Below are 144,179 nucleotides of genomic sequence, written 5' to 3' on the forward strand. Positions count from 1 at the left end.
TCTCTGTCTGTCTGTGTGTGTGTGTGTGTGTGTGTGTGTGTGTGTGTGTGTGTGTGTGTGTGTGTGTGTGTGTGTGTGTGTGTGTGTGTGTGTGTGTGTGTGTGTGTGTGATCCTCAAATATCTCTGCGGATCAGGATCAGACTGACCTGAGAGTTTCAACATGGCCGCAGCTTGGTTCAAGGGTGTGCGATGTTGGATTTGTTTGGACTGCAATAATAGTAAATTAATAAATGATTACACATAAATGCTTTACAAATTCCGTGTGCATCTGAACTGACTGTTGTGGATTAATGACACTGAACGAGTCCGAACCGAGTCTGTTTTCCCGATCTGAGGAGATCCGGATCCGCGAGGACAACAAACTGGAATCGGAATAGTTGGGGTTCAACTCCATCCATGAAAAAGATACTTAACCGTCCACATTTCCTCAGCAAATAAGCACTGAATGATATTTATAAAAATAAATAACTTCCTAAATAAAGATATGGGCCACCTAATTTTGTGCAGCTCCCAAAATAAATGCACAAAATAAATAACAAAAAATAATAATACACAAAACAGCAAAAATACACAAAATGACTAGTAAAACACAAAATAATTACTCATAAAACAGAATTACATGCATCCTTCCATCCATCTACACCCACTGATCCGTCGTCAGGTTGCACGGGGCAGCATTCTTATCAGGGAAGCCCAGACTTACACAGAATTACAGAAAATAAAAATAAAGACAACAAAAATATGGAAAAGATACAAAAAAGGACAACAAAGATACACACGATTATTCCCAAAACACACATCAACACAGAACAGACATAGCAACAATTCACAGATGTTCATTAAAATAACGGACTGCTGCCGGAATGAAAGATCTTCTTTCATATAAAGTAAATAAATAAACGTGCTAGCTGATGCTAAAAAGATAGCATTAATTAGCTCATCAAACGTTTGGGGGCCACAAGTGGGACTTGAACTTTTTATGCTAGACAGGGGAGTCTGGATTTCGCTGCTGAGGATGCTGCCCCAGTGACCTGACTATGGATAAGTGTCAGAATATGGATGAATGGATGGATGGATGGATGAATGAATGGATGGATGGATGGATGGATGGATGGATGGATGGATGGATGGATGGATGGATGGATGGATGGATGGATGGATGAATGGATGGATGGATGGATGGATGGATGGATGGATGGATGGATGGATGGATGGATGGATGGATGGATAGTTCTACAGTTAAATCCAAACTGCTATCTTAAAAAATGATGCCTGGTGAAGTTTTCTTTATTTTAAAGTTTGTTTGTTTTTTTCTTTCTTTTGGACATTGAAGCTGCCATTTTTTCAATATTTCTTAAGGCAAGAACAGATGGAGGTAATGCTAAATATTTATAAAAGTTTTGCACAATTCATTGCTTGTGAACTGACCTCTACATTTACTGCTATAAGAAATGGTTCCATGGGCGTGTCGGGCAGATGTGATAAATAGTTGAGGAATTCCATCTGCACAATAATCGTCTTATCTCTCCTCCACATGCTCTCGCTCTAGCTGCTGCTGCATTTATGTTAAGTATTTACAGATAAGGCACATTTTTAATCAGATCACTCTGCTTTACTGTAACACAGCATAGCTTGGCATTGGTGCGTTCCTATGAGACCTTCACCTCAGATCTAATCCCCTCCAGCTCTCTACGCTGGACTGGGATTGCGGCGGTTCTACCCGGGGATGAGTTGTGATACAAAGATTAGGATTGTATGAGCAGCAGTGCGAGGATCTGAAGTGATCGAAGAGCGCTTGTAGATAATCAAACAAGAAATCTTTCTGGCAGAAGCGTCTCACCCGTGGGGGGATGCGACACCTACACTTTTCCTAAGAAATCACCCCCCTCACTTTTTACAGAGGGATTCTTTGTTGAAAATGTATTGGTCCAGTTGTTGATTGAATGGTGTTCAAGCCAATCACAGCCAGCCATTTGACGAGGCCGAAGTACGGAGAAGGTAAACAGAGTTACCGGTGATGAGTAAAGTGAAAAAAAAATAACAAGTGGCAATAAATGGTCCAAAAGTGGCAAATACATGGCAAGAAAAGAGTGAAAAGTGACTGAAATGGGCCAAAAGCAGTCAAAAGTGGCAAAGAAATTGACAAAACAGGTGGTATGTTATGGCAAAAGGTAGCTTAAATGGGCAAAATGTGTCAAACAATAATGGAAAAAGAGCAAAAATGTGGAACAAAAGTGCAACAAAACAATTGTTATTTATTGGGCAAAATGTAGCTTATTTGAATGAAAAGTGGCCAAAAAATGGTTGAAGAATTGACAAAAATTGGATACAAGTGTCAAAAAGAACTTGCAAAAATGAACAAAAATGAGGAAAAAGGGATAATTATTGGCAAAAGGAAGCTAAAATACAAAAAAAGGGTCAATTCTTTTGGAAAAGGGGCAAAAATGGGACAAAGAAAGTTGCAAAATGGCCAAAGATGAAGGTTAATAGGGGTTAAAAACTAAAATGTTTCCCCTTTTTAAGGTTTTCTGAGGAAATAATAATTAAAATTAGGACATGAAGATCCACATATTGACTATCACTGACTTAATAACAGCTTCATCATAGTTTTTGTGAATTAATTTAGAACACCCTCACTTTTAAAATTGCTGCTCCATCCCTGCTTTCCGGTATTTTTTTTTTTTTGGGGGGGGGGGCGGAACTTGTCTCCTGGGCCTAGTTCCAACAGACCTCTGCTGACATTATGAACCGCTAAAAAATGATGATGACAAACTGAAACTATAATGATGAAAAATGAGTTTAATCCAAGTTATAAATATCCAAAACAAACAAAAAACACAAGAAAGTGGTTCGATTATTCACGGATGTATGAAAATGTTCCTCCGTCTCGCCTGCAGTCATTAATTAGATCTAATCAACACCGCAGGGAAAAAGTTACTGTCAAAACTAATTAGCCCGAAAGGAGTTTGTGTAATTTGAAACAAATGATCAACAATAGTTAACTGAGCAGAAAGACTCATGGAGTCTCAGCGGGAGAGATTTACAAGGCTTTAGGAATCACATGGAATAAATATCATTTATAAAGACGTCCACTGAGAATTAATCGTCTTTAAAAATGTGTTTCCTCCAGGGTTGGGCTCAATTACATTTTTCAATTATCCATGTTCAATTACAACTCATTTACGATTACAGTGACGTGCATTTTTTTCAAATTACAATTGAAATTACATATGTAAGTCAATTATAATGGCATTCTCAATTACTAAAGCACAATTAATAACAATGACTGAGCCTTTAATAAATATCAACATAAAATGTAACCTTCCTCTTGTGTTAGCTTGAATCAGCTGTAAAATACACTAAAAAAATATTATCTATCATCATGTTTTTCATCTCTTGGTTACCTTATTACGCTTCCGAATCAATGAAAAATATTGGTATTGATATTTTTGGTGTTGGCATATAGCTCTATATTTATTTATTTTATTTTTTTAAATGGTAAAATGAGCCTCAAGAAAAGTGACAAGTCATGGGAAAAGTTGATATTAAACAAATGTATTCATAATTGTTAACTACGTATGTGTAAGCCATAGAACTGTAACATGGTTACACAGTATTGCGTTTAACTGAATTGAAAGTCACTTACAATTACAAAGTCAACTATCTGAACTCAATTGCAATTGAATTACAGAATCAACAGATTTTTTCAATTACAATTACAATCATAAAAACTAACAAAATTCTTATTTTTAATATTTTTAATAATATTGTGCATTTACACACAATTATTCACCCTGAAACAAATGATCTAATGGGTAGCAACTAGGGACGTCCCGATACAACTTTTTCACTTCCGATACTGATATTGCAGCTGTGAGTATTGGCCAATACCAATAACATACAATATCAGCACGAATCATACATACTTTTATTACTTATTATTAAAAAAAAAAAAAAAAAAAAAACAGACCCATTTATTATGAACCAATGGATTACATATAATTAACCTTTTAGAATAAGAACATTCTATGACTGAATAAAATCAATTAAAAAAAAAAAAAATAGAAGATTTTGAAAAACTAAATTAAAAGAAACCAATATAAATTATATCAGAGCTTTTAGATGCAGGCTGATAAAATCCAATATTGGTTTTCTAGCCGATATCGGACCAATACCCAATATCAATATCGGATCGGGACACCCCGAGTAGCAACTTTAGCCAACTGACATGCTAGCTAAATCTTGCGCGTGCAGCCGGTGCAAAAACAGCAGAGGATTATAAAACAGTAAAGTAATAACAGTAAACTAAATTAATCATATTAGGCATGTTTGACATGATTTTGGGACATCTAAAAGTCAGTAATAACATCTGATTAGAAACGGAAAAGAGTAAACTAACATGGAAAAGGGTGGACTCAAATTACAGAAATGGAATTTACCAAAACCAATGAGAAATAAAGGGACATAAAATATCATCCATCTAACTATATCTCACTTTGGACAGACACATTCATGTCTCTGAAACTACATCAGTGATGCTCAGTGTAAAAATATACAAAACTCAATATTTATACAAAAAATACACAAAATGATTCCAGAATCACACTACAATGGCAACAAAAAACAATAATTATACAAAAAATGCACAAAATGATTCCAGAATCACACTACAATGGCAACAAAAAACAATAATTATATAAAAAATGCACAAAAAGACAACAGAAAGATACAAAAATACACATAATGACTCCAAAATACACCAAATGAAAAAATATAAAAATGAGTTAAAAAAAACAACCATGTCCCATAGAATGAAACCAGGGAAATTGCACACACTATTTTACTTTGCACCCACAAATAAACCTCTTTATTACAGTACAGAGTATGTACATCTCTTTGTACATCCAACCTTCAAACACATACTCATTTGGCCACAATTGACAACTCTACTTAAGCTCCTCCCACTATATGAATATATACTTCCGACGGGCACTTTACTAGTAGTATAAATTCACCAAATTTGGGAAGCCATGCTATCAATGCATATGAAACACCTGTATAGATGTTTTTTACCTCAATTAATTGACCGTCATTGATGATCATTTCAGAGTGTGGTCACACGGACAAATACTAGAAAGATTAAAAAAAACGCTCTACAATTTGTTCCCTCAGATAATCTGCTTCGTTTGATTGATGTGAACAAAAACAGGAAAAAAGTCTAGAACCCGACCCGAAACCAAACCACCAAAAGCACAGAAACCCGTACTTACAATTACGTCATAACTGTAATTAATTATCAATTACGCGATTGCAATTATAATTGACCCCAACAACCCTGGTTTTCTCCTGTTTGCGGATGATCAACTCATCGACCCGTTGTCATGCAAGACAAAGTGCAGGCTTTCACTTCAACCCTAGGCCCAAGAGGTCATGAGAAATGTTGACTTAATCCTCTCTAGAACCCCACGACACTTCTGAGAGTCAAGGCAGGGAGTAAAAAAAAGAAGAAAAACTTAAAAAAGGAACCTTTGTTTGTCCCACAGTGCCGCGAACAAAAGGCGTTGGGATTGAGGAAAGCGTACACACACACCACCTGCAATTAACAGCTTAGAGTTCGTCCTCTTGGCACAAAACACCCTCAGCGGCCGAACAGGGCAGAGGAAGTGTCAAGATTAGGTGGGAAGTGCTACGAGGGCATTATACAAAAACTATGTGAGAAAGAAAACGTTTGTCACAGAATATTAGTTACACAATGCGCGGGGGGGACAGTCACCTTATACCCTGAGGAAGAGTAATTGTGGAGGATTTGCTAACTAGTGGCTATTAATGACAACTGAGCACTTTAAACGACGTGGGTTGGAGGTTCGCGGCAAAGTCACACACACCGCAAAACAAGCCTCGGTTTGTATGGAAGCGGTAATCATCATGCGGGACATCTGCTGGGAGAGAGAGAGAGAGAAAAAAGAAAAACAGGACGTTTAGTTGTCATGAGAAGCACAAACAAGCGTTGACATTTAGGTCCTTCGAACAATGACGAATGATAGTGAACTCGCAAAAAAAAAAAAAAGAATGTTTTCCCCTTCGTAGAAGCGATTCAGGGGCGTCTGAACTTTTGCTGAAAATGCCAACATCATTAAAATGAAATTGGGTCAAACGCGGCGAGTGCAAATTAAAATCAACCAAAGGAGATACGATGATTGTAATTAACATCTCTTCAATCAAGCAGGAGCGCGTTTCACTTTCACGGCTGAACTCGAGGGACCTTCTGCTCGCGGAGCAACACAACGCTTAAAGCGCCACAAAAATGCACTTATTCAAATGTTCTGCAAAAGCTGAAAAACATCACTTTGGTTTCCAAACATAGACATCTACGGTAGAGGATTAGGGCCAATTTTGATGGAGAAAATGATTTTGGGCAAATCAAGAATGAAGTCGAAATGTCGAGAATTAAGTAGAAATGTCAAGATTAAAGTTGAAATTTCAAGAATAAAGTTTGAATAAAATACGAGAAAAAAGTTGAAAAGACGAGATTGAAGTCAAAGTTTTGAAAATATATTTAAAATACAAGATTGTGATAAAAGTCAAAGGTTTGCTATTAAAGTAAAATCTACGGAAGCGGATTAGGGCCAGTTTTGATAGAGAAAATAATCAAGAAAACAGTCGAAATGTCGAGAATAAAGTCAAATAGTTGAGATCAAAATACAACACTGTTATTAAAGTCCAAAGTTTGCTGATAAAGTCAAATCTACAGAAGCAAATTCACCACATACAACAACATTCAGCATCAAAACTGGTCCTAATCTGACAGACGGACTGAATGCTCCACCTCTTCCAAACTTGACTGATTTTTCCTTCAGAACTTATTAAGTTTTTGGCAAAATCTCTTCAAAGTCCTTAAAGAGATTACAACGCAATGTTTATGAGCTAAAAAAGAAATAATCTGTCATTAAACCCGACTTTGAAGTATAGTTTAACGCATTCATCGATACACGACATTTTGTAAACGGCCATGATCTGCTGTTTGTTGTCATATATGGTGAATTGGCCCTTGTCAGCTTCCGTAGATTTAACTTCATTAGCCAACCTTTGACTTTTATCACAACATCGTATTTTGAGTTCATTTTCGAAAATTTCGACTTTAATAAGAGCCTTAAAATACATGGATGTAATGAAAAGAGTGAATGGACGGAGGCATAAACATGCAGACTTTCACACGGACTCACATGGACTTATTAGACACACATGGACCTCGGTAAACGGAACAGGCTTCACCGAAAGACTGGCACTAGGACCCGGAGGCGGAGTAAATGCGTCCCCGTACTGCATGTACAGGCTGTAGTATCACCAAGTTTATAGTTTTACCTGCTGTTTGAGCTACTGTCTTTACCAGGGAGCAACTATTTAGTCCTGGTGATTGTTTTCCGGAGTTGAACTGAGCTGCTGCTTTAAAACTACAATCAAAATAAAGGTGAAAACAGTTCTCAAGTGGTCTTCTGTGTTATAGCCAACAATAAAAGGTTTGTTGCGTGTTTTTTTCCTGATAGACGTGATACGTTATGTCCAATCAGAGCCTTCCTAACCCCCAGATCTAAAGCAGAATTATCTAAAGCCAAATAAACCGGTTTTCTATGTAAACCTCAGTTTGAGAATTACTATTACCATGCAAACACGAAGCAGAACACTTTAATTCCGAATGATTTAATTCGGAATAACTAATTCTGAATTAAAAAACATCATGTAACCGTGGCCATTAAATAGTGTCGGCTCTAGTCTGGGCCGCCGCGATCTTGGATTATGTCGTCACCAGCGCATCATCGCAGCAAGTCGCGCAAGCACAAAACAACCCGAATGAACTTAAAGCAAAATTAACCAAGTTAGGTGTTTACAAGAAAGAGGAACTATCTAATTCGGAATAAAAATTGGACTAAACCAGCCACTTAATTTGGATTTAAGTTTAATTCGGAATTAAATTAGCATTAGGAAATAACTGTTTACAAGGTCAGGTTAAAGAATAATTAACTTTAATTCCGCTTTAAAGAGGAATTAAGGCTCCCATGTAAACGTGGCCAGTGTTGGTTTTACGACTTTAATCTCAACAATGCAACTTTTGACTTTATTCTTGGCATTTCGGCTTTTTTCTCGATTTGCCAAAAATGATTTTCTCCATCAAAGTCGGCCCTAATCTGCTTCCTTTCATCGACCACAGAAGTGGTAAATATTGGACTAGTTTCGAGTTCACATCGAAGCATGTTTTTGGGTTTTTGTGGCCAAACTTTTTGTCTGTTCACCATGATAGAAAAGCGTATCTACAAGCACAAATACACACCAGCAGATTTTACTTATTCATTAGTGGAGATAATTGCCCGATCCACCAGCAGATCTTATGAGAAAAGGTCACTGGTGTTTACTGTATTCATGTAGCGCCGTAAGAGAGTTGTTCTTTTACTTCTCGGCTTTGTAACCGCAGCCTGTGTTGGCCTCCGTCTAATAATTAGCGTAGTGTTTAGGAAAGACTGTGGTACAGCCACAGAACCTGAACAACTCCCACTAATGACCTCCTACTGGGATGGAGTTTGAAGTTATTTTGGCAGATTCCTGTTGTTGGTTTTTTTTTTTTGGTTCTTGGATGAATTCTGGCGCTACAACAGAAAAGAATGCAATTATCTTGTACTAGGAGAAGAAAGTAGAAGATTAAAGTTTCATATCAAAGCCTTTACATACAGTATTTGTGAAGGTTTTCTCCACATTTGGTTTTGTTTGGTAGGTCAAGTGGCGTCTGATGATGGCGTACGCTGCCTGTTAGAAGGTTTTTGTCCTCAAATAATGACTTAAGTGCGGCCATGGGCAACTGGTGGCCCGGGGGGGGGCGGTCATGTGACCCTTGCATTAATTTTGAGTAACCCCCTAAGTAAATGCAAAAGATGAGTTCAAAAAACGTACAAAATTACAGAAACACACACAAAACAACATTAATACACGAAATGACTCCAGAAACACACAAAACGGCAACAAAAACAAAAATTATAGAAATATTACAAAACGACAACAAACAATAGAAAACAAATTTACAAAAAAAAAAAAAATCAGAAAATGACAAAAAAAAATACACAAAATAACTTCAAAAACACACGAAGCACCAGTAAAAATACACAAGACAAAAACAAAAAGTGCAAAATGTGAGAAAAATACACAAAACGGCCACAAAAAACAAAACAATAAATGACCAGAAACGCATAAAATAACAACACAAACACACAGATTGGCCATTATCCTAAATGCTGACATGAATGTTGATCATGGGGCCCTCAGATTAGACAATCACATGTTAGTGGCCCCGCAGTGGTAAAGGTTGCTCAAAATGAGTTTCCTACTTTTGTCATTTGTATTCTTAATCTTTTATCACACAAACCTGTTCCATTACAATGCCTTGGATCCTCAAAAACACCATGAGCTGCAGCAGTAGAAGAATATAATGGTGCAAACAAATCAGATTATGTACAGCGTATATAGGCAAAAGTGAATAAAGTTAATGAGCCAAAATCTGGTTTGAGGTTAGTCGGTCCTTGCTTTTCTAGCGGATCTGTTTTCTGTGATTGTGGAAAACTGACAAGAAAATAATAATAATTCACTTCCTGAAACAGAAATGACAAAATTGTTAGTTATCTATCTATAAAGCAAGGAATTTCTGTCTGTCTGTGTGTCTGTCTGAGTTCCTCAAATAGATCTGCGGACCAGGCTCAGATCGACTGGAGACTTTCAACATGGCCGCTGCTTGGTTCAAAGGTGTGCAACTACGGATTTGTTTGGAATGCAATAATACCATGAATAATTAATTCTCTCATAAAATTGTCCACTGCCACCGGAGCGGAGCCAATCACCGGAGAGCCCACCCCCACCTCCTGGATTTGCATTTGGAATTAAGTGTTTACAAGGTCAGTTTAAAGAGGATTTAACTTTTAGTCTGAATTAAAGAGGAATTAAAGCTCCCATGTAAACGTGAGTGTCTCAAAGTGTTTCTCCCAGCATACATAACTTCATGCTGGTGTGTTGCTTTTTTCCCCCAATGTATTCATTAAAATATATGAAAACACAATAGTATCACTATCACTCTACACATTTCACAACAAACCTAAATGTCCCTGACGTCCCACCTTCAAACACAACCTCATTTGTCCGTCCATGAAAAAGCTACTGAACCTCCCACTTTTCTATAGCAGTATATACTTCCTACGGGACCTGCACGAGTTGTTTAAAAACGTAAATAAAAAAATCGATTTGGACAATTTTTTGGATCAATTCGACAATAGTGTGGTGAAATATTGTGATATATCGACAAGTAGGTTTTTTATTACACCCTTAGTATCCTTCCCAGTAGGGATGTAACGATTCGATACGATTCGATTCACGATACTGGGTTCACGATACGATTCTCTCACGATTTATTTTACAAAATGGGACTGTAGACAATTTTTTTTTTTTGGGAAAAAAAACTAGAAAATACGGTACTATTTTCCTTTTATTTTTCATTGTCAAAAGAATTCCTTGATAAACTGTTCAAAACAATGCAATTTAACTAAAAATAAATTTTAAATGAAATAAATAAAGGAATAATACAAAATGAAAATGAAGCCTATTAATTTAAATTCTGGTTCTATAATAAACAATGCAAAACTGCATAATAGTTATTTTTCTTTTTAAAAGTGCAACTGAAAATGTATTTTGTGCCTTAATAATTGGACTTTAAATAAAAAAAAAAAAAATCGTGATTGCAATGATTTACATCATATTTGTTTGGACCAGCAGAGGGCGCTGGTAATACAGTGGTCGGTTGGCATGCAGATATCTTTCAGTGAAGAAGAGAAGCTATGCTAGCAGACAGAGCTAATAGAAAAACGTGACTTTTACAGATATTCAAGTAATATTACAGATATTCTTTCAGTGCTAAAGGGGCAATGAATCATTTATTAACATATTTAAGAGTAGAAGGCGGCCAGAAAGAAACTATTAGCAGACTCCGCCTGCCACCTACACTTGTGGTTAAAAAAAGTACTGCGATTCAATTTTCAGAAAATCGATATCAACCGTGATACCTATGAATCGATTTTTAACTGCCTTACGATTAATCGTTACATCCCTACTTCCCAGTAGGCAGATGAGTGCAGGGATGTAGTCTTTTTTTAATGTTAATGTGTGGCCCCCACAGAGCTTTGTGTCTTTGATTCCTGTGACACCAATTCATCTTTGCTGATATAAAGTCTGCTAGCTTTAATTCAGAGTTCACATCCTCCAAACAATAAATTAAAAAAAAAAAAAAGAATAGCCCTAAATGTGACAGATAACTCTTTACTCACACCCAGCAGCGTCTCTAAGGGTTAGCTACAGGGCGGCTCAGCATGGCGCCCAGTGCTGGATCATTTACAAACCACAGCCCAGCCATGCTGGTAGCCCCCTGAGTAGTGGAGGTGCTGCGGTGGTCCCGACATAGGCGGTGTGGGATGTAGTCCAAGCCAGGCGTGTAATCCCCCACTCAGAGCTGGAATGCACCGTCAACACTGGAAAATAAATATGCAGGGTGAAGCACAGGGATAGGGGAGATAGGGGAGAAGCTGGAACCAAGAGTACACCCAATAATTAACAAGCCTTTTCTCAGGAAAATGTCTCAAATGTAGTCAATTGTAAAATTTTAAACAAAAATAGTAGCTTTCAGAGAATGTTTTTAGGTCTCAGTTAGGTTAATTAGTTTTATTCCATCAACTCAGACCATTTAACTCCCTTTTTTGCAGCTTATTTGGAAAAAAATTTGATTTTTTTTTTTTAATTTGTATTATTATTTTATTACTTTTTTTATTTATTTGCCGAAATGCAATCAATCCAATTAAAATTAATTTAAGAAGCAAATGAAAATGGGTGGAGTCTGGGATTAGTAGGAGATTTAACATTAAGTCCAACTGTTGTTGTTTCTTTTTTAACATGACACCAAAGGTTATATTATTTTAGTCTAAAGCAGGGGTTTCCGTTTTTATTTTTTTTATAAAACCAATTTGAAAATAATTTCCAGACCAGCTGCGTTTGAGAGCGTTTAGAGAAGCACCTTCGTACAAATTTAGGTTAATGAAAAATAAATCAACTCACCTGCTGACGCAGACTAAACCATCCCTGCTGAGTCATATGTCACATGACTAAAAGAGCGTAACTGATTGGCTGCTCGTGGTTAAATGACATTTTTTCTTGGTTGCCTGGATGTTAACCCTGGCTCTTTTGCCACCGTTGAATTTTTTTAGGTTGTTTTTTCTGAAACAAATATACCCTAGGTTCCCAAAGTGGGGTACGGGTACCCCCAGGGGTACGCAAATTGTCATGGGTATGTGAATGAAAATTAAAAATACTGTGACAACATTGGAAACTAGAATATAAATAATGCAGCTAATGCGAATGCTAGGTTAATGCTATTACAAAGCTAATGCTAGGTTAAAGCTACTGCTAAGGGAATGCTAATGTTAGGCGAATGCTATTGCACAGCTAATGCTAGGTTAAAGCTACTGCTAAGGGAATATTAATGCGAGGCTAATGCTATTGCAAAACTAATACTAGGTTAAAGCTAATGCTAAGGGAATGCTAATGTTAGGTTCATGTTAATGGTAGGCTAATGCTATTGCTAGACTAATGCTAGTTTAATGTTATTGCTAGGTTAAAGCTAGGTTAAAGATGATGCTAAGTCAACACTGATGCTAGGCTAATGCTAGGTCAATGCTATTACTAGGCTAATGGCAAAGCTAGGTTAAATCTTATGCTATGTCAATATTAATGCTAGGCCGATATTAATGCTAGGTTAATGCTATTGCTATTGCTAGGCTAATGTTAATGCTAGAATTAAGGATAGCTGATGCTAATGCTAATGCTAGGCTAATGCTAAGCTAAGGCAGGACGACGTGCATTTTCTTCAGGAAATGCAAATATTGTAGTTCATTTTGTTATTATCATTATTATTATGTATTATTCCTAAACAGGATAGCTAAAATTCAAGGACACATTTCACTGTAGTTCTACATTTGATATGACATTATGTTTATTAAGTGTGCAGAAGTAGGGGTACATGGCTTCAGGTTAAAGGTGTGAAGGGGTACGGGACTGTGAAAGGTTTGGGAACCACTGAACTATATTGTTTATAATAATCTGACAATCATTAGTAGTTTAACCTCTGGCTACTTTAGCATAAACAGCATTCTTAGGAAGGTAAAAGTCTTTCTCTGAGAGTTTGCATGTTCTCTCTTATTGTTTGTCCTGTTTTTAATCTGTTTCTTCCCACAGTCCAAAAACATGAATATCAGCTTAATTTAAGCCTGTAAAATTTTGAATTGTACTTCATTGTGTCTGTGATTGTCTGTTTGCTATTTCAACATATGACCCACATTTTTGGGTGTATCTCCCAGAAACGTCCACTAGATGACGCACTTTTTCACATTTACTAAAAGATTGAACCCATAATGGGATTTAAAGCTTTATTTAACTGCTTTTGAACAATAAAAACGAACAACTGTGACCTATGAACAGACAATAAATAAACATTTAGTATTGGGTAAACATGTAGATCATAATTAAGCTAAATGGATCCTTTAAATAATGTATTTATACTATATATTTAACCCTGTTTCTATGTATATATATATATACTTGCTATACATGTTTTAATTTTTAATTCTATGAAGTGTTACTATTATATATTCATCTGTTGCTGTACGGAATAACTTCCCCTTTGTCAGACAAATAAAGGCCTATCTTATTATCTTACTGTATATCAAAGTATTAAATAATTTATTATGATGTTGAAGGAAACTGGGAGGCCATACAGTATATAATGGGTGTGATTTTTCTTTGTTTTTAAATGTAAATGATTAATTCAAGATAAATGCTTGTTGTGTGAATACTGTATGAAATCTCACCAAAACAACCCTAATTATCTTTAATCGACATTTGTGTTCATCAAATAATATATTCAGTTTTACTCAGCTTGAAAATAACAGTCCAATCATAATTTAAACAGTAAATTGTTTTCATTATTGTGATTTTAAAAAATGAAGAAAAATGAATGAATCAGTATTGGGACCAAATTTACCAGTCCATCCCCAAAGGTGGCAGTTTGCACATATAATCAGTTAAATTGTACTTTGAGGTGTTTGTGTAAATTTAAATTGGAGCAATCAAGATTCCTCGTATGTTTTAATCATCGCAGCGCGGCTCATTTGTCTGAAAAGAGTCATAAGTGGAACTGAAAAGCAGGAAGTCCAATGAAATGTGGTTTTACTGAGAGGGAACACACATTAGATTCAGAAATAAAGGGCTTTATCGTTATACTTTAAATACACAAAAGATTACCTTTTTAAAAAAATATATTTATTATTGTTAAATATTAATCTCCAATCATTTGTCTTTTTCGTTGAAAAAATGTACATAAAATGTGTGTTAATCTGTCAATATTTGTCATCTCATACTCAAAGGTTCTTATTGTTCACCTTGTTAAAGGGATCCTCCACTGTTTTTACAGACGTGGTCTAAAACCTTTGAAATGTGGCGATTAGATTAGAAGATCTATGTCTAACAAAAGGCATTATTCTACACCATATTCCTTTTATTCATTTTTATTTTAAAAATAGGACTACTTTACGTTTTCGAGTCTGTGTTGAAATGACATCATTGATGACGCAAATCGCCCCTTCAGTCCATTGAGGTCTATAAAGGGGTTCGGACTTTCCTGCAATTAATCCCACAATGCATTTAGCGGCGGCCATCTTGGTCGAGTTGTTTACATTCTTCACGGTAGCGTTAGCATTGCACACGCAATTTTTTGGGAATTATTCAGTGGAAAATAACATTTCATGGGCTTTGGTACCATGGTAACTACTCTGAGACACTCGACAAGAAGGCCCTTACTCGTTACAAGGAGAAAACAGATGTGACGATCCTTACCAGATCGATTACAAGTCTGAGTGGAGTACAGACCACGACAGCTTCCCTGATGTTTCAACCCAGGGCATTTTATAATTTGAAGGAATTAACACCTCCTGCTTTAGGGATGCAATAAAAAGCGTGTTTTAGCGCTCCCATCTCGATTGTGGCAGTTGACAATGGTACAAATCATCGGCATTATCGCTGGATGAAGGAAGAACAGCAGTTCCCGTTCAAACGTTGCCTTCCAAGATGGCCGCCAAATGCATTGTGGGATTAATTGTAGGCCAGTCCGAACCCCTCTACTGGAGAGAAGGCATTCAGGATCATTTAGCAGCTTTTTCAGTCAAAATAACAATTTTGGGTTGCTCTAAAAATCAGTAAAAGTTAAAAACCTCTTTTGTTTACCGAAATGTGATACACAAAATCCGTGACCCAAAGAAATTTGTGACCGCAGGGGGCGACAATTACAACTCTGCTGTTTCGTAGACGGCATGAAGAAGAGAAGAAGAGCTTCGGTTGCATGTAAATACAGGCAACCAGGATGGGACTGCTGCTCAGAGCAGCAGTATAAGTGATGGTGTCACTAGCTAGCAAGACAGCTCTACCCCAAATCCAGAAACCAATGCCTTAACGTTATTGTTAGACTGATTTTAGAGCCCAACAATTTCACCGTTATTATGCCTCAAAAACTTATTTAATTCCTAAATCCTACATTTATTTTTAAGCTCATCAGGGATCAAGACACATACATTTCTTTCTCCTCAGATGACCTGGAGGGCTTAGCTTTGAGGCCCACTATTGGCTCATGTGGCCCTATGAAACTGTATAATCTGCCTATAGCCAGAAATGTATATATCTATATACAACATTTGACCAATGTGACACATGTTAAGTTGAGGTTTCGTATATTCAGACAAGGTTTTTCAGGATTTTTTTTCTCTTCCGACATGTTTCGACTGTCAACTGCCAGTCTTTGTCAGAGGAGTTCTGCTGATTGCCTTTGAAGTTTCTTGCTTGAATATAAGAAAACCTCAAACTTAACATACTATTCAAAAAGAAGACAAAATGAATCTCGCTGGAACTATTACATGGAAGTCAAGTGAATCTTCAAAGGAACCATCAAAGGCAATCAGCCAAACTCTTCCGACGAAGATTGGCAGTTGACAGTCGAAACATGTCGAGAGATAAAAAAAAAATTCTGAAAAACCTTGTCTGATTATACGAAACCTCAACTTAACATACTATTCAAAAAGAAGACAAAATTAATCTCGCTGGAACTATTGTCATGGAAGTCAAGTGAAACATCAAAGGCAATCAGCAGAACTCCTCTGACGAAGACTGCCAGTTGACAGTCGAAACATTTCAGGAGTTAAAAACATTCCTGAAAAACCTTGTCTGAATAGACAAAACCTCAACTTACTATTCAAAAAGAAGACAAAACTAATCTCGCTGGAACTAATGTGACGCAGTTGAAGAATTACCTTTTGAACATAGCGTGGCTAATTCGTAAACTTTTGTTATATGTGTACCATACAAATCTGCGGGCTGGGTTGTGTATAGAAACATGTTTGAAACATATATAAAATCTAAAGTAAATAAACAAGCGGAACCACTGGCCATATATTAGGCCATGGCTGAATTCTTGTGTTGAAAATGTGCAAACGGTGTAACCCAGGACTCACTGAAAGTTTCCACTGGTCCTTTTGTTGAAACTTTTTGGGTGCACGGCCTCCCACCCTGAAAAGCTCAGATTGAGACTGTCTCACACACACATTCCCATGCCAGGCACAACCCGGGGTGACAAAGAAAAGATTGAGCGGCATAGAGGGGGCTCGGTGGAGTGACTGCCATGGGCAACCATACAAACAGCCAAGCTATTGTGTTGTGTTCCCTTCCTCCCAGAGGACAGGGCCACAGTGTTCCACTGTGCCAGATTCACCCAGGGGTGTTGCCCCCGCAGTCATTTATCAGCGTATCCTCGAGGTCGCGCCACAATCGTCCTACATTTGACACAATCTTTAAATGACCACATCAGCAGAGAGATAATCACTGGGATAAAGAAAGGCATCTTCCATACCAGCTGGTTGGGGGGTCATGGGGTGCTGGTTGGACTGGGTTAGTGGGTTGATGGTGGGGATAGGGGAGAGGGGAGGAGAGGGGAGGAGAGGGGAGTATAAAAAGAGTCCAGAGGGGTATTTACAGTCCCACGGTCTTGTGATAGAGGTGCTTGATCGCAGACGAGCCTGCAGACATGGCTTTTAACGGAACCTGGAAGGTCGAGCACAGCGAGAACTATGACAAGTTCATGGAGCAAATGGGTGAGATTACACTGGGTGCAATAGGTTCAATGGTTATTATATGCACAAGTCGTCCGTTTCAATCAAGTTTTGACAGAACCTCAACTTGCAGCTTGAGATGGGCGATAGTATTTACCCAATGGTATTCATGGGGCACCGTTTGTAAAGTTTAACTTTTTGCAACGTTTAGCAACAAACCACATTCAAGAAATGTATGTGAAATCTTTTTATGTTACTTTTGACCAGATCTATAGCAATATTTGTGAAATTTGTGATTTTTTTGTCATTGTTAAATCTAAATGTAAATGTTAAATATTAAATCTAAATGTAAATGTTAAATATTAAATGCAAATGTAAATGTTAAATCTAAATGTGCATGTTCAATCTAAATGTTAAATATTAAATCTAAATGTAAATGTTAAATCTAAATCTAAATGTTAAATCTAAATGTAAATGTTAAATATTAAAACTAAATGTTAAATGTAAATGTTACATTTAAAAATAAATGTTTAATCTAAATGCTAAATGTTGAATTTGATTTTGTGTATTAGCTAAATATTTAGTTTCACTCGTGACATTTAAATTCAACATTTACATTTAACATTTAGATTAAACATTTACCATTTAGATTTAACATTTACCATTTAGATTTAACATTTAGATGTAACATTTAACATTTAGTTTTAACATTTAGATTTTGATTTAACATTAAATGTAACATTTAACATTACATTTAACATTTACATTTACTTCAACATTTAACATTTAGATTTAACATTTACATTCAACATTTAGCATTTACAATTAACATTTAACATTCAGCATTCAGCATTCAGCATTCAGCATTTAGCATTTAGCATTTAGATTTAGATTCAACATTTATATTTAAAAGTAATATTTAGATTTCAAATTGACGTTACATTTTTCAGAGGGAAAATAATCACAAATTTCACAAATATTGCTGTAAATCTGATCAAAAGTGACATAAGAAACTTCACATAAATGTTTTAAATGTGGTTTGCTGTTTATTCTAGCATGCACAACTTTACAATCGGCGTCCCATACAATAGTTGCCACGGTTCTGGTTTTTCCGCAGTTTTTTCTTCTTCCTTTAGATAATTTGTTTCCCTATGTCTGTAGGATGACACTACATGTAGTTCAATTATTTCTTGACAAACAGGGATGTTTTTTCTTGCAAACCAAACTAAACAACCTATAATGTGCTGCTGTTTTAAGACTTAATAAAAATTATAATTTGGCACTTTTTTCATAACTGAAGTTGAATTAGTTTTCGTATTGTGCACAGATGTACATATTGGACAATTCACCTCACTTTCTCCTATGTGCAATATGTACGTTCAACTCAGGTTGTATTTATTTATTTATCTTTTTGTTGAGTATACGTCTGTTTTTTCCTTGTTTTGTACCTTCTACTGTTGTACCGTTTTGGCTGACTCAGGAACATGCACGAGAATTCCATTGTACCTGTATTATTTTAATTTGTACATATGCGATAAACTCTAATCTATTCTAGATGATGTTGTAGATGTTATGTCCATGTAGATATATGTAGTGTAGAAGGGGGATCAGTATCGGTTTATATCGGAAATCAGAATATAACTGTCGGACTGTATTGCTGAAGCACCATGTTTTTGGACATTTTTCTACTGTTTTTCTAAGGCATCAATGTCATGAAACGCAAGTTGGCGGAACACGACAACCTAAAAATCACCATCGAGCAAACTGGTGACACGTTTCATATCAAGGAGTCCAGCACCTTTCGCACCAAAGACATCGACTTCACCCTTGGCGTGGTCTTCGACTACACCCTGGCCGATGGAACTGAAGTGTCAGTGAGTGAAGAAGAAAACACTCTCAGCTAGGGAGCAAGAAGTTGTTACATGACAGAAACGGAATAAGATTAAAGGGAAAACATCCATTCTGGACCTTTAGGCAAGGATTGATTGTAGATTAAAGGGAGACTTAGCTTGAAAAAAACAACCATTGTTCAACCTGAAACCAGGGGTGGACTGGCCATATGGCATCGTCTTGGTGGGTCGTTGACCCCAAGTGGGCCGTCATGGGCCAGACATGGTAACGGGTGGCCAAAAATGGTCTAAAAACGACAAAAACGTGGCAAGAAAGGAGTGTAAAGTAACTAAAATGGACCAAAAGCAGTCAAGAGTGGCCAAATGTTTGATTTGCCAAATACAGTTTTAAGACAGAATAAATAAGTATAAAGGATGAGGGATAAATAGAGGATAAATAGAGGATAAATATGATAAAATAGGCAAATAAAGAAGAACCAGGTGGTATGTAATGGTAAAAGAATAGCTTAAATGTGCAAAATGTAGCAAACAATAGTGAAAAAGGGCAAAATGTAGGGAAAAAAAGGAAACAAAAAAGGTTAGCTTATTTGGATGACAAGTGGCCAAAAAAAGAAAGAAATAAAGGAGGAAAAAATGGATAAAAGTGTCAAAAGAACCTTGCATAAATAAAAAAAAAAAATAGGAAAAATGATATTAATTGGGTAAAAGGTAGCTTAAGTCTGAAAAAGTGTCAGAATTTCTTGAAAAGGGGCAAAAATTGGACAAAAGGAAGTTGCAAAATGGCAAAAGAAAATAGGGGGTTAAAAAGTTTCCCCTTTTTAAGGTTTTTTTGGGGGAATAATAATTCAAATCAAGACATAAAGAGCCACATGTTGAGTATCACTGACTTAATAACGGCTTCTATGTGGTGCCGCTGAAAATGTAGTAGTGGACTGGTCTGGACTGAAAATGTCAGGGTTGATTTTTTATCCCAGTCGTCCCCTGGAGGAAACTGAAAGTCTTTCTTTTCCTGTAAATACACAACTAGCTCCTCCCACTGAGCAGTGTTTTGTATCCAGGGTACATGGGAGATGGATGGGGAAGTGCTGAGAGGAAAATTCACCAGGAAAGACAACAGTAAAGTCCTGACCACCACTCGGTCCTTGGTGGGTGGGGAGCTGGTGCAGGTCAGTGCGTTGACGTGCATCCAATTAATCTAAAGCTGGCATTTAGTATTTAGTCCAACATGCTAATCACAGCAGATTCATCTCAATAAACGTCACCTATTATTAACCATGTCTCTCTCTCTCTTTTTGCCCTGCAGACCTACAACTACGAAGGAGTGGATGCAAAGAGAGTTTTTAAGAAACAATAACAAGGAATCTCATCTTGAAATGTTGTTTTTTTTTTTATATACATAGAAAGATGCCTTAACTGTAGAAAAAAAAAAGGTTATTTGGAGAACTTTTCATAATTCTCACGTGATCGTCTGAGTGTGAACGTCTCTTTGAATGAAAACCTGTGACAGTATTAAAAGCTAGAAAAGTGTTTCCTCTTCATTACGACATACGCAAGATAACTGATGACTTCTATAATAAGTAGTGGTTTGAAGACATTGTAGAGAGTAAAGAGTCATTATACGATATTAGTCATTTTAAAGTAGCAGGAGGATCATTTAAAGATGGAATTCTCTCACATTCCAATAAACGCAAAACATAATGAAAAACCATTTATCCCATTCATGTTTATTATATGGTAAGATTGAACAAATTGATGAAAAAGTTGTCGTTCGACCCACATGAATAAAACAAAACGACAACTAGAGGTATGATGATCCACGCCTTATGAAAATAAAAACACTGATATTGTGTTTTATGTGACACTAAGTCCCAGAAAATGTAAAAAAATGAAATAAACTTGAATAGATAATACACAGACCACAATCCAAACCAGCACCAAAATCATTTTACAAAACACAACATATTCCATTCCAGTATGAATTCATGTTTGACCGCCATCTGTATCCCCCCAATGGAAGTGCCTGAACACAGCAGCAGCTCCTTTAATTCATTATCACAGTCAATGTTGTCAAGTATTTTACAATAAAACCTCATTGTGACACCCACAGTCTACTGTTGTTCACACTCACACAGAATGGAATGAAACCTATTCAAACTGGATGTGGTGAAGAACGAATAGAGCCTATTTTTTTGCTCCTTTTAATGCATTGTATTGCTACTATATATACTCCCATTTTCTGCACGTTTTCCACTTTGAAGACATCTTCAGAACGTTTAAACCCTTTCCACCACTTTTCCCACTTAATGTCACATATGTTGACCCATTATTTTCACTTTTAAACATATTTCATGCTTATTTTTTATTTTTTTTTGCCAGTGTAACCACATTCACGATTTGTCACACCCATTATTTGCCAGTTGAAACTAATTGTTCCCAACCCCCCACCTCCCCCAATTTCTGCCACTTTTAAGCCAATAATGACATTTTAAACCCCCCTTTTTTTAACCACTTTTCTGTCCATTTTTGGCCACTGTCATGCGCAAAATTTAGGAGCAATTTCTGCAGTTTTTGAAGTTCCATTTCACCACCTTTTCCACCATTTTCGGTCCCTTCAACTGTGTGTATCTGTGTGAGCTGAATGTGGGGATGTTTAAATGCTAGATCTCCCCTTTATTCCCCCTTTTGGATGACCCTGCTCTTCAATGTTCATGTTCAACCACCTTTAGGTAGAGTGGGGTTCTCTTGGAACTTTTATTTTGGGGGTCACGGGCTGAAAAGGTTGAGAACCACTGCCCTAAAGCAGGCCAGATACCATCAGACACTGATAGCGTTCACCAAGGTCTCTGCTATCTCATGACTACCGCTATCAGCAGCTATACTACAGTATATACTATACATAACCTGACCAAACACTAATGTTTCCATGTGCATCAACACTTTAGAAATATTGTTCACATATAAGGTTTTGTTGCAATGACCTGATCTTGTGCAGTGTGGTCACATGATGAGCTGCTGGTTTTCAGTCATGAGTTTTTTTATTCCTGTGGGTTGTGATTTTTCCAAGAAGAAGCAATAGAGGTTTAATCATGTGATGTTGATATTGAGCACAGACTGGATCCTCCTCGATGTAGTGAAGCTTCTGACCACAAGAGGGAGACATTTACCTATTCATAGGACTTTTTCTTTCCTCCACCCAGATATAACACAGACACGTGTGTGCTTATGTTTTAGCTTGGCACTTATCACTCAGAGGACCAATAGAGCATCACATTTTTGACTGAAACACACTAAAATAATTCAAAAATGCACATGCATGTCACAAAATTTGAATGATACATTTTTATCACAGCAAAAATGATCAATTTATTAAAATTAAAGTTTGTAGCTAGAATGAAAGTGTAATGTCCACAAATAGCCACAAGGTGGTAGTGTGCAACTCTTTAATTTAAGGAACTTTTATTTTTTTTATTTTTTGCATGATGTCATCTTAATTCAAGCTATAAGTTGTTACACTTCTACTTCACACATACACACACTATAGATTGTTTTTACATAATGACAATGATGAATAACATATATTACATCTTAATGTTTAATCCTACGGGGTGCTGAATGTAAAAACTCAATCACTGTTTCATAGCCAACATATTTTGAACATTTAGCTCATTTCGGACAAATTCATGTAAATCAGCATTTTTATATATTTATTGGTAAAAGTGTGTAAACATAAATAAATATAAATTTGAATGTTAAATATAAATGTTAAATCTAAATCTAAATGTTAAATTTAAATGTAAATGTTAAATTTAAATCTAAATGTTAAATCTAAATCTAAATGTTAAATGTAAATCTAAATGTTAAATTTAAATTTGAATGTTAAATGTAAATCTAAATGTTAAATGTAAATGTTAAATGCAAATGTAAATGTAAATGTTAAATTTAAATCTAAATGTTAAATCTAAATCTAAATGTTAAATGTAAATCTAAATGTTAAATTTAAATCTGAATATTAAATATAAATCTAAATGTTAATTGTAAATGTTAAATGTAAATGTAAATGTAAATGTTAAATGTAAATCTAAATGTTAAATTTAAATTAAATCTAAATGTTAAATGTTAAATCTAAATCTTAATGTTAAATTTAAATCTAAATCTAAATACAAAATTTAAATCTAACTGTTAATTATAAATCTAAATGTTAAATGTAAATCTAAATGTTAAATCGGTCGCCAGGTGTAAATGTTTAGAAAATTTACTAAGTGGGTCAGTCAGTGCCTGTCGATCACCTGGGTCCGCCCACACCGATTGCGGCTCAGTGAGTGGTGGGGTGTGTGGAGTCTATTTAGATTTTGATTTGTATTTAACATTTAGATTTAGATGTAACATTTACATTTAGATTTAATACATACATTTGTATTTATTTTTCATGTGTACACATTTTTCACAGTGATATAGAACATGCTGCTTTGCAAGAATTTCTCTCTACTTCTTCTACCTCTCGCTTTAACTCAGTGACTCAGTTTTTTGTGCTGATCTGATGTGATGTGAGTGGTGATAGAATCCAACCACAGCAGGATGAGCAGCATCAGGCCTTTTGCTCATAGGCAACGTTTACAGGAAACATTCAACCACAATCAAAGTCTATTTCTGTTTAAAACATGACTAAGCAGTAATCTTGCAGACACATGCTCAAACTGAAGAACGATGACTCAGATCAATCAGTCAATGATAAATACTGGATATAGGGCAGGATTTTGAACCCTAAGATTACACAAAATATCTCAACATTTGGGGGGTGAAATGAAATCTAATAGGTGAGATTTACCAGCTGAGGATAAATTGAGCAGAAAAACAAACAATAAATATTAAATAGAATACAAGGGTACCATATTGAACCTAAAACGTACTGTATGTGCAATTTGTGACACTGGATGTGCTGATGTTAAACAACACCAATACAGGTCACATGATATCAATTTTACTGTTTTTCAACCTTGGGGTCGTGACCCCATGTGGGGTAGCCTGAAATTAAAATGAAGTCACCTGAAATGTCTAGTAATTGATAAAAAGAAAAAAAAAATGACTGATTAAAATTATATTTTTTGAATTATTATTCAATTATTATTAATTAATTGTTATTCGTTTCCACACACACTATCAAACAAATGTATTCTATACTTTCACTTTCCCAAATATAACTCTAGTTGAAATAAAATACTCATTACGCCATTTGTAACACAATATAACAAACAAATGTCGCTGAGGTGGCCAGAAATTTGTGACGTAAAAATGGGGTCACGACCCATAAGAGGATGGGAAGCACTGGGTTAAGTGTAATTTCAATGTGAAGTGGGAGTTTTTCACAAATAAACGTCATCTGTGCAAAATAACTTTAGTAATAGAAAAAAAAAACATAAAAAATGCCAATGTTGACCAATATTAAATTTTACGCCTATATTTTCTACTGTTTATTATTAGTCATTACAATTGACCAATATATAAAGTCGTCTGAGACAGAATTGAATTATGTTCAGGTAAAATAATATTAATCTTAAATAACCTTTATCTGGGAGGGAAACACTTTTCTAATGGACTTGTCAAAGGAAGTGACGACGTGCTGTCACCACACACACTGGTTTTAACCCCACTCACTGTACTCCGCTTTGACACCCCACACGAGCACCCTGAGGCAGGGAGTGTGTGTGTGTGTGTGTGTGTGTGTGTGTGTGTGTGTGAGGAAGCACAGGAACTAAATTGAGTGTGTGTCCTCAGTGGCAGGGGAAGCCTATTCTTACCCAGGGCAATAATAGGTCTCCTGTTCTCCTGGCACTCAAACCACTTTATGGGATTCTCACACCATGTTTGTGATGGATTTCTGGGATTTTGTGGGGGAGGAGGTGTTATGGAATGAAAAGTGTGAGACAAGATAGAGCTGTGGCTTCACATGTGGAGGGGAAATGGCAACGAAAAATGACAAGATCTCACTTTTATTATCTTTAACACGAGCAGTCAAGAGAGCTCAAAACCTCCGTCAAGAGCCAAATATTCCCCTTTGACAGATATTGGCAGTTTTCTGGATCAGTGATTCTGACAATCGTTCCATCCATGAATTCACACTTTAAAGCAGGTGTTAACCTCAAGGCCCGCGAGGAGAGAGTAAAAAAGACAGCGAAACCATGAAAATTTGTGTAAATTACTAAATAATTCAGATATTTTTTTTAATTAACTGAAAAATTGGTTAAAACTCAGAGGACATTTAAGTATCTGCCACTTATTGCTCAGATATTGTTGATGCCTTCCATACTTGTTGTCTAATATAAAACTGCAAGTGCAAACTTGGGCACATTAATGTTGAAATAGTTTGTTAGCTGTGGCCCAAAACTGCTCCGTATTTGGCCCATGAACTAAAATGAGTTTGGAAGAAACAATACAATAGATCCAAATGGTCAAACCTAGGTTTTTTTTTAAAAAATTACAATGATATGCACAATCCAGATCTGATCTGGATGAAACTGGGTGTGGTAATTGAGGAACCAACCAGACATAACTGAGTCAAATGTCATAAAGATAGGTAAGTTACAAACCAAGATATATACTTGTTTTATTTTACCAATGATGAGAGCTATTTACTGTTACGCAACAAAAGGGGCGGAGCTGTTACGTAACAAAAAGGGCAGACCTATTAAGTGGAACGTAACAAAAAGGGCGGAGCTGTTACCGAACAAAAAGGGCAGACCTATTAAGTGGAACGTAACAAAAAGGGCGGAGCTGTTACCGAACAAAAAGGGCAGACCTATTAAGTGGAACGTAAAAAAATGGGTGGAGCTATTAACTGCAAGTAACAAAAAGGGCGGGGCTAATTGTGGTTACGTGGCAAAAGGGCGGAGCTAACCACTGTAACACTACAAAAGGGGTGGAGCTAACCGCTGTACGTAATGAAAGGGGCGGGGCTAACTGCTGTAACACAATGAAAGGGGCGGAGCTAACTGTTGTAACGTGACGAAAGGGGCAGTGCTAATTGCTGTAACGTGACAAATCTAACTTCGGCCTTTGTTCGGTGATACATGGGAGTTTTACCACCGTAATAAACATTTGTTGCTTCCTTTCTTTGTCCACCTGTTGCTTTCAGGCTTCCCGTCATATCATATACATTTGCTTGGCTGAATTTCTTTAGAGTACAATCTGACCAGCGTTGCTCTCACAGGCCTCTGTCCTGTTTTTTGAACCTGCTTTTTTTTTAATAAACTTTGTATTATTTTGCAAGTCAGTTTCAACAAAAACCTTTTTTCCACACACCTTTTTTTTTTTTAACCATCTACATCATCACCTGGGGGAGTCACGACAACTGTAACATGACAAAAGGGACAATAAAAGTTGTAACATAACAAAGGGGGCGGAGCTATTAGTTGTAACACAACAAAAGGGGCGGAGCTAATTACTGTAATGTGATAAAAGGGACAGAGCTATTAATTGTAATGTAGCAAAATGAGTGGAGCTATTGTAACAAGACAAAAGGAGCGGAGCTATAAATTGTAACATAACTAAAGGGGTTGGACTATTTATTGTACTGTAACACAAGGGGTGGAGCTAATTACTGTAACGTAACAAAACTTAAGTAGAATTTTTTTTTAAATGCAAGAAATAAAAGTCATCAATGACTGCAGGGTTTTTGTCAATCTTTAATGGCAGATGGCCTGAAATGTCTTCAATTAACATTTTCATAAAAACTTTTCATTTGATCTTTTTTTTTTCTTTCTTCAAAACAAACAAACACACCCCTGCAATTCACCGAAATACAGTTTCTCCTCACAGTGGTTTAAAGTACATAAATATCAACAGTACTTTATGCATTTAAAAACAAAAACAAAGAGCACACACACACACATGCTGTGAACATGCACATAACACACACAGCTACACAGTCTCTAAAAACAAGGAGGAATTTTTCATCTGATGGAGGGGAGGAGGGATGGTTGTTAGACTGACTTCCAGGACCTTCTGTACCAAACTTTGGGATCAATTCCAAGAGCTGTTTGAACTCCTCGGGGTTTTCACAGTGAATGATGAAGTCAACACACTATTCACATATCATATACAGCATGTTCTGATCAGACAAACAGGAAACATTAGCAAATAAACACACAGTAATACTTACACAGAATTATATGAAGGGCATCTTCTATGAATTAAAAAAAAAAAAAAAAAGAATACTCATAAAAACACACACGCACACACGTTTATAAATACTTCTAATAAATTTGGTGCCACACTCGGCGTTTAAAAATGACCATTTAAGCAAAAAAACTGCTTCTGAGAATCCTCTGATATGCTAATGTATGATGCATATTGTCGTTACTCATTATTACAAACACTGACTATTGTATATGATTCAACCAGTCCAATATGATTGTACATACAAAGGAGGGAACATAGTTTTCTACAGTGCTTCAGCATTTGATTGTCACATCACTCTTTAATGTGACTAAACAGAAAATATAAGTTCAAGGATGAACATTATGGCCCTCATTTATCAACCTCGCGTGAAAACGGGTGCAAATCTGAGTCGACATTTGGTCGTACGACAGGACCAACGTGTGATTTATGAAACATTCGTATCTGACCAATCCCAGCCTACAAATGATCGGGTGTTGAAAATTGCGGCGGCTGAATTCAATCGTCATTAACGTGTTACGCCCTCCTGTTTCGAAGGCTCCGCCCACTGACGTCAAAAACAAGAAAAGAAGCTTTTCCAAGATGAAGATCTGCATCTGAGGTTGAGCAAAACAAATGTGATTTCTGAACGTGTGAAAACTGGAATTTAAGAAGCGCATTTAAACGCTGTGGAAGAGAATCAGCTACTGAGCAGGTGAAGTCTGCCCCCCCGTGTGCACTGCAAACAGAAATCCTGGTGACACACGAATATGATGTTTATATCGACCTCAGTCAGCACACTTTAGGCAATAAATATCACATTGAAATAAATTCCTACATCCTCCGTACAGCCCTCAGTGATGTTTGTTTTGTTTTTTTAAATTCATTTTAGAGTTTAATTCATTTTAATAATCAGCTTAAATGATAGCTGAGGCTTTTCTAATGCTTTACTCAGATTTGCGTAAACAAGGTCAAACCAAAGCTTGTGTGAACGCGCACGTCGTACGCTCAGATCTGAATGTATGAACGGTTGATAAATGAAGGCCATTGCGGGTTTTTTTTCAGTCCAACTTGAAGTTAAAGTTTGGCGTTGAAATGTCACAAAAATACAATCACACTGCGTTACAAAAGATTTCTTCATTATCATTACTATGTAAATTCTAAAGTTTTACAAAAGCAGATTGGCTGCCTAAAAATAGACAAAAAAAAGGACACATTTGCTTAAAGTTAATATTCAGTGTTGCTTTGGAGTGACACTAAAAGGGACATGCAGTAAAAAAAAAAAAACAATAATGTCATACTTCACAGGAGACCAGATTGAGAACTACAAAGCAGTCAAAATGGAATAATTCCACTAGTCTAGTCGACGCTCTCCAGTGTAAAAAAAATGCCTTTGGTCTTTTTGTTTCTCTGTACTGTTGATGTCGATGCCCACCTCCTGCTACACAATAACGAAGCAGATTTCTAATTATAGCAGGGCTCAGTTTGCCATGTATTGCCAGCAATGGCTTATTCCTGTCAATGCCACTGGATTGATCTGATTAGAAGCTGGAAGTTGCTGCTTTATCACCTTGAAAGGTGCCACAAGTCCAAACGGTGTGTAGAAAAATCAAAGGACTGCTTTGGTATAGCACAGCAACGTAGCATGTTTGTAAAGGTGGCTAACATACATCAAAGGGGATTAAAAATACACAAAAAACTACTATAAATCAAAACAGAAAAAAACCCCCATTTCAAACATTGTCTTGATTACAAAAATACATTTTTGTATTTCTTTAAAATATCTAAAAATGTACAGCATTGTTTATTTTTTTTTTCTTCATTTTTTTCATGCTTTTACATGTATTTCATAATCGTAACGTTAAAATGAATGATATACAGAATAGTAATAATTATAAGCACAACAACAAGAGCGCTTTGGCTACAACCTCTGCACGTCTGCCGCCATGAAAATCAGCTGCATACGACTTTGCCTTTGATCCTCTGATCCTTTGATGATGCATATACAGAGAGGTCACACACCTTCGGACACCAGACGGACGGGTCAGCTTTGGTCGAGTGTGTCCAGTGACCTTACCAAAGTGCTGTAGCCCAGCGTTTCTCAAATGAGGGTACGTCTACGCGATGGCACTACGTTGGCTACTTGAGACGAAGAGAGTGGAAAATTAACAGATAAAATGTGAGTCTTGGTCCCACCCCAGGCGTGAAATGATAAAAACTATAGAAAGAAATCTATTTAGGAGCCACTAAATCAGTGTTTTTCAACTTTGGGTTCAGGACCCATTGTGGGGTCGCCTGGAGTTTAAAATGGGGTCGCCTGAAATTTTGTTACTTTCACTTAAATCTAGTTAAAATGGAGTAAAATGAAAAAAATCTGAGCTCAAACATGATGAAAAATAATTCTAGAACAAAAAAATATCTTTGGGGGTCGCCTGAAATTCTTGATATGAAAATGGGGTCACGATCCAAAAAAGGTTGGGAACCACTGCACTCAATACTGTTTCTTTCCACTTATTTACAAAATGAGATTCTTTAAAATGGGTGTTATCAATTGTTCATTCTTTATGCTCTATGGTTGTTTTTAAATAGATTTCTAACCAAAATGTTGTAGTCAGACAAAGGGGGGTACTTGGATTCAAAAATAAGAGAAAAGGGGTATTTGAGCCAAAAAAAAGTTTGAGAACCACTGCTGTAGCCAAAGCGCTGCATGTATATTCGTATTCGAGTATGTAACAGTAATTTTTTTTTGTTTAAAAAATAAAATAAAAAGGACGTAGGGAAGGGGAGGGGGAGTTAGGGGTGAGTTCTTGATGTGTGATGGTGGCTGAGATCTGGAATATCCCGAGGCCGACGAGGAGGAGGCAGCCTGTGAGAGACAGAAGGTAGAAGGGCATGGTTGCCATGGTCACCGCACATTAAACCTGGTACGCTGATGAAAACACAAGGAGGGTCACACAGAAGTGGTGGGCACGCCAACGTACTGGTTCTTATCTACTGGTCGCACTAGACCAGGGGTGTCAAACTCATTGTGGTTCAGGGGCCAAATATAGACCAGTTTTATCTCGAGGGCCACATAAAAGAGCAAATTTAACATCATTGTGCCCTAGTTTTCAATATCAGTCCCTGCTATTTAAAAATTCTAATGATATAAACATGGAAGAACTGCTGTGAAGTTTCACTAGAATTGTGGTTTTCTCATTTCTACTGTCAAACTAATGGCATGGGGGCCAAATCTAGTTCTTTGGAGGATCCAATTCAGTCTGCAGGATTTAATAAAAAAAAGACAGAAAAAATGAATAATTTTGTGAATAAAAAACATTATTTGCAGGGGCTCGCAGTTCTTCTGGTGCTTATATTGCCTGACTGCAGTCATTTTTAATGTTAAACTGTTGAAAAAAAACTAAAAGTTCTTACAAAATCCTTAAATTTTCCTCAACTTATTACATATTTGTGCAATTTAGAGGAACCTTTTGGAAACGCTTTTGAGAAATTGCAAGATTTATGGAGAGTTTGCAATTTAAAAATGACTGCATTCTAGTGATATAAGCATAAGCCGCCAAAAATATTGTCTTGTCGGGATATTGTACTGTTGTCTTTGTCTTCAGCATAGTCTTGTTCGTATGTTGCAAAGTAAAATAAAAAATAAAGGTATTTTGAATAATGACTAATCTGATTATTAATAAAGGGAAGAAAAAAGGGAAAAAAAATATTGTGGAGTTTCTCTAAAATTGTGAATTTGAGATATCTATTGTGTGAATTATTTGGTAATTCACACAATTAGTGTTTATGTGCTTATATTTTTAATGTTAAACTGTTGAAAATGACAACAAATTCTTACAAAATCCTTACATTTTCTTCAAATTATGACATAGCATTAACTTAAATGATCCTGTTGGGACTGAAATCTATCACTTATTGCTTGGATGTTGTCATTTTCTTACATATTTAATATTTTACGTATACGTAGAAGTGTAAACTAGGGCGAAATAATGTTGAAATTACTCGTTTGCCGCATGAAATCGAACAAACTGCTCCGAATTTGGCCCCTGAACTAAAATGAATTTGACGCCCCTGCACTAGAACAACTTTCATCTCAAAAATATCTCATTTTTAATTTTGCTTTCAAAACATTTTCGGTCGAGCCACAAAAGACCCAAAATCGCACGGATGAAAGCTGATGGGATGTCAGTATGGCTCGCGGCAGTGTTTTCTTCTCTCTGGCAGGGTGATACTGTCTCTTTGGGGGGGGGGGGGGGGATTTCACACCTTTCTACAGTCTGCGCTTTCACTTGAGATGGCGAGGTGAAGGTGTGATCTTCCACCTTGTGTTTTCGTCTGCCAGGGGTCAGAGGTCGTTGAAGTCCGAGCCGTGAACTCACCCACGGCCGTGGCTGTGCTACTGCTGCTGCTCCGGCTGGGAGTCAACTCAGTCCTCCTGGTTTTTTTTCTTTAACAGGACACGAGAGGCAGTCAGCCAACGCCCGTCACAGCTGGCCACGGACACCATCACACATCAGGAACCTGAGGGCACAGAGACGACAGCTTTAGTGGACAAAACTAATCCAGTGAGCCGACAGAGGGCGATTGTTGAGGCGGGGAGAGAGCAAGAGAGGCTCTAATTCAACTTTAAAGCCTTATAAATTGCCACTCTGTTTTAGATTTGTACAACATTTGTGCTGGTGAAGGTGAGCGAGGTTCACAAGATATTTTCCAGTCGTCTATGCCAGTGGTTCTCAACCTTTTCAGCCCGCAACCTCCAAAATAAAGGTGCCAGAGACCGGGGACCCCCATTGGTAAAAACCACAAAAATTGGTTTAAAGTTGCAAATTAGAGTGACCAAAAACAGACAAAAAAAGTGGTAAAAAGGGTTCAAAGTGGCAGAAAAAAGTAGGAACAATTAACACTGAAGAACAGTCATGTGGAGACAGGGCCATCTATAAGGGGGAATAAAAGGGATAGCTTTTTGGGGCCATCCATGAAGTCAGCAAAATGATGGTCCATGTGATAAACAGACGTTAGTTTATTTTTATTTGGGCCATAGTATATAGTCATCTTAAAGATGTAAATCCTTGTTTTAATCAGAAATAAAATGGGTTAAGTGGACAAAAATGGTGGAAAAGGTGGTAAAAGTAGATTTTCTTAAAGCACAGAAACTGGTTAAATGTTGCAAAATAGAGTGGCCAAAAACGGACAGAAAAAGTAATAAAAAGAGTTCAAAGTGTCCATATTGGCTTAAAAGTGGCAGATAAAAGTAGAAACAATTAGTTTAAACTGGCAAATAACGGGCATGACAAATCGTGAATAAGCATGAAATATGATGAAAATAAGTTAAAAGTGACAAAAATGAGACGACATTAGGGGGGAATTATGGTGGAAAGGTTTTATGAAAATATCTTTCATAAAAATGTGTAGAAAAGGCACTGAAATGTATTGGCAGAAATGGGAGTAATGTGGCAAAAATGCATTAAAATGAGCAAAAATATGGCAAGAAGAAGTGATGAAAATAGGTTAAAAAATGGCAAGTTTGGTGGAGTTGCAAAAAAAAAAAAGGGGTAAAAAAAATAAGAAAAAATGGACGCACGCACGCACGCACACACACACACAGCCCCTTTCACGAAAAATCAGGCTTTAAAACTCCTTTTGTCTTGTTTTTGACAACATTTCATCTGGGGATACTTTCTACTTTCCAAACACACAAATGACTTTAGAAAGCAGTACACGCAAAGGAAACTAACTTTAGATCAAACAGCTACATTTCACACTGCACATCTAACAGTGTTTGATGTTAGACGAGAATGTGTTACATTAATAGAAAAGATTAACGTGTCAGGATGTAATGTGGCAGCTGTAGGTCATGTCTAGCCATTCACGTTATTGATTACCTGCATTTGACAATTTCATTTAAAGAGTAACTAAACCCTGAGGTTTTGGCTGACGTACGTCTAGGCCTTTATTATGGGCGGGGCTCCTGGAGCAGTTAAAACATGCCCAGTCTATACTATGAAATCTCTAAAGAAGAATAAATGCCAGGGATGTCAAACTCATTTTAATTCAGGGGCCAAAATTCTGAGCAGTTTGATCTTAAGTGGGACACAGATTACAAGCGGGATATGTCAAATATGCAAAGCACCGACAATATCCTTAAAAACTTCAATTCTCTCTATATTTCCTACATTTTTTGACCATTTTTTTATCAAATTGGGGATATTTCGCATGATTTTGGAGAAAATGGGATTCTTTAAACATTTGAGATACTTAAGGTTCAGTGTCATGCCCATGGACACTTTGACGGGTATAGACAGGGATCAAACCCCCAACCTCTCGATCAGAAGACGACCCCTCTACCACCTGATGCTATGCTAACTAGCTACTCAATCCACATTATACGGGACCCCATGTTGGATCTCCTGGGATTTTAATGAGGTCGTCTGAAATGTCTAGTAATTGATAATAATAATAAATTATTTTTTGACTTTTTTTAATTATTATTCTTTTACAAATTAAAACACAATCTTATACGATTGTATTTCATATTTTCACTTTGTCAAATATAAATCTAGTTGTAAATAATAATACTAATAATAAAATGCAGTATACAAATATCTGAGCTGGCACAACTTGTTACCAATACTGGAAAATTGAACAAACTTGATCAAAAACTAATTCTAGCGAAAAAAAAAAGTCGCCAGAAATTCTTGAGATTGAAAAGGGGTCACGATCCAAAAAAGGTTAGGAACCATTATGAACGATAATGCTAACCCTAGCAACACCAGTCAGCCAACAAAGATGTCAACAACTGTGCCTCGTTCTTTAATGTTTATTTTGTCAACATACACAACAATTAATCAAAATAATCCATTAGAAAGTTAAAAAATGTGCTTATAAATAAGCATAAACAGAGCTAATGGCTAGAATTAATGAAATGGTGCTTCAAAGCACTATTTCTGACTATATCGCCCTCTTGCTTTTATGTATAAAAACCTTTTGTCTGTAAACCTCGTCTGCCGGGATCGCCCAAACCAAGAGAAAGGTCAAAACTTCGACCTCTTCCACCAGATGTGTGGCTGAAAATAGATATCACATGGAAACCATGGCGACAGGTTCAAAGGAGGAGGAAGGAGGGGAACTCACTGAAACAATAAACACTTTGTAAACCCAGCACAGCCTGAAAGACCAGAGAGACGACTACAGAAAGTTTGCAGACTAAGTCCAAAAGCTGGATGCAGATTGTTGCATGTTGAGAGAAACTGGTTTTTATTTTTTAAGCAGAGTTACGGATCACCTCACTAATGTCCCACTGCGTGTTCAACCAGGGATGTGGGAATCGATGCACTGTGAAACATGCTTGGCTACACCAATGCAACGCATACTTCCAGACCACCTGATTTGTTCTGGCTGAGACAGCAAGGTTAAAGATTGGGTTGATCATTGAACATGTCTGCACATATTAGGGAGAAGCTCTAGTGATCACTGAGTCCAACGCGTTACATCCAATAAATCAGCCCAGGCACCAAAACGTGAGATAGGTAAACAGAGCGACTGTTTCTCATGAGTAGTGTGTCGTTTTACTGATTTCTACCAACCAATCAGATAAGAGTGTCAGTTATCATCATTGATCTTGTGCTGCGAATGAACGCTTTTACCAAAAACCTTTATTTTTATTTTTATTTTGCTATGAAAGATGAACTTTCAGCGTTCAATGACAAACACAAAAATATGGATCTACTGTTTATTAGATTTGTTTTACACAAATCTGGCAAAATCTTTCATTGAACCACGACTATTCAAATGGACAATTGAGAAGGATAATAATAATTACAATTTTCTCAATTCTTTTTGTGTTTTCTTTGAAGCTCTTGAAAAAATAATGCCTTGTCAATGCAAGTATTTAGAGGAAATGTTAGCAACAAAGCTATATGCTCAGAAAGTTATGAAAGAGAGTGTATTTAAAGACGAATCATATCATTCGGAAAATCATCGATCGAAGGGGGAGTTCATCAAAATAGGATAACTTAAATTTTAATGTTGAGTTATTGAAAATTGAAACACTTAGAAAAAAATATTTGTCCATTGTGAGCCTCGTTAATGTGCGTTCATACCAAACGTGACTCTGGCAACAACATTACATCCAAAATCAATGTAAATGATGCAACACCAGGCGACCTCCCTTCAAGCGATGCGACTCGCGCAATTCCAGTGACTCAATCGCGCGCTCTGAGTCGCTGGAAGTCTCAAACTGAAAATGTTGAACTTTCTAGCGACTTCGAGTGACGCTGTGTCGTGACATCCAATCGGCAATGAATTTACCCTCCTACGCCACGTCACTGGTCGCTGATGAAGTGAGCAAAAAGAGCAGCTATGTTCAAGCGACTCATCACGGGCGATTTAAGCAACTATAGTAGCTGTAGTCGCGTGTGATGTGAATGCACCTTTACACTTTGTGCATTGGAGAAATCCCCACAACCCAATGCCCTAATGTGTTACTTATTGCCACCTATAGGCACGGACGACAATTTAATATATTCCCCACACATATTTTAGTGTAGTGTTGCAACAACTACTGACTAACTGTTGTATGTGGCAAATATAGCAAGATCTTTCAGGCTCTCTTTTTAAATCTAAGCTAATAGAAATCTAGTGCCTGTTTGCAGCTAGTATTACAAGAAAATGAGCTTCTGTGGTTCCTCCCGCTTTTTAAAGTAATGGCTTTCCTAATTTTGGGAAATAATTTCTGCAAACCCTGAGAAAAATCCTATACATGCTGTAGGTCAGAGGTGGGCAACTACTATCACAGCAGAGGCCACAAAAATGTGTTAGTCTGATCAAAGGACCACATGATCAATATTCATGTCAGCATTTAGAATAATGGAAATACAGGAAATAAGAGTTTTCATGGTAATTGTGTGTTTTTCTATCATTCTGTCATTCTTGATTGTTATGATTGCATTTTGTGCATTTCAGTAGTCCTTTTATGTATTCTTCCTGTAAAAAGGTAAGATTTTGGGAGTCACATTGTGTATTTTAGTCATTTTGCATTTTTTGAAGTAATTGTGTATTTCTGTTGCTGTTTTGCTTATTTGTAAGTACTGTTGGTTTGCAGACATTTTTTGTGTTTTTCTTGTCTTTTTGCACACTTTTGTTGTCATTATCTGTAATCTTGCATATTTTTTGAGTCATTTTCTGTATTAGTGTTGTCGTTTTGTGTTATTTGGAGTCACTTTGTGGATTACTGTTGTCAGTTTGTTCATTTTTGTAGTAGTTGTGTGTGTATTTGGAGAATTTAAGTTTTTTACTGTATTTTTCTGCAATGTTGTAATTCTTTGCATGTATTCTTGCTTTTGTTTTGTGTATTTTTCTGTCATTTTGTACATTTACTTTGGGGGCCGCATTAAAATTAGACAGGGGGCTGCCGGTTGCCCTTGTCTGCTGTAGGTTTTCTATGAGATACTGTACAGTAGCACCCAAAATCCCCTGGTCTTTTGTTTTCACTTGGAAATGTTGGTTATTAATACGATATGAAACTGTGTGGAAAAAGTCAATAAAAATAGCTCCAAAAACCTTGAAAAACCAATGGTTAATGGAGAACAATCTTGCCTCACACACCCATCTGGTTTGAGATCTCTACCTGTGCAGCAAAGCCATGAAAAAGATCCCCGTCTGAAGCCCCTTTAATCCAGGGAGAAGCCTTTAGGCTGTGTTTCTCACATACCAGCGATAGCTGCTGGAGCTGGGTGGTGGTGTTGAAGGCAGCTGCTGACATGCATGTCGCTCCTTAAAACCTTGTGTGTGCGTAGTGTGTGTTTGTGATAGTGTGTGTGTGTGTGTCAGCAGTGGGCGGAGAAATAAAGTCCTACTTCCTTATGAGAAAGGCCCCCAGCTGGCCCTCTGCTCTCATCCACTGGGATTTGGTCCAACGTTGCACGGGAACCATTGGTTCCGTCAAGACTATAGGCCAAAGATCTCCTTTGGGGGGAAGGCAGTCAGACTACACACACACATCCAATCTTTCACGGTCACACACAAGCATGCATGATAAGGGTTCACACCCCCACCAGGGCTTGTTAGATGGAAAATACGGATTACCTTTTGTCTTCACTTCAGTAGGCACTATTGTTGACTACTTGGCTGACAAATATTCTGCTTCTCACACACACACAGACACACACATACACACACACACACAGATGAATGACTCTTCTAAGCAGTCGACAGTATCAACAACACTAGCATTTAATTAATCCCCTCCTAAAAAGTGGGTGGATACCTGCATGAACTTGTACCAGTTACACAACAATAAATAACCCTCACAGAAAGGAAAAACACATTAGCTGTCCAGGCTAAAGCAGCTGAAAAACTACCTCATCATTATTGCATCATGGCACATCGTTAGTGCAACACAGACGTGTTTTCCACGCAAGCAAAGTTCAACATAAATCTACATGCAAAAAAGCAAAAAAAAAAAAAAAAAAAAGTGTTTCATCAGTCACGTTTTACTCATACTCCAAAGAGCTGAAGATACACACGGACTGGAACAGAAAAAGTCTTTGTTTCCAAAAGCTGCAAAATGTCACGGACAAAGCCAAGCATTAAGGTTGACTCAGCAATGCTTTTTAGGAAACATGAGTCACAGTTTTATTTTAATATCTACGTATGTCGCATCTAACTTATAAACATTCACTTTTTAAATGGTCAACAATGGTCTCAGGACGGTTTGGGGTTTTCTACACAGTAATGACACTAAAACACTTATTAACATGTTGGTATCTACAGTAGCAAATGTTCTGATATATTTACATCTACAAATGCACACATGGGAACCTCCACTGTCACTGATTCTGTTGTGTGACCTCCCAGTAGGAAAAAAATGAATCTGGTTTATCAGAATCAGAATCTGTTTTATTTTTTTTTTAGACAACACAAGGGATATGACTTGTTGGTTTATGGCTTTAAAATAGATATTTAAATGAAATAAAATATGTAGATGAAAGCATTATGAGTTCAAACTGGATTATCCTTAAAGAACAAATACAGCTACTATCCAACGGGAAGTTGATACTGTTGGTCACACTGGTTGCTTTTATTCAGTAACAGAATGAGGAAAAAGGTCAAATACCATGTTACAGATTCATTTATTCAGTTAACTGTTCCTCAGGAAATGCACTTTGATCTCCTGACATGTTTCGACTGACAACTGCCAGTCTTCGTCAGAGGTGTCTGCCGATCGCTTTGATGTTTCCTTTGAAGTTTTCTTGACTTCCACGTAATAATTTGCAATAAAACCTTATATTATTCAAAAAGACAAAAATAATATTGCTGGAATTAGGTCAAATACTGTACTAGCTTGGGAAACTCTTCTGTAACTTCTATACAGACTTATTTGTCTATCTGGTAATTTCTCTTGTGCCTGTGTTTAAAATGAACCAAACTGACAGAATACAAAAAGAAAAAATGAATTAAGTCGCTTCAATATGATCACATTCAATTAACTCAAAGTAAGAAATCTATTATCTGAGAGTAGAAAAACACTAAAATCTCTCGATTTGTTTGAGTGAATAAAAGAAATAAAAAAGGGAATTCAAGAGTTAATAATAGTGAGTTCAGATCATTACTTTTTCTTTACCGTCGTTGGTTGCATTAAAAGAAAACAAAAGAAAAGAGGAATTTCACATTGCATTCAGGCACAGAAACGCAAGATTTGCTTGCACCTGCGTTTTGGAGAGGAGGAAATTTGTACGCGTGAAAAGTGGACTAAAAGCGAAGATTTTTCAAAATAAAGTGCACCAAACACGAATGATGCAAGAAAATGTTTTTTTTTTCAGCCCTGTATCAAATGGTCTGTGGCCTGGAGGACTAACAGGGACTACAGATGTTCAGGCCTGTGCTGTTGCTGCCTGCTGCATATTTTCACTGTTGATTATGTGTGTGTTTGTGCTGCGATGGCCTGTAATTATCACAATATTCTGGCTTCACTCCATCTTGCGCTATATGAGCCGGATGTGGGGATTGTTATTCTTTCAGAGAGGGGCTAATATCCACTGGGGCGTCCTGACCGACCAAATGACTTCCTACTAGTTGGATAAAGAAGCTCTAATTTCCTTGATAAGCCACTCCCTTCTTTTGCTCTTTGCTCCCTTCCTCTTCCCCCTGCGACTTCGGTGAAATCTCCCAATTCTCACATCTGACAATTACCCCTTCGGCTTTTTATCTTCATGATAAATCTTTTGCCTGAAATCTGCGGAGCAGACATGGAGCATTAATGCAGGGTTAGAAATGGACCAACACCAATCAACAGCTTGGTAAGTGTTCACCCCCTCCCCAACCATCTCCACATGGACTCCCCAATGTGTTGGAGGAACATGTGGCTACCTGTCCCAAGACACCAGAGGGAAGGAAAAACGCACACACACACACACAGAGACAAAAGGACTGTATCAGCTGATTGTGTTGTGCTCTTTTTGTTTTGTTGTTTTTCCGCCGATTTATTCACTTGTGAAATTATTGAGAGGAAGCCGAGTGCTTTAAGTGCAGTCAGCAGGTTCACAGCAATTATTTCATCTGTCGTCTGTTTTAAATAAAGCTCCCTGTGCTCCTCGGTTTTTAATAAAGATCCATAAAAACAGGCCTTTAGGCACAGCCTGCGTCGGTATCTGTGCAGTTTACAGTGCATGCTCCATGTTTAACACCATCTATACGCTACTTCTCTTTCATTATTTCTTTCTTTTTTCTTTTACAATTCTCCACCGCCTACTTCTGTCACCTTGCCAGATAGAAGTTCTTAATTTAAAAAGATATTTCATCCTACCAGTCAGAGTACGACACCGGTCCTAATATCAGTGGCAAGGGAGCAACAAACTGTGGAACAATATTCTCTGCCTGCTACAGCCACGTGATCCACATTAACGATCCCATTAAAGAGGGAATGAATATCAGGCGCTAGATAAATGGATATTTACTCATATTAAAAGCACTGTGCATGGTTTAAAACAATATATAAACTACAGGGTTTAGATTAGTTTGCAGTATTATCATTTTTTTAGCTGATTTACATACAATCAGGTCCGACCATGATGCATTTTAATGGTTATTTTGGTAAACAAACAAAGAATTGACTGTTATATAGAAACAAATCCCCCCAAATTAAAAGCACAACTCACTTAAAAGGATCCATAACCCCCCCCAATTTTGGAACCCATATTTTAGTATTCAAGGGCTTAGATGATGGGGGTATATGCCCCAACCCCCTCCCCCTGTTTTTGGTAATAGGTGCAATGATCCCACCCATGATAAATATGGCGTTAGAGAAAAGAAGGAGTAATTCAAAAGAAATACTAAATCATATAGTTTTTAATATAGTTTTTATTGCTATTGGATGGGACAGTGCTTCCCAAACTGGCGGAAATGCCCCCATGACAGGGGCCTTGTGGAACCTTGAGCATGAAAAATCTAAAATATTTTTTTTCTTTGTTAATAAAGAGCTTTATTATTTTTCTAGAAATATGTGATTACAAATGTTATGCTATTTTTTTAAGAATTTTTAAGAATAATAGCCCAAATTTACTACTTATCTAGTTTACAGCTAATAAATTGCACGTAGCCATGTTGCACTTCTTTACCGATGCTTCCAGGATTGAACGTGGCCACGTTGTGTGTCGCCCAATGTTAGCCTGGTTCCTGCATCCGTGGTAGTATTTTAGTACATATACAGGTCTTTGTCCTTGGGCTGCAATAATGTTACCTTTCAAAGCAATCAGTGTTAGCATTCACGATTAGCATTTTAGTCATGTTTACTGAGCATTCATCGCCTATTCTGTTTGACTCCCTGCCTTTGATGCCTGAGATCAACCAGAACTTCAGTGGACCCTCTGCACCCTTTGACCCAAGCTGGGAGAAATAATGGAGTTCCCCCCTTTTCAGATCACACTTTTCATCTCTGCCGCTGATGTGTGAGGGAGAGGCTGTGCTTTTTATTGACTCACTTGGTTTCAAACTCCCACCTTTTTCCTCACTGGCTGATATTCCGTCTTCTATGTTTGAAGCCATGTAGCCGAGGGAGGGCAATTAGTTAGTTAGCTTGGCAGGTTTGAAGGTGAAAAGAGGCTGTTAAGATGATGCACATGTTAAGTGCGCGGTGGGAGTAACACAATGTAATATTTCCTGCACATGTTTGGGAATATCTCCGCCGCAGAGTTTACAGTACGTATCATAACATTTACAGTGTCACAACCCGTGTGCACTTTTTCAACAGAATCAGGCAGAGAATTGCGTGTGTGAGTGTAAAGTATGCGTTGGTACTTACACATACTTCAGCAGAACTGCCTGGACTTCCATCCCTGAGGAGTTCCATCTGCAGGTGGGAGCCAACGAATCTAAACACACAATGTCACGTGTTACTATGACATCATAGCTAATGTCAGACGATGCTTTTACCTTAAGTGGGGGTGAGAAAAACAACTCGACTGTATTTATTTGTCAAGTGAGGGACATCGGTCTTTTTTGGGGGAGTTAATTATTATGGAATAGATTAATAAAATAAAATTAGATTCAATCAACTACCCTCAACCCAGCACGGTTCTCTATAACACATGCGTCATCACGTTTCTACATGAAACACATGACACAATGTCATAGCTAAGGTGCGTTCACACCAAACGTTACCTCACTGACTATTGAACTTGAACATAGTCGCGCTTTTTGCTCGCTTATTCACTTCATCTACCCCAGTGACGTGACGACCGCGGAAATGATGTGGGGAGAAACTAATTGCTGATTGAATGTCGCGAAACAGCATCACCCAGCGAGTCAGATTGCAGGATTGAGTCGGTGGAACCTCGCGAGACGCGACGCTGCGTCATTTACATTGATTTTGATTGTTATTTGACTGTTGGTTTTTGGATCCTTTTTAAAAATATTCAGTACTTGCAAACGTTAAGAGCATTGCATTGTTACCGTGTGTGTGCGATACAAAGGCATAAGGATGAGATTTGAGAATAAGAAAGAAAAAAAAGGTTGATATTGAGATTTTTGGTTGAAATATTAAGAAATATATTTGTATGCATGTGATTGTACACATTATACATTTTTTTTTTTCTATTGTACCAAAACACCTTAATTTATATTTGTATAAAGCCATTGGGGATCACTGTTTTTGTGTTTATCTGGATGCCATAGCTCTATGAAATGTGTTATGTGCCCAATAAGATTTACTAGAAATCAAAAGAAGCTTTAACATCACTCAAAGAATCATTACTTGAAGAAAAAAAAAAGGCAAATCCTTTTTTTATGTCAATTCTTGTCCACAAGTGAGAAAATGCGTTAATGCCAGTTTTAACTGGTGCTCATTTTATATTCTGACGTCATCCAAGCTCCAGTCTTACCCCAGGGGATGCTATTCTAAGTGTATTACATATTCTCTAATGACTAGACCAAGAGCAGGAAATGGGTTATATATAGAACACTGAAGATCAACGCAAGACGGGAAATTAAATAAAAAATAATAAAAACATTCCTTAAAATTTAGAGATAGAAATCACTGTGAGGGCAGGAGGATCAGGTTGCACTGAAGAGGCTTTATGAGAGGGAATTTCAAGAAATCAATGATGAACTCTGGTGAACTCACAGTGAAGCTGTGCAGATCAGAAGACCTTGAAAAACTGGCTCAGTGTTGGGTTTAATTAATGTAACAAGCTTATACATCTATGAATGTTTAAAACCAAGCTGTGCTGTGCTCGAGTCTCGCAACCCTGAACAAAATTAGTTGCTTTCGTCTCTATTACCTGTTTTGTCATTTCAACAAAAAGGCCCACGCACGTTGTACCAATTGTTCCACGATTATTCAATAGGTACACTGTACATTTTTTGTTTGATCGTATGAATACTTTTTTTTTTTTTTTTTTTTTTTTAGATATGGCCAATTTAGTGGGGGGGGTATGTGGCAATTTTTGTACATCCTTATTTTTCTCCCATTATCTCAGGAAATACATCACATGGGGAACTGGAATTTGGTATAGTAACACAGCTGCACCTACATTTACTATACATCCTATCTGGTGGACATGTCAGTCCATTACAACTGGAAAAAAGTTTAGTTTCGAACATGTTTGGGCCTTCAGTAAACAACTTTGCCTCTGTCTCAGCTCCATGTAACATTATCAGCTTTGAGCTATGTACATAGACTGTTCACATCACTAACAATTAGTCACATATATGTACTGTATGTATTGGTTCTTGGGTGACAGTCTCTTTTCAGTGGTTCATAACTGGATGTGGGAATGTAAATGTATTTCAAGACTTTTTAAGACTTTTATTGCCATTTGAAATTAAATTTAAGACCAACTTCACAGTAAACACAGATTTTCTCCAGTACTGGCATCCCCCAAAGTAAAAATACACAAAATGACTAAGTCACAAATAAAACCAACTAAAATAATGAAAATCACTCTAAAAAACACACAAAACGACTACCAAAATAGCCAGAAATCTCTAAAACAACAACAAAAATACAAAAAAATAAAAACCATTCAGAAAAATCTTCATTGGACAGGCAATTTTTGTTAAATTTACATTTCCCCACATTGTTGAAAGTCCTGCTGCAACCAAGCACCTGTTTTGTAATTGGTTCCGCTGTTGTGATTGCGCAACGATACAGTAAATACATTTTTTAAAAGCGAATGATACCATTTATTTTAAAATGTGAGACTAATTACAATCACAAAATCATACTTGTGTTAAAATGTAAGACTTTTGAAACATTAATTAAAGACATTTTAATGACAATTCAGGCCTTATTTTAAGATTCATGAATTTAATGCCTTTTAAAACTGTAATTTTTATCTTTCAGAACGTTTTGAGGCTGAAGTGCTTCACATTTGTTGAAATGACATGAAATGGCCCAACTGTAGGGATGTAACGATTCACAACTCCCTTTACGATTCGATTCACGATACGATTTATTTTACAAAAAGAGACTGTAGACAAATGATGACTGAAAAATATTCATTTTTTATCTTCAAAAATAAAAATACTGTACTATTTTCTTTTATCTTTCATTGTCAAAAGAATCCCTTGATAAACTATGCAAAACAATGCAATTTAATTAAAAATAAATCCTGAAATAAATAATTAAATAAATAGTACAAATGACGCTTATTAATTTAAATTCCCCTACCCATCCCTACCCAACTGTAATTTTTTTAAAAAGAAGTTTTCAAATCCTCAATTTTTAATGCAATTTTTTTTACATCATAAGCACAAAACAGAACCAAATCATTTGCAAGACTCCAAAACGAGTCACAAGCGACGGTATGGTGCATCTGTGGAATGAAGCAGAAAGTGATCTCAGAGGTTTGTGCAATGGGTTGAGGAGTAGGTGAAGCAGAACTGGTGGTAGTGGAGGTGATGGTGGTGGTAAGGGGTGGGACAGCAGCTGCAGGTTACCTGAGCGTGGAGCGAGGAGGGGTAGGTGAAAGCGGGTGGAAGGGCCGGCGACAGCTCCGCCGGGTACAGTGGGTATGACGCCCACACGTCTGGGCTGCTGGGATATAGAGCAGGCACTGTGAGCTCGTCTGTGGAAAGAAGAAGAGGAGGAGTGGGGTGAGGAGGGTGCTGAGTGAATGGGTGGGGGGGTTGGGGGTGGAAGGGGGTACACAGAGACAGGGTGGAGGTGGAGATGATGGTGGAAGTGCAGTGTGCACAGTGATGATCCTAAATGGTCTCCTCTTGATTTGTTTCAACTAGGGCTGCACGATTATGGCCAAAATGAGAATCACGATTGTTTTTTTTTTACCAATATTGTAATCATGATTATAATTATTTATTATGTTAGGAAAAAAAAATTGTTTTTAAACAAACAATGTGTGTACAGTTTACAGTGCAAAATGAAGCTTTAAATAAAAATAAAAAAATACACTAAATAAAAAAATAAGAAATTAACCCAACCAGGGTAACCAGGGTTGGGGTCAACTACATTTTTCAGTTACAATAAAGTTTTCAATTACCGATGTTCAATTACAATCACAGTCACCAGCATTTTTTCCAATCACAATTAAATAATAATTACAGTTTTTTCCTCAGAAAGTAAATTACAATTACGTTCTCATTTACTAAAGCTCAATAACAATCACAAATACTGATTCTGAAATAAATAACCTAATAAAAGTGCACCTTCCTCTTGTGTTAGCTTTCTGTTAGCATCTCCTATGACAACAGCTCTTAAATCAGCTGTAAAATACACTAAAAACAAATATTTATCATGTAATTTCTTTCCTATCTATCGGTTACCTTGTTAGGCTTCCTGATCAATGAAAATATTGTTTTTTAATATTTATGGTGTGGATGTCTGAGCCTTTTTCATGTCATTATACCCCTTGATTTAATTTCTTTTTTTCTTTTTTTTTTTTTTTTTTTTAAATGGTAAAATGTGGGAAAGTTTGATATGAAACATATTTTAATAATTGTTAATTTACATTCTTTACAGAATTTTCATGGCAATTACATTTACAAAGTAAATTATCTAAACTCAATTACAATTTTATTGCGAATATGACAGTAACTGATTTTTTAAATTACAATTACACTTATAATTAGGGTATAATTATAATTATTTATCAATTACGCAATTAGAATAACAATCGACTCCAACCCTGGTAACCATACGTCTGTATTTACCCGAACTTGTCCTCTTTTCACACCTTGTCCGGACCATCCAAATGTCCAGGTTTCCTAGGGACCCTGAACACATCTCTGGAACACGCCAATTTAAACAACTGTAACTCTGCTAATATTTGCTCTATCAGAGAAATTCCACCAGTTTCTGACAGCTAATGAGCTGCTCTAATAATGTCATTGCGGTAATTTTACTCTTGCGTTGACAAAATCGTCACACACAAGGAAAAGAGAGAGAGAGACTAAAGTCCAAGATGGACAGAAAGAGACCAAATATCGGTAGATTTAATGAAAAATAAGTTTAGCAGGATGATAAAACCTCCATGGAGGTTCAGAGAGGGGTTTGAAAATGAAGAAGCCACTGGGAGAAACTTCCTCAGAGTCAGCATGGCACCATGGGATGTAAACTTTTACAGTTATTTTAAAATGTGACGATATGATATGAAAACAATAATTACATTTATAAACAAAAAAGCTGGGAATAAATTAGTTGTTATATGGGAGGGTGATCTCATTGGAATATCAATATTTAGGTCAGTTTCTTATGATCTTTGCAAGAAAAAAAAGAGGAAACCATTTCATATATGATGATTGAGATGTAAAGTGCAACGTGAGATGCGAGTTGTGTGAATTGGTAAAGAGAGAAAGTGCACATTTTAAACAGAAGAATCTGAGGAAAGTAAACAACAACAACTGCACAAGGCTCAATAAAATAAACCCTAAACCAGCAGCTGAACAGGTTTATATTTCACCTCTGTGTGTTTTCTGTGTCTCGCGGTAACGGCGTCTGATTTAAACACGTTTTCTCAGGAAATGACAGCAATTTCTCTAGTGGTGTGTGTACGTCACGACCTCAATCGTTTCCTTCCATTTTCCTGTGGTCCACGCCCTTCTTAGGGGAGGGGGGGGGGGGAAAGACCCGGATCTGAGATAAGAGCAATTTGATCATTCAGGAAAAATGTACAAGCACAGCTGCCCTATGTTTAACTATCAATGGGTGACTAATGCAGAACCCTTAACCCTTAGAAAAATATTTAACCAAATGGAGACAAGGCACAAAGCTGCAAAAGCAAATTCCTCAAACACACACACACACACACACACACCTGGTCCATGAAGGGGCCTTGAGTTAGGAGTTCTTTTAGCGACGTTTTGACAATGAGCATGCACAGGTGATGAATCATTAATCCGACAGGACAGGATGTGTGTGTTGTTGAAGCGAGTGGAGCAGTCTCTCTAGCTTCGTTTCTAGCGCTTCTCAATTGCCAAGGAATCTCAAAGCCACACAGTATCTCCACAGATCAGAAACCACAGATTCTCACTTTAACATGGAGCAACTTTTAACAACTAAAAAAAAAAGCATGTCATTATTTACCTTGACGACAAAAATGAAATCTCACAGGAGAAAAACCATTGAGGTTCGCATAGCCAAAAGAAGAAGAAGAAGCAGACTGACAAAACAAAAAGACGATGAGCTCAGAAACAATTACAGGAAAAAAATGTTTTACTCACATGGGTCTCTGCTGATAAACTGCGGCCCGGGGCTCTGCTGAGAAGGAGGCGGGTTGGGGGTGCCGACGAGCTTGTTTTTGGCCATCTTGGTGTTGGCCTTGGCAAACTCCAGCCGCAAAGTTTGGGGAATCTCTGGATCAAAACGAACACCCTGGGGACAACCGAAGGCCAGGATGTCACAAGCTTTGCAGCAAAAACAGATGTCACTATCACAGTTTCCCTCCTTTTAATGACAATATGCTTTTGTGTGATTTTCTACTTCTGTTTCCTTACTTTGTTGTGTTTTCTGTCAGAATGGCTCAATAAACAACTACTAAACCACTATAATATGAGATAAACCTCTGCTAAAGAAGCCATGAAGAAAAGACATTCACAGACATTAGCTGCATTTCTATTACCCTTAGAAATGCGCTAATACTAAAAAACGCAATAAAAACTGGTAATGGAAACACCTGAATTTCGGAAAGAAAAAAAACTCAAATATCGCTAAAAAGTTTTCAAGCTGTCATGAGGAGGTTTTTAAGATGTTTCGATATTGAAATGTATCAGCAAAGCGGAATGGAAACACTTTTTTCGCAAAAACGCGTCACAGAAAGTGACGTACCAGGTGATCACACGAGAAAACATGACACGGTACGTGTACACAGCAGGAGACCGAGACATTTCTTAGCTTTATACTTAAAACTTATTACTGCCACATTAGACGTGAAACAACAAAGGAATACAGAGTGTTATAAGGAGTGTTTGAGCGTCCATCTTCCTGCAAAGAAGTATTCACGGGATGAGTTTTCAAGGGAGTTACAAAGCTCCTGCCCAAAACAACCTTCAATGGAAACGCGATCTAAGCGAAAATATACTTTATCACTTTCTTTTTGCAAAAAACTGTAATGGAAACCCAGCTACTAATGAGAGTGTAGTCGGTACATCTTCTTCTTACACCTAGGCTCTTTTATGTTGCCTTCAAAGTAAAATAAGTGTTTCTCTAATCAAATTACTGATAGAACAGTGTTTAAATTGGTTTCAACAAGTGGCACAAAGATGCTGGTGAATCTCTGAAGTTGGTTTAGTGTCATGTTGAGTGTTTGAGGTCCTTGGTTCAAACCCTTTTTGGGATCCACTTTCAGTTATTACTGTATGACTCAGCCAGTCTTGTCTAGGTCTAGGTTTTCCTCCTCGCCTTCATCACACAGAGTGATTAGGCTCCATATTGTTTCTTACTCATTCCATGTGTGCTTCACTTCCTAATTGTTCTCCTTCACCTGTATAATATTCTCAGGACAAAACCTAAACATGGAGAAGCAGAGTTCAGTTTCTATGCCCCTCATCTGTGGAACAAACTATCTGCTCAAACTCGCATCTATTTCTAAAATTTCTATTCAACACTGATTTTTAATTAAACAGTCACACTATTTAATTCGATATTATCCTGTTTTGTTGGATGATTTTGTATTTTTTTTTCTTTTGATTATTCTTTATTTTTAAATGCAATTCTCATAGTGTGCTAACTCTTGTGTGATGCTTGTCCTTTGTTTTGTGTAAAACACTTTGAATTGTCTTGTATATACAATGTGCTTTATAAATAAACATGACTTGACTCACTATTCATAGGAATGTTTGGATAGTGGACATTGTGTGTGTTGGTACATTGTCTTCATGTATATCGACACACACACACACACACACACATTTACTTTTGATAAAAAATAAAAAGGGACATTCTTGCTACTCCTGTCTGACACGTCTCACCACATCCTAACAATAGTTCTAATATAAAAAAGGTAATTATTAAACAGATAATGATACTTTACTAATGAGATAAAACAACAACAATGCAAGTTATGATTAGTGAATGTTTAGGTCATTTCCAAAGCATTCTCACAAGCTCCTTTCAGAAAGGAATATGACAGAGGTCATTTTTCCTAAACTTCATTGTTGTTTCATGTGTGGGATTTTTAAAGTCAGCATCTTGGGAGGTGTCTTTATCAGCAAGATTATGGTTCACCACACGTTGACTCTTAACCTCTGTTAAAAAAAAAAAAATGAGTCTGCAATCACCGGCCTTGCGAGAGAAATCCTCTCACCGGAGCACAAGTGATTGTGTTATAAATAATAGACGTCCACTGACGAGACTTTTGTTGTGTGCCTTGAAGTATTGATGAAGGATACAAATTTAGATCTAGACGAAGTTGTGCTGCACACATCTCTGATGTTAAAGTTCTTCTGTTGAGTTGTCCGGAAAACGCAAAAAGTGTGAGTTTAGGGGATGTTTGTCAGATTCCAAAGTCTGGTGCGACCTGTGCCAAGTACATGATGTCATCTATACTTGCCACATTAACTTAGCTATGCTTTCTATCTCTGGTTGTACCTATATTCTAATACTGACACACAAATAGATGTTTATTACGACTAATTCTATTGTGACGCAAAAATCTTGTGAGGCTTTTTAATAGCTGAAAATGTATGTTTTATTTTGTAATATTGCTGTGAAGATGAAAATTTCTTGAAAATCTCATACTATGAACGTAATCACCTTTACGTTTACACTTTGTAAGATTATGAGCAGGTAACGGGCAGTACCTCCAGTAATCATGGGGGGAGTGTCAGTAGAAGTTATACTGAGATCCGTTATTGTTTAACGTTTTTGGTGAGGAACTTTACTCAACTAGGGCTGGGTTCGAAATGTCATACTAACGTAATACTCATACTAAGTCCGACGTCAAAATTACCATGAAGTGCATTCGCATTAGAAGGTATGAAAAGATTTAGTACGTGAGAAATACCGGATGTACAGTATACTATATCAGGAAATTTTTTAAGTACGCACGAAGGGCACACTAGTCATACTCAACTGCATCTCTTCTTGTCCTCCATTAGTTTTTAATGCTTTTGTAAATAGGGCTCTTGTTTTGAAGTTAACAGGAAGTTTAGTCAGTAGCACAATGGAGGGTCTCTGAAAACCTCAGAAATGTCGGCATGACGTGCGTTTCCGCGAGTTTCATGGATCAAATGACCACATGTTGATTTTCTACTTGGTCACTTTCTCACTTAAAATGCTTTCAGAACTTTCAAAGGTGGAAAAATCAACGGAGATATTTAGCCACAGTGTGATTCAGGTTTTTGTCGTTGTTCGAAATGTATCTTGAGAAACTTGGAAGTATACTTCTGTGGGAACAGTCATCATCGGCCAACGTCCTAATCATATTAATAGAATATAGTAGACACTGGACAGTAAATACTCATTGTATTGCAGAACATCTATGCCAATGTACAGATGACCCTAACCCACGAAAAGATTGTTTCTAATACATGTTTCGGTGTATCTGGTAAATTCCATACAAATGGTACAAACACATCTTTGATTAGCTATAAAGGTGTAATGCAAAACCCAAAGGGCATTAATCATTAAGAGCGTAAAAAGTTTTCAGAAGCAAAACAGCAAGGATTGACTTCTCCAATTCATCTGGAGGCTCGGGTGAGTTTGAGCCCAAAATAAGCGAAGGATCACTCCTCTCATGAAGAAGGAGGAATTAACTAGGATTGCCTTGGCTCAGTGAACTCACTGCTTCTGCCTGGAGAAGCTGCCCCAGTATAAATAATAGGGTAGATGTTATAATGAGGCCAAAGCCCACCTCGACTTTAACCATCTGCCTTTAAAAAAAACATTTTGATGTTTTTTAGAGTGTCATTAAAAGAATTAAGAGTTTATTTAGACTCAAGGTTCCATCTCATCATACTTTAGGGGAAATACTCAACGGAGTTACCGGGATTGAAAACAAAGCCTTTGTCTTTCTAAAGTTCTTACAGTCTTTTGAAATTTTCAATATGTGAATAGATTTTTTTTTGTGTGCAAAAACTCGACTCGTCTGCATATGACCCCTTGGGACAAAACCCCCCCCCCCCCCAAAAAAAAAAAAAAAAAAACAAGAGCTCAGTTCTCAGCCCTAGTCGAGCTGTTTTGGGATCATAATAAGATGATAATTTCCACCCTTTCTTCACTTTCCTTTGAAGAGCAACATCATCAGAAAACCTGAAAGTTTGACAGACTCCTATCAAACTGTTGTTGTCGCGTCACTTTTGGTACGAAAAGTAAACTTCTTTTAACGCAAAAAACATCTGAACAGACTTTAGAAGCAAACATTGTACATGTTAGAAGTCAAAAATGAAGGTTTGTGTGATACTGTCCTTGTTCTATATTTCTCATCAAGGCTTTCCTGCTAAGCTACGAACTAAGAAATACACAAGATTACAATTAAACCCTATCGATCAATATCTTCTATTTATAATGTGGAGAAAGAGCTGCTTTCCTTCTGACCTTGGAGAAAAAGTCTTTATTTACTCAAAGTATGTAAAGCTGCTGTGGTAGAGTAACCTTCCCTTATATTAGCATGTTATTTATCACACAGGTCTGTATTTTTCTGATTTTAATGCAAAAATATGCGATAAGATGTAGGAGAGGTGGTAAGCCTGTGTTGGAGATGAGAAGAGCAAGGCTCAACACTTACGTTCAAGGCATTCTTAGCAGCCTCCGCCTCTGATCGGCTGTCAAAGCTGACAAACCCCACCGGCTGGGGAGAGAAGAAGAGCAAAACACAAGAAAGAAACATGGTTTAAGGCAGAAAACTGAGTCAGCAATACTGTCTGAGAGACCAAGACAGGCTCTTCTTCACACACATATATACACATATATATATATATATATATAATATTACATTGACTTCTTATTAAACCCAACCCCCACCCATTCCTTCTTTCCTTTGTTGATAAAACTGTGTTGATGGAGAGCAGGAAGGAAATAGGCTGGACGAAGGCTCACATTATATACAGATTTCATCATCAGCTCCCATTTGCCCAAATTTGGACAACATGAAAGTTCCTATTTTAAAAAAAAAAAAAAAAAAAAAAAAAAAAAAAAAAAGAAAAAGAAAGGACAACAAGAGAGTGAGAAACTACGCCCTAGGAAAGTTTAGAAAGCTGAAATAAGGAAAAGAAAAGGAAATTAAGAAAGCAAACGAGAAGAAATCTAGAGGTTAAGGTGCGACTTAGAATGAAAGTAAGTAAAGCAAAAGGTTAATAAAAAAAGACTTTACCTGAAGTTTTATACACAAAAGCTGACATCACGCTGTCATTATTAGGACATGACACCTGTCATTAGCATGAATAAGGCCTCGTGAAGTCTGTCATTAAGTGTTGTTCATTGGCCTAACCCTACCGTACCTTAACCCACATGTGTCAAACTCACGGCCTGGGGGCCAAATCAACCCGCAAGAGAAAGTAAAAATGACCTGAATCATTGTGTAAATGAAACTCAATATTTACAGGGGCTCACAGTTTTCCCGGTGCTTATATATTTTAATGTTAAACATATAAAAAAAATTCTAAATTCTTCCAAACTTTCCTCAAATTATGACATATTTCCCTTAATTAAATAGAAATTGGTCACAAAATCTAGGACATTTAAAGTAAAGCTCCTGTTAGAACTCACTCAATGCTTGGACATGGTCGGTTTCTTACAGATTTTCTATTTCATATACGTATAAGCGCAAACTATGGCACAATAATGTTGAAATTACTTGTTTCCTTGCATAAAATCTGTGGCCCACTTGAGATCTAAGTGTTCTGTATTTGGCCCCTGAGATAAAAAGAGTTTGACACCCCTGCCCTAACCCTTAGGGAGGCGCATTGTTAAGCTAACAAAAACCCTTTACGATTCTGCTGCGCCGCCACTGTAAACAAACATACCCCACTCGCAAATTTGCAATGACGTCACAGACACAAGTTGCTACAGACAACAGCAGAGGTGAGCTGAGCTGCTGCATTTGACAAAGTAGGACGACACCTTGGGGATCGTCACCTGAAATTCACAACCAATTTGTCCAAACATTTGGTCACACACACACACACAACATGGCATTATACTCAAGCAATGCCGTGTCTTTGATGCACTTAGCAGCGCTAGCACTAGCACAGCAGGTATAATTAAACAACTCTCTGCTGCTGCACTAACTCCATTGACTCCTTTAAAATGCAGCATTGTATTTTCGTTTTCCTACTATCCCTAAGCCTACCATACCGTAATCCAAGGGATCTCAGCAATGGGGTCGTGAGACAGTGGGAGGGGGTCGTCAGATGCCCCTTTTTGCTCTTTTAATGAATTTTTGTTACATGACTCCCATTTCTACCACTTCCCTTCCAAATTTAAATGCCTTTTCTGCACATTTTTTCCACTTTCAAGACATTTTTGGCACTTCTAAACCCTTTCCACCACTTTCCCCGCCTAATGGTGCATACGTTGATATTATTGTCACTTTAACCTCTTTTCACCATATTTCATGCTTATTTTTGCCAATTTAACCACATTCACCATTTTTCATGCCCATTATTTGACAGTGTAAACCAATTGTTCAGTTCTTGGTCACTTTCAACCCATTTTATATCTAATTAAAACAAGAATTTACATGTTTAAGATGACTATATACTGTGGCCAAAATAATAATAAACTTCCCAAATAACAGTGGATATAATTCAGATCAATAAATAAATGTGGTTATCACAGATTCATAGAACAATGGACCATCATTTTGTTGACTTTATGGATGGGCCCCAAAAATATCTCCCCTTCATGCCCACTTATAGATGACCTTGTCTCCACATGGCTGTTCTTTAATGTTCATGTCTGTGTTCAACCACCTTCAGGTTCAGTGGGGGTCCCCACTCTCTGGAACCTTTATTTTTGGGGGTTGCGGGGCTGAAAAGGTTGAGAACCACTGCTCTATCCCTACCTAACCCCACCGGATCTCTCGACCTAACCCCAAAAACGCCAACATAGCTCTAAAGGTGTCATAATTTAGCAAACGACACTTAAAAACAACCTTTATGACACTTCAAAACAACCTTTATGACACTTCATTAATGCTAATGACAGCATAATGTCAGCCTTATGTCTAAAACTTGAAGTAAAAAAAAAGGTTAAAACCATGGTGTTGCTGTTCACTTCCATGTCGCCAGTGCTTGGTTTGTATTCAGCTAGCGTCCTATAGCTAAAGACAACAAGACAAGGTTGCAGGTGTAGCTGCAATAAATAAATAAATAAATAAATAAATCTGACTTGTAGACACAAACAGAGAACAGATATTTTTGGGAGTTTATGTATGTGCAAATGGGGACGTTCGGAGAAAACTCTAAACATGTCGCTCCCATGGGGTCACACGGCTGCATGTGATCTGGAAGAGCAGCCGAGGAGTTATGGGAATTTTGAATCAGTCGATGGAGAAAAGGAGGAGGAGAAAGAGGAGGAGGAAGGAGGGGTGGGGGGGGTTGTAGAAGAAACACAAAGAAGGACAAAGTGAAGACGTCAGAAGGAGGAAGCATAGCAGGAATATAAATAGAAGGGGTCTGGGATCTGGTTGTTGCTATATATGGAGATGGCTGCCAGTTTTTCTTGGACTGGATGAGGACGAGATCAATTGATTTGCTCCGTCACTGTCATCGTTATAATTCACAGACAGAATGAGGTGTGTGTAAAGCTGAACATGAACATTAGTGTCAGTTGACGTTCACCGTAAAGACGGCAATGACAGAGGGAAGCTGTAACTACTCACCAAGAACAAGCCAAACAAAAAAAAAAAACAAGCGTGGACGAACCACCTTTTTAGGTTTTTTATTTTTTTAAACTGATCATTAAATCCACATTCTTCAAAATATAACAAAAGTTCAAGATAAATGCCTGTAATCGTTTGTTTGTGGATACTCCTGGGAAAATGTTCAACTTTTGAACTAATAGAACAGCCCAGGAATGCATGACACTGTCGAAAAAAAAACACAAAACAAGCATCAAAATCTCACCAAATCTTACATTTTTATCAGTGAAATTTTAGATTTAGAGAATGTTTCCCATTAACACATCCTGCAATGTGTGTGAAATAGAACCTCACCTACTATGGGAGCATGTCAGTTAATGCTAGATTCCTCAATGCTAGCATTAGCAACTGAGCTACTCACTCTGACCATATAAGGGCGTTAAATTCATTTACACAGTACAATGTTGTTATGCTCCTTAAGCAGAGAGATTTCAGCACCAAGTCAAGACTTCAGCTGGGACCTGTTGGATACTTTACTTTTGTTAAAAAAAGTATTCTAGATTAGTTGTTCTCAAAGGTTTTTGGCTCAAGTACCCCCTTTTTCTTATTACTGAATCCAAGTACCCAATTTGATACAATGAAAAAACCACAATATAGCATAATGGTGGATTTAATTAGTGATAACAAGCTTTAATCAATCTAACTTTGTAAATAAGTGGAATGAAACAGTATTTATTTCTATTATTTTTATTCTGGTCATCTCCTTAACCCAGGGTTGGGGTCAATCATAATTGTAATTGTGTAGTTGATAATTAATTACAATTATGGCATAATTATAATCGTAATTGTAATTTTAAAAATCTGTTGCTGTTGTAATCATAATTAAATTGTATGTTAGTTTAGATAATTGATTTTTTAATTGTAATTGCCATGAAAAGTCCATTAAAAATTGTCTATTATTTAACACTAAACTGGGGAACCATGTCATAGTTCTATGTACAGTTCTACACGTATGTAGTTAATTATTAAAATATGTTCCATATCAAGCTTTACCACATTCTACCATTTAAAAACATTGAAATTGAGGTATATAGTGACAAAAACACCTCAGACGCCCACGCTAAAAATATTAAAACCCATATTTTCATTAATTAATAAGCCTAACAATGTAACCAATAGATAGGAAAGAAATTAGATGATAGATATATTTTTCTAGTGTATTTTACAGCTGATTTAGGATCATACGAGATGCTAACAGAAAGCTTATTAGTCATTATAATTCATTGTTATTTGACAATAGTAGGTGAGAATGTAATTGTAATTGCTTTACTGAGGATAAAAAATAATTGCAATTAAATTGTAAATGGCAAAAATGGCGGTCACTGTAATCGTAATTGAACAGGAGTAATTGAAGGCATAATTGTAACTAATAAATGTAATTGACCCCAACAATGTCTCCTGCAAAAACTGACCCTTGTATTTTTTTTTAGTTCATGTTCTAACCAAGATCATTATTATGATTAGAATTTTTAAACTAGAAAAAAACATCATAAACCCCATATTTGTAATGTTTTTCATTTGTTAATTTCCCACTCTCTCTCTCAAGTACCCCCTGTAGTTCCATCGCGTACCACCATTTGAGAAACACTGCATCTAGTTCATTGATTATTTTAATTATCTTTATTTCATTTTTTTGCAGCACCACTAAGAAGAAGAATAAAAATTCCATGGATGGATTCGTGCAAAAGAGGCAAACCAATGATGCACTTTCTTATTTCAGCCCAGGGAAGGTTTATCGTTTCCTCCGTAGTCACAGCTCTGTTGTTTGATTTTGTTAAATTGATGAACTGATTATTCAACTAATAATGACGAGTCGGATATGAAAAAAGTCGTTAGTTGTAGCTACTTTTTTGTGTGTGTGTGTGGGGGCTCACACTTGAACTACTATAAATAAAGAAAGACTGATAATAAATACATTAAAGACTAGGGCTGGGACGATATGCTTTTGTCCCAATTCGATTTTATCACGATACTTTGGTGCCGATTCTAATCAGATTGCGATTATGATTTATTACATATTGCGATTCGATTGCAATGATATCACATTTTCTTTTTTTACCAAAAACAAGTTGAAACATAATTTTTTAGTAACAACATATGAGTTATAGTTTTAAAAAAATAAATAAAAAATGCACATCACAAGTCAGTCAGTTGGTCTGACATTTATTACAACTACATGTAGTGTTAACTGATGCCCAAATATTATTAATATTGTCACAAAAATATCATGATAGATCTTAAATAAACCATTACAGTATATCTCTATTTTTTAATGTGTCATCTGTAAATATTTAACACACATTTTATTATTATTTTATCTTCTCTAAATAGCTCCTATATTTATTTTTTGCACACTGTTTGGACATGAACACCCAATTTAATTGCATTACTGTGTAATGACAATAAAAGGGTATTCTATTTTATTATATGTTACACAAACGCTTGAATACTTCAACCAGCAAATTGCCAAAGCAATGCATTAATGAGGAATGTGCAGAAACGTGGCAAACTGCAATGTTTTTATAGACATGTTTAATATGTAAATTGCACAAGAGACACCAAGCATACAGTGTTTCCCTGCATACAGTACAACATACATACTAAATACCAATAAAGATCAAATGTTCAGAGGAATTTTTCAAGTCAATCAAAATCACCCTTAATCCGCTTTAACTGACATGTTTGGTGAAAATGACTAAACAGTGCATGTATAGACATGTAGCTAAATGTAGAATCTAACTAAAGTGTGGGCACAACTACGGTATGTTGAGCTCATTTCCAGTCGCCCTGAGGCAGAACACCAGCATCAAAACGGCAAATCGCTTGTTTCCGATACCTGAAAACTTATTTCTCATCCTAATTCCCATTCTGGAAGCTCCCACGAGTTGCCAGTCGAGTCGAGTACAATCACTGCTTCCTTCCAACTGCCAAAGGCAAACCATTCCAACATTTTCCCCAGTACCAACCTATTGCTTTCTATTATTATTATTATAGGTATTCCTGACAAAAGGGGATAATCCTGAATATTAAACTGCCAAAATAAAACTGGTCATCATCATACAGTAGCTTCTATTAAATCCTTAGTATGTCATTAGCATACCTGTTTGGAAGTGAGCTTTATCAAGGAGCCTTCGTAGCCCTGGAACAAAGAAAAAACAAACGATTATTATAATGCATTTTTTTCCCAAATTTGTTAGATAGATCTCTACAGACGTGTTTTACGTTTACGCCAACTATAAATGCACATTTTTTTTTTTACAAACGGCCCAAAGTCAAAGACAAATCCTTTTGGTTGCGTTGATATTTTTCAGGTTCTTGTATTTAATGGAACACACAACGACACAGAAGACTCGCTCAGAAAGAGCAGAGAAGGATTACAGTGTTGTAGCTACTATAACTAATGACACCCAATGAAACAACATCTCCACCCAAGACGGTTCAATATAGTCTGGGACTATTTCATACTTTAAGATTGTTAGATGTGTTTAGATGAACGCTATACATATGTTTATGTAGCGGCTTTGATTTTCCATGATCGTGGAAAACAATTTGAAAAAACGCAATTCACGTCCTCAAACTGAAGTGGCATTTATTATTATTTTTATTTTATTATTAGAGTAGAGAGGGTCCAAGGGTCACATTATTAACATTCATGTCAGCATTTAATAATGACCAACGTGAGAACTAATAATGTGAAAAAAAACAAAGGCTTTTCTGTATTTTTTTTTATGTTTTGTGTATTTTTGGACTAATTTTGTGTATTTTCTTGGTGTTTTACGTGTGAAGTCATTGTGTATTTTCCCTTTGTTTGGGCTATTTATTTTGTTATTTGTGTGTTATTTTTTTTTAAATCTTCTGAGATCATTGTATACTTTTGTCACAGGTTTCTATGTTTTGGATTCAATTTGTGTATTTTTCTGTCATTTTGTGTATGGATCCATAATTTTGTGTGTTTTTGTCTTCTGGGGTCATTTTGTTCATTTTTTGATAAGCTTTGTATTTACAAAGTAATGTCAGCTTTTAAAAGCTATTAAGTAGGGGAATAAACTATTGATAAACAGACCACATTCTGGATGTCTGCCATGTTGCCAGTTTTAGACCAGGTCCAGGTGAATGAGATGCTGGTGGAACAGCTTTGAAAATTAAGTGATTGCTGCCAAGAAATGGACGAGAAAGCTTTTGCGTGTCAAGGGCATCAGTGTTTTTTTTTGGTTTTTTTTTCTAACAGTGAGGGAGCTACAGTACCAACGCTGGCACATTGAAGGGCAGATCGACTAATGAGATTGTTGGCTGGACGAGCTCCCTACTTCTTTCTGACCAGAGCAGTATGAGTGAACCAGCTTTCTGTTCAAATGAAATTAAAAATCATATCTGATAAAAAAAAAAAACCTGTGTTTTACCTTTAGATGAAGGTTTACAATTACAAATGTACTTCCCTTTCTTTTGTTCCAGTTAAAAACATTACTACAACTATTTCTAAAAAAAAAAAAAAAAAAAAAAAAAAGGTTGCGTCTTTGATCTCTTGAGCGGAACACGCAAACTGGAAAGTTGAGTCTAACTTGATTAATCCTAGATTTATTGCTTCCAAAACTCATGATATAATTTTCATCAAATTAAATCTATTTTGTTTATTTTAAATAAGCGCTTCTCATACAAAGAATGCTGCTCAAAGTGCTTTTAATAAATATTGCGAAAAATAATGACACTTCCTGAAGTGGCATAATTTGTATTTTTGTGTATTTATCTTGATGTGTTTTGTGTATTTTCTTTTTGTTTGTGCTATTGACTTTGTCATTTTGTCAGGTGTTATTTTATTGCTTTGGGTTTTTTTTTTAATCTCATGAGGTCATTGTGTATTTTTTTCATTGGTTTCTGTGATTTGGATTTAATTTTTTTATTTTCTATAAATAAACAATATTCAGCATGAGAATTTTCTTACAGTGGGATTAAATACAAACAATGTGCCATTATGCTATTAAACAGTAACCCTGATGCATTATTCTTGGGCAAACATCCAAACAGCCTATATCTTGACCTAATTCTAGCAAGAATCTTCATGAATAGTATGTTAAGGTTCCATTTATTCATTATTTATTTTATGTTGTTAGTCGAAACATGTCAGGAGATCAAAGTGGATTTCCTAAGGAACAGTTGTTTGAATAAATGACACCTTAACATAGTATTCAAAAAGAAGACAAAAAGAATCTTGTGTGAATTTCTAGGCAGAAGTCAAGAAAAGATCAAAGGAAACATGAAAGCAATCAGCAGACAAATCAACAAACAAAGACTAGCAGTTCAAGCAAGATTAATTTTGTCTTCTTTTTGAATAGTACGTTAAGTTGAGCTTTTGTTTATTCAGACAAGGTTTTTCAGGAAATGTTTATCTCCTGACATGTTTCGACTGTCAACTGCCAGTCTTCATCGGAGGAGTTCTGCTGAAAGCCTTTGATGGTTCCTTTGAAGTTTTCTCTTCACTTCCATATAACCGATCCAGCAAGATTCATCTAGTCTTCTTTTTGAATAATATGTTAGTCTGACGAAGACTGGCAGTTGACAGTCGAAATATGTCAGGAAATAAAAAATTAAAAAAAATCCTGAAAAACCTTGTCTGAATAAACTAAACCTCAACTTAACATTCATGAAAAAAGATGTCTGAATAAATGAAACCTTAACATACATTCTCAACTGATCTCTGGAACAAGTCGTGTTTGTGACGAATACTCTAAAGCTCAGTTTACACAAGGAAGCCATCAAGCCACTTTTTTTTTTCCATGTAAGCTTCTCGGGGACCAGGACGTTGATTGAACGCTAGCTTTAGGAACGCGGACACTTGAGAGTTTCCATTGCCATTTATTTCATCACCATTAATGGAGATCCAATTGACTGCTGGAAAGAAAGTGGCTAAGAATAGCTGCTAGCCTATCCATTAAAACACACACAAACATACCTTAAATGGTCTGAAGAGGAGGTAGAGCTCCCGAGGTTTAATATCCAGCGGTAAGCCACTGACGAACAAGGTCCGGACCTGAGGAATAGATAAGGAAGACATGTATTTTTCATTAACCTCCAGCAGTTATATATAGCTGTAACAGCCACAGATGAGGTTAGGAAGGAACCAGGACGAGGAGGTAAATGGGTACCTGGCTCGGCCTTTAGGATAACGTAATCTAGTAGAGTTTACAGATGCACTCTCTCTACAGTAGAAGTATTGTGTTCAACCTTCTGCTGTTTGGTGACAACTCTCCCCTCACAGCTCTAGCCTCTGTTTTGCTTTTGAACTTTTGAACTTGCAACTTGAGCAGGGATTGCTGGGGAAATTACAAAGTATACATCTGCCGCTGAGGCGCTACTCGCTAAAGTAGCTGTTAGCATGACTGCGTCTCACTGCTAAAAGCTTGAGCCTTGTGCCCTTGAGGTCTTTGAGTGCAAATATTTCAGATTAATATTTTGTTTTTGTCCACAGAGATTAAAAACCATAAATGTTAAATCGAGAGATTTAGATTAGGATTTTGGCTCAAGTACCCACTTTCTCTCATTTTTGAATGCAAGTACACCCCTTATGTCCCATTGTCTGACTACTACGTTTTGCTCAGAACAAAAAACAACTGTAGAGCATAAGGACGGAATGAATGAGTGATGACATACATGTTAAAAAAAAAAAAACTCATTTTTAAATGAGTGGAAAGAAACAATATTTAGTGCCTCCTGAATACATTTTTTTCTATAGTTTTTAGCATTTCCTGTTACTCCCTCGTGATGTAGGACCAAGACTGATCCTTGTATTTTCAGTTCATGTTCTAATCAAGATCATTTCTGTCATTATTTGTGTGTTTTTGCATCATTTTGTTGTTGCTTGTCTGTTCTGTTTGTTAGTCAGTATATTTTTCTGTGTTTTTGTTGTTGTTTTTCTGGGTTCTTGGTATTATTTAAATTATTCTATCTCAGTGTGTGTTTTTGGTGTTTGGTTGTTTCTCATGTTGTTTTGTATGTTTCTCTGTTTTTTTTGTGTATTTGTAGCAATCTTGTGTATTTTTATATTTTCTGTTTTTATTTTTTAGTGTCTCTGTTGTCATTTTGTGTCACTGGTAATAGTAAGTATTTTTCTCTCTTAGTGTGTATGTTTTTTGGTGTCATTTTGTCGTTGTTTGTCTGTTCTTTTTATTATTCAGTATATTTTCCTCTTATTTTGTGTGTTTTTGTTGTCGTTTTTGTGTGTTGTTGGTATTATATAAATTATTCTCTCATTGTGTGTGTTTTGGTGTGATTTTGTGTATTTTGTTGTTGTACGTCTGTTCTTTTTATTATTCAGTATATTTTTATCATATTTTGCGTGTTTTTGTTGTTGTTTTTTGTGTTGTTGGTATTGTTTAAATTAATACCTGTGTGTGTTTTTGGTGTCGTTTTGTATGTTTCTCTGTTATTTTTGTGTATTTTGTAGCGATCTTGTGTATTTTTCTCTCAGTGTGTCTTTGTTGTCGTTTTGTGTGTGCGTTTTAGGTGTCATTTTGTGTATTTTGTTGTTGTACGTCTGTTCTTTTCATTATTCAGTATATTTTTATCGTATTTTGTGTGTTTTTGTGTACGTTTTGTGAGTTGCTGGTAATATTCAGTGTGACTATTATTTATAACCAAAAATAAACATCATAAAACCCCATATTTATAATACTTTCAAGTGTTAATTTTCCGCTCTCTCTCTCTCTCAAGTACCCCCTGAAGTGCCATTGCGTACCCCCATATGAGAAACACTGGTCTATGTAAAATGGTAAAATCAAAGAAATACAGACTATAGAATGGAAGCTTTTCAGTTTGGAGATGGAGATTGCCTCACTTGTGTCACGGAAAGTGCAGGACTGTTTTTCCCCTCGAAGATGCCAAAACAGGACAACAATGCGTGTGCAAAGTGACAGATTGTGGAAAAGCTCTCCCTTACGGCTGTAAATTGTGAAAATTGTCGATTTATTGAGCGCTAGGTGATTAATGCGTGTGCTTTTTTGGGAGTCAAGTTGTCCCTGGTCTAGAAAAGAAGTTGGCATGCCTGCGCTAAAGATGTATTAATATTACCATGAAGCCTGAACCATGAAATAATTGCCAGAAAATTCAAATTATTTCAAAACGGAATCTTTATTTGACCTTCTGACAAATACTTTAAAAAAAAATAAATAAATAATTTAAATAATATATTACTTTTAATTTGAATTATTTGACTTTTAATTTGAATCACTTTTGATACATTAAGACTTTATGTGCCATGTATTGTTCACGTTGTTTTCTTTTAAGAAACAAAAACATATTTAACCAACATGTTAGAAAAGTTTTCTGAAAAAATGAAACCTTAACATGTTTTTGAAAAGAAAAATGTTCTTTTCTATCACGCAAGCTTTATTTTCATATATTATATTAGCTCTAACTTCATGAAAAAGGCTCAGTTATAATATATTCAAACAGTGGGACTAACCATGGAGCCAAATTTACCACATTGGAAACTTTTTTAATTCAAAAACATGTTCCTGTTTTCATACTTTACATAGAAACTCGACTAAAAATGTGTGACTATTTGCAGGTTGGTAGTAATATCCCAGCACTGTCTTACAGTGAGATTTAGGACACACAACACATGGGCGAAATAACCCAAAACTGTCACCATTTTAACGCTCTGCTAAGAACAGCAGTTTCTCTGTAAACAAATGGAGATGCATTAGCACCCATGTCGACATTTTTGTTAACAGGAATGCAAAAAGACGCAAGCGCCGAGACCCCGTGTGACAGTTAACCAATGGAGATCTGGTTTTTTGGAGGCAATGAAACAAGAGAAAGAACGTATCTATTACACATAATTGTGGATGCTTCTGTCCTACATGAAGAATCACAGCAAGAGACGATTGTTCGCAGATGTATTTTTAATGACGCCATGTGTCCTCTATTTAGAAAACCGACCATGTTCACACAACTTAATATAAACAAGCATCTTTACCATTAAAAGCGGGGGAAAACACACTGGGAACACTAAAATTTGAGGATTTTCTCACCTAAAGCTTAACTAATCTCACCAGGAATTTTCACCTTATTAAAGTTGGCTTGGTATTTGAAGATAATTGCTAGAGTGCACTGGAGACCTTCAAACCAAACAATGCAGTGTGTGCAGTTAAGCTAATTTCCAGTCACTGACCCCCCAAACATGACATCACTGATCACACAATCTTATAATGTCTCACTCTTGTGATCCAATTTGGATCCGATCATCTTTAGGGTTGATTTTGCAATTACGGTGACAGGATTCTGCTCTCCCAGATTCATTTAGTGAAGGATCCACAAACTCAGGGGATGAACGGAACTGCTGAACCAACACTATACCTCATTCCCACATGTAACCTGATACGCACCACTGAAGACGGCAGCGGAGCAACACACAAACAAAGGAGCTTAGCAACTGGGAACGCAATCACTGGCAAGCACCAAAAACTGCTCATCCAGCCATAAAACTTCACTCCTGCCGTAACTTCCTCTTATCTTATCAGAGTTAAACCCAGCAGGGTAGACCAGTGTCAATAAAACCCACTGAGTGCCTTCTTTATGTAGAGTTACGCAGGAACAAAGAGTCCTAAGAGGATGGCATCAATCGGACGGGAGCAAGGACAGTTGCTGACAGCTGATAGAACTGATAATGTGACGGTAAAAAAGTTCTTGAAAGAGCCTGAAATCCTGAAATGCTAAATACAACCTGATTGGGGTCGGTAACAAGAATAACCACATACTTCAAAGCTAGGGATAAAAGTACATCTCTTTTCACATGACAGGTTCTATATAAAAGTAGTTTCAGACAAATCTGAGGATGTTTCTTGAGAAAAAGTTAGTCATCCAAAAGCTTCTTGCCAAACTATCAAAGTCCTAACCTCCTGTCTTCTTCCTGAGACTAATAGTAACCTCTCCGAGCTGCCTCCGCACTATCAGAACAATGGGACATTCTTGGCTGCCTGACTTCATTCCTGAGACTTTCTGACGTCAGTTGTTGTGATATACGATCGTTTTTCTGAGTGTCTTGTGTATAGCTTGACTTCACACACAGCCGATGATTCACCGTCATCTGTGACAACAGCTCTCGACTGAGGACATCTGCTGTTGATTACAGTATAAGTTTTAATACGTGCTGTTATCAGATGTGCTCGAAATGAGCTGTAACGGTGCTGTCAACAGGTAAAAAAAAAAAAATAAGTTACAGTGTTGTAAAGTGAAGTGAAATGAAGGTCAGGCGATAAACTTCTGCACGAATTAGTGAAAAACTAAAAAACAATGAAAAAAGGTGTAGGTTGAGTATTTTATTAGTTCCTTGTGAGTTGCATGCCTACATTTCCATAGTGCTGAGTGGTCTACATCGAGCCATTCAACCATTGACCATTTATGGCAGGCTCGCGCACCAACATTTAAGCAGTCCTCTATCAAAAGCAGCAGCCACTACCTACCAGGAGCCAGCTGAGTACTTCACAGCCGGCGTACCAGTGCAGTTCCCTGGCAACGCCTTGGCGGTGCACAGCAGAGCGCGGCGCCCCGGGCCAAAAACATCAGATCCTATTAGGACCACTTCTGTAGCGAGTCCCAGGAGATCTGCACACCTCTAATCAGAGATTCTTGACTCCACATGCACCAAGACACTGATACTCATATCAGTGGGTTTTTCAAACAGGGCTTTCTTATGAAGGCCATCCTTTAATTTAAAGGGCTGGCGGTTTCTTTTTTTTGTACATCCCTTTTCATTTTGTACTTGTAAAAAAATGCTCTGCTCCACTAGTGTATGACTGGGTTTATCAGTATGCAATGGAAACATAAGTTTCACTCACACCAGAAAAATGAAACGTATAATATTGTGTAATCAGTTTGGTCTTGGGTCCAAAAACGTGATGTAATTGTAACAATATTGTTGAAAGGAGTATTCCCCTGTGCCAGAAACTGATTGCCAGGTTGGTTCAATGTTTGAACTGAATGCTTGTTTAAATACTTGACGTGATTTTTAAAAAACAGTCATGTGACGGAGGCCGAGGTAAAAGGTGAGTTATTGCACGAATGACGTGTTCTTCCTTGTTGCCAGTTGACTAGCTATTTAATTTATCCACTCATTTTACTCCCTCCATTTTTACTAGCCTCTTATTGTACACACCAGCAACATTTCTGTTGCCATCTGTTTCACTGACAACTACACTGCCACACGTAGACCTGGAGTATAACTATAATGAATAGGAGTTTGGTCATTTTTATATGAATGCTGGAGTTGGCGTACATTGGTGTTAAAGGCTGGAAAAGCGCTACTTAAATCACCCATTGATAATGTAAATGTTTTTCAAGGAATAACATGAATCAAAAGATGATTCAGGACTTGTAACTTGAAAGTTACCAAAAATATTTTATAAACGGACAAAATTATTGGCAAAAACTCACCTGCTCAAGTACTTTGAACTAACATTCTAGCAATGACATTAGTACCCTGGACCGTTGTTGCACTTCTTATTACCTGCGTCACAGTAATAATGTTTGTTTTTAAAGTTTTTATTGGTTGTTAGAAAAATTTGAAGAAATACCTCCTGGAATTTCACACAAGAACAAAGAAATTCAGGCCGTCCAACAATAGCGAACACATCTCACAACTTGAAGGCCAATCTCAACCTAAACGTGAACCACATCTACAATTGAAATTTCATTAATTTATTCAAATGAAGACTTATTCATCAAAAGTCAAATTGGTCTGAGTGTTTAACAGGAGGATTCATAATTAGCTTTAACGTCATTTAATAATTGCATGAAAGCATTGAAAACCCTTCCTAGTGAATAAAGCGATTTGTCCTCTATTATGAAGACACTAATTTGTCTAATCAAACAATCCCGCAACTTATTCATGTGTCATTTCTATTCAGCCCGTGTTATGGGCTTTTATGAATTCGCCGCACCTTTTGCCTACATGGTCTCTTAATAATCTGCTGTACTGTGAGGGTTCTCCAGCTCGCTCTTTAATTGAGTGGGTTTTTTTTTTTACTGTTCATTCCAGCTGAAATGAGGGACATGACCTTGGTGCAATGTGAGAAGATGACTATGTGTTCTGTCACGCCTCGCCGTGCATGTGCGCGTGATTTAGGTAATCGACAGAAGTCTTTTGGAAACATGTGGGTGGGACCTGAAGTAATGACACGGTACTTTGATACAGAATGTCAAGATCACCCTAAATCTATCAAGTCCATTCAGTTTGATTTCCAGTATTGCAGTAAAAATCAGAGGTTTCACTAGTTCAACTTTCAGGTTGTTTGAGATTCCTTGCATTAGTGGAGTGCCACATTAACGAAAACAGCCACACGGACTTAACTCCCCCCTCCTGATACGTCAACATTACTCTTCATCATCCTCCTAAGTTTTGAACATCAGTCCATGTGAGGAGTGAAACACCGCAGGCCTGCAAGGTGTCACACGACCGTAAATGGATGACTCGGTTTGTCTGCTAATCGTCGAGGTTCAGTAGGTCAAGTTTCACATTCGGGGTTAGAGGTCACAGGTTAGGCCGGGGTTATTGTAAAGGTTGGGGGGGTCGGTGATGAGATAAAGCACACTCCAAACATCAGTAGTAGTGAACTCCAGGACAAAACCACTCCTTGTGTTTCTCCCTTTCAATTCCACAAGTGCTTTTGTCCAACAATTACCGCTCAGTGAAGGTCTGTAAATGTTCCAACAGGTTAACCTTTAAAAGACATTTAAAACAAACAACCTTGGGAAAACAAGCAGGCGGCTGAGCAGTGTTTTTCCTCCGAGTGCCTTCTTACCTCGTCCCAAAAACATCTCCCTTTGTTTTTAATTTCACCCACATCAGGAGAATCTGTTTCCTTATGGACACACACACGGTCCCTCTTTCTACGTACAATCACGAAGCGCAACACATTCACAGGCTGTCAACTCCACGTCAATTTGACTCCTTGGCTGTCGGCTTAGAGTTCATCACAATCTGTTATTTTCTTCTTCTTCTTCTTCTTCTTCTTCCTGTCCTGTCATCCGATCTGCCTGGAACGAAGGGACCTAAAATTCCACAGTGCTCATTAATTTGAACTAATCTTCAGGGCGCTTTTCGTTTTGGAGACCCTAAACGGTCTGATGGTGTGGTTGGATGGACAGAGGGAGAGGCGGATGTAAAGGAAAAAGAAAAAAGGAGTCACAATGTCCTTTGAGCTATAAAAATTGTTGCCGTTTGTTGACGTATTCAATGGTTCAAGGGTTTTTGGTTTGTCACTAATAGGGCTAAGAAAGCATATTTTCTTTTGTGTATAACTACTCACATAGAATTCCATACATCTCAAGGTCCAACAAAGAAAGGATTGATGGCTTTATTGTAAAGCTAGAGTAAGAAAATGTATCTGTGGCTTTTCAGGACAAAGTTTTTAAAAAATGTCCTGCTAGCCTTAAACATAAACCAAATGTTTTATTGTGACATGTACTGTAAGTGCACAACTTCCTGTTTGGTAAAAAAAAGAAAAAAACACAGCAAACAAAAACACTAAATCATTATTGATATGATAACAGGAGTCATCAGTTTATGACAGGTGTATAGACTTTATTCAAGGCCTTTTTGTGAACGAAAGTTGATGTGTTCGTGCAGTTAAGCAGTGCATTTAAGGTAGATAAATATGCCTTGTTTTATATATTTGACATTATCTACTGCTAAAAATGTATTTCTTTGCATCTACAGTATTGCAGATTATCTCACAGCACCAAAAAACACCAGTCCCAATTATCTTATCTGACCAAGCCTATTCCTTAAAATATTTTCCAGTTTTAAATGTTGTCCTTTTTCTCTGTTAATCTTAATACTATTGGTTCTCAATGGCCAACTCATGCCAGTGGAAAGGTTAAACATTCCGCTTAACAGATTTCTCCCTGCTATGGTTCTGTGTCTCTCACCTCCTGTCAATAGGAGTTCTTCTCGTGACCATAAACGGTCTGCGCTCAGAGATCCTCATAACATGTTCTCAATCTACAGTACGGGGCTGATAAGGGGGGAGGAGGTTTGCCTGCTGGGACTAAAATTGGGCGTATGATGTGGTGCTGAAAAAGGAAAAAGATAGTGTGCATGTACGTATATAAGGAACCAAAGACTGTAAACAAACAGAACCAGAGGCGAGGGAGGGAAAGTGGTAGGAAATGGCCAGAGAGTGAGATAAAGACATTGAAGAAGGGTGGGACACAGCAAGGAAAGGGCAAAGGAAACAAGGGGGAAGGGAGATAATAGTGAAGGGAGAGAGCGGGAGAAGAATAGAAGATGGATGAGTGGTGGAGTGAAATGAAATAAGATAAATTAGAGTATTGTAGAACTAGCAAATGTGCAGAACATGAAAGGAGACTGAAATGATGCAGAAAGAAAAGGAAAGCAAAGAATCTAGATCTCTAGTTGTCAGATATTTTGTGCAGGTCACAAATACAGTATCACAAAAAGTTGACAGTGTCTAGTAAAATAAAAAGCTAATGAGGCCTTCTTCACATATGTATTTTTTTAAAGCTTAAAGTTGACAGGTGAAATATCAAAACAAATAATCAAGCACGGAGAACTGGTCCTCTTAGTTTTGTCACTTTTTGTGTACTTGATGTTAATTTCTAGTGTGTGTGTACACTAGAAAGCACAACTCCTCATCTGCATTTCTGTTTTTCCTCAGATTTGTCAAGCCAACTCCTTTGCCAGCCGTTACTGACGCTAAGCCCTGTTGTCTTTTCAAAGACCTCTTGTCGCACAGCTGACAAATGGCCAAGATAAGATGACAATTCCCCTGGCACTTTTTAAAAATAAACTCCAGCTATTAGATTTGTAGATGGAGAAGAGTTTGTCTTTTTTGTTTTGTTTTACACTTGATGCCTAAAGGTAGAAGAAAAGTTATTTTTGGTACCTTCATAAAATCGTTTTCCTTGATTTGTGTCGTCGATTGTCACTAACGGGTGACTGTTTTCCTCAAGGCAGACCTGTTGAGATCCACTGAGTAAAACCTTCAAAAGTAAAGGTCCTTCCTGTTTCCTATCATGCCCAGGTTAACCTCTGTGCTCCCCTACTGTAGCATTGCATGTCACTGAGCGTTATTACATTGTAGTGCCCTTTTCATAGATACCTATGGAGCACACCCACAAGTCCACACCACGGCGATTCTCTCTGCTTCCCCGTTACTGCTCCAGCTGCATCGCCTCACCTACGTCTTATCACGGAAAAGGTCAACATGGCCACATGACCTGCTATTTGAAGAAGACCTGGTGGATACTCAAAGCAGGCCAAGCACAATCTGATTATACCCCAGGGAGATGTGCCACATTTGCTAAACTCAGCCTAAGTGATAATCTATGTCTCTTTTGGGTGCTTGTAAAGATACACATACATGTTAATGGTCTGCAGAGAAACAGAGTCAACAGATGTCTGACATGGATCTAACAGGTTTGTTTTTTAACAAAACCTAGAGAACGTTGTATCCCAAAGAGTAAATTATAAAAGGGTACATACTCCATGTTCAGTTGTCGGTCAGCAGGGTGAAAGGTCAGGAATAGCTGGGTGATCTGGTTAGCTACAACACATTCCAAGTACTCACAACCTGTCTCTGATAAATTAACCTCTCGACTGCACTGCGTAAATCTCAATGAAATGTCGAAAATAGAGCAAAAACATGCCTACGTTTTTCACAGAGAGGAACATAGTTACTTGCTTTAAAAGAATATTTCTCGTCAAATTTCTTCTCCAAGGCAAATGTACTTGTATAGCACATTAAATCGACAAGACAGCTCAATGGGCCTTACATGATTAAAGCTATCGCAGAAGAAATATTCACAACTTTCCAGAGAAATACTTTCAAAATCTAAATAAACAATGAATGTGTAGTAATTAACTTATTCAGTGCCAGCCATTCTGAGATTTTCTACCCCCCTCAGTGCCAGCCGTTTTTGAGCATTTTGACTGATTTTTAAAGACCCACAGAATATTTTCTACTATGACTATCTGAAATCTGACACCAGATTCTGAAAGATTGAATCCTCTACCTTCATCAAAAAAAAAATTGTTTCTGGCTTGTTTCGTTCTTTTGTAATCAGCCGTTGAATAGAGCAAGTTTTACACAAATCTTCAGTTTCAGAGCAAAAAGCTGAGAAAAAAGCCTTTTTGTAAAAAAAAAAACCCTGTCAGTGACTTTAAAGCTTTTTTTGCTTTAGTGACAACTAACATCTGAACATCATTTCCTTATATAAAACAAAAAAAAAAAAGACACACAGACCGGGCTTTTGATGGCAACATTATTATTATTTATCTATCTGGGTCAGAGTTGAATGGATTTCTTACTGTATTTTTGGCGTTCCTCCAACTTTCTCTCCCGTCAGTCTGTACACAGACGTAACTTCCTCCTCCTCCCAGACATACAGTGTGTCACTGCTTACCCCATTTTTTATGGTTTTATCTCACAAACACCACATTATCCATGAATTGCACACTTGCTCTGGTCGGAGTGTGCGCTGCTGTGAACGTCAGCTCTGCACGAAGCGCCATTTTCTGTCTCGTAAACGCCTTTCTTTCTCCCTCTGAGCTCCGATGAGCATGGATGATCTCACATCCAAAGGTGCGCTGCTACTTCCTACATGTCACCTATTATTTTGCTATCTGGCTCACAGGCTGGGGGTATTTTGTACCCACCTCCACACCGCCCCCCACCCCCCGACACACAGGGATGACCCGTTTGGCCCAGTTAGTTGATGGTTTTATCTCACGATCACAACATTATCAATAATCCACTCAGGTCCACACATGTTTTGTGTTAGTATGTGGAGCTGTGAGCTGCTGGATACGTCACAATATCACTTCATAGAGCCATAATCTCACTTCTTTTCCTGCTTCTTCCTCCTTTGCTGGGTAGCATCAGTGGCTAATCTCTCATCTAAAGGTGCTGCCATCTTCTGGACACAGTTGGTCACTACAACACCCCACAGCTTAGACATTGATGAGAGACCTCCGCCAGGGTGTTTTCTAGTAATTCCCGTGAAAAAATGCAAATGACGAGATATCTCGTCAATGGCACTGAGCGTTTGGATTTGAAATGGCACTGAGTGAGTTAATATAAATACACTTAAACAAGTTAGAAAAAAAAAAACAATCATTTCATAATGCTGAAAAAAAAACCTGACTATAATAAAAAACTATTCCTTTTAGTTTGATTCGTATTGACGTCATAGTCCAAAAACATCTGGAAGTTCAGATTGTCACCAATTTATAAATGTTCAACTTTAAAGTCTTTGTTGAATTTTGTTGGAGCTTTGTTGCGCGCTAATTATCAGTTACAAACACGTAAAAAAGAGCTTGATTAACACTCCCAGATAATACGATTGACAATCCAGCCATCAGTGCATGTAGCCATCAGGCAAAGCGATGCTTGTTTTTACACATGCTAAAGCGAGGTACACATAAAGACGGGCTGTTTTGTTCTGATTTATTTTCTTTTCCGATCAAGGACGGAAAACGCCAGATCATTTTGTGTTTTATTAGATTATCCTATAAGATTATCATGTAGTTTGAGGTGTGTTAAGAGTGAATTTGTCAGGATAATGGGACGGAAAATCGTTAACATTAAACTGTTCAATATTTACTCCTTTTGTGTGTGTGTGTGTGGTAAAAGCTTACGACCTCCGGCTCAAGGCGACGTGAATTGTGATGTGGAACGAAATGCAGCCAATCAAGAAGCGAGATGACGGAGAAACGTATAAACTAGCGTTCCAGGCAACTCGGAACTCTGCCTTTCCGAGTTGAAAATTCACATTTTAGAGTTCAGCAGCAGCATGATGAATGTCAAACATGGCTGACCGCTATATAACGTATAGATTGATAGATTATTTTTCCCGACTTTCCAGAGTAGGACTCCGACTTTAGGTGGCGTTCCAAGTCACTTTTTTCAAGTAGGAGGTCGGAAAATCCAGAGTTCTGAGTTGTTTCATATTTGTTCTATGCCTGATTTTTTTTTTTTTTATCTTCATTTGTGGTGTTTGTTACAAATAAATAATCTCTTCAAGTTTAATAAAAATCCTTATCTGTGTAACCTGAGTAAGTTTCTATTGACACTATCCTTGTTGAGGATATAAAGCTCCAACTATCTCTGCTCTAAAGTTTGTCTCCATACACGGTTTGGAAACCAGGCCTTGTTCAAACCTATATTTGATATTCTCCATTTAAGCAACAGTCAGTCACCTCAACAGGTTGGTGGGTGCCACAATACGTGAAAGCATCCAGACCACCTGATAGCTTATCAAACCCACTCCAGCAGATTAGATGCTGTCGGTTTAAGGTGGAGCTGCGAAGGTGGTGGGGTGGTGGGGGGGTGGGGGGGTGGGGGGGTGGAGGTGGCTGAAACCTGCATACCTCGTCTGCAGCAGGACCATGTTTGGTGAGTGCTGGTCCTCACAAGATAAACATTAGGCACCGCCGAGCTTTGGCTGCTCACTGATGATGCCGTGTGAGGTTGAGCAATGAAGCAAGCATGAGAAGCTGCGCTCGCCGCGGTGCTTTACTGGTGCGAATCAGTGATCCATTGAGTTACATGGTACACTGTGCAGCGGAGGGGGGGGGCACAGGTGTCGCTCAGCATGTGACAGTCACACCAGGCAAGCTGTTAAACTTTGCCTCTCATAAGATCAGTTTATTATTACTGGGCTGATGGTGTTAGTGCTTTTAGTGGACTTTGTAAATGAGCAAAAAAGATGCAAGAGAAGAGAAAAAGTTGAGTTTTTCTGAAACTATGCAGTTCTAGGGCTGGACGATATGGACCATAACTCATATCTTGATATTTTTCCTCAAATTGGCCATATATGATATAAATCTCAATAATTCTAATTCAAATTAAGTTTGACCAAAAAGGCAATTCAGGGTTAAATTTGCTGATGCAAAATACCACATAGGCACATTTATTAACAAACAGATGATTTAGTTGATCAATTAAGGAATACCTTGATCTGGAATGTCAGGCTTCTATGTTGTAAAATAGACAAAAGACATTTTTGGTCGTAAATGTTCAATGTTAAATATTTACAGGTGGCCATATTGGATTTTCCAATATGGTGATTCCAGTCAGGGTTACTGTCAAATAGGCACCATATTTAGAATCCCTCAGGTCCAGAACCTTAGAAATGTGTTTTAAATTTTAATAATGTGACTTTTGGTTGGCTAGTAACAGAAAAACCTGTTTTTAGGTGGCCGCCATTTTGAATTGTACCATATGATGACCCTCATTGAGAATTGGTTCCGGCTCCTGCCAGATTTGAATTCAGCTGGTCAAAAACTGCAAGTAGGCCAAATTTCATGCTTGTAGACAAAATTACACAATGCTTCCCCTAACAGACCAGACTACCATAAGGGACAGCATGTGTGAGTGAGTTCTGTAGTGTGGATGTTTAGGGGTTAGGATGCACTCAGAAATCCATCCAACTGTGTTTTTATTGCTGTTCTGAGATGTAGCAAAAGCAAATGTGGATTTTAATACAAAATAAGGTGTAAAAAAAAAAAATATATATATATATATATATATATATAGAGAGAGAGAGAGAGAGAGAGAGATAGGTAATACTGTAATGTTCAATATTGCTAAAATAGAAAACTCAATATATATCACCCAGCCCTATGCAGTTCTAGACTAACCTTCAAGAATCCCAATCAGATAAGAGCTAAGTCATACTTAGAAACCAGTCACAGCCATCTTTGACGCTCCTTTGGATGAAACACACGCCATTACACCAAGACAAAGTGGAGCTGTCTAACCTTTTGTTAATTCACTCAAGTTAAAATCCAAGAACAAGCCGCTCTGGACCACATCCAAACATTTCCACTGCCTTTTTTTTTTTTTATCCCCATGGCATATTACTCTCCTTGTCCTACCGTCTGCCTTTGGCACAACGCTGCAGACAGCACTCGTCTGGCCCCTCGGCTTGACGATGTCTCAGAATTTCAAACATCTCATGTCTAGAGGTTCAAATCTGGGAGATCTATTAATTTGCCAAAGTAAGACTACAGTGTTTGCCTGTAACTTTATATATTATCCTGTCTAAATCATATGCTTTACAAAAAGACATAGGCACAATTGAATCTACTACTTCTCCAAACTAAAAGCTGCTAAACACTGAGCTATATCGGACATATATTTTAATACACATCAAACCATTTAACATTTTTGGGTGAAAAACAAAAAAATAAGGCCAATTAACTTCCAAAAATGGAAATAGCTATATGACACTCTCATCCAAGGGGGTAAAACCCAGGGGGACGCAGGGGTCATGTCCCCCCCAAAAAAATCCTATTGTAAACACAATACATTTTTTTAAAGGTATAGTAACACTTTGTTTTTTGTTTTTTTTTTACTTTAAAGTACTCCAAATCTTTAGCTTTAATATCGCATTTATGTTCATGCCCCCGCCCCCCCCCCCCCAATCAATAATAATCAATAATAAACGCAAATCAAAACTCGTGCTACAAAATATCGCAAGAACGCTAGGTTGCTCGCAATTTCTCGAGATTGCTTGACTGCACTTTTAGACAGTTAGAAGCATAAAAAATACAATTATTTCCAAGATTTAACATAATTAGTATACTCAATTGTTAATAATAAACGCAAATCTAAACTTGTGCTACAAAACATCGCAAGAACGCTAGGTTGTTCACAATTTCGTGAGATTTAAGTATACTTTTAGGACTTTTAGATAAATAGAAGCATAAAAAAATACAATTATTTCCAAGAGTTACCTTAATTAAAACCTAGTTAATAATAAGTAACGCAAATCTAAACACATGCTATAAAATATCAAGGGAATGCTAGGTTGCTCGCAAGTTCGCAAGATTTGGGTACTTTTTGCACTTTTAGATAATTAGAAGCATAAAATTGTTTTTATTATTTCCAAGATTTAACATAATTAATCCCTGTTATGTGTATATGGCATGATCTTAAAATGTTTTGTATGTCAGAAAAATGAAAATTAACTTGAAAATTGAATTTGGTAAAGGGAAAATAAAATATGCTTTTTATTTAATCAGAGTCTAACTATTTAAAGTTAAAAAAATATATATATGAATATAATTATCGAAAAAATAACTTAATAAACATGTATTTACGTTATTTGACCAGTCAGAGACATCAAAACAAGTACAACAGCAGGTCAACCTGAACTAGGGCCTCTGCAGTTATGCATTATAAGAATGAGGATCAAAAGGTGGACTGACCCTCTCCATTTCCAAGAGGTCACTTCTTAATCGTTACCTAATCTGAGTGCTGCAGGAGACACTCTCCATAACCTCACCAGAGCACCAAATATGGTATCGCATGCATGCAGTTATGTTTGGCTATTCAGTTACAAAGTGATGAATGGCACAGCCAGCTTTAATCCAATTGCTCCACGAGAAAAATCTGATTTAATCCGATATACCTTTCTTGCATCACTCTGCTGCGTGTGTGCGTACCTTTGAAATAACAACTTGCCTGTCGTTTCAACAGAGATACACCAAGGAGAGTAGAAGGGTGTGTAATGTAGAGACGATCAGTTTGAGAAGAACAATATCGGCCGGTTGTGTAATTAAGTCACCAGTTGTTGAGAGAGGCTAACGCTAGCCTAGCCGGACCGTGATGCAGCAGTGCTGTGGGTCACAAAGTCTTATTGCCTACATGTTGCAGCAGCAGTTGTTTGAACTTCAATTGCTCCCTCAACTTCAGTGAAAACTAATTCGCCCTGGCTCAGAATTCCCTTTACTGCTGCTTCTCAACAAAGTGATGAACCCTGGCTTTATTGTACAGTAAGCTAGCACTAGGGTGGTTCTTCTTCTTCTTCAGACAATCAGTCAGATCAGGGGTTTCAAATTAATGTTAGATCAGGATAATAATATATATATATATATATATATACACACATATACATATATATATATATATATATATATATATATATATATATATATATATATATATATATATATATATTTTTTTTTACCAATTAAAGGTCTTTCTTTCATTAGTGACCTATATCAATAAAAGTGCACATTTCAAATCGCCCCAATAACCTAAATCTTAGTTAAAAAGCTAAAACATTCTTATTAAAAAGTTTTTGTTTTTTTTAGATGAAATTGATTTTAGTTTGATTAAACTTGATGAAATTAATTATTCAACCAAAATATGTTCGAATAATTATAAATTGTTGATTTTTTTTTTCATGGTTAAGTTATAAGAAATTGGTGTTTTGAGGGGTTTTCCACCAGAATGCTTAAATTAATGTTTTCTACAGATATATTAAATTAATCTCAACTTTATTTATATAGCACAAATTACAAAAAAAAAGTAATCTCAAAGCGCTTAACAAAAAATAGAGTCCATAGTAAGAAAGAAAGAACCCGACAAGAGATATATCAATAAATACACTTTGTAAAAAACTACATTTTAAAACACCAATTTCAAATTGGCCTAAAAATCTAAATCTCAAAAAGCTCAAACATTCTTATTAAAAAGTAATATTAAAAAACATTGATTGTAGTTTGATTAAACTGTGTCAGGCATTATTCGACCAAAATATGTTCAAATTAATATTTTAGAGTTAAAAAAAAAAAAAAAAGGAATGTTTTGAGGATTTTTCAATAATTGAATGAATGCTTGCTAAAGATTTTGTTTTAAATTTAAACTAAGGCACAGTTATGTTTTGTTTATTTATTTATTTATTTTTTAATCTGAACTACTTTTCAAAAAATGACTTTCAGAATCAAGGTGCAAGGGACATCAACATATTATATCACTATTATTTTTCACTAGAATACTTAAATTAATGTTTGCTAAAGATTAAGCTTTAAATTTTAACTGAGGAACTGTTTTGTTTTTATTTAAAAAATATAATTAAAAATAAAAATCGAGTATATATATATATATATATTATTTTTTTAATGACTTTTTCAGATTCAAGGTGAAAGGGACATTGACATATATCAATATTAGAAATAATAATGTTATATGAATAATAATAATAATGACTAATAATATTATTAGTAAAACTTGAGTTTATAAGAATGAATATAAGGCTTTTAGCAAAAAAAAAAAAAAAAAAAAACGTTTATATCACTAAACATGATCTTGTTTAGTTCTTTATCTATTTGGTTATTTTAATATTAATTTATATATATTTGTGTGTAATACAAATTGGTCAGAAAAAAGTCAAAACTGAACCAGATTTGTTTAATTACTTAGATACATGTGAACAAAAAACATTCAAGTCAAAACTAATTTCCGGCCCAAAATGAGCCCCCTGGCGGCCTGGATTTTACCCGCGGGTCACATTTGACACCAGTGTTATTAGATTAGTTACTACAAACTATGATATTGCACAAAGTGAGCGTGTAATGTGTTAGCATGTGTTGCTAACATGTATTGGTGTTGTTTGGGTGTAAATAAAGGTTCTTAAAGTGTGTGTATGGTGGAGGTATCATCAGCAGGTAGAGGCTCCTACTCCGTACTCTTACCTCCTCTTCGTGGTTGGTGAATTCACTCGGCTCGCTTTCTTTCTCCATCGCGTTGCTGCCGCTGCTGCCGCTGCTGCTGTTGTTCATTCGGAGCCGTTTTCCTCTCTCGCTCGGACGCTCGTCTTCCGCACCTCGCCGCTTGTTGTCGCGCTCCTTCTCCAGGACCCACGAAGGTCTTGTCCGACGGACAAGGTTTGTCCCACCGAGCTGGAGCTCCGCACTAGTTAGGCGGCATCAATGATGTGTCACTGTGTAGGTGTGTTTAGACACTTCGCTCTAAGCCTCGGGGCTGGTAAAGTAAAGTGACTAAATGTATGGTGTGTGTGTGTGAGAGAGAGATATATCCTCGGCATGCCCTGGAAACGAAGCTTCTCCGGGAGCGGTCCTGTTGCTGAAAGGCGGTGAATGTAATGCGGAGCGCCGCAGGGAAACTTCTCCCATCCCTGGTCGGAGAGAAGGAGGGAGGGAGGGAGGGAGGAGGGCTCTAGGCTGGAGGTCTGTTCCACTTCATCAACCCAGAGCAGGTGGAGTATCAGCGCAATCAACAGCCCCACGTGCTTCCGGTCACATTCCAGCAACGTTACCTTCACTTTTAAAACAATGTTTCACTTTTTAAAATAGCATTTAGTGAAATCCCATGATGAACATATGCTATGAAGCAGTTGTTTTTTTTTTTTCAACCTTGGGGTCGTGACCCCATGTGGGTGTCTAGCAGAGGTAAAAATAATGGATTACAAGTACTGATGTTATTATAATTCAGTCGCTTTTATGAGTACTTTTTTAAATTTCTAAATTAGTGATTTTACTTGTACTTAAGTACGGAAGCGTATTTGCATTCACTTTAAAAAAAATCAGTTTTTTCTGAATATTACATTTTAGGGGGATGTTTTTGGGCTATTTTTTTTTTTCTTCTGATTTTTGGACACATTTTTTTTTCGTTTTTCATAGTAATTCTTTTTCTGTTTTTTGGACACATTTTTTTCTGTTTTTCATAGTAATTTTTTTCTGTTTTTTGGGCCATTTTTTTCTATTTCTATGCATTTTTATTTATTTTTTTTAAATTCATCAATATGGCTTAAAGATAGAACTATCTCTCAGTGTCTTAAACCAAGTTGAAAATACATTTTTATCAAATTAAACAAGCTGGCCATGTTTGCTCTCAATAAAAAAATAAACGCATCTGTTGTTTCAAATTACAGGGTAAAAAAAAAATAGCACGAAAAACAGAAGAAGAAAAAAAACAGAAGAAAATTAGCATGAAAAACAAGAAAAAATTGGTCTTCTGTAAATTATAGTGAAATTACTTTACTATGTAAATGTATAACTTAATTACTTATTACTTTACTTTTCAGTTTCTTTATTTACCATGATGTAGATACATAGACATACATCATTGTTGTTTGTGTGAATAAAATTATGATTCTTCTTTTTTTTTGCTACATCAAAGCAATTACAGCAACATCTTTCCACAACAACACATAAGTATAAGTAATTCACATAATGGTTTAAAACATGACACACGGCACAATACATTTTTTAAAAAAAATTTAATTGCATTTTAAAATGATAAAAACAGATCTTTTAAAACCAAAAGGAATACATTTAAAATTTTAAGTTGAAATTATAAACACTTTAGGAGGAGTTCGCTTTTAAAGACGGTGTGGTTTAGCCAAAAATTGCCAAATTTGGCCGGTTAAATTCAAAATTGCAGACTTCCTGTTGAATTTAGGTTATAGGTCCAAATTCCATTTTTCCTAGTCACAGTCCAATGCATATACCTACTGAATGACATCAAGTTAGTTCAAACCAGTGTAAAGTTATAAACGCTGGGTTGTGCTAACGTGCACCGAAATTATATTTTTTTAAAATTACACATTCAATTTAAAGTAAACTATGCCCTCCTGCTAAATTTAATGAAATTGCTCAAAATCCAAATAAAGTGGCGGTAAAAGAAGAAGAATCCGTACAGAAACAATTGGGTTAAATAACATAAATGCACCTTGCATGATTGTGTAACTTGCTGAGTATTCTGCAAACTTAGTGCGTATTGTTTATTAATGTTATACACTTGTTTTTTCCATAAAAAAATGCATTTAATCAATGTTTTACCACTGACGGTGTGGTTCCACGTTGTTGTGACACGTGATTCCTGAAGAAGTCGGCGTACTTGTTTTCTCAAGTAAGAGGTTGGAAAATCTCCACTTGTGAGTTGTCTGGAATGCAGCTTTAACTGTGTGTATCCACGGTGTGTATCCATTCTCTTTCTCTTGGTTAATGTTTCAGCTTTGAGGAATTGTATCATTCTGAAAGTGGTCAGTGGTGTAAGAAAGAAAAAAGAAACTATCCATTTGACCTTCCCTATTCGAGAGACCTTCGCACAAACTCACAATTGCAGTCCCGAAGCAACAATATTTGCTCCATCTTTGTCTGACTGTTCTGAAGTTTTATTTTGAAGGAATGATCTCTAACCTCGTTTTTAACTTCAATAAACACCTTACCTTTTTAACATCTCGGCCTCATAAAGATGCTATCAAGAGATAGCCTGAGTCACCACGTGTGGGCAGTTTACTCAAGGGTGTACGTTCCTTTTTAAAACCTTGAACTACAACGTTCTACATTGTTCATTAACTGTACACTTACCTACGTGACGGTTAAGTCAATTACTCAGGGGTTTTTAGTAGATTATTTCAGGGCCTTCGAGGCATTTTGTGGTTTCAGGTGAATAGTTCCTGCAGTGTGGCTCATTTCTGTCTGGATTTACTGGAGGTTTGTGCGTCTGAAGAAGAACTGGAAGCAACAACTTGTCAATTGTTCATGATTAGGAAATGATAAGTCACACTTAATCCAGTGTGAGATCACTCACGACTGTTTGATTTATATCCTCTTGAGTAAAGGAATGAGCCAAGCCCTGGAGCAGACATACAGTAGGCAAATGGCGGCCCAGGGGCCACATGTGGCTCTCGGTTTAAAAGAACTCCCAAAACACACGGAAAAATTCCTAAAATACACAAAATGACAACAAAGACAGACCCAACAACCACTTAAACAAACAAAATAACTACAAAAAAACCAACAACACATTACAGAATAGCTCCAAAGACACACAAACTGTCAACAAAATTACCCAAAGTGACAGGAAAATACAGAAAACAACAACAAAGATACAGAAAGTTACCCCGAAAACGCACAAATCGACAACATAATTGCAGAATATGACAGGAGTACACAAAAATTAAAACATGAACACAAAAAATAACACACAAACTGTCAATAAAATACAGAAAAGAAAACAAAAACAGAAAGTGACCCCAAAAACGTATAAATAACAAAACTACAACACAAAAAAAATAACAAAAACACACATAGTGACTCCAAAAACACACAAACTGACAGGAAAATACAGAAAACAACAAAAAAATAAATAAATAAATAAAAATACAGAACGTGACCCCAAAAATACACAAATCGACAACATAAATCATAAATTTACAGAAAATTACAACAAGAACACAATAAATTACAAAAACAAAAAAAGATGACTACGTAAAACACAAAACACATTACAGAGGGCTCCAAAGACACAGAAACTGTCAATAAAATGACAGGAAAATGCAGAAAATGACCCCAGAAATGCACAAATTGACAACGCAAATGACAGAAAAACACACAAACTTACAACAACAACACCAAAAAATAACAAAAACACACATAATAACTCTAAAAACACACAAATTGACAACAAAACCACAAAGACAAAATGTATTCATGCTCAGATTGGTCATTATTCTAAATGCAGACATGACTGTTGATAATATGGCCCTCGGATCAGATACAATCACATTTTTGTGGCCCCCGCTGTAATAGAGTTGCCCGTCTCTGCCCTGGCTGCAGCTAAAGGAAGTAAAGTTTCAACAAGAGAAAGAAAAAAAACACAGCAGCACACCTATTACAGTCTGCAGCTTATACAGCCTTTAAAGCAATCAAATGACAAGTCGGCCTTGATCACTCGCCCATTTCAAAACATTTATTTTCAGCCACTGCCTCACTTTTGTATTTCCATGATGAAAGGGTTCAGGAGCTGACAGAAAGCTCGGAAGTGAAGACTTTCGACTGTATGTCGTATGACGTTTATTGTTGGGGACAGACGCATGCTTCCTGAAAAGCTTGACAGCCGGCACAGAAAAAAAAAAAAACTATAAAAAACATAGCAAGTCGTTTTTTTTTGCTGAACTTGGACCTAAAAAGCAGCCTAAGAAGGCGAGGCAGTCATTGTAGATCTGCGCTTTTCCCCCTCCCTCACTATGTCTTTATCAATTACACCTCATGTGTAGTATGCACCATAAGGAAGGGACATGGTAGAGCCTTTCATGTTGAATGTAGGCAGTTTTTTTGGTTGGGGGGTGGTCTTTGAGTCTTGGAAGCAGACAAAAATGGAAATGTTCCTCTTCCTCTTGCTGCTTAACATGCCTGTATCAAAGAGGCCTGTGAGGAGGGGGAGATGTCCCAGCTGTGTTTGACAAGTCTCAGGGCTGAGCTGTGTGGTCTGATGGTTGGAGAGGGAGGGGGGGTTACACATACACACATTTGTACACACACACACACACAGGGGTGGGGGGAGAGCGAGGCTTGGAGACGCCGTGGTCACGGTGTCCTGGGTAACATGTCAGCCAGCTTTGACGTGGTCCAGCTTCACGTGAGCGTATCACTGCGTTATCTTAAAGAATGCTCGTTTGAGCAAATACCACAAAGCTGCATATTTGATAAATAAATGTAAAAAAAAATAAAATAAAAGGACTTGACAAACATTGTTTGAGCGTTTTTAGACTCGTGTGATAATAAAATGTGTCGGATTCTTTAGTATTTTAGCCACAGCCCATCTTGATTTCCCGTACATTGGCAAGGTAGGATCTGATTTTGACTTCTTGGGTTTTTATGTGACTTAATTCTATATATAGGGTAGGTAGAACAAATATATGTCAACTTAAATACACAAAAGCAGTCCCAAAAAAAGAACATATATATATATATATAAAATCAAAAACACACAAAATGACTCCAAAAATCCTCAAAATGTCAACATAAATACATGTATATATGGGATACATAAGTTGACAACATGGATACACACAAAATGTGGACAAAATGACAGAAAAATACACAAAAGGACTCCAGACATACAAAAACACGACAAAAATAAACAAAATATTGACAAAAACACATATGGGGCAATACATGTACACAAAATGACTTCAAAAACCCACAAAACGTCAACATAAATACACAAAATAAAAACATAAATACACAAAATTATATATATATATATATATATATATATATATATATATATAGAAAAATACACAAAAGGACTCTAGACATACAAAAATACTACAGAAATAAAGAAAATATTGACAAAAACACACATGGGGCAATACTTATACACAAAATTACTTCAAAAATATACATAATATCTACAAAACACACATAGGGACAATAAATATACACAAAAATACTTCAAAAACACACAAAATGACTGCAAAAACATAAATACATATATATGTGGGATACATAAGTTGATACACACAAAATTACTCCAGACATATAAAATTACGACAAAAACTGAAAAATGCTCACACATAAAAATGTACAGAATCAAGTCAAGAGTGATGACACAAGTTTTTGAGACCTATATGGTCTATAACAGTGTTTCTCAAATCGGGGTACATGTACCCCTAGGGGTACGCGATGGGTGGCACTACAGGGGTGACTTGAGGGAGAGAGAGAGTGGGGGTAGGGTGGTGGGATTAACAAATAAAGTGTCAGTCTTGATCCCACCACGGGCGTGAAAACTATAGCAGTCAGTGTTTTTCAACCTTAGGATCGAGATTCCATGTGGGGTCACCTGAATTTTCTGAATAACTAAAATGTTTAATTTTTTAAATTTTTTATTTTTTTAATTAAAAAAACACACCATCTTAAATAACTTTATTTCTATACTTCCACTTTGTGAAATATAAATCTAGTTAAACTAAAATGCAGTAAAATAAATTAAAATAAATAAATCTATATATATATATCATCTCAAACATGATCAAAAACTAATTCTAGAAAACAAAAAAAAACAAATTTGGGGTCACCAGAAATTCTTGATAACAAAATCCAAAAAAGGTTGGGAACCACTGCACTAAATACTGTTTCTTTCCAATTATTTACAAAACAATATTTCTAAAAATGTGTGTTACCACGTGTTCCTTCCATCATTATGCTTTATCGTTGTTTTTAGATAGTTTTCAACGCAAAATGTTGTTGAGAAATAAGAAAAAGTGGGTACTTGAGAACCATTTGTCTATAATATAAAGTTTTCATCAAGGTGTTGAGAAAATGTTGTCCAACACATCCACATGTAACTAAAGAGTCCTGCTCGATGCCAGCACCAAGACGAAAATACACCCTGACACTTTGCCGATGTATTGACAGACGCCCGCCCCTCAGGGAGGACTCCTATGGTTCAGCTAATCAGCTTTGCCTACCGTCACATGACTCTCAGTTGTCTTGCCGTGCACACTTTAGTGCATTCCTTTTACTCAAAAGGAAAGTACTAATCTCTGCATGCTATGCTTACTAACTTCACTGAATACAACTCGAAAACAAAAAACCCACCAGGGAAGAGGAACAATGTTGCAATCCATATTGAGGTCATCTGTAAAAACACGCAGTCGTGCCTGTAAAAACTGACAGCAGCTCTGTGTTGTTCAGTAGAGCAGCTCAGTTCTCCTCTATGAGTGATGTGTGGTAAATGGCTCAGTTTTGGGCAAAGAGCCAGACCATTCCATTCTTTTGACTTACTGATGCACAGTGTTCCTCCCTAATGCTTGGTGCCCTCTGATCCTTCTCTAAGATCACTAATGAGCCATTTGTGGTCAAATTGACCTACACTAATTGGCCACGTGAGGTTCGCTGCATTGTTTCGGTTTGTTCTATATTTTTTGTTTTTCCAGTTTCACCCTGCTGTCAGACGTTAACTCAACGTAGATGTAGAAAAGGACATAATGGAAGACACTAGACAGCACGAGCAATTTTAACTAGTTTCTTCTTCTTGAAGTCAATCCAACTTTCCTTTCTGTTTTACTGGTTTTTGCAGATCATCTCGTCTAAAGACACAAAAGCCTGCTACTGCTATAAATCCATTAACCAACATTAATGCTCACAAAACACACTTTTCTCTCATTTTCTTGGCTATGTGTGAATTTTCAAGCACTATTTTGAGTTAACGCTAAATATTACCAATAAGAAATATATCTCAACCCTTTCTATATTCTTTGTCTCAAACTTCACGACAGAATCAACATCCAAACAATACATACAGATGTTCTCATCACCATACCAAAGAAAAACAGACAAAAGAATTTATTTAACGCAAATTGTACATATGTATCCTTCAGTTTGAGAAGGGGCAGGATGAAGCAAAATCTAAATATTACATTTTTTTTAACCCTGCTTCTTTTCCCCTTCCGATAACACTGAATGAAGCTTTAGCCACATGCTAACAATGCAGAAGCTAGCAGGGTAGTTAATCAGATTAAAAATATTGCATTATTTTTGCATTTTAGCCCCAAAAAGGCAAGCAATAAAATACAGCCAAATAATTTGCCTTAATAAAGTTGTTATGGTTAGAAAAATTATATTGGGATTTGAGTCACATGTGTTAGCAAGCTGCTAACACGTGTGACAAGAATTGCTAAAGCACATACATCCACGTATCTGCTGCATTAATTGTCAAACTAGGTGCATTGGACTTAAATCTTGACCACTTATTGATAGAATCTGAGTAAAGTCCTAAAACTGCTCTTAAGTTTAATTCTTAAGGTTTATTCAGCAACAAAAAGCCAAGTTTTTTCAATGTACCAAAGTGACTTTGAGGTGCTTGTTGAATTTGTATTAATTAGTGGTGGGACTCTCTAATCTTCTTGGCGTCGTGTGAATTTTCAAGTACTATTTTGAAATTAACCCTAAATATTACAATTTTCACTTGCCAACAATGTATAAGCTAGCATGCTAGTTAGTTAGATGAAAATATTGCAATGTTTTTATATTTGAGCACCCAAAAAGCAATCATTTGCCCTAATAAAGCACTATGGTAGATGTTTTGATTGAAAAAAATCTGATAATATTATAATATGAAATACAAAACAGCAGTTAGCAAGTAGCTAACAGGCTAAAACACATCCAGGTAGCGGCTACATTTACTGTCAAACTAAATGCTTTGGGTTTAAATCTTGGCTACTTATAGTTTTAATCTGAGTAGGGCCCTAAAACTACTTTGAATAAAGTTTCAGTATTCAGGTTGTTGTTTTTAGCAACATGCTAACAAAAAGGCTAATTATAGCCAACCTTTTTCAATGTACCAAAGTGACTTTGATGTGCTTGTTGAATTTGTTTTAATTAATGGTGGGACTCTCTAAACTTCTTGGCTACTTGTGAATTTTCAAGCACTATTTTGAATTAACCTAATTAATTCTTCTTCTTCTTCTTCTTCTTCTTCTTCTTCTTCTTCTTCTTCTTCTTCTTCTTCTTCTTCTTCTTCTTCTTCTTCTTCTTCTTCTTCTTCCAATAACACTGAGTAAAGCTTTAACCACTTAGCTAGCAATGCAGAAGCTACCATGCTAGTTAATGAGATACAAATATTGCTTAGTTTTTACATTTTAACCCTCAAAAGGCAAGCAAAAAATACCGCCAAATAATTTGCCTTAATAAAGCACTACGGTAGTTGTTATGGTTAGAAAAATATTGGTATAATATTGAGATTTCAGATACAAAACAGCAGTTAGCAATTAAACAGCTAACACGGCGCTTTGGACTTCAGGCTTGACCACTTATTGTTGTATTCTGAGTAGGGCCCTGAAACTGATTTAAAATGTATTTTTTCAGGGGTTTTTTTTAGCAACATGCTAACAAAAAGGCTAATTATTGCTAACCTTTTTTGATGTACCAAAATGACTTTGAGGTGCTTGTTGAATTTGTTTTAATCACTAAGTCACATTCTCCCTGTCAAAGGTACTTATCATCCTATTAGAGCAAACACACAGTCATGGCCTGCTATCCATCAATCCCCAAACACCCACTGGAAGCATTGCTAGTTGGTGCCAGCTCGGAAAAAATCCTTCAAGAGGGTGTCACCATGCTTTTTTTTTTTTTTACTGCCTTTTGTTTTGGTAGTCTTTGTCACCTGGAGTAATAATATTAAAAAAGGAAAAAACAAAGGAAAGGAAGATGGAAATATGACTTAATATTTCCTGTCATGAAAGAAGATATATAGGCTATTGTTGCTACTAAATCTTGAGGTAGAATGCGAGGGTTATTCTGGAGGACACATTTGGGGCCATGTTGTAAATCAGTCCAAGAAAACCCTATACAAAAACCCAAGACACAAGTCTGTGTGATTAGACTGCACCTTAAGCTTTTATGGTTGAGCGGGCCAGGGGAAGGGTTGAGTGGAGAGCAGAGGCCGTGTTAAGTGTGTCTCCCAGGCTCAAATTCCCAAATGTTGACACAGGTCTACATAATGCACCATAATGTTCCCCTTTGAATGCTGCAGAGTGGTCCTTAAGTGTCTCAAAGCCGGTCAAAGAAAAGGATGTAAGATTACGTGTCCCTTTTTTGTGTGTGTGCGCCGTGGAACCAATAATAGGTTCAACACAAATCTATCAGTTTGACATATAGCCAATGCACCACCTTCAATCTGAACTGGATGATGCACACGTTGAATACGCAGACTGAATTAGTGTGTAAATACAACTATTTACCTTTTCCTACTAAGCCTACTGGAGCCACTGTTTCACAACATCATGTCAATGGTATTTATGACATGTTGTGCAAGAGGGAATCACTGTGCATTGTGCGCTATATAAATGATAGCTGGAGGCGGAATGGTTCTCTCTTTGGCTTGCGCTATATTTGCTTTAGACACACATTCAATTAAACAGAGCTTTGAGATGAACTAACAGTAACTGAGGTTACCTGTGGTCACCTTGTTAGTTTATAATATTACAGTGTGATCATGGTTGGGCAACAGCTTTGTGCTTCTGAATTTGTAAAAATTAATGGTCCTAAAGCCTATAGATGAGATTAATTATAAGATGAATAATAATAAATATATCAAGGTTATCATTAGACACGATAGATAATACGTAATCAGCTGAAATGGCTGGAAGTTACATTAAGTCAGTGGTTCCCAACCTTTTTTGGATCTTGACCCTATTTTGGTACCAAAAATTTCTGGCAACCCCAAAGAAATCTTTTTCTAGAGTTGTTTTTTGTTTTGTTTTTTTACTGCATTTATTTTGAAATAGATTTATATTTGTAATAGTTATAGTTTATTTTTAAACAATATGTTAAATTGAGATTTTGTTTATTCAGACAAGGTTTTTCAGGAAATTTTAATCTCCCGACATGTTTTGACTGTCAACTGCCAGTCTTCGTCAGAGGAGTTCAGCTGATCGCCTTTGATGGTTTCCTTTGAAGTTTCCTTTGAAGTTGCCTTTGAAGTTTCCTTTGAAGTTTCCTTTGAAGTTTCCTTTGAAGTTTAACTTCACTTCCATGTAATAGTTCCAGCAAGATACATTTTGTCTTCCTTTTGAAAAATATGTTTAGTTGAGGTTTTGTTTCTTCAGACAAGGTTTTTCAGGAAATGTTTATCTCCCGACATGTTTCGACTGTCAACTGTCTTCGTCAGAGGAATTCGGCTGATCGCCTTTGATGGTTCCTTTGAAGTTTCCTTAATAGTTTCACTTCACTCCCATGTAATAGTACCTGTGAGATACATTTTGTCTTTTTTACAATAGTATGTTAAGTTGAGATTTTGTTTATTCAGACAAGGTTTTTCAGGAAATTTTCAAACTCCAACCATCAAAGGCGATTAGCAGAACTTCGCTGACGAAGACTGGCAGTTGACAGTCGAAACACCTGATTTTCGGCGAAAAACCGGTCACAGCTTTTTTTAAACACCACAGTATCGGCATGTATCTGTATCAACGAATACTATGCGACTGGGTATCTGTATCGGCATCGGGATAAAAAAAAAAAAAGGGTATTGGAATAATACCACTTACCATCGCAATTTCTTAAATGGCGGAATATTTAATGTGCAATTTCCCAAAGTTAAAATGATTCGAGAAGGATCTAAGGAGCGAAAACACAAGGTTAAATTCTTGATTTTTTACCATAAATTCCCAAAGCACTCTATGAAAACTCACATTGCAGCTTTCTGACATTAAAAGCTTGGTCCCAGATATCACTGCACACTGAAAGAGATTTGATAATAAGCTTTTAGCTGGTCAGTTATCGATAGCCCGTGTATCTTCTATTAACGCCAAAGCAATACAAATACGGTGATTACAGCCATAAAGGGACAAACGTATATATATATATTTCATTCTCCAAGCCTCCACAGGTGAGTGTCACCACACCCAGAGAAAAAGCATGTAACCATGGGTGAAGAGCACAGGGGGGCCTGATGTCCTCACTTCTATCCACAGGGCACGGTGTCCAGTGGTTGTGAGTCCCTGTTGTGATGAGATTAATTATTTCCATGGGATTGTAATGGAAATGCTGCGGCCTATAGGTCACATTTCACTTTTCAAAGGTGGACAGGACCTGAATGCAAAGGTCAGCTGTCAGACAGCCTTTATCCTCCCTAAGAGCTGCTGGCCTCTTTAAACATGACTGACTGCAGCAGAGCAGTGCGACATTTGCACTGAGGATGCACGTTAAAAACACACACACATACACACACAGTTAATTTCTTCTTTGGCAGTGAATGTTTTGTTGTTTTAATACTGGCTCCCATTTCTCCCGAACTCTAATCTCTGCGTCTGTCGTTGTTTATGATAGCATTTTAGCATTTTATTGACTCGAGGAAGAATGCAGCATTTAGTAGCAAAAGGCCAAATATTGACTTGAGATAATCACATTAAATGAAAAGGAAATAGCACAGCTTTGTACAAAAATAAAAAATAAAAAAATCAGCTTCAGCAGATAAATGAGGGCTGGATGATTCAGTTCAGTTAAAGAGATAAAAAATACGACACGCTTTCCAGATATAGAACAACATTTGAACTTCCTTTATAAATTCCTGCTTTGTTTTTGCTATTGGGGTACTTTTTTTTTTTTCTTCTTTTTTTTGGCATGTGTAAAAAAGGAATCTGGATATATATGGGGCGCCGATTATAAGGTTGTGCATGCTAAAATAAACTGTAAATTTAGCAACAAACCACGTTTAAAAAACGTTTGAAATATCACAAACGTTGAAATTTGTGATATTTACTTTTTCCTCATAAAAATATATTGTCAGTGTTGAATCTAAATGTTAAATCTAAATGTTAAACCTAGATCAAAATGTTAAATATTTAATCTAAATGTAAATGTTGCATTTAAATATAAATGTTAAATCGAAATCTAAATGCTAAATGTTACATGTAATTCTTAAATGCTTAACTTTCAACATATAGATTTTGTGAAATTTGTGATATTTACTTTTCTTGTAAAACAATAATGTCAATGTTAAATCTAAATGTTAAATTCAAATCTAAATGTTGAATATTAAATCTAAATGTTAAATATTAAATCTAAATGTTAAATCTAAATGTAAATATTAAATCCAAATGTAAATGTTACATTTAAATATAAATATAAATGCTAAATATAAATGTTAAATATTAAATCTGAATGTTTAATCTAAACCTCAATGTTAAATATTAAATCTAAATGTTATATCTAAATCTATATGTAAAGTATTAAATCTAGATTCTTAATATTAAATCTAAATGTTAAATCTAAATCTAAAAACTAAATGTTAAATCCAAATCTAAAATTAAATCTTAAATGCTTAATTATTAACATTTACATTTAGATTTAATGAAGATTTAACATTGACATTATATTTTCACAAGAAAAGTAAGTACCACAAGTTTCACAAATACTGCTGTAAATCTGGTCAAAAGCAGCATAAAAAATTCCCATACGTTTTTTAACATAATTTGTTGCTAAATGTTGAAAAAAGTCGCTGTTTATTTTAGCATGCGCGACTTTACAATTCAAATGCCTTCCTTATCATATTAATGGAATATGATGCGTTGGTAATGCTGCGATTAAAAAAAAAAAAAAAAATGAAGTGACAATGAGAGAGAGAAATAATCAGAGGAAGTGTGAACAGAAAAAGAGCCTGGACGAGCCCCCGGCTGCACTCTGCTGAAATAATTAGCCCCTGGTTGACGCAGACTCCTCGTGGGACTCCACTGTGACATGTTTAAATGAGTATTGGCAGTGTGTAACACCAGCTGTGGGCATCCTATGGAGATCTGCACCCCTGCCTGCACAGCACCACACAGAGAACTTTTAGAACGTGGAGGAGCGTCGGCCTTGGGGGTGTTTTACAGCTGCAAGAGCTTAAAGGGAACAACTGTTCAGCAGTGACATCTGAACTTTTTGTGTCAGGTGTTGTGGAGGCTGACGATGCTGAGCTGACTCCCAACACACACACACACACACACACACACGCAGAAGCCTGTGGTGCAGATGGGAGCACAACAAGGGGGATTTAAGAGGCAATTATTGAGTCATTCTTGTTAAAAACCACACCCTTCAAACTAAAACAGGCCTGTAACACCCACACAGACAACCGGTGGACCAAAATAGGCTCAGCAAACGGTCTAGTTTACACGACAGTGCATTGAAATGTAAAATAAGCTGATTTTAATCCATACAATCTGACTAAAGGTGTACATTTCTTTCTTGTCATTTTTTGCTTATAAAAAATTGACACTGTTTTATTGTTTTAATGCTTTGTTGTATCCTTGGAGATTGAAAATCTTTACAACATGCTGCAATGCACTGTATTTACATGCTGTGTACATGACAATAAACAATTTCATTATTACATTTCACAGAAATTATCTTTATTTTTGTTGTTTGCACCGTGTAAAAAAAAAAAACAAAAAAAAAACAATTTCTGTCACAGCTTCAGGACAGATATTTGAGTTTTTATCTTATTTTATATTAAGGTTTGTTTTTGTCTTCTTGAACCATTTTGTAACTTGTCCAAACTTTTTGTACTCGACTGCATGTGGGGCAACAGAGTTATCACAGTTAATGTTATGGTTTAGAATGACAGATAAGGATATTAACAAAAGAAAAAAAAACAAGTTTTTATGGAATTTTTTAAACTATTTTTTGTCGTTTTTATGAGTCGATTGATGTGTAATATTGAGTAGTTATTAAACACCATTTTTGACCTTTGAACCAAAATGGCTGACTTCCTGTTTTTGTTTTGGACAGGGTCATAATGTAACGTTTTGCTCTTTTTGGGGTCAAGAATAAATGTGGTAAATTTTGTAAGTATCAGTCAAGCCTATTGGTCGTGGGTTCCATCATATTTTTTTTGCATTTGTAATGCGCATTTTTTTTTTTTTACCAATTTTTTTCATTGCATTAAATTAGCAAAGTGGTGGCAATTTTAGTGAGTTATTAGTGATCAAAGGGAAACTAGAATAATAATAAAAAATAAAAAGAGCAATTACAATAGGGTCCTTCTGGCCATTCTGGGCTTTGGACCCTAATAATACCGGTAGATTTTCTTTTAAAAGTACATTTCAGGCCACCCAAGGACACTTAAACAGAATAATAAAAACAGTGTATATGTTTTGGGGCCCGCTATATTACGACATAGGGCCGCATGTAGCCGACGGGCCAATGGTTTCCCAATTTTGCACTCAGAATCAGGAAGTGACAGCCCTGAGAATAAGGTGCTACATATGTGGCTGTGATGTTTTTTCTGATGGAGCTACCAGGTAAGAAATTACTGGAAACCACAGACAAGGTTCATAAAGGTAAATAAAGAAGATGTGATGATGGTTGGATTTCTCAATAATGGGGTAAAAAAATGGGATTAGATGAAGGAAATGAGCCCTGGAAGGGAAGGTCCAGAAGAAGAAGAAGAAGAAGAGCAGCTCAACAGCTCCTCACTGTGGTCAGAAATGACAAATGCAACACTGGCTTATTTGTTTTTATTTAAGTGGCATTAAATACAGTTAAAACACATGTAATATGGCACATTTAGGTCCATTGGTGTCAACTTCAGATTCAAAATGTGTTATCGATCATCACATTGATTCAAATGCAAAAGTGCAAGCTGAGATTTGTGGAAACCCACCAAAATAAAATGTAAAGCAAGCTCAAAAAAACCCTAAAAAAAACAGTGCGTTTGGTGCAGTTTGCTGTAAATAAAGGTTTTGTGGTTGGATGCGCGTTGGATGCAGCTGCTCGTTAGCTCCTCACCGGTGTACTGTTGGCCTTCGTCGTCTTCTTCAGGTGGTGGTAGTTGGGAAGAATCTTCATCAGGAAATCTAGCTGCAGAGTCTGAGGCTACAGAGTGGAGGAAAAACAATCAGTCAGCAGTGCACACATCCAACACATCCAACGATTTACAAAAACCAGCAGAGAGGAAGTGACCTGCGGCCTCTCGCTCTGCACACGCCGTTTACAGGAACCGTAGACGACCATGTTCTCTGGAACCACCTCGCTGGTGTTGATCTGGCAGCAGGCGCCGATGATGCAGCCGCTGGTGAGGGTCACATTTCTACCCAGATCAGCTGGAATCACATGTTATACAGACACGGATTGGATTTCATTACAACAATGGAAATCAGCATGTAAAAAAACAGCTGGTACTCAGTACTCACCCTTGGACTCGATCACGTTGTTGTCTCCAATTTTCAATGCTTGGGAAACTGTAGCACCATTGTTTAGGATACACAATACGTTTGTGTGCATTTTGTTGTCGTTATGAGTCATGTATGTGTGTTTTTGTCATTGTTTTGTGCATTTATGGTATTTTTTGTGTATTTTTGGTTCGGTTTTGTATATAAGTGTTGTTTTTTTGTACATTTGTAGCTTTTGAGTAAATTTGTGCATTTTTTGTTGTCATTTTTTGCATTTTTATGTGATTTTGTATGTTTTTTGGTTGTTTTTTTTTTGTAAATTGGATTTTTGGTGTCGTTTTGTATATGTTTCAGTTATTTTACAAGATAAAACTTTATTGATCCTCCGATGAGGGAAATTTCAATGTTACAGCAGCTCCAAAAAAACAGGAAAATAGGAAATATAACAGCATCAAACAATAATTAAATAACGGAAGAAAAAATACAATATAATTAATAAGCACTATGCACACTTTCACTTGTGGACCAAGTTTGTTGTCTTGTGTGTAGTTTGAGTAAATTTGTGCATTTTCGTTGTCCTTATTTGCATTTCTCTGTTATTTTTTGGAGTCATTTTGTGTGTGTGTGTGTCTTTTGTTTGTCTGTGCAATTACATTGGGGATCGTACAATAGACAGCAGTGGCACCCCGTTTTTTTCTATTCTCTGTTTTCTCTTATGTCAATTTTCTTTATTTTGTGTAAATTGTATTTCTGTATTTTCTGTTACAGAACAATACAGGCAATGATGTTTTTATTGTCCCTAATAAATAAATAAATAGCGTGCAAGCCCTTATTTTCTTAGAGGATCATAAAGGGTACAAAGACGTTAAACAGTATGACATTTATGTAATTCTAACTTATAGTGTTGAAAGTTTCAAACCGGGGTGTCAAACTCATTTTAGGTGGGAGAAATCAATCTTAACATCATTGTGATCTAATTATCAATATCAGTCACAGCAGGATATTTGCAGCCAATTTGTGTGTAAATTAGAGGAATTTTGTGGAATTGTTAATAAGAAATTGCAGGATCTATTGACTTTTTTTTTTTTTTTTTTAACTCTCCACAATTTGCATCTAAAAATGACTGCATTCTAGTGACATAATCATGGGAAAACTGCAAGCTTCTGAAAAACATAATGAGGAGTTATATTCAAATTTGTGAATTTGAGATATCTACAACTGAATTATTTGGTAATTTACACAATAATGAACTTTTTTTTAATTTTTTTTATTTCTACTGTCTCCTGGGGGACGAATTGGATGCTCTTCAGGGCCGAATTTGGCACCTGAGCCTTGAGTTTAACACATGTGGTTTAAAAACACAAGGCGTTATTTCAAACATATGATTATCTAGATTTTAACACATTTAAAAAAAAAAAATCCCAATTAATTTTAATATTTTTTAATAATGGAGAGGGAAAAAAAAAACTCTCATATTAATATATATATATTCATTCAAGCTCAGTTCTTTTAAAAACAAGTGACTTCAGTTTTATTTTTAAAGCTTTGAAAACTACCAAATTTCAGCTAAAACAGAACATTGGCGCCCCCTGGTGGCTGATCTCTGCTTTACAACAATATCGCCTCGTAAATTTTTCCCCTTAAATTGATATTTTCCAAACAATAACGTGTTCAAGACGTTGTATAAATATAGATGATGAGATGTTGTGATGTATATAGTTAGTGAAGGATACCACAGCCCACCTCAAACACGTTGTTGGTGCCGATTATCATCGCTTTGGGTTCATCTCCCTCTGAGTCAGGCGTTGTTCTATTCTCTGGATAACTACACACACACACACACACATGATAACGTGATCACACACACACACACACACACGTGGTAATAATTACCTGTTAATAATGAGCGCCTGCTCCTCGATCAGATTTCCCTCTCCTATAATAATAGGCCCAGCCTCTGCTATGATCCGAGCTTTAGGATGGACTACACTTCTCGCTCCTTTAGACAGAAATATTAAGATAAACATGTTGTTGTTGTTTTTTTTTGTTTTTTTTTAACTGAAACACAAACTGATTAAATGCTAGATTTAGATCTGATGACTCACCAATGGTTACGTCACCTCTTATTTCGCTTTCAACACACACAACAGCTCCAGCTGCGATTTTAACCCTGCAGGATTAACACAGAATGGATCATTAAAAAGGATCAAATCAGACTAATCCACCATTAAGGATAAAAAAATAAAATAAAAAAAACCCCCGAAATGCCAGTATTGCATTATTTACACAAAAATATACCAAATAAACAGGAATATTTACCCTTTCTGGGCCATGATGACTTGCTTGTAGTCCGACATCCTTGTAATGAAAAATAAACGGATCGATAGTGGTTTTTTATTCCTTGGTTCAGACGTTCACAGCTCTTTGTTTGATTATTCTGGCCTGATTTTGCTGCCCTCTGCTGTCTGTTAAAGGAACTGTAAAGGGCGCTTAAAGAGTGAAGGATTTACACAAAATGACTCCAAAAACCATACAAAATGACAGAAAAATACACAAAATGTCTCATAACACAGAAAACAACAAATATACAGAGAATGACATGGAAAAAAATGCAAAAAGGACAAACCAAAACACGCGCAAAACACCTGTAGGGACATGGGTTGGGAACCGGAAGGTCGCTGGTTCAAGTCCCGGTGCGGATAAAAGAAACGGAAATATGTGCCATACTACAAAACAACAACGAAGGAATACAAACTGAGAAGAATATACAAAAAGACTCAAAAAAAAATATATACAACACAAAAACACACAAAATAAGAGAAAAAAACGTGATTGCTACAACAATTCCAAAAATACTTCATACCATATAAAACACTTTCAAACACACATTACCACAAAGTGAACAAAACGACTCAAATAATATACACAAATCTACCCAACAACATTTTTTTTTTTTAATTATCCCAAAATATATACAAATAAAATCAAAATACACAATGTGACAACATTTCCTTTCCTTAGTTGGCATTTATTCTAAATTAAAAAACAAAACAAAACATTGAATGATTAAAAAAGTACACCACCAATAGACACAAACCAGCTCTAAAGGTTGCAATCAGACACACACTACAAAAAATAAAACCTAATGCAGGGGTGCCATGGTTACGGCCCGCGGACCGGCCCCGGCCCGATTGTACATCACATCCGGCCGGTGGTTGATATGTTGATTTTTAAACTTTTTTTTTTAATCTATTTTTTTGTGTCTAATAGCACACAAAATGTGAAATAAAACCATCCAGTCGTTTGTTTGTGGTCTGTGTGAATCAAACACAAAGAAAATTGCCCCGTTTCACACGTGAAATCTGGAATCGGTGTTGCCAGATCGGATGGACAATTTCCAGCTCAATCTCTACTTAGAACAGCCCAAACATGAACCACGAATCTGGCAACACTGTGTTCGCGTCACAATGTGACACAGCGATTCAGACTATCACCTTTAATGGACGTTTCCTGTAATATCTACACGAGACGATGACAATAAAGCAACGTAGCGGCTCCGGTAAGTGTTTGAAGCGGCTGAAACAGCTGCTGTTGCTGCACGGCGCATACACTTCATAAAACAGTGTTTTACTGACTCACAATCACAATATCCACTTAAATAGCCATGTGTTTTACTGTACTGTGCAGTTTAATGACTGACAACAACAACAACAACAACAACAACAACAACAACAACAACAACAACAACAACAAGAGTGTCTGAATAGCAAAAGAAAGTCGCTTGTGATCAATTGTTGTGTGGAGTCATAGGAGGAGTCTGCGTCTATGGACACGCCCACTCACACAGCCCGGTTTTAGAATTGGTCAGAAAGTCACTTTTCAGAGGCTAAAACTCCAGAAAACAGGCGGGTTTGGACAAATAAACCTCAAATACTTTGTTGTACTGTGTAGAACAAATGAAGATGGGTGAAAAATAGCATAATATGGGACCTTTAATTTAGGTGGAATCCATCACTTGTTCTGTTGCTGTTGCTAAGATGGTGAAAGTTAAAATATGTCTGGCTTCAACAAGTAAAATGTAGCTGAAGAAACCTTGTCTCCCCATTTCACATAATCCTGTGTGATATGGGTGGGAGGGAATAAAAGGGGGCGGGGCTGACTGATGTAGGCTCGTGCCATAGGCATAGGTGTGTGGAAATGTGGGTTGGAGTTTACTGGTGATGACTGGCAAAGTTATCTGTTATTGAGCCAATGTAATGTTTTAAGATAGGGCATATTTAGCAATTTTTTCAAGAACCTTTTTGTTTTACTAAAATGTGTCTATACTAGTACAGTGCCCGTCAGAAGTACAGTATGCATTCACGTGGGAGCTTAAGTAGAGTTACTTATGGCCAATATGAGTATGTGTTTGAAGGTTGGATGTGCAAAGAGGTGTACATATTCTGTACCTCACACCCTGAGGTCAAAAGTTGAATAGGTTTCATTTCGGGGCCGTCCAGAAGTGAAATAAAATTAAAATAAACATTTTGAAATGACCAAATTACTCCAAAATAACAGATACGCACACTCGGGGTATTTGGAACCCGTTGACTAAGTTTCAGGTCGAACTCGCGCCGCGTCGGGGAGATATTTGCTCCACACACGCGCACGCACAGACACACACAGACGTTCCTTGCTTTTTAGATAACTTTGTCTATATATACAGTATGTGTCTATATTCAGTCACATTGTCTATTGTTGGATTACTCTGGCACTTACTTTCTGTGACTCGTATAAGCCTACTTGGCCTGGCCTTCTTTTTTAATTGGCCTAATTATGCGTTGCCATGTTTTCGTGTGCAAGCCTTCAATTAATATGATCAGAGTCATTTACAGTTTACACTTGTGTTATTTATAGGAAATGTGTTTTGTCTATTTTGTTGCATTTCTAATTTATAAATGCAGGCTACTTGCATGGATGGAACAATGTTATGTTTTTAGAGGGTATGTAATTGTAGGCCCCATTGTGAGGCTATTGTGTTCACATCTGCAGTGTCACATAATGCCCAGCAGAGGGCACTAATGACCAATGAATGGAAAGCGCTCCATCTTTAGAAGGGGAACCCCTCAGTATAATGATTATTTGTTTCTGCATAAGAAAGCTTTTTGCTTGTGTTCAAGTTTTGCATGAATATTTTAGTTTCCACAGAATATTTTATTTTAACCCTGAACAAAGGCTCAATAACCTCCTACTGCGGTATTTAGTCTCAGAGTTTCTGGAGCAGGTTTTTAGTTTCCTTTTATTACAGGTACTGCATATGGTGATCAGCTGACAGGGTCATATTTATTTTAATACATTCATTGGTGATAGATTAACTGATTTTTATCAAGTGACCCAGAGTTCACTAACAAACATCCGGAAATTGTCTAACTTGGATTGTCAGAATAAAAGGGTAAAACTGGGGTTATATAGAAACAACACCGGTGTAGTTTACCTAGTCCGTACTGAGATTATTTTACAATCTCACACGTGACTGCTACGTACAGTTTATTATTGTAAAGTTACATTAGTTTAACTGTGATTTATTGCAATGTATATCATAGTCATGTTTTTTTTTTTCTTTTTTGGAAAATTTTTTGGGTTAGGTTTAGGTTTAGGGTTAGGGTTAGGTTTAAGTTTAGGGTTAGGGTTAGGGTTAGGTTATAGCCCAATATGGCAGCATTTTTTTAGGCTTAGGGTTAGATTTACGGTAAGGTTTAGTCTTAGTCATGCGACCTAAACTGACCAATGACTGTCCTATTACGTGACCTAAACTTGCTGCGTACGGTTAGAATGTCGGTATATACTGATACGGCAACCGCAAGGGTAGCCACTGCCATTACCAAACTCAAGTTGTTGACTAAGATTGTCACTCACTCAGCACGGCGGAGGTAGCAAAAATCACAGCGGAACTATAGCAAAAATTAATTTTCCGGTAGCGGGCATGCTCATAATCCATCTCAGTACGAGGTAAATTCACCTGCAAATATTGTTGAGTTGAATATTGATCTAAACAATGATTAATGTTTTCTCTGTCATTTTTACTTTCTTCTACGGGCCTAATTGGATGATCAAAAGGGCCGAAGTTGGCCCCCGGGCCTTGAGTTTGACAAATGCATTTTAGACATTGCTTCCAGTGGCGGTTTTTGGCGGCTCTTTTTTTTTTAAAATTATTTTATTGTGAAAATCCCTACCGGATGTGGTTTTTCTACGCTATCGCTGCCTTGCTGATGGAGAGGAAGCGGCCAGTGAGAGTAGAACCTCTGACTGGAGCACACCTGGTCTGTGATTATCTCTCACTGCAGATTGAACTCTAACAAAACAAACAAACCCGGGATGAATTTGTGTCGATTTAACTTTAAACTGCACATATTTTACACCACGAAGAAGAAAACATGCACATAGGAAGCGGTTTTTACGCGTTTTCCCATTTAGTGGAACTTAGTGTAAAGATGTAAAAGTGGTTCAAAGGTGTAAAATGGAGCAGTCGGCCACTCTGGACGTAGAGACACTTAAGGTAAGACACTAAAGGCTTATATTGTTGGTTTCTGTTGAAATAATTGTGAAAATCTTCTATTTAAATGAGTTAAATGTGATTGTTTTGGTGCGTAAAAACAAAAAAAACTGCTTTAGGGGTTTATTTCTCCGTGCTCGGTTTGACTTCTCTGTGTGTGAATAATTTATACAGAATATTGTGTTGTTTTATTCAACACTTCAAACCAAAGTCAGCTTCTTTCTTCTCATGGTGCAACAGGTTCACCTCAGTCTTATGAAAATGCCAATTAAAGAAGAAAGGAAACTGTGTGTGTGTGTGTGTGTGTGTGTGTGTGTGTGTGTGTGTGTGTGTGCGCACCAAAAACCTGGACGCCAGTTCATGTCCTATATCCAGGCTTCCCATTGCAATGCACTCTGCCCTCCAACAATCCCACTATAAAGTGACAGCCTATGAATATTCTGCATGCACTCGTTCTCATTATAATTCCAGCCTAGCAGGAAAAAAAAAGCAGAAAACTGTGGGTACAGTGTGTGCATCTCCTCTGTGCTGCAGTGGTAAATAGGAAGAAGAAGAAGAAGAAGAAGAAGAAGAAGAAGAAGAAGAAGAAGAAGAGAGCATCTCTGTGACACACACAGAGACACAGCAGAGCTAGTGTTTTGGCTGTGCTCTATGGCTCACACACAGCTCTGGGCTTCAGTGGATGGGTCATGCTTATCAGTCAAGAAATCACTCCAGCATCCACTGGCTGAGAGCCAAAGCTGGGGGGCATCCCCACCTTCAGCCACAGAAGTCTGCAACTTTCAGCTAATTTGTCCTGATCTGCGTGTGTATGTACTGTATGTGTTTGTGTGCGTGCGCGGGCATCTGATGGATGAGAGCGAGCCTCATATCAGATTGTGAGGGGATATGGGGCGCCCAATGTAAAAACTCAGTCAATGTTTCATAGCAGATATACATATTTTGAACATTTAGCTCACTTTCCTCACATTTAACTCGTTTTTCTTTCATTTCAGACAAATTCATGTAATGCAAGGCAAGGCAGATTTATTTGTATAGCGCATTTCATACACAAGGCCACTCAATGTGCTTTACATGATCAAAACGTGCAATAGAGAACACTTAACAGCTTAAAATCAATAAGAACAGCTTAAAATCATCAACAACAACATGACATAAAAATGTTCACATTAGCTGCTGACTTCAGCTCTGCTGGCAGTTTGTTCCACTTCTTTGCAGCATAACAACTAAACGCAGCATCACCATGTTTACTGTGAGCTCTGGGCTCCACTATCTGACCTGTGTCCATAGATCTGAGAGACCTGCTGGGTTCAGACCTGACTAACATCTCACTGATGTAAAACGTTCTATATCACAAGTGTGAAACTCATGGTCCGGGGGCCAAGTCTGATCCTTTAGAGCAGGAGTTCCCAAACGTAAAAAACATAATAATGTAAAGCAGGGTTTTTCAACCTCTGGGGTCGTGACCCCATGTGTGGTCACCTGGAATTTAAACGGGGTCCTCTAAAATGTCTAATAATTTATAATGACAAAATACTGATTTAAAAATAAATAAAGTGTCTAGAGATACAGTTAACGTAGCCATAGTCCCGCGGGCTATGGCTACGACCGATGACGTATCGGTCAGGGGCCTGACTCAAGGATTCTTCCTTCCACTGCCGTGGGTTCGAAACCCATTTTTGACATATACATTTTTTCATTTTAACAAATTTAACGGCAAATTCCACCTTTAAAAATACATCTATGAAAAAAATAAACATTTTAGGGTATTTCCTGGGATAGGGTTAGGGTTAAAAAAAAAAAACGTAAGCATGGTAGCTAAAATATAAATATGAGCTAAAATAAAACTGATGGAAGTTTAAGTCACGTGGTGCACCTACCATGTGACCTAAACTAGCCAATGACTGGCAGTCTATGATACGTTTAACGGCCAAAAAAAAAAAAAGTTTTAATTAATATAAATTTTTCAACCCACAAAACAATCCTAAACAACTGTATTATATACTTTCACTCTTTCAAATATGAATCTAGTTCAAATAAAATGGCGTATAAAAATATCTCAGCTGGCGAATCTTGTCATTTTGTGCACCAATCCTGGCAACTAGTGCAAACATTATCAAAAATGTATTTTAGAAAGATTAAATTGTCTCTGGAGACGCCAAAAATTTGTGATATTAAAATGGGGTCACGACCCAAAAAAGTTTGGAACCACTGACGTAATGTCATATACGATGTAGCCCTAAAGTGAAATTTGTCACTGACCTTTACCTGTATCCTGTTAAGGAACAATATAATAATAATAATAAAAAAAATAATAATCTGTAACCATAGGTAGTCGGCTAATGTGTAATTTGTGGCAATGCTGGTCAATTTATACTCTAGTTTCCCATTTTTCTTTTTTTTATTCATGTTCCCCCCATAACAATTTTTGTACCCCTGGGGTTACCCGCACCCCTCTTTGGGAACCTAGGCTTTAGCACATTCAATTCAGCCCACAGGAGAAAGTCAAAATGACAGAGAAAATCTTGATTATTGTGTAAAAGTTTTGTCTGTGCTTATATAGCATGATTGTAGTCATTTTTAAACTGTTGGAAAAATTCAAAGTTCTTACAAAATCCTTCAATGTTCCTCAAATTATGACATACTTAAATAGAAATTGGTCACAAAATCTTGGAGATTCAAAGTAAAGAATGTGTTATGACTGATATCTATCGCTTATTGTTTGGATATGGTCAGTTTATTACATATTTTGTATTATATGTATACGTAGAAGTGCAAACTAGGGCAGAATAATGTTGAAATTATGGTGCTTGTTTTCCCACGAAAAATCTGTGTAAACATGAAAAAATAAATCTAAGTTAAATTTAAATGTAAACCTAAATGTTAAATATAAATCTAAATGTAAATGTAAATCTAAAACATGAATCGGTCATTAAGTGTAAAGCTCAGAAGTGGCAGTAGTAAAGTAAAAGTATAGATACTTGAAGAAAAAATGACTGTAAAACTACTGAAGTTGCTCCTTTACTTGAGTAAAAGTAAAAAAGTACATGCTATTAAATGTACTTAAGCACAAACAAAAAAGTAAAACAAATATTCATTCAATAATAAGACAGGGATTTTAAACCAGCAAATTCCATATCTTTTATTATTATTATTAGAACTTGTAGAATACTGGTTCATGGTAAATCTGTTACCTTTGAACACCTCGAGAATTTAGCAAAGATGAATAAATAAAATTTGTCAAGGAAATAAAAATGCGCAAATGCTCAATAAAACCCAGAGCAGCTTTGAGTTTAACATTTTTAAGAACTTCAAAATGTTAACCATAAAACTAAGGGAACTGCCTAACAGAAAAAAACTCTAACTACCAAAATCTTTCATTTAACCTAAAGAGAATCATGTTCTCCAGGTTTTTAGAAGGGAAATGTTTCCTTTTTGGTCTGGTTTTAGATTTAACCTTTACATTTAGATTTATTTTTTGTGTATACAAATTTTCAACAATGATATGGAACATTCTGTTTTACACAGATTTTTGTCTCAAATGAAAGAAAAATGAGCAAAATGTTCGTAATATTTTGGCTATGAAAAAGTGAGTGAGTTTACATTGGGCGCCCTATAAGGGAAAGCTATAGTATCCCTCCCTGATGATCCCACTGCACTTTCTTGACCTTTCATACCTGTATTGTTATGACAGTGTTGGAAAAACCGTTTGTGCTCCTCTGTTTCACATGAGCCTTTGGATTTCTGGTTGTAGATGGAGATTTATTCTCCCCCCCATTGTCTCTGACGTGTTGCTCACAGCTAAAAGCCTTAGATAGTTGGATATGAGGAAAAAAAAATGGAAATAAAAATGTCCTGTTAAAGCTTTCTGGCTGTAGGAGACAACAGCTTTCAGAAAATGGGATGAAATTGATGCCCCGAAGGCCTTTTTTTGTGACGTTTCCTGTTGTTTTACAGCCATAGAGTTCTGCTCTGCATCGGCACTTTGACCAGCAATGATGATGGCAAAAGCAACAAAAAAAATCAGTCAATGCTAGAATAAAATGTATTAATCAGTTGAAGCCACCTGCACATCAATGTATTATTAACTACTAGTTAATGAAGCTAGATTATCATGCAATGCCATGAGTGTGGATGATAAAAAAAGGATTCAAGATCCCATTTTAGACTTAACAAATCGCAAAATTTCATCAATTCCGTTTCAGATACACATTTACGCTAATCTCTATTAGATTAGCCATCGTCTTCCCGTGTTAAAATGACGTTACTGGATACTAACCTTCCAGAATTCGTACAAAACATGCTAAATAGGGTTAATAGAGTCGACTACAGGTACTGTTGTTGATTTTACGTTTATATACTTCAGATTAATTACAGAAACTGTAATTGTTTCACGAGAGATTAAACATGTCCGTTAGCTACACTTTAGACCCTTAGCCACCCGTTTAACCAGAAAAATCCCATGAAAATGTGTGATATGGTCCCAAAACGTTATTTTTTTGAAAGTTTTTAACTAACGCCAACCGGTGAACCGCCCTCAAGTGAAATCCTACGCAACCGTGTGATTGGAGGTGTAATGCATGTGCTGTCACCAAGTAAACCTATTAGCTGTTGAACTAATACAGGTTTAGAAGCATAATTGGTGCTAATATTTTCATGGGCATTTATTTATTTATTTGACTGTTTGCAGGATTATGTCCAATTGATTTTGATAACATTTTAACCAAAGATTGTTTACACCATGGAAGATTCAATAAGATTGTGAACAGATCCAGGTCAATATACTATACCGTCATTGGCGAATTTTCAGAAATGTACGTTGGTTTGTAATTGACTGATCTTCATTAAATTTGACTGAGTCAAGTCTGGTTGGTTCTTCGATTATTCCACTGAATTTAATCTGTATTGGATCTGGATTGTGCATTTTATCGCGATTTTCTAAAAAAAAATGGTGGATCTACTGTATCATTATTACTGTATATATACGTTTCTTTGAAGCCTTTAAAGTGTGAATGATTATGGTACCCAACTGCCAATATCTGGCAACGAGGATATTTGGGTGCTTGGTGGAGGTTTGCTCTCTCTGAGTTGTTTTAAAGTGATATTGTCAAGAATAGTTTTCTTGCCTCAGTGCGATTTACTTTTAACAGTCATAATATGCATGTTTGAAAATGGTGTGACATTGGTTTGCTTCCAAATGTTTCAATGGCATTATTCGTTAAAGAAAATCACATTGTACATACTCTCAAAATTAAAGCTGATATGCAGAGTTTCTGTGAGAAACGTCCCGATGTCCCGCCCTAAACAGTCTCAATTTCTCCCACTGCCTCTGCCAATCTACCAGAAGCCACGCCTCTACTTTTCTGCACGCACATCGCGGAACATAACAAGGTCGCATCGGGTTGCGTTGATATAGGTCTCTGGGTCAGGTAAGAGCCAAAATCATATTTACATTTGTTCTTGTGACGCGCAGCCTTGTTTTCGTGCACAGTTCCACATTCACCTTAATTGACAGTCTCAAAAACAGGAAGTGGAAGCCTATTGGTTGGGCGCAGTCGGCGATCGTTCCCATTTGTATTTGTAGGGTCTATAGGACGAAGGAGGGACTTATATACATTAATGTAAATGAAAGACCACCTACAGTAGACCATAGTAAAAGACTAGTTAGGTATTTTTTTGTATTTCAAAAGAATCATACATATACATAGATATCTCAGAAACTCCAGATATCAGCTTTAAGGACATCAATTGAATTACATTGAAATTGATAACCCCCGCGACCCTGAAAAACAGGAATAAGCGAGTCTGAAAATGGATGGATGAAATTAATAACTACAAATAATGGTACTTTTGGAATAAAACATTGAATATGCTTACATTACATTGGTACACACTGTATTCTAGTCTCTGATGTAGTAGTAACATTGCGTAGCCCTTCACAGACTGCTATGTGACTCCTAAATCAATGCAGACCTTTTGTAAAGATCTTTGATCTCAGAGGGTCTCGCACACAGCTGGGCTACCTTGTTCCTTTTTTTTTTTATATTACTGGAACAAAGAACATCATCATCATCATCCATGAAAGTGCAAAAGATGAGAGCACCAACAAACTGTGCTGCTGCCGGAGCGCTTCCAGAGATGAATGAGCTGCAGGAATTGGATTTCACATGTACGAGGAACGACTATTGACAGCACATCAACCAAAATATGAGATGTGCACGCTGTGTAATTGACTCCTCTGTTTGCAAAACGCTTCTTTTTTTATTGGACTCGCTGTCAGAACAAAGGTCTGAATGCTGTTTGTCAGAGTCCGTGCGTGTCCATCTATTCTCCCTGTGCTGCCTCAGCGTCGTTTCAGCGTTCCTACGCAGGACAGATGAGCACGAGCCCTCCACTCATTAGTGCATCTCAAATGTTTTCTTACCCCCAGCTGAGGCGTCCCCACGGGACTCCTGTGGCACGTCGTCTGCCGATCTCATGATTAACTTTATCAAGCATTGATAACAACTCATTTTCTCTCATTAGGGAAATCTGGGCTGTTATTTCGCTGCCTCTGCAGTGTGTCTCTGTTTGATCAAAGCTCTGTGTTGTAGAATATCACTCCCTACATTAATTGGTGAGGATGAGGGACAGAGCTACTGGTTAATGGTCAGATTTTGCTGATAAACCTGCCGACGAAGCTCAAAAGATGCAAGTTTTATGAACGAACCTGACAGAGTTGGATCTCAGCAGAAAGTTAGAAATAGTTGAAAGGTAAATACGGTTTTACATCATTAGTCGTAAACTTTTCTATTACACTTTACTTGAAGATTTAAACATAAAGACTGACGTTACACTGTCATTATTGTGACATGACACCTGTCATTACTGTGACATGACACCTGTCATTACTGTGACATGACACCTGTCATTACTGTGACATGACACCTGTCATTAGTATGACATGACACCTGTCATTAGTAGAGATGTAACAATTAATCGTAAGGCAGTTAAAAATCGATTCATAGGTATCACGATTGACATCAATACTTTGAAAATTGAATCGCAGTACTTTTTTAAACAGCAGAGGGCGCTATACATTTATCCCTTCTTTTGTCCAGCAGTGTACGCGGCGGGCGGAATCTGCTACTACTTTATTTCTGGCCGCCTTCTACTCTTAAACATGTACATAAATGATTCCTTACCCCTTTAGCACGAAAGAATATCTGTAATATTACATGAATATCTGTAAAAGTCACGTTTTTCTATTAGCTCTGTCTGCTAGCACATAGCATCTCTTCTCTTCTGCATGCCAACTGACCACTGGGTTACCAGCACCCTCTGCTGGTCCAAACAAATATCTGACATAAATCAGTGCAATGACTGTTTTTTTTTAAAAGTCCAATTGTGAAGGCACAAAATACATTTTCAGTTGCACTTTTAAAAAGAAAAAACTATTATGCAGTTTTGCATTGTTTACTATAGAACCAGAATTTAAATTAATAGGCTTCTTCTTCATTTGTATTATTCCTTTATTTATGTCACTCAAGATTTATTTTTAGTTAAATTGCATTGTTTTGAATAGTGACAATGAAAAATAAAAAGAAAATAATAGTCTTTTCTAGTTTTTTTCACCAAAAATATAAAGGAATCATTTGACTACAGTCCCAATTTGTAAAATAAATCGTGAGAGAATCGTATCGTGAACCCAGTATTGTGAATCGAATCGAGTTGAGTGAATCGTTACATCCCTAGTCATTAGCATGAATGAGGTGTCATGAGGGCTATCATTAAGTGTCATTCGTAACCCTATTCCCTCCACCTAACCAAAAAAATGCCAACATAGCTCCAAAGACATCATAATTCAGCGAACGACACTTAATGACAGCCTACATGACATCTTGTTAATGCTAATGACAGATAATGACAGGGTAATGTCAGCTCTATGTATAAAACTTCAAGTAAAGTGTTACCGACTTTTCTTTGTCCGCTCCGACTGACTGTGCAGGTGTTTGTTTCTTATAGCTAGACCTTAGGTTCCCAAAGTGGGGTACGCAAATTATCATGGGGGTATCTGAAAAAAAGATTAAAAAACACTGTGACAACACTGGAGACTAGAATATACCGTAAATTGACCAGAAGTCAGGAGCCTCCATGCATTGCCACAAATTACACATTGGCCTGTGTAAGACGACCCTCTAGTGCAGGGGTTCTCAACCTTGGGGTCAGGACCCTTTTTTCATCACTTTTTCTTGCCATATTTTATTGCATTTTAGCTCCATTACCTGCATTCCTGCCACTTCTCCATCATATTCCAATGCCTTTTCTGCAAATGTTTTTCCACTTTCAAGACATTTTGGGCACTTATAAACCCATTACACCACTTTTCTCACCTAATGTTGCACATGTTGACCCATTATTTTCACTTTCAACCTCTTATTTTTGCCTATTTAACCACATTAATGATTTGTCATACCCATTATTTGCCAGTTTAAACTAATTGTTCCAATATTGACACTTTGAACCATTTTACCAATTTTTTTGTCTGTTTTTGGCCAATCCCGTTTCACCACCTTTTTTGCTCACTTTTAACTCATTTTATTTCTGAATAAAAGAAAGATTTGCATCTTTAAGATGACTATATACTATGGCTCAAATAATACTAAACTTCCTGAATAACAGTGGATATTATTCAGATAAATAAATGTGGTTATCACAGATTCATAGAACAATGGACCATCATTTTGCTGACTTTATGGATGGGCTTCAAAAATCTCTCCCCTTTATTCCCCCTTATAGATGACCCTGTCTCCACATGACTGTTCTTCAATGTTCATGTTTGTGTTCAACCACCTTATGGTCTCAAAAAGCAAAAATATGGCATTAGCTCCATTGCTTTGTGCTAGCCAAACGTGCTTGATGCCGATGTAGAACAAGACTTTGCGTGCAGAACAATTTAAGACTCAGACTCTGAAATTACCGATATAGTGTATGTTCAATCAACAAATGTTTGGTACATTTCTTTTTCCAAAATAAGATACTGTTTCTCACTGAAAACGCCAGTAGGCTAATTAAGTAAATAAACCAAGTGATAATTCTGAATAAGATGTTTTATTGTGTGCTTACAGATGATTATTTGTATTATTATTATTATTTATTATTCCTCAACAGGATAGGTAAAATTCACAGACCACTGACCTAGACCCTGCATGTAATCAGGAGGGTAATCTGCAAGCCATCGCTGTCGAGCTCTGATCAATCTGTTGGTGATCATAGGAGTGCTGAGAAACATTAGCCGATCAATTAATCACAGGCTGAGCTGCAAACTAGCCTTGTTTGGCTCTGATTGTTGACACTTTAAAAGAGACAGAAACACTTTTAAAAACAACATTAATTCAGAGGATTTTCTTATTTATTTATTACCGGTATGTGCTCAGTTATTGTATACACATTAGTGTTGAGGAGCCTCGGGCTGTAGGCTACATAGTGAACCTATGTTGTTGAACAGGTGGCTGCTTTGATTGACACCACTCGCTGCTCATGAAAACCACATCATTTTTTCCTCAGTGAAGTTTGTGTGGGCTGGATATTCTTGGAAGGTGAGAAATGGAGCGTTTGTGTCAGTCTGCAGGCTTTCAAAGGTAAAAATGGACTCGCGACGAAAGCTTCTTCAGGCTCCTCAGGGATTCACTTTGATTCTTCCTTTTCACAAGAATTTTTTAACTGACAGTCGAAAACCTTTGCTAGATTCTGCAAAAGCCTTTTACAGTTAAGCAGTGACGGGACTGGGACTAAAATTCCCTTTACCAGAATGAAGAATATCTGAAGGAGATATTCAAATAATGCACACATTGACTCTGGAGTCATCGATTCTTAGTGTGCGTTGGACCTTTGTTGGGACTTCATGTTTGAAGTTGCCCACTTATTTCTCTTCCGTTTTTTCAAAAGTCCAGTGTCTCTCAGTCATAATAAAGTTAAATAGTTTATTTCTAAAGCTCCCAGGGAGTTTTCTTTTACTCTGTGAAATAAATACATGTATTTGTGAGTAAAAGCGCATTTCTGAAGTTAGTCGGCACCGTAAACCCTCTCCCTTCTGGTTTTTGCTCCAGCTTTGACCTGAGCCAGTTATGTTTTTGTAACATCATTACCATTGTGATTTCTGATCACGGAAAACAGGGTAATCATAAAAAATAGCATTATGACACAGAATAAACCCTTGTTTGCATGTTTTGACAATATGACGCATTTTCATGCTGTATTTTTTCTATGAAAACAGGTGGTTTAAAGTGTAGTAAAGAGACGGAAACAAAAAACTTTTGCAGAAAATCTTGTGATGCAAAATATTGTTGGAGGCTGGACTTCACCTCCTGAAATGGAAACGGCTTTATGAAACCAGTGTTTTTTAGGGGTGGGGAAAAAAATTGATTCATATAAGAATCGCGATTCTAATAATCTACAATTCTGAATCGAGTCATAAACTTCAAAAATTTGATTTATTTAAAAAAAGATAAAAAATAAATAAATATATGTATATATATATATATTTTTTAATTCTTTTTGTTTTTGTTTAAGAAAAACTGATTCAGTAGATCCGCTTAGTGTTTACTCAGAAAACAGGAAACACTGTAGACTGAACATATAAATACATATTAGTATTCTCATAAATTGAAAATACCATTATACAAAAAGTCTGCTAGCTTCATGCTAACGTCTGTGGGAAAACCCATGTATATGCTCATGCTAACATTTACAGCGATCAGCTGTGATTTTGATAACACATCGTTTATGCGTAACTTTCACAAACACAGTCTTAGGAGCATTATCAAACAGTACACCTAAACATACTCACAAGCATGTCTTTTTTCCAAGCCAAAAATACAATCATTTAGTAGAGACTCGATTTTGAATCGAAGCGTGACCTTAACAATCGGAATCGAATCGTGAGACACCAAAAGATTCACATCTTAAGTGTTTTTCAACTTTGGTGTCATGACCCCATGTGGGGTCGCCTGAAATGTCTTGTAATTGATTCAGAAAATACTGATGAAAATATAATTTTCACCACACAATCTCAAACAACTATATTTTATGCTTTTTGTAGAAATGTGCGAGGAGTCCACTGTGAGCCTTTAGTTGGTTTATTCACAACCTAATCACAACTTCACAACGTGACTGTATCTGTAGAACACTTGCATGGGACCTTTTTCTTGAGAGATGGAGCATGCGCACTGTTGACCAGTATGGCAAGCGATGAAGCACAATCATAACAGAATGATTTACACTTTTACTTTCTCAAATATACAGTATATATATGGTAAATAGGGTTAAAAATTGATTCAAAGGTGTCACGGTTCACATTAATACTCTGATAAATTGAATTGCAGTACTTTAAAAAAATATATATATGTTTGGTTTTTTTTGTTACAGCATAGGGTGCTATCTATTTAGAATTTGAAATTCAGGACGCACCACTGTGTTTTAAATCAGAATTGTGGAAGCATTTTGTTTTCCTCAAGACAAAATGAAAGAAGTGAAAAAGAAAGAACATGTGAAATCCAAAGTAAGAAACGAGAGAGAGAATGAAAGCCATTGTTTATTTATATTATTTCTTTGATATGGGATTTGTTTTAAAGTCCAATTATTAAGGCCAGAAATACATTTTCAGTTGCACTTTTAAAAAGAAAAGGAACTATTATGCAGTTTTGCATAGTTTACTGTCGAGCCATAATTTAAATGAATAGGTTTCTTCTTCATTTGTAATATTTCTTTATTTAATTCAGGATTTATTTTTAATTAAATAGCATTGTTTTGCATAGTTTATCAAGGGATTACTTTGACAATGAAAGATAAAAGAAAATAGTACAGTATTTTTATTTTTATTTTTGAAGAAAAAGTCAATTTGTCTACAGTCTCATTTTGTAATATAAATCGTGAATCGTATCGAAAGTTGAGTGAATTGTTACTTCCCTAAAGTAAATTTATTTCAAATAAAATGTTAATAAATAAAAAGTAGCAAAATATCTCAGGTGGCGTATCTTCTGATTTTGTACACTAATTCTGGCTTCTCTGTATTTGAAACACAGTATAAGAAAAATGGTCGAAAACCATTTCTAGAGAAAAAATGTCCCAGTGTTGCCAGAAATGTATGATTTAAAAATGGGGTCATGGCCCAGAAAAGGTTGATATCTAAAAATAATTCTGAACAGATTTAAATTAAATTTGGTGAGCTGATCTAAACTTGGTGGAGGTTTGTGCTCTTGTTTTGAGTGTAGAACTGTTGGCTGAATGTAATTTCCACCCTCACACAGCTGAAGCATGGTAACTTATAACATCAATGCTAATATAACTTAATTAACCTTTTTAAGAATGTTCCAAGGCATGATAGCCAGTAATGATATCCACTTAAGGAACGCTGATGAAACGCAAATGGAAAACATGGACTTCACATTGTATCTACGCATGTGGGAGAACTTGTGGTCAAAGGTAACCAAACTCATCTCTCAGCAGCACCCGTACCCTACTTTCATTGGCTGTGATTAGTAAACCGTGAAGCTGTTTTTAGTATTTAAAGCCCATGAAGTCAATATGCTCCGCCCACATTGTGCCATTAAGAACTGTTCAACTGGCACTAATGCACTCGTGAAATGGAAGACAGAAATGTAATATACATACATACCGTAATGTATGTACGTTACATTTCTTAAGATCTGGACGAAAATAGTAATATTTATGATGGCTGTTATCTTGGAAAACTCAGAGCTGTTACTGTCCATGTTCCTGCAGTTCTTTCAGTTAAATACTTTTAAATGTTGATAATACAGTATACACAGGAAGTGAAATGGAAAAGGATACACTAGGAAAAAGAAAATGTGAGGTTTTACTCACTAAATCAGCATATTGATCATCTTTTTGTTTAGTAGCTTAATGCTAATGGGCTTTTGGATTTGGTGTCGGTACAAACTACGACAAGTTTGTCCCACAACTATAATAATAATAATAATAATAATAATAATAATAGTAATGATGGCTTGGCTTTATATTAATTTTTCGAGGATACTCGTATTGAAACCATTATTCATTCACACCAGTCACTCACATCAGTCATACCGGTGGTGGTAAGCTACAGTGTAGCCACAGCTACATACTGGCATATATATATATATATATATATATATATATATATATATATATATATATATATATATATATATATATATATATATTGGCCTGAAGCGTGGCTGCCATTTTGCACCCACGACCCCTCTGACCACCACCAACATTCATGTATAGTTCATACCCATACATACGAGGAAATGTGAGTAAAGTGCCTTACCCAAGGACACAACAATTACTTGGATAGACCGGGATTCAAATCCCCAACACTTCGGTTATTGGGCGACCCACTGAGCCACCGTCGCCCCCAACTAATCGTGTAAAATAGTGATAAATGTGTGTGGTTCACTTTGCTGAACGAAGGTGGCGTTTCCTCGTGGGCATTAAACTCTTAGTGTCGTCTCGTCTCCGCGCTGACCTTTAACTGATAGATGCGCCATATTTTTTAAGTCAATCTCAATGAATATGAAATCAATAATTGTTTCCCAGGGCCAACAAAATAAGAACTTTTAAGAGACTGCTGCTTTTTCTTATGAATTGTAGCTATGCATCCACACATGTATGGCTCCTATAGTGTGTGTGTGCCTGTGTGTTTTTTTTATTGTGCGCATGTGTTCCTGTACGACTGATCTTGCACATCAAGCTGAAAGTCAACATTTTTTTAATGTTATCACAAAAGCAGGTAAAATTGGCAATTCTAAGGATTTGAGAAGAAGGGTTAGATGTCTGTGTCACTCACAATATCTACAAGTGCAACTTTAGAGAAGTTTTCCTAAAGGTTTGTTTTCAATCTTTATCAAAGTTCTCTGTAACCTTTTATTGGTTTTTTAGGGTCGGGATGCTGCTATAAATAATCTTATTGGCTTCCTGCGTAGATTACTTTTACTTGCTGTTAAGGCAACAATATCTCAAATTTTTTTTATGAACTTTAAACCTTTACCAGAGGTACATGACATAAATAAAACTTGATTAGCTGAGGTTCATGTTCTGTTTGCTCACAAACCCAATGATTAAAGGTCCTAAATACAGAAGGTTGCTTTAATAAGAAGTCAGAAATGACTGATGGTCCAAACAGTGGAAACCATGAACTATAACTCCGCTGTAACACACGTGACTTGTTGATCGATACAAGTTTTAAACTCTTACAGCAGATACTGGGTTGCCATGGAAATAAAAAGCGGATGTGACCAGGGCTTGAAATGAACTTTTTAGATCACCAGCCAGCATGGATAGTAGATTCTTAAAGTTACCAGCCAACCACATTTTACACCAGCCAAATTTAAAAAAAAAAACATTATGAGTGCCACAGAATAGATTTAAGCACTTAAGTTTCTTTAAATACATTTTATTTTAGTTGATTGCAGAAATGCATTAAAATGGTAAAAAAAAAATAAACATTTGATTTAAAAACAATGTTGTAAAAATGCCTAAAATGTGCAATATGGAACTTTGGGTGTGTCAGAGAAGTGAACATTTTATAAAGTATATTCTCATAACTTAATAAACAAACTTAACTCAAATGAAAATTTCTTCCCTGGAATAATGTTTGAAGTTAGAAATAATAGAAGTAATCACTAATCAGAGAATTAGGGATGTCCCGATACAACTTTTTCACTTTCTATACGACACCGATATTGCAGCCTTGAGTATTGGCCGATACCGATATTAATCCGATACAATATCAGCACGAGTCATGCACACTTTTATTACTTATTTTGTAGTGTGGAATGTTAAAAAAGTATTGATCAAGTGATGTTACTCAAACAGAGAACAATAGTCAGCAACAGTAGGGATGAGAAAAACTGACCCATTTATTATTAACCAATTGGTTACATACATTTTAACCTTCAACATAATATCTACAGTATTCTACAATTGAATAAATATAATAAATATCGGTGATTTTAGATGCAGTCCCATAAAATCTGATATTTGTTTTCTGGCTGATATTCGATATCAATATCAGATTGGGACACCCCTACTAAGAATTACATGTACTGTAGAGACATATTTTTTTTTACTAGCATGCATGGTTAATGTAAACAAATCCCACTCCCCGCAAACTGTATAGTGCACATTTTAAAGGTGAACAAATACCAGCCACTTACGACCCAACGTTCATTTTCTTCTTCTTTTCAGATCCTCTTTCATCTACATTTTCCTCTGTGTCAGCAGCAGCCTTCCTTTTTTACACTCAGGTTTTTCTAGGGGTGTCCCGATCCGATATCAATATCGGATATTGGTCCGATATTAGCCTGAAAACAAATATCGGATAACTGATTCAAATTTCCGGATTTTCCAATTTTTTATTCATTTATTTATTTAGTTTTTCTCATCCCTACTGTTGCTGACTATTGTTCTCTGTTTGAGTAACATCACTTGATCAATACTTTTCTAACATTCCACACTACAAAATAAGTAATTATTAATATTTTATTAAAGAAAAGAGGGAGAGAAAAAAAAAGTACGTATGATTCATGCTGATATCGGATCAATATCGGTATCGGCCGATACGCAAGACTGCAATATCGGTATAACATCGGAAATGAAAAAGTTGCCTAGGTTTTTCAACACCCGATAAATATCTCCACATGTTTGTTTGTTTTTCCCAGCTAGTTTTACAACTTAATTTCAGATCCTATTGTGTTTGTCTTCTCCAATAACCACAGTCACGCTAACGTAAGCACGTAGCCAATTGTTGAATGACACGTCACGACATAGTGTTCATGGGTAATGTAGGATTAGTACAATGAGCAGTGTTGCCAGATACACATTACGTTTTAAAGTCTAAACACAAACAAAAACCCTGAAATTTCTTGCCAATCTGGCAACAGTGACTATCTGCAAACAGACGCAGCAGTACTGTTTCGTTTTTCACTTGAAAGTCCTGAATGCCTCTCATTTTGCTGACAAAGATAAAGATGTTTGTCTTGTCTTAAAGTGTTATGTTTAAGGTACATGCTATAACTGCAATATAGTTGTTGTTGTTGTTGGCTTGTCGCCCCCCCATCATCTTCTTGTCCTTCAGCTGAAAGGCTGCGTAAATTGGAGTCACTGACATTTCTACTTTGGCGATATGGGTCGTTTGTATTTGCTGCCGAGACGTAACTTGTTTTTGTGCGACATGTGTCGCCATCAGCACCGCTGACCCAAACTGTCCCTCTGCGGGAGCACTCACTCCAAAAGTAGTTTAGCAGAGAAAAGCTTGTCGAAAACTCTTGTTTGATCAATTGTTGGGTAATTTTGTTGTTTGTTATTGTGCTCTACAGCAGCCAGCGTCGTGGCTGTAGAGAGAGACATTACTAAAACAGTCGTAAGCTGTGTTTCCGTGAGTATTCCTCAAAATAAAAGATACATTTCTAAAGTTTTGACAAAGTAAAATTGTGCTTGGAACGAGTTTGTGGTCATGTGACCTGATACGTCACATCATGTGGCCAAATAATTGCAGAAAAAGTGTTTTTATTGTGCTTTTGTGATGCATTTCAATATCGAAACGTCTGAAAAACCTCCTTGATAGTGTATAAAACTTTTTAGGGATATTTGACGGTTTTTTCTATTACCAGATTTTATTGCGCTTTTTAGATTTTGCGCATTTTTAAGAGTAATGGAAACTACAGAGGCACTTAAAGAAGATGTTCTATAGTGTAAAAAGTTGGGCTCTTCAGAGTATTTCCATTTTTTTTTCTCCTGTTCTATTGGCTTTCCCTAGTTTCATGTAATTATTGTCAAACTAAATGCCCCAAATTATTCTTAAATTGCAGGAATTAAGTTCAGTCTGGAAAATGATTTTTTTCAACTCTTTGGAGTCAAAACAGTAGGTTTCATGAGATTTGGTAGCACAAGATTTAATGTGTTATATGACTAGTCCGTCTGTTTAATGGTAAAGTATGGTGAAAACGTGTGATATATACTCCAACACATGCAGGTGAGGGTATATTTTGTGTTGTATAACTAGGAAGTTAATTCTGTGATATTCAACCATTTTCCATGTCACAGAAAAATTGAGAGGCTGAGTTAAATATGTCAAAATCAAGACCCGGGGGGCCAAATCCGGCCCTTTAGAGTATCGAATTTGGCCCTAAAGAGAAATTAAAATGACAGAAAAAACATAAATTATTACCTGACTGCATTTTATATCCCAATTAGTTCAAAGAACTCCTAATTTTTCAAAAAAAACTGCATTTTTTTCAGCTGTTTTTTGTTTTTTGTTTTTTTTTTTGGTTAGAGAAAGATTTATTTATCTGTTAGTTTATCTTCAGAAAAAACCCCTCATCTACTCTTTGCTGGATTTGGCTTGTTAAAAACTAGACACACTATAATACAAATAAAATAAATGTATAATAAATAATTAAACTACATGACTTTGGTACAATTAATATTGGTTATAGACTATGGAAGAAACAAGACATTGTAGATGACAATCACTTCACCGATTTCCCCCAGAACAATAGATTTATTTAACAAAAATGGTTCTTAATCATACTTATAGCCCTGTCCAGATTTAGTCTAACCGCAACAGTGAAAATATTTGTATTTTAAGATACATAATATTTTCATTAAAAGCAACAGTTTTTTTTTTTTTTTTTTTTTTAAATATAAGCAACATTTTTCTGTATCCAGAGAATACATTTAAATTAGTTCAAGCTGCCTTCCGCTTCAGGATATTCCATTTTAGACGATAAATATGCATTTTTATCAGTGATCTGAATATTTTTGCTCATGAATATCTGATAACACTGGTGGTTACAGGAGATTACAGTCAGCCCCAAGGTTGAATAGTATGTTTGGCATCGACCACGCTACACGCACGCACGCACACACACACACACACACACACACACAGCTTATGTTCTGCTACGTAGTTACAAAATCCACTCCAGTGCCTCTGTGGTGGATTTATAGTGATTAAACTCATAATCTACTCACTGTTTGTAAGAGATATTGATTTAATTCAACAACACAATGCCTTCCTGTGATGGGGTTGGATGTGCAACTGTTAAAACAGACACGTGGCATTTCCTTTCTCGCCATTCCAGGTAGTGGCTTGAGTAATGGATGTTACATATCTGGAGCTCTTTTTGTGCCAACTTCCCACAGCTGTGTCAACTAAAGATGTAAATAAAATATTTCCTGCAGGTATAATGAGCTCGTTGCTTCTTCTGTTTGTAAAAAAAGGAAAGTCAAATAAAGGCGACATATTTCCCCAATCTCATTTCTGAGCAGAAATGTTTGTTGGTTGCAGCTGGCAGGCAAGTATCTACAGTCAGAGTGGCTAATATTTAGCTGGCACTGACTGATCTGATTGATTTCTGCTCTGACTCATGTGGTGTGGAAGAAAAACATCTAAACATTAGTTTTTAATCTTCACATTGGTATAGTGACCATATTTTGATTTCCAAAAAAGAGCAGACTTGGGTCGACCTCGTCATACTCAAAGTACTCGACGTTTTCTTGAATCTAACTTTTAATGATAAAATACATTATAGTAAATAAATCGGTTGTTATTGTCAATTAGGTTTAAAACATAATTTATCTCTGTATAGCAAAGACTTAAAAAATCTGAAACCAGTGGTGACTAAAGTCAATCACCTTTATTATTATACATTATAACCAGTGACATGCCGTGAGCACTAGGGTAGGGTAGGCAGGGCGTTCCAAATCGAGACCACCAATGTCAACACCAATGCCAATTTCATATGTTTCTGCTGGCAAGTGTTAATTCAATTCAATTCAATTCAACTTTATTTGTATAGCACAATTTACAACAAAGTCATCTCAATGCACTTATCAAAATATAAAATTCATAATAAAGAAAAAACCCAACAAGATCCGCATGAACACACATTTAGCCATCTAACAAAATCAACATGGTAAAACACCATTAAAAAAACATAAACAATTATTTAATATAGCCTCCATCCTCTCCCAACAAGATATATCTCATGACACGGCAGCGCATCAGTTTTTTGTGTTGGAAACACAGAAACATGGAGAAAATGACAACAACTCAGAACAGCCTCAGTGAGGCTCATCCACAAAGCCAATCCTTCTTTTTGCACCATTCACTGTGGAAAATACGAACAATTTTCTGACCTTACCTTCGCTGAAGCTCTGGTAACTCAGGTGTTGGTCTCCCATCTTTTAAAAGCTGTCGTTTTTCCCTCAAAAAAAAGTTTCTTTATCGTCTCTCGCGCTGTCATCCTGACTGTAGTGTTATCCCGCCCACTAGCTAGAGAACGTAGCAGCTGTGGCCACGCTGTATCAATTCACTAATGCACTGTGAACTTACGTATAGCATTTAGCATAGCGCGGTTACGTCCTAAGGCAGCGTAGAGAGCTGCCTTTTTACGTAAATGGTTTTCATCTTGGGGAACTGACTCCGCATGCGCAAACACATAAAAACACGCTATGGGAACAGAGGCAGAGCAGCAACGTGCTTTTGGGAAGGGGTGTGGCCTCCTCCTGTCTTACAGCGGTTAGGAAATAGTGCAAAAGCACAAAATGCGGACACTTTCAAATTTACAAGTACTGTAGGCTATCGGAAATTGAAAAATAAATAAGTTATAATTATATTATAATTAAAACAAATAATCAAAATATCAATTCACCCTTGGGTAGGCACTGCCTACCTTGCCTACCCTGACTGCACGTCACTGATTATAACAATCTGTCCTTGAAAAATATCATATAAACCTTAAAATCTCTCAATCATTGAAACAATATGAGAAGCATCTCCTCCTAGAAATTAAAATAATTTAAGAAGAAACTCATTGCTAACAGAATAGTAAATAATCATTAAATATACACTTCAATAAACAACCTTTTTCATTTAAATCCACTGCTAATTGGTCACTTTTAAATCTGTCTTTTGCTTGGACTTTACTTCTCTTTTTCTTGCATGTAATGATTTTCTCAAACCAAAGCAGCATCGTTAATGATTCCGTCACGTGTGAAAAAAATTACCGTATTGACTTGGCTTTAAAGAGCAACTCTTTAGCTTTCAGAAACTGGTGGGATTTCTCACAAAGAGCAAATACTAGAGGAGTTTCTGTCTTTAAAAATAACGTGTTTTCTGAGATGCGCGTAAGGTTCCTGGAAAACCCGGACAATATTCATTAGTTTGTGAAATATCATCGGACAGCTCCGACAAGACGAGAAAAGAGGACGTGTTTGGGTAAAAAACGGGACGTATCGTCACCCTGCACATTGGTGCAAATTAGTTTTTTAGCCAATGCATGTGGAGCATAGTTTTTTTCCCTATACTTTTCTTCTTGACCCTTGAGTGCACAGTAACTATGAGAGGAAAATGCACTTGTGCAGAGGAAGCACACCTTTGATTCCGACGGTATAATTTTGTAGTGGCAGATAAAACGACAACTCTCAAGGGACAAACCTGTATTACTTCAACAGATCTTATTTTGTTCTATTCAGGTAAGAACAATAGGATCATGCATTTCAAGTTCTTTTCCTACCAAAGCTTGACTGGAAAATAGGCTTCGGCAAAAGCAGAAAGGGTAGTCAAGGCCAGCAAAATATTTGCTAGACTTACTTAAAGTTTTCTTTCAGGATTCAAAGCACATCTGACACTTCAGGCTTTGGAGTTGTGGATCTAAAGTGGTAGAGTTTTACTAGGATGTGGTTAAGTGTGAGTATTAACTAATGACGACACAAGAGCCTGTTGTGATGACAGAGGTTGCAACGGTCAAAGTGTTCGGTACCGACGAATTTCAAGAGATCCACATTTGCCATAAACTGAGCAGATTCAGAACCCCAGCTTCTTTTATTTAAGTAGAGAAAAATGAAGTGATGCTAGGTGTGTAGCTGGTATAATGGCAGGCAAATGACAATGTAAAGGGTTTCTCAAGTTCGTCTATTTTCTGTGATATGGAAAACTGACAGGACAAATTATTGGTTTGTTATTTTTAAAGTATATATCTGCATACTTTTATGAACAAAATCAATAGAAATTGCAATCTGACTCAAAATATAGCATCATATGCATGTTTCGGGAGAGAATCAATTCTCACTCAAAGTGTGACGCAGTATGACGGATTTTCACCGCCCATAATGAAAATAGCTATATGACACAGACTAAACCCTGGCCGACACTTTTTGGGACAATATTATGCAGTGACCTAATGTGTAGCAACTTTAGCAAATGGAAGGGTGTGTGAGACAAATCTTGTGCAAAATCTTGCGTGAATACAGCGGAGAAATGATAAATTAATAACTCAATTGGCTATTTTAAGTATGCTTGACATGATTTCGGAAAGTTTAAAAGCCAGCAATGACATCTGAGTAGGGAAAGCCAATGAAACAAAAACGAAACAGAAAAGGGTAAGCTGACGCAGAAATTGGTTAACTCTGAAAAAGAATTCGGAACAAAAATTCGGAACTCCACTAAAACCTCCTCTAGCACCAGTGTCGTCCGCCATTTGGTGATAGTTACAACATCTCAGATTCGACATGTGACAAAAATGGTAGCCGTTTTCAAGATGGCCACCATCGCTTATTTGAAATTCTTTGATATTGTAGGTTAGATTAGAAAAAAAAATGAAATCCTCTGTAAGATGTCAAGTATGCAAGAAGTAGCATAATTTTGCAGTTCCTTATAAATGTAGTATGCAGAAACCCATTTGTATCAAAAAGTTAGTCATTTTAATTTCGTCCCACCTGTGCTCTAGAATGTAATAGTCTGTCTTGAGTGGGAGAGTTGCAGGCCGTTAGAATCAGGTGCAGTGGTGTGAGGTAGTATCTAAAAAATGCATGCCAGAGGGTCTGGAGGACAAGGATTTAGATTCCGATGTCCTTTTATCCGAGTCAGGGAGTGACTGCCTGTGGCAAGCGTCTCCATCAGTTTTACACCTTTAGCCGTACACAGCTTCATAAAGCCACAGAGGCACTTGTGAAATATTCTCCTTTTTAAAAGCCCATGGGCGATGACTACCAAAGAGCATGTGTTGAAGAGGCTTGTTGCAATGGGCCGTCACTCATCAGCGACTTTCTTTTGAAAACCACCAGAATAGAGTTTGACGAAATGTGAGCGAGTAATTAGCATTGAAAACAAGGCTGGAGCGTGTTATTGAAGAGGTATACACACGAGTAGTCGTCGTAAAGGACATAAATATCGTCAGAAATGTCAGAGAGCTGTTTTCCATTCTCTAACTCAGTGCTTCTCAAACTTTTTTGGCGCTAGTAAGTACCCCATTTCTCTGACTTTTGAATCCAAGTACCCCCTTTGTCAAACTACATTTTGCTCAAAATTCTGTGGGAAAAACAACAATAGATCATAGGGGCTTTTTTGATTTATTTTTTTAATGCACTTAAACATGACTGCAGACATCAGATATATTGTCAAAAGTGCAACTTTATTGTTGTGATTGTCCTCAAGAGTTAAAATGGATAGAACAATCCCAAAGTAAATGAGGCTCTGTCATTCAACAATGTCAAGCTTTAACCCAGGTTTAAGCAAAAGTGCAACAGCAACTTCACAGTAGCTCATGTTTTCTGATTAAGAAATCACATAACTACATATTTTAGTTTTTGTGTTGGTGGTATTATTTTAATTACTTTCTCCCAGTGTGTGCGTTTTTAATTTGTTTGGTTGTTTCTTTTGTTGTTTGGTATTCTTTTGTTATTTTTGTGTTTTCTGTAGTAACCGTGTGTATTTTTCTCTCTTGGTGTGTATGTGTTTGGTGGTGCTTTGTGTATTTTGTTGTTGCTTGTCTGTTCTTTTAATTCTTCAGTATATTTTTCTCTTATTTTGTGCGTTTTTGTGGTCGTTTTGTGAGTTGCTGGTATTATTTGGTATGTTTATTAACTAAAAATGAACATTATAAAACCTCATTTGTTAATTTTCCATACTCTCTCTCTCCAGTACCCCCTGTAGTGCCATTGCGTACCCCCTTTTGAGAAACACTGCTCTAACCTACATTAATCACCATTATTAGCTCATTAGTAGCCCAGGTTTTTGGCTGCAGGTGTGCGTGAATGCTGTTAGAGACTTTTTTTTTTTTGCATTCCTGGGTCAGTTGTTCCCACTACTGGTTGCTAACTTGTAATCAATGGCTCTTGACTGATTATCCATTTCTGCTGTGGCGAAATGAAAAGTGCTACTTTTTTATGAATGAGGCACTCTCATTTGGTTTCTCCTTTAATGAAATAAAGTCACATTAAATGACCTTGTCTTTAAGGGGGGGCTTGAGTGATTACTCTGCCTCCGTTTCAATTTCTGAATTGCAGTGTTGTCAGAAAAGTTGTAAACAAGGGTGAAACGACTGGGTTTTTGCCACAAAAAAAGAATAAAAAAAAAAAACTGTCAACTTTATTTTTGTGTGTCAGCTTTGAGTGCATAGCAAGTCATATCTCCTTATTCAAAAGAAGAAATATCGTGCAATATAAAAGCACCTTTTTGTAGTTTCAATCGTATTATCACCACAAACAAAGGGAAAGTGTTGCCATTTCTCAGCGCAGAGTCATTTTAGTGGTGCTTGCGAGGTAATAACCCCTTTACAATATGTGATTGCTTCTATGTGGAGTGAATAGATCCACGACAGCAGGGCTGACATGAAGGTTGCTGTTTGTTTTCCAGATTACCCAAGAGCAATTCATCCTCGCGTCCCAGTCGCTGCACCTCCAGCGGCCCGGCAGTGATGTGGTGTACCCTGTGGGGCTGTATGGCCTGAGGAAACGATGCCTCTACTTCCTGCTGCTGCTGCTCCTCATCACTATGATTGTTAACCTGGCCCTCACCGTCTGGATCATAAAGGTCATGAATTTATCTGTGGTGAGTACAGCGAGATGAGCGCAGCTGTTGAGATCGGTTACGATTGTGTGTCGGCAACTTGGCCACTTGTACTGATGGAGCCCTGGCTTATGAAGAACATTGGAGTTTTATGTTTTGGATGGGACAGAAAAAAAATATGCCAGGTAAAACATGACCACTTTGGCAGAAGTAATTATGTCTGTTTGCAGGGTTGGGTCAAAAGTAGCAATATTTAACCAAAGTTAGACTTTACGCCATCAATTGTATACAACAGGGCTCCCAGTAGGTATCATTTAAAGGGAAGGTTTCTAATGTTTGGGTTCAATTTATTTCTTCCTCTTGTAAATATCTCTGTTGATTCTCCAACTTTATAAGTTATGAAAGCATTGTAAGCGAGAAAGTGACCAAGTAGAGTATCAACATGTGCTCATTTGATCCATAAAACTTGCGGCAACACATTTCATGCCAACATTTCAGAGATTTTTGGAGACCCGCCATTGTGCAATTGACAAAACTTCTGGTTAACTTCAAAACAAGAGCCCTATTTACAAAAGCGTTAAAAAACTAATGGAAAACAAGAAGAAATGCTTTTGTTTTAAAAAGGTGATGTTTGATTTTTAGCTTGAATCTGGTCCCAGGATGATTTTACGTTCCACTCGCAATGCATCATGGGGTGGTTGAGTATGACTAGTGTGCCCATTGTGCATACTTCAAAAATGTCCCGATATAGTATACATCTGGGTATTTCTCTTGTTAAATTTGAATACTGTCACATTTAGTTCTACTTTGCTTAAATTTAAAGAGAAAATAACTTGAGGCTGATCAGGCTTCTTAAACATTATGGCAAAAATCTTCTGCGAGAAAAGATTTGATCATAGACAAAGATCTGCTGATAAGTCCTGTGTTTTCAACTCAAGATCAAAGTCAATATTTGAAAATAGCTAAAATTTGACATGCCTGAAGACTAATGGGAAGCTGTTATAGCGGAGAGAATGAACACCCTCAGTGGTGGGGGGGATGGGGGTGTCCTAATTTGTGGCCTCTTTGCAACAAACTTGTTATTATCTTACAGAATGCATTGCAGCTGTCAACTCCTAGCTCAGATATAATTTAGTCATACTGCAGTAAGGACTTCAAAACACCCACCGCGCTGATGAATAGTTGACAAAGTGAGTTCAAGGAAAAGACGATGAGACGCTCAGTTTGCAGTGAGACGCTGTTGACTGACCTTTAAGTGATTAACTCAACAGAAACAAGAGGTTGATTTTAATCAGCTCCCAAAAGGAAAGGGGGGAGAAAAAAAAATGCTAAATACCTCAATGAAAGGGTTCTAAAGAGACCAGGAAGAACTTTAACAATCAGGCATCTTGATTGGACAAACAAGAATGGATTTTAGTGGAGTTGGATTATTTGAAGTACTTTTCACATTGTGATCAAAGACTTAAGATCCATGTCTCTGTAGAGCAACGATGTCCTTTAAGGAATACCAAGGCAGTCGAGCTCTTATTCTCTTTATTCTTTTCTCATACCTAGATCTGACCTTCAAGGTAAAAATGGTTCTATTAAGTTAGTTTTAATTATCCTTTGCCAACGTTGTAATAATTAAGTCTCATTAAGTTTGTGGTCTCGTGGAAAGTAGACCTTGATCTTACTTGATTAAAACTTCATCTTTTATGGCATGTCAATTTCTTTTTTGATTAATTTGATGGTTTTGAAATAATAGTCTTGCATGATGTTTTAACTAAGTGGTTTTTGAGAAGGGAAAATCACTTTTCTCCTATTAAGAACAGTTATTAACCTAAACAGCAAGGTGCAGTTCTCTATTTATTTATTGCCTGAGCTAAAGAATTTAGTAGTATTATATAGAAAATTCTACTTTTTTCTCTCTTTCCTTCCTTGCCTTGTCTTACCTGCCTTTTTCTGAGATTTTGTAGCAGACTGAACTGGACAGGCTGACATGAAACCTGCTAAATCTTAAGCAGTGAACCAAATTGGAAGATGCTTCAAACGGCTGTGACATTTTCAAGGACCGTGCACACAATTTACCATTTTGTCACCAGTGAACTCCCAATGGCGCCGTCTTCCCTCAGTGACTCGAGCGTTTCTCAACAATCGCTATCAGTCCACCCATCTCATGCCTTCCATCAATCTTTGTCATTAGTAAAAGACCTTATCAGCGCTGTTGCTGTTGCCTCGGAAAATATGTCCACGTTCCCAATCTCCCAGAATTCTTGGAGCAAATAAGCCTGAACCCACCGTCTTTGGATAAATCGTCACTCTTCATCTTCTTTCTTGGATTTTCTTATATATTCTTGGACTGCATAGTTATTCTGTGCATACTTCCATGTTACTTTTAAAATTTCCATGAAAACATTGGCCACAGTTACGTGGTGTTTTTTTAATTCAGTATTCTGCTTTGTGTTTACATGGAAAAAGTAATTTCTCTTTAGGTCTGGGGGTTGGGATAGATTCATATTGGACTGATTGATCTGTCGGCCAACCGTGGCTCAGGTGGTAGAGGGGTCGTCTTCTGAGGTGTTTGATCCCAGTCTATACAGTACTTGTCTGTGTCGAAGTGTCCTTGGGCAAGACACTGAACCCTAAGTTGCTCCCAGTGGTCAACCGGCGCCTTGCATGGCAGCTCAGTCCCATTGGTGTGTGAATGTGAGTGTGAATGGGTGAATGAGCTGATATGTAAAATGCTTTGGGACTACTTCAGTGTAGGGATAAAGTGCTATATAAATCAAGTCCATTTACCATTTACCATCCTGGATTATGTTGTCACTAGTGAGGGGGCCCCATTTTTCAAATTTACATCTCCTCCATTAATGCTGGTTGAATCGGGCTGTAATTTAACATGGACATTCTATGAGCGGATGTCAAGAGCCTCTCGGAGATCTTGTTTTACTCGGTGGAATCAAGTCATTTGACTGAATTCTATTTGGATTTGAATGCTATTTGGCACGGAGGCGTTACGCGGGCCCGGCCAAAATTCATCCAAACTTGTTCACTAATAACTTTACCCAGTAATGTTAGCATATCCTAGCCTCATCTGTTATCTGCTAATGATCCCTTAATCTACTAGTTTAGTGGGGGATAATCCACTATCATGCTTTAATGCACACGTTAATGTGTTTAGACACGCTGATAATAATAATAATAATAATAATAATAATAATAATAATAAAAATAATTATAATATCCAATTTGTTTATTTAAATGTAAATGGTAAATGGACTCACTGTTCAAAAGTGCTTCACAAACTGTCTACTCTGTTCTAGCTCCTTTGAGCTGCAATAGTCAACTGCTCACTTCCGGGAAAGGCAGAACTGAAAAGCCCTATTAATAATCTAAAGTAAATGTTGGTCTTTAACACCTGATTTTCAGGAGTTAATTAAATACTCAGTAACTTCCTCTTCTGTGCAAACTAACGGGAATGTTTTTTGGTTTTATTTCAGACAAATTAGAATTGCAATTATCAAAGACTGAAACCTGGAAATCCTTCCTATACAGTGGTGTGAAAAAGGGTTTGCCCCCTTCCTGATTTTTTACTTTTTTATTGCATGTTTTCCACACTTAAATGTTTCAGATAATCAACAAGTTGAAGTTGAAAAAAGTAATTGAAATCTATGAGTCTGGAAAAGCTTATAAAGCCATTTCTAAAACTTTGGGACTCCAGCTAACCACAGTCAGAGCCATTATCCACAAATGGCCAAAACACAGAACAGTGGTGAACTTTCCCAGGAGTGGCCGGCCGACCAAAATTACCCTAAGAGCACAGCAACAACTCATCCAAGAGGTGACTAAAGACCCCACAAAATCTAAAAAACTGCCGGCATCACTTGCCTCAGTTATGGTCAGTGTTCATAACTCCACCATTAGAAAGAGACTGGGCAAAAATGTCCTGCATGGCAGAGTTCCAAAACGAATACCACTGCTAAGTAATAAGAACATTAAGGCTTGTCTCATTTTTGTCAGAAAACACCTTGATGATCCCCAAGACTTTTGGAAAATTATTCTGTGGACTGACGAGACAAAAGTTGAACTTTTTAGAAGGTCTGTGTCCCATTACATCTGGCGTTAAAGTAACACCGCATTTCAGGAAAAAAAAAACTCATACCAACAGTAAAATATGGTGGTGGCAGTGTGATGGTCTGGGGCTGTTTTGCAGCTTCAGGACCTGGAAGACTTGCTGTGATAAATGGAAGCATGAATTCTGCTGTCTACCAAACAATCCTGAAGGAGAATGTCCGGCCATCGGTTTGTTACCTCAAGCTGAAGCTAACTTGGGTTCTACAGCAGAACAATGATCCAAAACACACCAGCAAGTCCACCCCTGAATGGCTGAAGAAAAACAAAATGAAGACGTTGGAGTGGCCTAGTCAAAGTCCTGACCTCAATTCTATTGAGATGCTAAAAAGGTGGTTCATGCTAGAAAACCCTACGATGTGGCTGAATTAAGACAATTCTGCAAAGATGAGTTGGACACTGCGTTGTAAAAAACTCAGTGCAAGTTATTGCAAATTCTTGATTGCAGTAGTTGCTGCTAAGGGTGTCCCAGTCAGTTATTAGGTTTAGGGGGCAAACACTTCTTCACATAGGGCCATGTAGCTTTGGATTTTTTTCCTTCCTCATTAATAAAACCCTTCATTTAAAAACTGCATTTTGTGCTTACTTGTGTTATCTTTGTCTAATGTTTAAATTTGGTTGATGATCTGAAACATGCAAGTGTGGAAAACATGCAAAAAAGTAAGAAATCAGGAAAGGGGCAAACACTAAATGTACACACATTTGAGACACTATATTGTCTTTCCTTATTTTTTGTTTCTGAGCATCTCACCCAGATTACAAGTCGGCTTTATTTTATCTTTATCATCAAACTGATTTCAGCTTGAACTGAAAGTGCCATGTTAGAGCCTAATATGCAACGACCTGAATTCTAACAAGATCTAAAACCCAAAATTTAATAACTGGTCAAAAATGTAACAAAATTCCTGAGCCTGAAATGTAATTAAAAAAATTTAATAAAACCCAAAATGTTACAACTGATCAGTAATGTAGTAATAGTGCTGTTTGAAAAAAAATAAAAATAATAATACAAAAAATCCAGAAAAGCATGAATTTCGCTTACTTAAATTTAAGTTTGTGCTTTGTGAACAATGAGATCATTATATTCTTTATTTTTATTTCACATTCTGTTAGCACTGTTAGCTCCTTTATTGTTTTCATCATTAGGAAACTACAGTGGTTGGTAACTGTGGAGGAGCTAATGTAGGAAAAAGTACACATTGACATATTCCCCTGATGGTCCAAACTAAAGGTGGCAGCAGCCCTTGGGGCTAATCTCACATACAGCAGAATGTAAATGGCTATGCCTGCATCTGTTCAAGTCTGTTAAAAACAATAAATGACTTTGTAAAGCCTATTTGTTATTTATCAATCTTTTGATTTGCCACAATAATGTCATTTAAATGAAAATACCTCAAGTTGACAGCGTTTCTCAGCAATTTTTAGTTGAGTTTAAAAAGAGGTTAATTAGATTAATTAATTACAGAGGATAATGAATTAATCGCAAACAATTTTTAATCTATTAACAGCACTAATTATATATATATACTGTATATAAAAAGGCAAAAGGTTTTTACGTTTTGGCCTCAGCATCTTATTACATTATTGACCAATTTTTTTCATTACATTTTGTTAGATTACATTTCAGGCTCAACACTAAGGCTGCACAATTAATCGTTATGAAATCAAAATCAGATTATTTGTTGAGGGGGATTTTTATAAAGTCAAAATTGGAAAAACGATTTTTGTGTAATCACGGCAAAAGTTTCTCTCTCTCTTTACAAACTGTTGAAAAACAAGTTTCAAACACATGTTTAACGCGATAGACCCCCGCTACAACCTTTTTTTTTTTTTTTGCAAAGTTCTCTTTTTCAAAAATGCTGAGGGATTCATTTTTGGTTGGGCAGGTTGTTTTTTAATCAAACGCACCGGAGATTTAACATTTTTTTATTAAAGCTTTGCAGTTGCACTTTATTCCCAATACGGACAGTAGCTGGGTTTCCATTACAGATTTTCGCAAAATAAAAGCGATGTATAATTGTGCTTTGAAAGTGTTTGTATTGAAGGTTTTGCTCTTCTCCTGTAGTTCCCCCATCACCACCTTTTTTGCATCTGTAGCACTTTAAACTCTTTCAACACATCCCTCAGGGACCACCCGTCTGTGTGCGCAGTCACAAAGCGGCCCTCACGTTCCACTTTGCCTATTGTGGTGTGAAAAAGCTCGACCTTGTCTCATTTCTGCTGAATTAACTTTGGTGAACAATATGTTCTGAATAATTGTTCACTGAATAAAACTAAACAATCGTAGACGCATTTTCATTGAATCATTTTCATTGGAAAGTATCTATTTATCTGCAAAACAATTTGTTGGTCCTTCTTTCAGGAGCAGGCTTAACATAAATACTTTAGTGACGTGCAGTGCTTAATTTGTAAATCATCAGGTCCCAGAACAAACGCCGGGTGTTGTTCCGGCACTAAGAGAGAGACGAAAATGTTACGGAATACATTTTTTTGAAGCGCCTTTTGCTAACTAAAGGCTGGGATACACTGTCCGATTTTTTTTCAATCGTTGTACTCAGCTGCAGCTCAAACTGTGCGACTCAAATACAGAGCCCGAATGTGCGCATCTCGCGATGCATGTTCTCACACTGTACGGACCGACACGATCTGACTGCTCACACTGTACGTCCATACACGACAGATCAGGGTCTTGTTTCCGGAAATGCAATGTACAAATTGGAAGAAGAAGAAGAAGAAGAACTCTGAAGCGTCGCCTTTAAAACAGAAGAAGAAAAAGAACCCGGAAGTGAAGAGACACTCGCAAATATCAGCAAAAAGAGCTTTAAAAAAGAAAAGACGGCGACGTGATGGACCAGTAGCTGGCTGAACAGACGTGGGCAGTACGGTCCGTCAATTTTACAGCGGTCCTACGCAGTGTGAGAGTTTGAGGTAAGCCGGTTCCAGTGCGATACCCTCACGAAGGGCATCCAGGATTTTCTTACGACCATACGATTGCTGATCGGGAGCTGGTCGTGAGGTGTTAATATCTTCTTGTGGCCCCTTGTATACTACACGATGCACGACATGCGATTTAGCCGAAACTCGGCCCGATCCCAAAAATAGACGCATGAGTCGAAAATCGGCTCAAAATGGGCTAAAAATTGCACTGTGTATGCCTGCTTTAAATGGGCTAATAATATAACGTGAACACGACTAACCAGTCAGCATTAAAGAAGCACGGACAATCACCCGTTACAGAGCATCCGTCTCTATCTCTCTGAGTGACAGCTGTCAAAATCTTTCAGCAACAAGAACAGCTCAAAATCACCGCTAATTTAGCCACAGTCACTAAATTTTCAGAACACAAAAACCCACAAAAACAAAATATTTACAAACTTTTACATCCATAACATAAGGTCGTAACTCATCTAACGAATCAGCAGCACAGCAGAAAATGAAAATAAAATGCGTGCTTACCTTTGTTTGTCAAAACAGCCAAAAAAAAAAAGCCATGGAGAAGTTTGTATCCTCGCAACTTTTTAACATATTTACCAGCCGAGGTTCTCCTGCATTAGCATTATCGCTACAAGTGCTGCTAGTTGCTAAGCTAAGTGCTGTTGTGCGACTGCTGCTGCTGCTCTGCTATTTCTGCAGAAACAAGTTTGGACTTCTAAACCTCAGGCTTAGCTTCACTTATTGGCTTAAAAAAGCTCTTTATATCCAGCTGCCTTTTTTAGGCATTGTCTACCGTCTTCCAAGCTGACAGAGAAACTATTTTTGCACAAAATCACACTTTAGACGTAGCATGGGGGCGTGGCCTAACTTTCCACTCTCTTCCTCACTCTCTTCTACATTCAGTTTTGTGTGTATAATTACATTTCCAGTGATTTCCACTCAATAGAAGACACATCTGTCCAAATATAATTCTTAAAACTTTTATCAAAACACCTAAAAGCAAAAAAGGTGTTGAAATTTGATTTAGAAAAATTTAAATGAGGTGCTGGATCCAATCAAAATCTTGATCCTATGTAATCTTTTGAGTGGATCTTTAAAAAATAGCCTGGGTTGCATTTTTACACCATGTAGTGCAAGTAAATTCACATTTTAAATTGTCAAACTGGTTTGCTTCAACTAAGTAGTTTACGTTACGACAAAACATGGTTATTGTGCTGCAACAAAGGAAAACATTTAAACTGAAGCTGGCTCAATAATAATAATACCGTAAATTGTCTTCAAAGTTTTTTTGGTTATCTATTCATGCGATTAATTCAAAGTATGTTTGTCTACAGATGTATTCACATTGTAAAAGCTGCACGAGGAGCAAATGCTTCCACAGGTCTGCAAGGTGATCGAAAAGAATGTAAATAAGACTACAAAATTACCAGAAAAATATACAAAACGACATTAAAAATACCCAAAACGCATAACTTGAGGACAAAAATACATAAAAAGCAAAAACACTCAAGACAACTAAAATAATCAAACGTATTCCCAAAACACACACGATTAATACAAAAATAACATGAACATATACAAAACAACATTAAATGAAAAACACAATTTGACAACAAAAACACAAAATGAAATACAAAAATAGGCGATTAAAATGAACGAACATACTCCCAAAATACACATAATGACTACAGAAATAACAGAAAAATATACACAAGTGACAACAAAAATGCACAAAATGAGAACAGAAATATACGAAACAAACATGACTCAAAAAATACACAAAACAACAACATAAACACAATATGAGAACAGAAATACACTATAAGGCCAACAAAAATACACAAGACAACTAAAATAATCAAACGTACACCCAAAACACACCTGATGACTACAGAAAAAATATACAAAACGAGAACAAAAACACACAAAATGAGAAAAGAAATACACAAAATGACTCCAAAAACAACAAATGCACAAAATGAGAAATAATACACAAAACACAAAAAAATTGTTGCTCAGATCGGTCATAATTTTAAATACTGACATGAACATTTAAACTGAAATGGGCTCAACAATATTAATACATTTTCTGCAAAGTTTCTCTGGTTATTTATTCATTGGATTAATTCAAAGTGTGTTTGTTTACAGATGTATTCTTAATGTAAAAGCTGCACGAGGAGCAAACGCTCCCACAGTTCTGCAAAGTGATCGATACATTTAAAAAAATATATATATTTATATATATATATATATATATATAAGTCAGGGTTGAAATGCAGTGTGGCAAAGGATGAGAATGAGGATTTATTGACCGTTCAAGTCTGAAAGTTGCAGAAGTGCTTGTTTGACATTGTACGCAAATGCATTAGACAAAAGTATAAGTGCCATCATTCAATGTCTGATAATGTATAAACTTAGAAGAGAAACATCTTCTTTGTGAGTGAATTCAACTGCGTTACAGTTAATTAGTATTTGATGGTGTGGCTTAGTTTCCTTTGTGAAAGCATTTGTTTATGAATGAAGTTTTACCTCCAGTGTTCTGCCCAATTTCTGGTCCCAGCATGTTTGATATTGTTCTACTTAAAGCACACTGTTAGAACAGCTGTGATCTACTGTCACACGCACGGAAAATGATCTTTATTTTAATGACGTACTAGTAATGAGCCCATTTCCTCAAATCTCCGACCATAAAACTGGAGAATACTGTTGTCTTTTCAACAAATCCTCTCAGCTGCTGCATTAGACGCTTTCTTCTCAGTGATGTGTTTGAATTTACCCCGTTGTTCTGATACAATAGAGCAGACATGAGTGACTGGTGACATGGGGCTCAACCCCCAAATTATACGCACATAATGACTTTACAAAAATAACAAAACTTAGAGGAAAAATACACAAAAATACAACAAAAATCTATAAGACAACTAAAATAATCACACATACTCCCAAAATGACTACAGAAATACCAGCAAAATTCACAAGACAACTAAAATAATCATATGTACACGCACGTTGGCTACAAAATAACAGAAAAATATACAAAATGAGAAAAAAATACACAAAATGACAACGAAAATAAACAAACGATGACAAGAACATGCAAAACAAAACAAAAAATTACCCAAAAATACACAAAACAACAAAAACGCAAAAAGAGAACAGAAATACACAAATGTACTCTCACTAAAGAAAAAACAGAAAAATATACACAAATGGCAACAGAAATGCACAAAATGAGAACAGAAATATACTAAATGACTTTGAAAACAACAAATACACAAAATGATGATAATGTACGAAACAAAACAAAAAAACACAATTCCAAAAATACTCAAAAAACCAACCAAAACACACACAAACCATTTGTTTTTTTTGCTGTATTCTTGCTCAGACTGGTCGTTATTTTAAATACCAACACGGGCGTTGATAATGTGACCCCTCGATCAGACGATCACATTTTTTTGGTACCAGCTGTGATAAAACAGTCCCATCTTTATCATGGTGTCCTCAAGGTCACCTCTTTTGTCTTCTCTGTCTGGCTCCACCATGAGTCTCTGTAGCTGGGTCACCTCTCGCTCCATGCCAGGCGCCAAGTTTTATTCACTTTAAAGGCAGCAGGCGTCACCGTTGGAAGAGTGAAACTTTTTATAAATCAAATCAGTTGAAAAAAAAAAAAAAAATGGTCGAGACGTTGTTTCTGTAAAATGTTTTTGTGCTGGTGACTGTTTCAGGGCGGAATGGGGAAACTCCAGCTGAAGCAGGACGGGATCCACCTGGAGGGAGTGGGAGAGTTTCTCCTGCCGCTTTATGTAAATGAGATTCAATCCAGAGGGGTGAGTTTCCTTCTTTTTTCTCTCACACTTTCTAGTTCCCTGTTGATCAATATTCTGAGGAGGATATACTATGCCAGTGGTTCCCAACCCTGTTAGCCCCCCCGACCCCCAAAATAACACACAGACATGAACATTGAAGAACAGTCATGTGGAGACAGGGCCATCTATAAGAGGCAATAAAGGGGAGAGATGTTTGGGTCCCATTCATAAAGTCAACAAAATGATGGTCCATTGTTCTATGAATCTGTGATTATATATTCATTTATTTATCTGAATAATATCCGCTGTTATCCAGGAAGTTTATATATGCACCACCTTATTATATAGTCATCTTAAAGATGTAAATCCTTGTTTTAATCAGAAATAAAATTGGTTCAAAGTGACCAAAACTGGTGGAAATGGTCGTGAAATGGTATTTTAAAAATTTGGTTAAAAGTTGCAAATTAGAGTGGCCAAAAACTGACAGAAAAGTGGTAAAAAAAAAAAAAAAAAAAAAGGGTTTAAGAAGAATCAATATTTTCTTAAAAGTTGCAGAAAAAAGTAAGAAAAAAAACTGGCAAATAATGGGCATGACAAATCGTGAATGTGTTTAAACTGGCAGAAAAATAAGCATGAAATATGATTAAAAGAGGTTAAAAGTTACAATAATGGGTCAACATATGAGACATTTGGTGGAAAATGTGGTGGAAATGGTTTATGAGTGACGAAAATTTATTGAAAATGGAAAAAAATGTGCAGAAAAAGCATTGAAATATGATGGAGAACTGGCAGAAATGGGAGTAATGGAAGCCAAACTCTTTGAAGTTCTCCTACATTTTGTCTAGCTATAGGATTTTTCTATGAATCTGTGATAACCACATTTATTTATTTTTTATACCCAGTAAGTTTATTATTATTTGGGCCGTAGTATATAGTCATCTTAAAGATGTAAATCCTTGTTTTAATCAGAAATAAAATGGGATAATGAGCATGGCAAATTGTAAATGTGGTTCAATTGGCAAAAATAAGCATGAAATATGGTGAAAAGAGATTAAAAGTGACAATAATGGCTCAACATATGTGCAGTGACGTGCAGTCAGGGTAGGCAAGGTAGGCAGTGCCTACCCAAGGGTGAACTGATATTTTGATTATTTGTTTTAATTATAATATAATTATAAAAATCTTTGTTTTTCCATTTCCGATAGCCTACAGTACCTATAAGTTTGAAAGTGTCAGCTTTTTGTGCTCTTCATAGCCCAAATAACTAAACATCGCTATTTCCGGGTACGGCAGAGACGCTGCACAGTTTCACTCCACTGTAAGGCAGGAGGAGGCCACGCCCCCTCCCAAAAGCACGTTGCTGCTCTGCCTCTGTTCCCATAGCGTGTTTTTATGTGTTTGCGCATGCGCAGTCAGTTCCCCAAGATGAAAAACATTTAAGTAAAAAGGCAGCTCTCTACGCTGCCTTTGGACGTAACCACGCTATGCTAAATGCTACACGTAATTGATACAGCGTGGCCACAGCTGCTACGTTCTCTAGCTAGTGGGCGGGATAACACTACAGGCAGGATGACAGCGCTAGAGACGATAAATAAACTTTCTTTTGAGTAAAACGACAGCTTTTAAAAGATGGGAGACCAACACCTGAGTTACCAGAGCTTCAGCAAAGGTAAGGTCAGAAAATTGTTTGTATTTTCCACAGTGAATGGTGCAAAAAGAAGGATTGGCTTTGCGGATGAGCCTCACTGAGGCTGTTCTGAGTTGTTGTCATTTTCTCCATATTTCTGTGTTTCCAACACAAACAACTGATGCGCTGCCGTGTATTAAATAATTGTTTGTTTCTTTAATGGTTTTTTACCATGTTAATTTTGTTAGATGGCAAAATGCTTGTTCATGTTGGGTTTTTTCTTTTTTATTATGAATTTTACATTTTGATAAGCGCATTGACATGACTTTCTTGTAAATTGCGCTATACAAATAAAGTTGAAACAGCAGAAACATATGAAATTGTCATTGGTGTTGACTTTGGTGGTCTCGATTTGCAACGCCCTGCCTACCCTACCCTAATGTGACATTAGGTGGGAAAAGTCATGGAAACGGTTTATAAGTGCTGAAAATGTCTTGAAAGTTACAAAAAAATGTGCAGAAAAGGCATTGAAATTTGATAGAGAAGTGGCAGAAATGGGAGTAACGTAGCAAAAAAAAATATGGCAAGTTTGGTGTAGTTCAGAAAAAAATGAAAAATCAGCTCAAATTGTTAAAAAAAAAATCTTAGTTTCTTAAAGGCATCTGGCGACCCTCACAGTGTCTCGTGGCCCCGAGGTTGAGAACCCCTGAACTTATGCTGTGATGGACACATGGGGAAAGCTTTCTGGGTACGACCAAAGGAGCTGAAATTGATCGTGGATTGTTGTTGAAGTGATGATCGATTCTTTTTAAGGAAGCGCCAACTGTGTGAAGTTCTGCTACGTTTGTGTCTGGCTGTAGTAGAGCTCACGCTCACTTGTTCTTTCTTCACTCATCGCTCCACCACTGCTGCTCATCCCCGTTCCTCATTTCCTGCTCTCCTCCTGCAGAGCGCTATCAGGGCCTTCCCATCGAAGGCAGAAGGGTAATAATCTGCCTCCTCTCAGACCACATGCAACCTACAGGAGATTACAGACGATTACAGGGCCGACCCAAGTCCTTCCCGCTGGATTTCCAATCAAGGCTCATGTGATGAATTCCTCCTCCTTTTCCTCCTCTTTGATGATTACCCAACATCTCCACTTCGAGCTCATCCAAATTTCCTTCTCCCACACGAGAGTCGGATCATCCTTTCTTTAGTGATTAGACATGATGCGAAAAAAGCAATTTCAACCTCTAGAAGCTGTAGGATTCTGTGTAAATGTGAATATTGAACAAACAAATTTGCTCAACTGGGTCAAATTTTCCACACCAGCTTGAGAAATGGTTCTGAAATCCACTTCCAGTTGTGGCATAATGTTGATTTAATTATAATATTTATGTGCTGACTGATTTAAAAATGCCACAAAGACGACAGATGCACAAGCACATCATTTAGGAAAGCCAATATATTTCTTTATGCAGTGCATTAGCACCTGTAGACATTTTTACTGTCTTGTTTTACGCCCCTACAGTGTTGTCTAGAGGCACTAGAGACATTTGAAAATGTCAATGAGTTACTCAGTGTTTCTCACCTGAGGAAAGTGGGTCAAGGAGAGCGTGGATCAGGGTTATGGAGTTATTTAGTCGTATAACCAGCGCTGATCAATAAGCCATTTCCACAAAAACAGGTGGTGGTACACCATGGGTTTCCTAAAGGTAAAACCCATGACTTTTTTTAAACTGGAGCTGCCTTATTTGTAGCTTTATTCAGGTTTTCTTTGCATTAATTCATTGACAAAGTGTCCAAAGCATGAATAAATAGTTTTTGGTTGCAATCACAATTTGAGCACATTTTTGCTTTTTTTGTACCCTTTTTCTGCAACTACACCACTGCCACTTTTAAGCCATTATTGACCCTTTTTACCACTTTTTCTGTCCATTTTTTGGCCACTCTAGTTTGCAACTCTAAACCACTTTCTGTGCTCTTTAAAATCCCATTTTACCACCTTTTCCACCATTTTTTTGTCACTTTTAACCCATTTTATTTCTGATTAAAACAAGGATTTATATCTTTAAGTTGCTACTATGGCGCAAATAATACTAAACTTCCTGGATCATGGTGGATATTATTCAGATAAATAAATAAATGTGGTTATCACAGATTCATAGAACAATAGACCATCATTTTGCTGACTTTATGGATGGGCTACAAAAATATCTCCCCTTTATGCCCCCTTATAGATGACCCTGTCTCCACATGACTGTTCTTCAATGCTCATGTCTGTGTTCAACCACCTTCAGGTACAGTGGGGGTCCCCAGTCTCTGGAACCTTCATTTTGGGGTCACGGGCTGAAAAGGTTGAGAACCATTGCATTATGATACACGGTATCAGAATCACGTCTATCAAGTCAGTTGACCAGCATGCTGAATCTCACTCCAAGGTTTTATTAACTGTTGGCGGCTCTGCAAAGTCATCGACTCCCATGTGAGCAGCACAGAGGAGTGTTTAGCAGATAAAGATCCAGGTATTTTCTCCGAGAAGGCAAGTGAAACCCAAAGTGGTCTTAATAGGATGGGACCAGAGGAATAGACAGCAGCTGAATGCTAATGCTACTCCACTGGTGCTGTGCGCTAAGCTAGCCGCAGGATGATAGCTTACAGGGGTAATGTTGCATTCAAAGCTCTGTGTTTGCCGGCATATTAAGCACTACACGGCTTCACAACGAGGATAGCATGAGTTTGAGTTCTGAAGTTGTTCTGTGGGGGGTTTCTAAGCTGGAAGTGCATATTTTTAGACTCTGGAAGGAAAGGGAGCAAAAACCTGTATTTGAGTCACAGTTTTTCTTGGAAAAACATAACGAAAGACGTAATTTCAGTTTTTAAGACTGAGGCTACTCAACCATTTGAAGAATGAACTAACAGACGTGCTATGGTGAGGAAATTAGATCTTGAGTTTTTGTCAAAAAGTTTCTTGCAAGACTTGATAACTTTTTATTTATGCAACTTTACTTTTAGCTCTTATGCGTGACTAAGAAAAGGTGAAGAAAACTAAATCTAGCCAAAAGGAAATCTTAGAAAATGTTCAGCCTGACTTCACTGTGGAGAGGATGTTAATTAAATCATACAATATATTACCTCCAAAGCAATATATCTCAACCCCAAATGAAAAAGGAAATTGCATCCACATTTTCATATATTTCGTTGCCCAGTAGGGAATCCCCTGAGTCACTGCATTCACAGTATATCAAGGTTCCCAAGTATCACTGTGTTTTCTGTCTTGTGGAAGCAATAGTAAAAGATGCATAGTGCTTGGGTTGATGGTTTTTCTTCAAATTATTTATGTTGAGAACTGGCAATGGTTGATATTATTGGCCCACCGATATTATTTGCCATAAAATGAAATATTGAACGACATCGGTATAGGTGCTGTTCTGCCTCAAGCTTTGTGTTTTACGTTATTTAAGGCGTCAGAAAGGTATCTAATTGTAGAAAAGGATAATGTTCTGGTTTCCCGACTTGACCTTTAAATGAAGGTCATTTCCTGTCAAAACCAGAAGTCCCGGAACATAATCGCACAAGCAGTCGCTCATACCTTCTAGTAATGGCTGGTTAAGCTCCATGTTGTGTGCTAAAGCTAATGTAACTGTTTTCACTTCAGATACAGTGTTTATGTGTTTCAGTCATTTTACGCGGTAATGTAGATCATTGTTCCCCATTTCTTAAATTTTTACAAGCTAACTACCAAGCTAATGCTAACGTGCTAGCTATGTTAATCGTCGACTTCAGCTACCTGTACAAGCTATACAAGAAATTTGATATGTACAATATGTTCCACAATATTGAAAGATTTGAAACAACATATTTAAAAAAAGAATACGTATAGTCGTGTTTTAATTGTGTTTAAAGACTTTCACCATCCCCCCCTTTCCCTGCACCTGTCAGTCACATGAAGCCGCCTGTTGGAGCTGACAGTCAGACAGATGGTGGAAATGATATCTATATTATGTTTTTTCCTGCCTCCAGGCCTTCCTCGTGTTTGTCTGTTTATCGATCCATCCTCATCTTCCTTTCAGCTGTTACAATTTCAAACAGGCCAGACCATGCAAACCCCAAACTGTTTAAGAAAAGAATAAATGACTAAATGAATATAATTCAACGCTGTTACTTTTTTCAAAATCACCTGCTTGTATTTTTTTTCACTGTTTTTGAATTCAGAGCATGTAATTGTTGCACAAAAACACTCCAGTTACACCAGTTAAGAGCCAGAATACCTCCAGAAAATCAGCTTTGACACTTAAAAATGTTTTCCTTTTGCTGAAAGCGAAAAAAGCAACCGTAATTCCAGCCTTTTATAATCTGTCACTCTTCAAAATTGACTGAACAGAATAATTTATCATTCAGAATCCCAAAATTCTCTTCAACAAAGTGTTTTTTGCAGGCATTTTCCATCCATTTTGCCACAGATGTAGCTGGACAAACACAGCACAGACGTATAAGTGTCTCTTATTGTGCATTCACCATGGCGCTCCCGTTTTGGTTAAAAGCTTCAAACGTGATCCCGTCATATTTCATCTCTTTGCCGTAATGCATTTGTTTAGACTCCCCTGAAGATTTCCTGCAAATGTCTGAATGGAATGAAGACAGAAGACGTGCCTGAGTTCAACAATTTAGCTAGGAAAATTCTCCTGTTTTGTCTCATGCATAAGGATAACAGTGGCTGCTGCTGCATGAGGTCAAACAACATTGACATTCGAACTGATAAGTGCTCGCATATTCTAAAACGGATGGAACGTTTCTGTGGATTTTAGTACATCTTTAAAGTGCGGGTGTTTATATTTCTATTAAAACCAGATTTTTACTACTTAGCAGCTAGAATACAAATATCTCTTGTGTATAATGCTGCCTTCACCTTTCATTAAGTCACACATGGTTAAAAAACCCTATATAACAGACATGGGCAACTGGTTGCCCGGGGACTACATGCAGCCCCCAAAGTAAACGTACCAAATGACAGAAAAATACACAAAACAAAAGCAAGAATACATGAAAAAATACAAAGAATTACAACATTGAAGGAAAATACAGTAAAAGACAAGAAAACACAGGAAACTGACAAAAATGAACAAAACGACAACAGTAATACACAGAGTTACCCCAAAAAACACAAAACGATGACAAAAATACACAAAATTACTCAAAAAAAAAAAACATGCAGAATGACAACAAAAGTACACAAAAAACAAGAAAAGCACAAAAAATGACTCTGCAAACCCACAATACTAGCAAACAAGCAAAACAACAACAGAAATACACAAAAAATACGAAATCATGACATAAATACATATGACTGAAATGCACAAAATGCAATCATAACAAGCAAGACAACAACAAATCGACACAGAATGACAGAAAAACACAAAATATTATAAAACTGTTTCCTGTTTTTTTTTTGTATGACCCCCGGCCTAAATTTATGTGACCCCCAAAGTATACGTGCAAAATGACATAAAAGCTCACAAAACAAAAGAAAGAATACATTGAAAAATATAAAGAATTACAACATTACAGGAAAATACAGTAAAAGACAAGAAAAATACAGAAAATACTCCGAAAACACACACAACTACGACAGAAATGAACAAAACGACAACAGTAATACACAAAATTACTCCAAATAACACAAAACAAGGTCAAAAATACACAAAATAACTCCTCAAACCTGCAGTACTAGCAAACCAGCAAGACGACAACAGAAATACACAAAAATTACTCCAAAAAATGCATAATGACAAGACAGATACACAATATGACTCCAAAAAACATACATTTTACGGGAAAAATACACAAAAAGACAATAGAAATGCACAAAATGCAATCTAACAAGTAAGACAACAACAAACATACGCAGAATGACAGAAAAACACAAAAAGTCAAGGAAACTTCAAAGGAAGCTTCAAAGGAAACATCAAAGCGATCAGCAGACTCCTCTGACAAAGACTGGCCGTTGTCAAGAGATCAAAGCTGATTTCCTAAGGAACAGTTATCTGAAAAAATAAAAATCTTAACACATTAAACCTTTGAGTTTGTTCCAACCACTAATAATTTGGCTGCGTTACAATGAAATGTGCAAAACAGGGAAAATATAAAGCTCATGCTCATATGCAAACATGTTCTCAATTTTCCCAACGGAAAATCAATTCTGCACGCACCCCAAGACCTAATAAGTGTTTCATTTTAAGGCGTTACATTATTTCCACACATTTATTAGTTTATCACGGTATGCAAATAATACTCAGGCAGCACAACATGAAAAATAATTACAATTGGATATTGTGGGACATCACAGTTGTGTGGGAGCTGCAGGCAACATGCATTTTTTAAAATTTATTTATTTATTTTTTTACATCATCTTGCTAAGAATGATGACAGGATCTGTTTTGGACTGCTTTGCTGTTGCTTTTTACTTTTGAATATTTTAACAGGACCCACTTCACCTACAAAAACAGGCTTTATTTATATGCATTGACCGTGAGCTGCACTTTACCTGCACTTTACACCGGATGTGTAGATGTTATACCTATTTTGACACCGAAGGTGAAAAATGTTTAACCACAGATTTGATTGTGTAAAAGTAGTGAAATGTATGGATTTAAAAAAAAGATGTGTATATATATATATATATATATATATATATAATGTGTGGAAAATGTTAGGTTTCTTTCCTAAATCAATGACACAATGCATGCATAGTACTACATAATGGATACAGCGATTAAATCATCTTTGTTCATCAGCATTCCCTTTTATACTCCTGTCAACCTCATTACTCATCTTAGGATCATTTCTTTTTCATTTGCCACATTTCAGCTGTGATGCTGTTTGATTTAGTGAATAATATGCAGAAAGAACCCACTTAGGGAAGCTTTTACTGGAGACTATAATGTACTTTTGGAGCCAATTGCACTTGTACTCGCACTGATGCTGATAAGACAAGGCGGTGACTTTCTCTAATGACTGCCAGACATGAGACGTTGACGGCCTACTACTTTTTTAATAATGTTATATAAATTTTGAATGTATTTCTTTTAAGCAGCTTTTACTAAAAC

General features: G+C 36.8%; 4 protein-coding genes across 5 annotated transcripts in view; 2 read left to right on the forward strand and 2 right to left on the reverse strand.

The window, feature by feature from the left end:
- Positions 1 to 17,115: 17,115 nt before the first annotated feature.
- On the forward strand, positions 17,116 to 21,173 carry LOC114480375 (fatty acid-binding protein, intestinal-like). The gene is made up of 4 exons (XM_028474480.1): positions 17,116 to 17,265; positions 18,925 to 19,097; positions 20,132 to 20,239; positions 20,377 to 21,173. Exons 1-4 carry the CDS (start codon positions 17,199 to 17,201, stop codon positions 20,425 to 20,427), a joined length of 399 nt encoding a protein of 132 aa, XP_028330281.1. The 5' UTR covers positions 17,116 to 17,198; the 3' UTR covers positions 20,428 to 21,173.
- Positions 21,174 to 29,972: 8,799 nt separating this feature from the next.
- LOC114480338 (RNA-binding protein with multiple splicing-like) lies at positions 29,973 to 79,011 on the reverse strand. 2 transcript variants are annotated; one of them, XR_003676088.1, is made up of 8 exons: positions 78,534 to 79,011; positions 60,981 to 61,058; positions 58,134 to 58,172; positions 51,899 to 51,961; positions 47,397 to 47,547; positions 41,521 to 41,590; positions 31,604 to 31,745; positions 29,973 to 30,090 (listed from the first exon to the last, which is right to left on the reverse strand). XR_003676088.1 is itself a non-coding variant. In XM_028474414.1 (8 exons), exons 1-7 carry the CDS (start codon positions 78,618 to 78,620, stop codon positions 41,528 to 41,530), a joined length of 609 nt encoding a protein of 202 aa, XP_028330215.1. In that variant the 5' UTR covers positions 78,621 to 79,006; the 3' UTR covers positions 31,672 to 31,745; positions 41,521 to 41,527. The 2 variants fall into 2 exon arrangements, 1 of the variants encoding a protein (XP_028330215.1); XM_028474414.1 differs by lacking the exon at positions 29,973 to 30,090 and adding an exon at positions 44,658 to 44,785 and having other exon boundaries at positions 31,672 to 31,745; positions 78,534 to 79,006.
- Positions 79,012 to 93,626: 14,615 nt separating this feature from the next.
- LOC114480342 (dynactin subunit 6-like) lies at positions 93,627 to 96,704 on the reverse strand. The gene is made up of 7 exons (XM_028474420.1): positions 96,563 to 96,704; positions 96,349 to 96,413; positions 96,137 to 96,242; positions 95,977 to 96,068; positions 94,265 to 94,312; positions 94,035 to 94,174; positions 93,627 to 93,947 (listed from the first exon to the last, which is right to left on the reverse strand). The coding sequence occupies exons 1-7, from the start codon at positions 96,598 to 96,600 to the stop codon at positions 93,849 to 93,851; spliced, it is 588 nt and encodes a 195-aa protein (XP_028330221.1). The 5' UTR covers positions 96,601 to 96,704; the 3' UTR covers positions 93,627 to 93,848.
- Positions 96,705 to 100,523: 3,819 nt separating this feature from the next.
- LOC114480341 (zeta-sarcoglycan-like) overlaps positions 100,524 to 144,179 on the forward strand; it is a 51,188-nt gene continuing 7,532 nt past the window's right edge. Inside the window, exons 1-3 of the mRNA XM_028474419.1 lie at positions 100,524 to 100,778; positions 124,459 to 124,653; positions 135,384 to 135,485. Coding sequence (XP_028330220.1) covers positions 100,740 to 100,778; positions 124,459 to 124,653; positions 135,384 to 135,485 — 336 coding nt within the window. The 5' untranslated portion in view covers positions 100,524 to 100,739. The remainder of the gene's footprint in view (positions 100,779 to 124,458; positions 124,654 to 135,383; positions 135,486 to 144,179) is intronic.

This window comes from Gouania willdenowi, chromosome 18 (genome assembly GCF_900634775.1).
Source record: "Gouania willdenowi chromosome 18, fGouWil2.1, whole genome shotgun sequence".
Lineage (NCBI taxonomy): Eukaryota > Metazoa > Chordata > Actinopteri > Blenniiformes > Gobiesocidae > Gouania > Gouania willdenowi.

Excerpts from the sequence above, each read along its gene's own strand:
- LOC114480375 (XM_028474480.1), top strand. The coding sequence starts at position 17,199 with ATGGCTTTTAACGGAACCTGGAAGGTCGAGCACAGCGAGAACTATGAC. Across the intron at positions 19,098-20,131 it reads CCGATGGAACTGAAGTGTCA|GGTACATGGGAGATGGATGG; the intron begins GTGAGTGAAGAA and ends TTTTGTATCCAG. Across the intron at positions 20,240-20,376 it reads TGGGTGGGGAGCTGGTGCAG|ACCTACAACTACGAAGGAGT; the intron begins GTCAGTGCGTTG and ends TTTGCCCTGCAG.
- LOC114480338 (XM_028474414.1), bottom strand. The coding sequence starts at position 78,620 with ATGAACAACAGCAGCAGCGGCAGCAGCGGCAGCAACGCGATGGAGAAA. Across the intron at positions 58,173-60,980 it reads TCCTCTTCAGACCATTTAAG|GGCTACGAAGGCTCCTTGAT; the intron begins GTATGTTTGTGT and ends TCTTTGTTCCAG. Across the intron at positions 47,548-51,898 it reads CTGCTAAGAATGCCTTGAAC|GGTGTTCGTTTTGATCCAGA; the intron begins GTAAGTGTTGAG and ends GGTTGTCCCCAG.
- LOC114480342 (XM_028474420.1), bottom strand. The coding sequence starts at position 96,600 with ATGTCGGACTACAAGCAAGTCATCATGGCCCAGAAAGG. Across the intron at positions 96,414-96,562 it reads GTCATCATGGCCCAGAAAGG|GGTTAAAATCGCAGCTGGAG; the intron begins GTAAATATTCCT and ends TTAATCCTGCAG. Across the intron at positions 96,069-96,136 it reads CAGGCGCTCATTATTAACAG|TTATCCAGAGAATAGAACAA; the intron begins GTAATTATTACC and ends GTGTGTGTGTAG.